The 139772-nt window shown below is 37.4% G+C and overlaps 1 protein-coding gene and 1 long non-coding RNA gene across 2 annotated transcripts; both read right to left on the reverse strand.

Annotated features, from left to right (window-relative positions):
• Positions 1-45044: 45044 nt before the first annotated feature.
• Nuf2 (NUF2 component of NDC80 kinetochore complex) lies at positions 45045-70267 on the reverse strand. Its single transcript, XM_048357617.1, has 14 exons — positions 70147-70267; positions 67137-67271; positions 65505-65579; positions 64438-64514; positions 63896-63957; positions 59195-59292; positions 58211-58284; positions 56902-56998; positions 55897-55959; positions 54895-55032; positions 53175-53315; positions 52026-52201; positions 50921-51056; positions 45045-45386 (listed from the first exon to the last, which is right to left on the reverse strand). The coding sequence occupies exons 2-14, from the start codon at positions 67257-67259 to the stop codon at positions 45252-45254; spliced, it is 1395 nt and encodes a 464-aa protein (XP_048213574.1). The 5' UTR covers positions 67260-67271; positions 70147-70267; the 3' UTR covers positions 45045-45251.
• Positions 70268-73101: 2834 nt separating this feature from the next.
• LOC125359891 lies at positions 73102-91087 on the reverse strand. Its single transcript, XR_007212619.1, has 3 exons — positions 91075-91087; positions 75788-75797; positions 73102-73243 (listed from the first exon to the last, which is right to left on the reverse strand). It is a non-coding gene; the product is annotated as an uncharacterized LOC125359891 (long non-coding RNA).
• Positions 91088-139772: the final 48685 nt, after the last annotated feature.

Here is a 139772-nt window from a genome sequence, read left to right on the forward strand (position 1 = left end):
ATCTATTTTTAAGGCTGGTATTTTGAGGAATTAGAGCTTTTCTCCCTCAGTAACATTCCAACTAGAAGTCATCTGTTTCAAAAGCATGAGGCCAAGATATAAAGGGTAAGGAATATGTCAGAAGCAGAATGTCTCCAACATGGTCCCTCAAAAACTGGGGAGACACCCTCTATCCTCTGCTGATGAACATGTTGACCATCCTCACATACATCTAGACAGCTCCTTCTTATTACCTCTCTTCTCTCTCTTCTCTTCCACCATTCTCTAGAGTCCTCCATGCCAGGCCTGACACAGCTTGGAATAGCAAACAAGGACCCTACACTTTGAAGCTAAGCAGATGTGGTCTCAAAGGTCCCGACATGACATCAGTCACATTAATGGAAGTCTCCACCTCCTCCTTGTCCTCCTGTTAGCTAGGGCTGTGGTCTTCCCTCTATGTTGCTGGGGAAATCCATGAGGGATCAGAGGAAGATGTCTATACAGTGTAGGAAACACAGTTGATGCTCATTACCTTCTTCCTTCTCCTGTCTGTACTGAGCAATTCCAGAGGCTTCAGACCTACATTCCCTACCATCCTACTCTTCCTTCTCAGTTCACACAGCTCACCAAGCTCTTCCAAACAACACTCCTGCAAGGGGAAATCAACCAGGACTGGACAAGAGGTTGAGTAGTGCTCAGATGAGGGGAGACGGGGGTATGTGGGAAAGAATGAAGTGTTTTTAGACTGGGGAAGAGACACAGAAAAACCAAGAAGCATTCAGGTGCGTGTGTGTGTGTGTGTGTGTGTGTGTGTGTGTGTGTGTGTGTGTGTATACATGAAGGCTTAGGCACTGTCCTTCAGCTTTTTTGCTCAAAGCTGACACTCAACTACTTGAGCCACAGTTCTACTTCTGGCTTTCTGTGGCTAGTTGGAGAAAAGAGTCTTATAGACTTTCCTGCCTGCAATGGCTTCAAAGGACAATCCTCAGATCTCAGCCTCCTGTAGTAGCTAGGTTTAAAGGCCAGGGCCATCAGCACCTGACTGTAGCTACTAATTTTGTTTGTCCAAAGAAGAGATCACAGGTATAGAAGCAAGAGAGGAGACTCAAATAAGATGTGAGGTTTTAGCAAGAAGATCCTTGTGGGGTGAGATTGGAAATTCATATGTTAGGGAATAATACATGTTTGTAAGTATAGGTGTAGTATGATTATTTACTTTCAGATATTTTGAATTATTTTATGATATATATATATATAATTAATTTTCTATATCATATATCTCAGTCCTAACCCCATTATGGAGTTCAAGGGTATTCAAGTGAGCAACAGATATTTGTTCTCAATCAGATTAGTGTCGTAAACCTAAGCACATTTTCTATGATTTTTGCTAGAGAGTGTAATGAATGTGTGCCTATCCCAGGTATAATGTCATCAGAGCTCTGGGCAGGCACAGAGCATTGGTTTCTCAGAACTGCGCATCCTTTTCCTTTCTCTCTTCCCTCTCTGAGTCCCCTTCATTCCACTGGGAGGTTTCCACAAAGCAGCACCCATCCCCCTCTGTGGGCACTTTTGTGAACTCGCTGGAGAGATGGCTGGTTGGCCCAGGGAGTATCCACATGGCTCCTGATGATAACACCTCAAACAGGAGAAAAGAAAAACGGGTTTCCATGGATGGCAGTGTGTTCTGCCGGCTGAGCCGCTTGGCACCGTCCCTGCAGCTGTGTGCGCTCATGCTACTAGTGTAGCCAAAAAAAAGAAAAAAGAAAAAAAGTAAAAATTTCTGAATGATAAAACCAATACAAGGTAAAATTTGGTTGACCATTTAAACATGTGCTTCTCCCTGCCAAGTATCTGCTTTATAAGCAGGAAGCTGAGCTATCAGCATTGAGCCCACCCCCCCAAAAAAAGTTTAAATCCCCACTGTGCAGAAAAACAGGGACAGATTCTGCCACATGTGGTGCCACTTGGCTGAATTTCCCAACTGTTGGGATGCTTTGGATGGCAAACCTTCCCAGTGGATGGAAGGGAGTCAGAAGTGCGGCTTTCCAGTCTAGGAAAGAAGCAGGTGAGGGGACAGACACACAGATGGGAGGGGGTGACTGGGCAGCCACAGGGTGGGGGATGGGGAGACAATGGCCAGATATGAGGGGTGAGGTGGCCCAGGGAAATTGGGACTACTTCACAAGGTGCCCCCCTCCCCCGACCATGCTACTAAGTGCTGTAGCTCAGGAGAATCCCTTGTGGAGCCCTAATGGTTATGGTAGATTAAAAACTTATAAGTTATAGACAGCCTTGTAAAGAAAGTTGGAGCTCTGGTTATGTTTTCTTTCTTGCTTAACTCTTGAGACACCATAAGGTGAACACTGAAAATTGAAACTAAACCAGTATTGGTGAAAAAGAAGTCCATCCAGCTACGTTTAGCTATACTTTATGTTAAAAGTCAAAGGGAGATGAAATAGAGCTATGAGGGAGACAAAGAAGAGTTACTGGTCCAGGGTCAGAGAACATAGAAATGTCTCACTGTTTCCTGGAGTGTGGCCGCTCAAGTGGTAGAGCACTCACCCAGCAAGGGAGAGACCCTGAATTCAAGTTCCAGTGCCATGAAAAGAAAAGCAAAACAAAACAAGAACAAAACTCAGAAGCCCTCCAACATTCATACCCTGAGGTACTGTCCCTCTTCCCTTTTGCTCTGCAATTATGTTATTGTTTTAGTTTGTTTTAAGGCTTATACCAAACCTCAGATCTTTAGAAAGGAGCTAAGCAATGACTCGGTACAGCAGCGTATGTGTGCTGTATGATGCTTCATTTGTAAACTTGGTTGGTTTTCATTTTCTCTGTAATAACGAGGCATTTGCTTCCCATTTCCGAAAGAAAACATCTTAAATATCCATGAGTGGTAAATAGCTTCATGCATGTCTGATATAGTGAGGTTACCCTGAGCAGATTTGGGAATACATTTTCAAATGTGGGTTAAATGTGTTCTCTCTTGACTAAATATAATTCTCTATAGGAGCTCAAATTGAGAAGTGTATTACTTAGTAACTGATGCAGGATTTTTTTTTCTAATTGTAGATGAGTTCCTAATCTCTCCAAATACTTTTCTATAAACAATAATCCATGTTGCTATTATCATGGTATCATTTCAACATTAAAAGAAAGAAAAAACTAGGCCAACTGATTACAAAGAGGTCTTAAGAAGGTCTAACCTCTCAGCAGGTGTGGGAGTTAGGGGTATTTAGTAGAGAGAATGGAGGAGGGCAGATTCATGGTGGGAAATGGAGGCCCTCCTTCCCCCCAGTTTACAGATCTACCAAGTTTCCCTTAGCAGTTAATTGCAAAACAAACAAAGCCTCATCTTGTTTCAATTGGGAAGTTAAGTGGGTAAAATTTACTTTGAAGGAAAGAGAAAAGGGGACCACCCATCAGGAGCCCTTTTCTCTGCCTCAATTCAGGTCTGGCTGGGAGGGTTTTTCCCCCCAGTATTTTTTTAAACAAATGAAAAACATCAGGAGAAGTTTTGACATGACTGGGCAGGGATACTCAGTCAACAAAATGGAAATTGGACTGTTCAGATCTGAAATATGTTTTTTCTGGAAACCCTTGCTGAATTTGTAGTCTCTGACTGGGCAAAAAGAAGTACCACAAAATTTCTGCTACAGGTTAACCAGTTGGCCAGTTTGGTTTCTGTAGCCAGATTGTCTCCAGAAGAAGAGGGTCCTTTTAATGATCCCTAGCAAGAATGAAAGTGGGCAAATCACCCTCCATCTCCACTCCTTTCTTAACCTTGTCTCAAATAGTCAGGTAACTCCAAGCAAAGTTGACAAGGAAACTTTGGGAGGGTGAAAATGTCTCCTTCAAAGGTGATTGTCTTCAGAGTAGAAAATAAAAATGAAAAAAAAAAGCAGTCATTATCTAGCCACTAATATAATGATTCATTTATTCCCTGATAAAATCATGTATATCATCTACCATGTATTAGACAATCATTGGAAATGTATTGATAAAGAAACAGTAATCTCTGGCATAATGGCTCCCATCTGTAATCCTAGCTACTCAGGAGGTAGCTGACAAATTCATGAGACTCTTACCTCTAGTTCACTGGCAAATTGCTGTAAGTGGATATCTGGCTCAAGTTACAAAGCACCAGAAACAAAACCAGAATAAGGTCATAGAAGAAAACATGAAATTTGCCACATCTAGGCTTGAAGACCAGCTAGAACTATATTCAGATTCTGGTTTTATTATTGTTAGTTGAGTACCCATAATGGGTACACTTCCTTCCTTTTCTGAACTTTCAACTGCTTCCTTGAGAAATGTGATAGTAACATTTGCCTTTCAGTGGTGCAGTGAGGAGAAAGGGTCATTAATATGAAGTTCTCTGTGCATTCCTAAGTGAACTCTTAAAAATGGTGAGATGATCCTCCTCTTTTGACCTTCATATCTAGCTATTCTCAACTTGATGGCTCCTGTTTGTTTACTTTTAGGTCTCTCTAGCATGTATGGTGAACATGAATTCTACTGAGCTGTAAATTCCCTAAGGAAACACCCCTGACTGTGTTCATTATGTATCACAAAGCAATCTTCTTGGAGAGCACTTCCTACCAGAATACCACAAAATTCATTTATTGGCTTTTCCATGGTTGGCTTTGGCTCTGCCCCGGATCCTTATCCTATCAACCATGACCCTCATGTCAGGTCCCATGGCTCAAAACTCAGTGACACGCATGTAAGGAATTGCTTATACTTCTCTGGGAAAAATGAAAGGAGAATGTGCTGATCTTTCATGCAGCCCACCACCATTGCTGGAACACATGCGGGGGAAATAACTAGCAGAGTAGTGATTCTCAAACTTTAATGGGCACATAAATCACCTGTGGATTTTAGGAAAACTGCAGATTTAACCCATCAGATATGCAGTGGGACCAGGATTTCTAACAAGCTCTCAGGAGATGCCCTGACTGCCAATTCACATGCTACAACCTGTTCATTGACGCTCTCTGTCCAAACCTAATGGTCCACATTAGTGTCAGTGGCTCACATTGGTGATCTATAAATACTACTGCCAACTTCTCTTTGGGAAGATTGAAAAGAAAGAGTATCAAATGGAATTGCCAATGCAAAACCGAGAGAGGGGTGGTCACCTGGCTTGCCTTGGTGCTCACTGGGAAATCAGATTGTCCATCTTTCTACACCTATGAACTATTTATGGGCAATTATTTCATCACAGAGATTTCAGATGTTCATCATCTTGGTAAGGCATTTGGCATGTGCCCAGTGGATTCTCCACAAATATTTGTCAAACAGAAATGAGGTTCTCTTTGGTATACCCTAAAATACCTATGCACACAGCAGGCACTCAATAAAAGCTCATTGAATGGATTAATAAGGATGGAAAAATGTCGTGGCTGTGGTCTTGTGTAGAGGAAAATATTATTTCTCACCAAAATCATCTGAGCAAGATCATCTCTTAGGGCTAGATGGGCACTGAGGGAAATAACACTGATGTTAGACCAAGTCCTTGGAAATGAGTCAACCTCAGCTGACAATCCAAATTGGTTTGGGTACCATCTGGTGCTATGATTGAAGCATTTTTCATGCTCACTAATAAAGAACTCAGAATGGCTTTCGGAAGGACCAGGTCAAACTTGTGACTTGTAAGGGCTTACCCGGGAACCAGCCTGTGGCGATGCAGGATACAGAGAAGGCTGCTTGCCTTGGGCTGCCATTTCCTTCTGCCCATTGCCAGGAGTGTGCCCTATAAGAAAACAAATGCAAACTCTAGGGAGCAGCTCCACAGCTTGGCTTTGTGAAGAGCCCACCAGGGAGTACCTGACTGCTAGGCTAAAGAGAATGAAAGGCTCTTTTCTCGGTGCTTGGCTTATAAAAGAAGCCCCATGGCTTGAATCCACCAGCTCCCTGCAATCTCTGACAGCAGAAAAGCTCTGAGACCTGCAGACAGTCAGGGGGACAAACGAAGGGGAAATGCTGCCAATACTGAAACAAAAGATTGCCCACATTGCTGGAGTTACATGGGATGTAGCCTAGGAGTTTTGCTTTCATGGAAAAACAAAAGAAAAGAAAAGGAAAAAACATTGGGAGTCTAGGATTGGAGAAGACAGAATTATTATTCTCCAAGAGGAAAACCCAGGCAAACTGTAGGATGGAACCAAAACAGAAGTGTGTTTGCAGAACTGACAAATTTCATGCAACAAGATGTCTCATAGCATGTGTTCCCTTTCATCAACTTTCCTGTGCTCTTCTTTAAAGTTACAGATCAGATATTCTCTGAAGGCTATCAGACCTTGTTTGACTTCTTATTTCTATTGCTCCATCAACTCTCTTTTCTTCTCTTCAGCTGTGTCTGGAACAGTCTAAGTCAGGCAATGCTTGAGACAAAGAGATAGATATGGATGAGAGTTGAAAATTATTCTCCAAAGTTAATGAGCCTCAAACTAAATCTCAACAGGTTGCCTTCAAAATTCCTAAATTCAAAAGGCTCCAAAATATGAAACTTCTGAGCAACACATTAGTTTCAGGAGGGAAACTTAACTAGAGAAATCTATGTAGAAATTCTGACATTTGAAAAACCTCCAAATCCAAAACACTTTTGGTCCAAAATATCATTGATAATAGGTGCATTTCACTGCATTTAGTGATATTTAATTAACATTTTCATTCTGCTATCTTAAATCTATCTCATTATTGCCAAATTTCATTATTCTCAAACGATCTGCAGCACCCCAAATTTTTCCAAAAATACATTGGGCAATGATTTCATTGAGATTTTCCTCATTCAGTTGCAGGAGTATTGAGTGAATCACACAATGAACACACAATGCCACCTCTTTTTAAAATTTCCCTCTTATTCACCTGAGTCTATATAGTCAAAAAGGACGTAGTCTAAAATTTTAAATCTGTAAAAAAAATACTGGCATGAGTAAATGACATGTCCTGTGCTCTTCTTTACTAGGGGGCATCAGAAACCTGAGATGATCACTGAGATTTGGGGACCAAGGGAGCTCCTGTCCTTCATTTCTATGGAGATATCTTCCTGTGAGCTCTTAGAGTCCAAAAGTCTGACCTCAAGGATCCATTTAGGAAGGACATCCCAGTTCAGAGCTTAGAAGTGCCATTGTGGGGGAGGGGGGGAGGTAGAGAGAAGTGAAGAGATCACTTGAAACAGTGCTTTTGGGCTCTGCTCAGCTAACTACTCAGATATAAATGGAACCCCAAGGATATGGAATAGAATAGTATATCATCTGAAGTTCTTCCAGCTTGTTTTTCTCTAAGTTAGAGGATGATGCCTTACTGTTCCCATTCAGACATTCTGTTTTAGCCTCAACAATAGGAAAGGTATTCATATCAACAACCCTCTTTCTTCCTCTGAGCTATCATCCATTACCCACCAAAGAGTGTGGATACTGAAGTTGAATGATCATTAGGCCAAAGCTCATCTCCAGAGTTGCTTAATTATGGGATCTTGAGCACATTTAATTTTTCTGAGCTGTCATAATGATGAAATGGAACAACAGAGATAAGTACTTAGTATAGCTCTGCTTTTGTAATGCTAAGTCATCTGATAATCTTCTTTTTGCCCAATCCCCAAATTTCTGTTTTTCTCAGGTTTTTCACATCTTCTGTTTATATGCCTTTGCAATTTCCCCTGACTATTTGCAAGTATTTTTGCTAAATTCTAAAGTTCATTTCCAGATCCAAGTTGAAATAAAGGAAACAAGGGAAATGGACAAGTCATAAAGGTATTCAGTGTGGAAATGTAGATGCAGAGGCACTGAATATTATCCCTGGCCTAGAAGGGAATAAAATGTTATTGAGATGCTGTAAATCCAGAAGCACCATCTGAGGTTAAAACTTGTAAGGAAACAAATCAAGTCAGTGTTTCCTTCATTTAGAAGGTACTTTTGCCTGAGGGATCATGGCAGCCTGGAGCAATTTCCAGGGATAATTCCCGAAGCAGTGTAGTGCATTAAAAGACAGGACCAAGAAAATTTACACATTCAAATCTCAAATCACTTTCTTTCTGAACCTTTGTTATTTTGGCCAACTGTCAGATACTCATGTCTAGGTAGGATGCATGGCTAATTTCATACTATCTGCTCTCCTCATTCTCATAATCTTGAGTAATTCTTAGGTCTCCGGAGAATTTGCTCATTCTATCCAGAAACCATCTTATAACTTTTGTATTCTAGTAGAAGAGAAAAGTCAAGATGACACTAAGCAAACTAGCTAATACAAGATTTCCTTCATGTTATGCTCTACATTTAGAAACCACACAGATGCCTCCCCATCTCTCCTCCACACTTTCAATAGGAAGAGGGAGAGATGCACACATAGCCTATAAGAGAGAAGAAGCTGTGTGCTTGAAGAAGGATGAATGATAAGGGGGATTCCAGGGAGAAGCAGCTCAGTAACATTTGTATAGAAAGAAGAACCAGGAAGGGCCCTTTGCAGAAAAGCTAGCCTTTCCATTTGGTGTAAGAGATGACCAGGATTTGCCATATGTTATGGAAGGTAGAACAACTTAGAAGTACCGCAAAAGCCAAGTGGAAAAGTATGTATAGGATATATGTTTAAAATGCAAATTCAGTTTCTAAAGAGATAGAGATATGTGAGAAATAGAAAATGGAAGATTGGAAAAAAGCCAGAGGAAAGGAGCAGGATTTGTTACATTTCAGATATAAAGAATTCCAGACAGCTGGGTGTTGGTGACTCATGCCTGTAATCCTAACTGCTCAGGAAGCTGAGATCTCAGGATCACATTCAAAGCCAGCCTGGACAGGAAAATCCATGAGACTCTTATTTTCAATTATCCCCAGAAAATCAGAAGTAGAGCTGTGGCTCAGAGTGGTAGAGCACTAGCTTTCAGTGAAAGAGCTCAGGGACAATGCCCAGGCCTTGAGTTCAAGCCCCACAACCAACAAAAAGAATAGAATTCCAGCTCTAGAAAGTGATAGAGCTATTGGTGTGCTGAAGACAACCTGCTGTCTAGATTAATATTGGAAGCAATCTCGAGAATATCTTCTCATTCAATCATTTATATATCCTTACAAAAACTTTGAGCATTTTACCCTCCTTACTAAAATCTCTCATTCTCCTCTCCATTTTCCCACTGTATAGGTGAGTCCTCCATGCCAATGTTGGAAGGAGTACAGAATTATTTAGCTCCCATTTTGTTGTGACCTCAGCCACAGTGATTCCACCTCCTGACCCATGCTCTAGGACATTTTCTACCTCATCAGGATGCTCCCTAGAACGAAATGACTTCCTGGTTTTCTCTTTTTTAGGATCCAGGGCTAGTGATCTCATTAGCATTGTTAATGTACTTTGGAAACATGCCTGTTCTACAATAGAGTAATGGCTTTGCTAAGCCGCAACTTCCTTCAAACCACTTTTTATTAAAGAGCACAATGTCTGCTTGGCTCTTCTCCAAAGATTCTTGGAGTATTGAATCCACTGGGCTACCCAGAAGTTAGTGTTAAGTCAGCACAATGCACATTAGAATAGAGTGAAGAGGAGGAGACCAACTCATAAAACACTGATAATTGGGTAGAGTCATCTTCCCTAGACTAGGCAATGCCAACCTGTGCTTTCATGAAAAAGGTTAGATGTTAACTGACTGAAGGTCAGTAAGATGGGAATAATTGACACTAATACTTTCAAATCCCAAAGTATTTTTTCTGATGTGAGTCTTTATCATTGGAATTAATCCAAGTCTTAAAAATAAAATTTATAGCATCTCAAGATGATAAAACTTAGGCTCCTATATTACCAGTATACCATAGTCATTAGCCAATATAAGAAATATACGCATTCATTTTCTATTGCTATGTAACAAATTACCACACTCACGATAGCTTGAAACAACACATTCTTTATACTAAAGATAGGAGAATGGATTAGCTGAGTTCTTTGCTCAGTGCTTCACAAGCCAAAGCCAGAGATTAAGGTATTGCTAGAGACTCATTCTCCTCTAGTGTTCGGCACCTCTTTCCAAACTCATTCAGATGGCTGCCAGCCGATTCACTTCCCTAGGACCAAAGCCTCTGCTCTCTCACTGTCTATCAGCCTGAGTCCTCCCTCTACTGGTAATCTTCCCTCATTTCCTAGCAATAGCCCTCTCAAAAATGTGGCTTTTGCTTTGCTTCTAGCCTCAGAGGAAAGCTGTTTGTCTTTCCTTTTAAGAAATTACTTGGCTAACTCAGACCCACAAAGAAAATCTTGCATGTGAGGGACTCAAAGTTACCTGATGATGGAGTGAGTTACATCAGTACAATTCCCCATGCCATCTAAGGTACTGTGTTGGAGGGAAGGATATCCCATTTGATTTACAAGGTCCCACACTCACAGGGAAGAGCAACTCAGAGGCAGTACACCACGGAGCAGGAGTCTTCTGAATTCTGCCTACCACCCTATGTTTCCATTCTACTTTCCCTTCCTTTCACAAGACTGTTAAGGACCTGAATCTAAAGTGAATTAATGAAACAATCTATTGCAATGGGTGTCACCAGTAGGCAATACTTTGGCACCAAGTATAATGAAGCATTGATTTGCATAAATACAAGTAGTTTGTAACAATGATTGTTCCAATACAGCTGATACTTTCACAAAGTAAAATTTTGTAAAGTGCAACATTTACTTTCTTCTCAGAGATAGTCTATTCACCATAAATATTTCTTAGATCCCAATGTTGTATGCATTAAACAATGTGTTAGATTTTATAGGGACAAAAACCAAAGAATGTACTTGGCATTGTTTCCCCCCCCCTTCAAAGAGCCAAGAACGCTCTAAAACACATGAAATAATATGCATCAACAAAAGACAAAATTAATATTTAAAATTAATTTGAGAAAAACAGAAATGCCTTGTAGAAGCTTACAGAAGCTATGGATTATGACTGACTGCAATAAGAAGAGAATGGATGTTCAAAATTCCATCAAACCTTAATAGTGAGGCAGGAAAGATTAGGTTTGATCTGTTTAGAAAGTAAGAACTGTTGAAGGTATTGATCTGGGAGAAGAGCAAGGAAAGTCACATGTGAGATACAATGCAGGTGAGGAGGAAATGAAAGATGGATGGAGAGGAAGATGCTAAGGGCGTGGCAATCACCTAGAATGCTGAGATTCTCAGTCAGATTGAGATAAGTTGTGGGGCAAGTTGGAAGACTCAATAAATAGAGTAGGATTTGATCCAGAATTTGACATGATTTGTAGAATTCAATAGAGCTGAAATGTATAGTTTTTCCTTTGAATGGATGAGGCAGATTGATGGCCTAAAGTTCCTTTCCTGAACCTTTTTATTGGTATATATTAGTTATACAAAGAGGTTTCATTGGAACATTTCCATGTACACCAAATGCTTTGATAAAATTCAACCCTCTATTACTCACTCTAACCTCCAGTCCACTTTTCAGAAAACAATTTTAACAGGTTTCACTGTGCTATTTTCAAACATGTATATAAAATTCTTCAGCTGTATTTATACTTCTCTTTTCCTTTCATTGCATTCATGTTACTATTTACTCCAACCTTGTTGTGTGATTGTTGACTATTTTGAGGTGTTATGTTGCCTTATTTTGCCATATGTCTGTGTTTTTTGAGTTGGAGTTTTGTCATCTGTAGACACTGGCCACATTACGTCTTATTTTTTTAATTTTTATTGTCAAACTGATGTACAGAGAGGTTACAGTTTCATACGTTAGGCATTGGATACATTTCTTGTACTGTTTGTTACCTCCTCCCTCATTCCTCCCTCCCACCTCCCCCTTTCCCTTCCCCTCCCATGAGTTGTTCAGTTCATTTACACCAAACCGTTTTGCAAGTATTGCTTTTGTAGTCGTTTGTCTTTTTTACCCTGTGTCACTCGATTTTGGTATTCCCTTTCAGTTTCCTGGTTCTAATACCAGTATACACAGTTTCCAATGTACTCAGATAAGATACAGAGATAGTGCAGGTACACCACTGTGGGGACTGCTTTCTCTGCTCCGGCTCAAATGCTTATTTTCTCTCTTATTACCCTCGCATCGTCTTCTCCCCCCACCCTCGGCCTGCAGGTCTGTCGGGGTGAGACGTGGGGGTGTCTCCGTCCTGGCTGCGCGCGACCCGCGTGGCAATGTGACCGCTATCCTACTCTGGGAGCCACGGACATAGACCACGGGTCAGCTTCTGAGAGCGAACTAACTTTATTGAGAGAGGGACAAGGGTAGATGATCTGGGGAAGGGGGTTGGCCAGGATTCCCATAGGCCACGAGCTGTCAGGTGACCTCCAAGGGGCTGGTCACTTGACCTCCAAGGGGCTACGTCACTCTGAGCGCGCCAAACCAGGGCGGGGCTGGTAGGCGCCAGGCTGGCTGCCAGCTAAGTCGGGGGTCTCTCTACCCGACCGGTTTCTCCAGATTCCAATGTAGAGAGGATGGAAGGGCTGCATTCCCCAGCTGGGGGAGGTGCCTCAGGCCCCTTCCATCTAGGGGGGAAGATGGACCCCAACACACCACAGGAAGGGGATACAAGAAGATCATCAATAATAGAAGCTACAGTTACACGTAGCACGTTGACAGTAGTTACAACAGTGATATAACAATCATTTCCATAACATGGAGTTTGTTTCACTTAGCATCATCTTATGTGTTCATAAGGGTATAGCTATTGGGCTCTTGTGATCCTCTTCTGTGACTTGCCTAAACCTGTGCTAATTATTCCCTATGAGGGAGACCATAGAATCCATGTTTCTTTTTGGGTGAATTATTCTATACGTTCTGACAGGACTGGGTAGTGTCAGGGTTGCTACGCTGTTTCTCACAAGTGGTCTGGGAGTATATAACTTAGCAGCAATAAATTCACCAATTCCGAATCAAAGCAGATATTTAATGAAATAAAATAAAACTATTGGCAACATCATCTAACCCATTAATCATGTTATATATAAAGTTACTAGTGCTTTTTATGGTACAATAGGGTATTATAAAAATATTACTTATATAGGAGTTCAATGTTGGGTAGTAAAAATAAGGGGAAGAAAGGAGATATGGAGTGGTGTTGAGTATAGGCTTGAGGGTAAACAGACCAATAGTATGTCTGATTTGATAGGGATTACAAATGATTTAAAAAATTAAGAATACAACAAACAGTACAAGAAATGTATCCAATGCCCAACGTATGATACTGTAACCTCTCTGTACATCAGTTTGATAATAAAAATTTGAGAGAGAAAAAAAAAAGAAAGCTCAAACCAGAAAAAAAAAATTAAGAATAATTTAAAGAACAGGAAATAGAAGAAACTACCAGAAGAAAAACTTGAAGAAGAGAAAGAAAAAAAATCAATGTTCCCTTGTAGAGAAGAGTGGATGCTTTCTGGGCTCAGTGCAATGGAGGCTGCCTTTCAATTCCTGGTCTTCAACTTTCTGTTTATAATTCTCCTATGTGTTACCCTGAATCTCCTCTGGATCCCAGAATGCCTGAGCTTCCTGGCTGGGTACAACCTAGTTGGGTTCTATGTTCTATGGTCAGGGCTACAGAGGAAATGGAAATTTGCTGTCGGCAAAGCAAAGCTCTTAACACCACAGAATTGTCCAATTAAAAAATATATAAGAAAATAAGAGTCGATGCCCAAGTCTTAAACACATTATTAAAGTGTAGAAGAAGGATAGAGTTAATGTCAACTTGAAAGACAAGGGTTAGAGATGAAGTAACAAATATTGGCTAGGAAAATATCATTTTATTCTAGTGCCTGATGCCTCTCCTACTGATCAACAGCAGAGAAAGTCCATATCACAATACCATTCCCAGCTCATGAACCATAGGGTGTAAGATAGCCACCACTGCCTTTTTGCTTTCATAAACATTTAGTGTCCATTAACACACAAATTAAACTGTTTAAAATAATGACCATAACCAAGTAACATTAGCATATCTTCTTTTATTTGATTAAAAATTGGGGTTTTTTTCAACATTGAGAACTTTTGTTTTACTTTTCCATTAGTATATCTAACTTTTGGCAGTAGATTATAATTAACCAGTACATTATTACAATTATCTGTATAAGTCCCAACAATGTATTGGCTATTTCTTTTTACCACAGATATTGCTCCAAGAATCTAGCTTTTGTAGGCATTGTCCAGGCACAATCCCTACGCAGCCCCACATCATAAAAGCAATATTTTAATCCTAGTAATCACTTTATGAAGAAAATGGCAATTTTTGCTTTGCTCACAGATCAAAAGTGAAGCAAAAACAAAACAATTACAGGTTATTTTTGTCAGAAAGTAAGTACAGGTTCTTTTGTGGTTAATAGCTGTGTTTGGTGCCATCCTTATTTAAAGGGAAAACAGGGAAATTCAAAGCAACAAATTTGCCTTTAAGTTAAATATTACTGGCATAGAAATTTCAAAAGCCAGATAATTTTGGACAGAGAGTGAAGATTTTAATCATTTTTTTTCTGAGTTAGAAAATACCAATTGCAAGTACATAAAGGTCAGAAGGAGAAACAATTGATACAGAGGGAAAATGAACAACGCAGGTAAAGAAAATGCATCCCTTAATGCTCACAAGGGTGTGAACACAGTCTGTCAGACATTCATAGCAAATGACCTATATGATTCTCCTGCCCACCCTACTCAGAAACTAGGTCCAGGCATTGATGTAATATTTCAGTTAATTAGGTAGAGACACAAATTGCAAAACAAATGTGGACTATTTAAGGCTACATATATATACATATATATTATAATATATAATATAGTATTATATATGTGATACCAAAGCAAGGGATCATATTAGTCAAGTTAAGAAATCATTTAAAGAGTCAGGTAAATGATTTAACAGTGATGACAAAGCTAGTAAGTTTTTTCAGATGATCACTCTTCCTTTGGTGATTTTTAAAAAAATTCAGCATTGTATAAAGACAGAAGTCCTTTATGTATTTAAAAAATGCTACAATTTTCTTTATAATAAAAAACACCATTTTCCCTCATTCTTTCATACTACATAACTTATCCTCAATTTTCAGTTAGGCAAAATAACAATAGTGGAAATAATTCAATGATCTGTTTTAATTTCCCAAGCACTTTCAACCTCTGTAGACCTTACTTTAATGCAAATCAAACTTGGGTGGATTGTACATTACCTACTGAAAAATAGTTTCAATTAGAAATTTAATTACACTGTCTTGAGGAAATTGAAGTGACATTTTTTCCTTGAATTTTATACATTATGGAAACCTCCAAAGTACTATAAATCTGCTAATTGATTTCTGTACCTGTTATGTTTGATTAGGTGTATTTTATTGTCTTCTTGGTTTTAATTAACCCTGGGCTTGTCAAAATGCTTCCAACGACAAAGGATATATGATGAAGTGTGATAAACTCTATTAACAGAGGCTGACTTTTGTCAGTAATTGCTCTCATGCACAAGAGTTATTAGAAATTAGCACACAGAGAAAAGGAAACTGTACTTTTGGTAACAATATTTATTGGCAGCCATAAATCTGTGGATTGCCCCCTATGTACTAGTGATAAGCAAATGTGAGTGACCATGGGATTCTCTGAAAGATTAATCACTCGCTAGATGTCATATAAATATCAAGAGTGACAAAATAGAATTATAAAGTATGAGTAATAAGAGCAAAAATTATACCAACAACTTCAACAGCAGAAGGAAATAACTGCAGAATGTGGGTGGACATAAATGATAAAGCCAAGCTATTTCCATTGAGGCTGACTCTTAAGAAGTTGTTCCCTACACATTTATACAGTCGATTTAAGGATAAGCTAATCAATAAATCAATAAAATCTTCCAGATGGGGAGGATAAGTTTTCATTCTAAAATCATTAGAATAATAACTTCCTATTAGGTGGCCAGTAGGGATATTTCTGCTGAAAGGGAAAGAGAAATATTTTATTCTACTATCTGTGTGTTTAAAAACAGAAGAGGAGAAAGTTGATTTACTGGTCCAAACATTTTAGGTAACTTTTATTTACCTTAATGTTCCATGTCAGTTTTACCTTTAATCTTTTTTCCCCCTGTTTTGGTCAGTTGTAGAGCTTGAATTCAAGGTCCTGGCTCTATCTCTGATGTGTTTTGCAAAAGGCTAGCACTCTACCACTTTGAGACACCATTCCACAGAGTTCCACAGACTTTCCTGCCTGAGCTGGCTTTGAACAGCAATCCTCAAATCTCAGTCTCCAGAGTAGCTAGGATTACAAACATGAGCCACCAGTGCCAGGCTTGTGTTTTTAATCTTAAAGAGACTCTCTTTCAGAGAAATAGCATATGAAATTCTATTCCACACTCATACCATGTCATACCATCAGGCTAGACAAAAACCCTTGACACCTAGATATTTGGGTTGAATATCACAGTAGAAGGAATCTTGAGGCCTAGATAATCTAGAAGTGAATGATCATTCTTAAGGCTATGGCAGTCATGCTGAAATGACAAGATGGAAGAATGCAAACACTTTAGGGTATGATATAAAAGAGTAGCTTCTCAGTTCTGGAATAACAGGTAGTAGAGGAGCTAAGTTTAGAGAGGTAAGAGGAGAAAGATGGTCAGTGATGGTCTAAAGAGTCTAGATTTCTCAGTAAAAATGAGGCATCTAGTGAGTCCCTTTCCACTTAAGCACTGTGATGAGTCATGAATGTCAAATCCACAGTGACTTTATACTAAGGATTCTCCAAGACTAAGCTGGGTATTCCTAACTAGAGAAAGAGAAGAACACATGTGAATGAGTTGTGTTGAAAAGACTGACAAGTCTCTTGAGCTCCTGTGAAGCTGCAGAAATATCTGACATGTGAATGTAAAGAGCATTCGCTGTTGGAGCTGGGCTGACTGGTGAGTTAGCAGGGGCGGTATTCTGCTACTTGTTCTACCACTGCTCTGTTGGTACAGACATTACTATTTCTTCTTCACCACTGCACTCATTCCATAGACAGTACACGGGCTCCCAAAATGAATTGAGCAATAAGCTTAGAAGAGAATAAAATAATAAACCCACAGAATAGGACAAGCCAGACACCCATCACTGTTTCCTAATGAAGAAGTCCTGCAGGAGAAAGATGACAACTTAAACGAAATAATGATGATGCTAAAAGCACTTAAGTGAATCGAAGCACAATTTTTGAGCTTGAAATGTATTTTTTGAGTTCTGAAATTTAAGTAGATGCAATATAAAAATTTTATATCTAGACAAGATTATTGTTGGGTGCAACATTCTTATTCATGCACTCTGAGAAAATGTTAATAAAAAGGATTGTAAACAACACATGAATTCCATGGATGATCTTAAGTCAGAGAAAGACTGAAAAGAAAGAGAAGCAAGGTATGAGCTTTGCAATTTATATAATTGCATCTAACAGAACAATGGCAGACTGATGAACAATGAGCAACATTACTGTTAAATTAGAAATTTTAATAGAAGGCATATACTGTAAGGGAAAAAACTTAAAATAGTTTGAAATCAAAAGTATAAAACTACTTCAGCATTACCTAGGAGTTTAGGGGATAAATAAGTGACTTATTAATACATTAGCTTATTGGGAAGAAAAGGATAAGAAAAACATAGCACAGTGCATTCATTTTATTAAAGTGAGGCATTCACTTTCTTGTTACTATAACAAAGACTTTGTTACCAAGTTTAAAAAAAAAGGTCTGCTCTTGTGTATAATTTTAAGGGCTGATCCATTGGTTTTACTGTTTGGAGTGTGTGGCAAAAATGCTACTATAGGAGCTATGATAAAGCAAAATCACTTACCTTAATGTCATAAAGCAAGAAAACAAAAAGGAAGACATTGATCCCACAATTCCCCTCAAGAGCAGGTCCTCAATAACCTAAATACCTCCCACTAGGCCCCATCTTTTAGTTTCCACTGCCTCTTGAGTGCCAAGGTAGGTAGAGGTAAAGGCCTTAACACATGGATCTGTGGAGACATTCAGGATACAATCTGTAGAAAGTGGGTAAATCAGTGAATGAATAGAGTATCTTTTAAAATACTAATAAATATATCTTTGTTTATATAATTGCTTAATATATGTTACACATGTATATACACGCACTCAACCATTGTTCCCCAAGGAAAGAACAGAGGCTGGATGTGTTTAGTCCATTGCTGTCTCCTTGGTGCCTAGAACAGCGAGTGAGTGAATGAATAAGTGATCCTAAAAGGGGTCTTTAATTTATATGACACTCTAAAAACTGAATGAGATCTACTGATTCTATTTTCTTAGTGAAAATTATGCCCTAAAGGACCTTAAAATTCACACCTTGAACCTGTTTTCACTCCAAATCATCTTTTACCTATTAGTGGTAAGTTAGAATAGTCTGTTCTTTAAAAGCTTTTCTTTTAATAATCTCCCTGAAGCCCTTGCTTCAGGGCCCCATGATGCAGTGGCTAAAATCCCAGTATTTTAATCCTTGGTTTGAATCTTCCATTTCTGGTCTTCCATTTTGGATGTTGTGATTGAGTAATAACAACTCTTCAGAGTCTATGTAGACTCATCCTGATAGTACTTGCTTCACATGGTTTTCTGAGGAAGAAATGAGATATTTCATGCAAAATGCTAAGCACTGTGCCTGGCACATAGCAAAGAGTATGTGGCCACCATTTGTCACTATTTTCATTACTGAATTCATAATCATCTTTTGTCACCTGACCTTGTGTTTGCAACCTTTCTGGCTACTGTGTTCTCTTTATGGCTGTGTATTCTTCAACTCTTTGAAGTGATAGGGAAAGTGCTGTAATTTCCTTAAAGCAGCAACTGTAAAAATAACATCTTTTTTAAAGGAAGGAATAGTCAGTATTTTGTTTTTGACACATAGTACATACTTTTGATAAAAAAATTATTATGGGCACTTATTAAATATTTGTTGAATTAATTGCAAGTGTTGAGACAAGTACAACATGGGTTGATCAGAAAATGCTGTTACTACAGCCAAACAAAAGAAAGAATGAACAAATAGTGGCTTAATACAAATAGTATAAAAATTTCGAGTACAAAATTAACCATAAAGAAGAACAGAAATATTAAAATTAAGATATGTGTTGCATTAAGTATAAATATGTTGAATATTCTTATTAAAATAGAGGCTAAGATTTTCATGTTAAAAAATAACCTCAGCTATATTTTATTTATGATCTTGTTATTCAAAGATTTGTGGGACCGGCATTATCAACATAACCTGGAACCTTGTAAAAATGCAAAATCCCAGGTCCCACCTCAGAGCCACTGCACAGAACTGTACTTTAATAAGATCCCAGGTGGTTCACATGCATGTTAAAATTTAAGAAGCATCATTTTACAAGACATGTTTAAAACAAATGTATTAAAGAACATTGGAGGCCAGGTGTAATGGAGCATGCCTGTAATTTTAGCTATTCAGGAAGGGGTGGTCAGGAAAAACAAGGTCAGAGGCCAGCCCAGGTAAGAGCAGAAGACCTTACTTAAAAACAATCTGCTGAAAGGAAAAGGATTGGAGCTTAGGGCATGGTTCAGGGGATACAGTTTTTCCTAACAAAGGGAGGAACTTGAACTTTGGGCCTGGGCTTTGTTCCTTAGCAAGGCTAGCCTAACTCTACAACTTTGGCCCACAGTGCAACTTCCAGCTTCTTCTGAGTAGTTTATTAAAGATAAGAGTCTCACAGACTTTCCTGCCAGGCTGGCTCTGAACTACAATCCTAGGATTACAGGTGTGAGTCACCCAGTGCCCGGCTGAATAATTTCTGTACATGTCTCTTGCTGTAGATGACAAGAAAAGTATTACTGGTATATATCTCACCATATAAGCCTCACAACTATTTAACATTAGAAGATGATGTCAAAGCAAATGTTCAAAATATAGATCACTGGATAAGAAAACTCTATTGTTGATGTTATATTTAAAGTCACAGGTGAATTTCCTTTGGCGCATGCCACATGGCTACTGTATATGATTTTGGTACACTGGGTATTGTATATATGCCTACCTGATCTAAGGAAGGGAAAGAAAAATGAAGCTTTAAGATATCACAAGAAATGTACTCACTTCCCTATTATGTAACTGTACCACTTTTGCACAACACCTTGTCAACAAAATTTAATTAATAAAAATATATATATATATAGATCACTATGTGAGAGATGCTTTTGTTTCATATTCTTTCTCAAATTTAACACTGTAGACTTAGAAAGCAAGCTATCAAATGGATATAAAATGGTAGGTCATCATGGCCTTAATTTATATTTACCTAATCATCATGAAGCTGACATAAACAGTTCTCTTTACTTGTATTGGCCATGTGAATCCTTTGCCTATAGAAGGCCTATTTATAACTTTTATTAGTTTTCTATGTGTATAAAAAGCACACAATCACCAGGACTTATTGTAGAAGAGATCATAAAAACATGGGAGCGCAGGTTGGTCTTGATGTCTGGGACCCCAGTAGTCCTCCTGCCTTAGCTTGTGGGGTAGCTGGAGCTGCAGTTGCACAGCAGGAACCTGACTTGCCAGGCTCCTGAATTTTTTGTCTACAAACTAAATGTATGGCTTGAGTGGTACTGTACTTGCTTAGCAAGCAGAAAGCCCTGAGTTCAATACCAAGTACAATAAAATAAATCAAAAGTTAATAAATAAAAAATTTTAAATCCATCAAACAATGGTCATGTAATGGTTGGGGAAGTTTTACTACCGGAAATGGATCAGATGATATTATGAAACTATTATTATTTTTCTTAGGTGGTGATGTAGATGGGATTATTTAGGATAATATCTCTATCATTAAAAGGTACCTATTTTAATTGCAATATTTATGAGTGGTATCATGATATGAACTTTAGTAACCAAAGAAGATTAAAGCAGTATTGAGAAGTATTTTCAGATTCTGAAAAAGGGATCTAGGAATAATATAATGCAATTAACAAATTAAATTTCACACATCTAGTCATATAAATGTGTAAGATATATGTATGTATGTACATTTGTGTGAGAGAATGAGCAAAGTTTTATCTTTAAAATTTAATTAGGAAAGCCAAAGTTACCAAAATTTCATAAGAAAATTTAACAGATCATTAGTAACAAATGATACTGTAAACATAAATACTTTGTATTTGAAAACATACAGGTATGCACAAAGTCAATAAATCAAAATTACTTACGCATTTTGCTACAAAACCTCAAAATAAAACATTAGCCAAGAGCTATATAGTATATTAAAAATTCAATTATATCAAGCTGAATATATTCCCAGGAAGTTAAGAAGTATCAAAGTAGTAATGCATGATATTACTTTTTACAAGTACTTTAAAACTATTGTTCATTTGTAAAGACGTGGAAAAAATTACATTAAATGAAGTAATTCAGGCAAGAGACACAGGATGTATGTTTTTTCTTATGTGTAGTAAATATGTTGGGTGCTATGAAAGTATATACAAATACTTGAACTGAAACACAGTAGATTCAAGGGAGAACTCAAATAGTGTAATTCCCTAGAAAGACAAAGGCAAAGTTCAGCAAAACAGAACGTCAGTAAGTGGATACTCAAGGGGAGATCCTCAAGGGGAGGGTCAGTGGGAAAGGGTAGATGAATGAAGAGAAGAGGGAGGAAATACAGTCAAGATTCCAATGTATATCCTAGGAAATTAAGAAGAGTGAGGGGAGAGGGAGAAGAGGGATGGATGAAAATACTGAAAGGGGTGACACTGAGTGATAAACACTATGTTGGAAATAAACTATATAACTTGTGAGGAAGAGGGGTAAGGAAGGAAAGACTGGGAGAAAACCAGGGAAGAGGTGTTCAAAAGGAAATGCACTCATTCTCTGACTTTTGTAACTGTTACCCCTCTGTACATCACCTTTACAATAACAATAAAAAAGTTACAAAAAAAAAGATGGACTCATAAACTGCTTTGTTAAATGGCAACTCCTTTGTCCAATGACTTAAAGATTATACAAATAGATAAAATGAAACTTTAATCTATGTTACATAAGAGAAAAACAACAAAATATTTTAAAAAATCAGTGCACTTCATAAAAGTAAAAAATTTTAGTGGGGCAGCTGTGGCTTGCCCTGTAATCCTAGCCACTCAGGAGGCTGAGATCTGAGGACTGAATTTTGAAGCCAGCTGGAGCAGGAACGTCCAAGGGACTTACATTCAATTAGCTATCAAAAAGCTGGGAATGGATCTGTGATTCCATTTTTGAGCAAAAAAATTCTGGTCCTGAGTTCAAGCCCAGAAGAGTCAAATACACTCAAAAAAAAAAGTAAAAATTTATAATTAAAATTTAACATAGAAGTAATGGAGTGAAAATGCCTAAAAACAGTAAAAGCATGAAATATAAATCAATTATAAATAAAATTACATTTAGAAGTAGAGATGTCTTTTCATAAAAGTGGGAAAGAAGGAAATGTATGTTGTCATTACTAGCTAGATATTATTCTGGAATTTATAGGTAATGAAATAAAACAAAAACTAAAGACATACAAATAAAATGTGCCCATATAAAAAATACACACATGTGTATGTGTGTATGTATATATTCACATAATATTCATATTGCAAGTGATTCAACCAAACAGTAACTATTAGATATAATAGGAGCATTTAGCATTGACTGTATATGAGATTAATATCAAATAAATATATGATATTAAAAAGTTAGATAAAAATCTCAGTCCTATACATAAACAGAATTATAAAATATCCAGAAATAAATTTGCAATGAACTGTGCAAAGTATCTGGGCACTGTTGGCTCATGCCTGCAATCCTAGCTACTCAAGAGGCTGAGATCTGAGGATTGCGGTTGAAAGCCAGCCCAGGGAAGTTCCCATGAGACTCCAGTTAATCACCAGAAAACTGGAAGTAAAGCTGTTGCTCAAAGTGGTGTAGCACTAGCCTTGAGCAAAAAGCTCAAAGACAGCACCCATGTCTAGAGTTCAGACCCACCAACCACAAAAAAAAAAGAAATGTACCAAGTAGGACTAACACACACACACACACACACACACACACACACACACACACTCACACACAGAGTGAGTGGAGGAGAGAGAGAGAGAGAGAGAGAACACAAGTTCTTATATAGTATTCTTATAATTTTTGATACTTAGTTCTCTTGGTGTTTATGCATATGTAAATTACAAGGCAGGAAGCCAGCTTTTTCTTTTTAATATATGCTGGTGGACTCATGTCCACATTATCCATTCCTCATCATTTTGAAACATCAGATTTATCACATAATAAATTCATAGGCATTTAAATGTTTCTAAATTATTCATGCCATGCCACTGATTAACTTGCATATTTTTTAGATGATAGCATAATCATTTTTTAAAAGCAAATGTTTTCTAGAGGCATCCAACCTAGTTGTGGATAGCTCTGTTATAAAACAAACAGGGTAAATTACTAAGGTATCATTTACACACTTCAAAATTTTGGAGCCAGGTGGTCTTTTTCCATTTGAGAAGTCCTGTGTGTATGAGTCTAAGGAAGTGGATTTCTTCCCGTCAGCATGTCGCCCACCCACCTTGTCTTTGAAAGTGTTATTAAATATAATGAGAAGTTGGTCTTAGCTGAAAGTTACCACCTTCCACATTCACTGACCTAGTTTGGAGCCCAGCAAGTTGTTGCTCAGCTTTTAAAAAAAACTGGTGACTCTCTCTGGAGGGTTTTAAAAATCCTAGTGCCAGGTGCTGTAATCCTGCAAAGGCTCTGCTCAGCATTTCCAGGCGATTTCAGCCCTTCCCCAGGCTGAAGCCAGCAGTTTTGTCAGTCTGTCCCCAAGGAAGCTTGGAATCCCACCAGAAAAGAAAAAGAGTCTTGCTTACTTAATTTTGATTTGCTTTGGAAAGCATATACACACAAATTTTAGTAAGCACCTAAGAGAACTCATTAGTTAACCTAGTAACTATGACATAGTGCAAATCGATTTGGACATCTTTCTGTTTCCAAGGAGATATAACTGTACCCACAGACAAAATGCATGTGGATGGGGAAAAGCTCCCTGGGATGAACTGAATTAGAATGTTTGCTTTTGTGACCACAGAGTTTGAGGATCATTCACAGGAGTAGATATAATCTGGCATTTATAAAAACCTTTAGTGCAAAAATGGACCAAGTTAGTATGGATTTGTTTATTTATTGGTTTTCATTGTTGAGAGTTGAACCTTGTGCCTCATGCATTTTAAACAAGTGCTCTACCACCGAACTACATCCAAGCCCTGAGGGAATTTAAAAGCAGACAGTAATAAACCATTTTACAGTTGGATTTTAAGACTTACCACCAGAACAGTGTACCATTATGTTTACTTAATGTCCTTTTTTGGAGAGAAGGGGAATACCAAGGATTGAACCCAGGCCTCATGCATACTATGCAAGCTATGCCTTTTGAACCTCATTCCTAGTTCTTTTGTTTGTATTTTGTTCATGAGGCAGGGACTCCTGCTTCTACTTCTTGAGGATGGAATTGCAGGCATGAACCACCATGCTTGACCACCTAATGCCCTTGTAAGCACACCTTTGGGTCTTATTTTCAAAGCAATCGGTATGTAAGACAGATCAACAGACATTGCATATAAGTTTTGTCTTATTGTCTCGTTCTTTCTGGAGCCATTTTTAAAATTGGGTAGACCAACAAATTGTCAGGGAGAAGGAGGAAAGGATCACCAGTTCTTGTAACTGGCCAAATTCCACTTCCATTGAATAGGAATGGTGGGTATTATAGATGACTTTTTTTTTACTGCAAGAGATCTAGCATCTTAACCCTTTCAGGTACTGTAGAACCCAGTAATCCTTAGTTTTGACCATGGTTACTGATCATGGATCAGGTACCAGCTGTGACTTGATTTGGAAAAAGTAAGTTGGTGATGTAAATAGATTGAAATTACTTAGCCTGTTTCTTTTCTAATACCTAGTTGGACTAAGAAAATTCTATTACATACAGCAGTCCATCAGACAGACTTTGGCCACCAGGATATTGGTGCCAAGGTGAGAGTCAAGAATCCAGCTGACAAATATTTGTAGAATATCTAAGGGAATGTATTATGAGTAGAAGGTAGAAAGACATGATTCTCAAAGAAAGAAGTTCACAGTCTAATGGAAAAGATACTGAACTTGTAAAAAGTGGGGGAGGGGGCTGTCCTGGTGGCTAACACCTATAACAGAAGGCTGAGCTCTGAGGATCATGATTCAAAGCCAGCCTGGACAAGAAAGTGGATGAGACTCTTATCTCCAATTAACCACCAGAAAACCAGAAGTATCGCAGTGGCTCAAAGTGGTAGAGCACTAGCTGTGAGTGAAAGAGCTTAGGAATAGTGCCCAGGCTCTGAGTTCAAGCCCCATGATGGAGAGAAAGAGAGAGAGAGAGAGAGAGAGAGAGAGAGAGAGAGAGAGAGAGAGAGAGAGAGAGAAAGAGACAGAGACAGAGACAGAGACAGAGACAGAGACTGATAACTAGAATGAAGTCATAGTATAAAAGGTTAAGCACCTGATTCTAGACCTGTGTCTTCTCTGTATAGCCTTGAACAAGCCACTGAACTTCTCCAGGCCTGTTTGCCCTTCTGAAAAAAGAAAAATATCGAACTTACCTAGTTACTTGTGGTGAAGACTTAGAGGAGATAAGTTATATGAAGTGTTTGCTATTTATTAGTCACTAAATAAACAGCTGCCATTGGTACTGTGTGTTACTAATATATAGATCACATTAACACATAACTACTAGAAGAAAAGATAAAGAGAAATGCACAGTACCCATGGAGACAGTACTGGTGAGAAAGCAAATAAACATACCATGAAAAAGAACATCAGTACAACTTTTCTTACAATAAGTTAAAAATAGAATAACTTCAACTGACAAAAAAACTCCCAAAAAATTGGGGTGCAACAAAGGATAGAAGTCTATTTCCTAAGTCACCCCTAAGTGTCTCTTCTACCCTTTGAGGCAAAACCTGGGCTATGTCTTGCTATAGCAGAGTCTCAGAGAAGGATTAATCAGTACCTGCTGATTAAACCTTGGGCTCTAAAATTGCACTGTAGCTATCACAGTTCTAGTGACTATGGTCTATGTTCTGTGTTTTCCCATGTGGCAGTTGATAACAATGCATGTCTAGATATTTAAATTCCTGGATACAATCAGTCAGCTGGTTGTTTATAACTTATCCAAGAATCTCAATGCTCTGGTATATAATGGAGTTGGTAGCTCTTAAACTAAGGGAAATTAACCTATCCTCCTGAGAAATGAGTTCATCAGACTATCACATCTGATTTTATTAAAAGAGACTAATGCAGCAAAACCCACAAAAATATTAACCCCCAAAAGAGATGAATGCAGCAAAACGCATGCCATGATGCTATGCTGACGGGGACATGAATAACTAAAGACTGTACTGGGGAAACCTAGTCTCCTGTTTGGTAGAGGAAGAGAGAACGCTTTCTCTAACAATTTACCTTGACAGGTCTCAGATACTTGGCATGGAGTGTTGTACATGCCTATAATCCCAACTACTCAAGAGACAAAGGCAAGAGAATCTTGAAGGGGAGGCCGGCCTTGGCAAAATTATCAGGACCCTCTCTCAAAAGTAAATATAAACAAAAAGCCTAGGGGATAGTTTAAGTGGTAAAGCACTTTTCATAGCACACTGAGGACAATAACTATGAGTAAATTAATGATTAAATTGCATAGAAAACTAACTGGCATTTAGTAAGAGCTTACTGAACATTTATTTACTTCCTTTAATGCTTGTGTCTTTATATGATTATAGGCTAAGACAGCAGAGAGTAATGATATTTATTTCTCTTAATGCTGAATGAATTTTAATTAGGATTGCTAGATTTAGCAAATAAAAACTGGAGCATTCTCAGTTAAATTTGAATTTCAATAAAAACAACAAACCTAAGTATAGGACACACGTATACTAAAAGATTAATCGTTATTTATCACAAATCTAATTGAACTGAGTGTTCTATGACCTGCTAATTTTAAGGCATCATGAGAGTTGTAAAGTCCTTCAGAAATACTTTAGGACTCTTTCTTTGTGCCAGCACTATGTCTTGAACTCGGAGCCTGGGTGCTGTTCTCTAACTTATTCATTCAAGGCTTGTGTTCTACTGCTTGAGCCATAGCTCCACTTACAGATTTTTGGTGATTAATTGGAGATCAGAGTCTCATAAATGCTCCTGCTTGGGCTAGCTTTGAACCACAGTCTTCAAATTTTAGCCTCTTGAGTAGCTTGGATTACAAGCATAAACCATCAGTGCCCAGCTGCTATAGAGCTATGAATAGGCCTAGGAGAACACAGAGGGAAGTACTGTGCCTGTCACAAAGAGTAGTTAGGTTCTTTTCCATCAGAACACCCTCATATGCTTTGGTTGGGAAAGTCATCTGATGAATTTCATTATCTTCCAAATGAATCTGTGAAACTTTATGTACCATACCAGGAGACATAGAAGCTTGTTTAAGTAAAAAATACAAATTACTTAATTGGTTAATTTGTGAGCCAACATTTTAGCTGTTAGGACCTACCCTATCCAAATGTATTGGAGGGTTTTTTTTTAATTTTTTAAACCAAACTTAAGAAAACATAAAAATATTACTTGCAAGTAAAAGTTTTTATTTTCTCAGGAGATGACTAACTTAATCCTATTAGATACTCATGTTCAGCTTCTTTCTCATTAAGACATTTGAAAAGAATCTTTACCTTGGTGATGCTAAGAGAAAAATAATATCTTTCTGAGAGATAGTCAAATTTTTCTTCTGCCTCATCATAATTTTAAAGACCCTGTCATATATTACATGTTAGGTCAAATCTTTTCTACAGTTTATCTCCATGGAATATTGATTCTGTGTATCGAGGTCTTTATTTCTATGTGATGATTTTTTTCCTTAGTGCTGTCTGAACTGCTCAGCTTTTCACCCTGAGTGTTTTCCAAGACTACCACTAAAGATGTTGTCTCCTTCCAGCACATTCTGCCAAATGTGTGCTAATTACTTTCCACCCCAGGAATTGCTTCTCTATCTGTGTGCCTGGTACCACAACTTTGCTTTTCAGCCCAAGCTGCCTAGGCAGTGAGTATTCTGCTCTGCAGGATTGTGACAGGAGGGCTTTACTTACTCTCTCAGGAGGAAGTACATCATGGAATCCCATCTGAAAACAAATTCCCCATGGTATGGAAATTTTGCCTTCACTCCTTCCATCCCTCCCTCCTTTCTTCTCTCCTTCCTCCCTCTCTCCCTTCTTTCCTTCTTTCTTACTTCCTCCCCCCTCCCTTCATTTATTCTTCCACAAATAATTACTGGGTTTCCATTACATGTGAAACACAGGAACTATGAACAAAAGAAATTTGGCACCTGTAGTCTACTGTAGAAGTCAGTTACTTATTCACTAATTCAAAAAGAGCTGATTGTTTGATAGGAACTACATGAAGATGCCACAGGAAAACATAGTGAGATTAAGGAAGACTTCTTAGATGGTCTGAAATTTACAGTAGGAAGGGATTAATTAGCATGTGTGCACATAGGTGTATCACTGAGAATGTACAAATGCCCTGAAGAAGATAAAATTAACATGTTATCATCATAGAAATGTACAGAATTGAAATGATCTTTCAATACTCAGTGAATGCCTGTTATATACCAGACACTGTACTCGAATGTGGAGGTACAGCTTTGAGTAAGAATGACATGAGAATGTTAAGTTCTCATGGAGGCTGGTGGAAAGCAAAACAATAATATGATTATGTGAGTTGATAAGGTGAAGAGACAGAGCTTGAGTAGTTTGGGGAATGGGATACTTTAAGTGTTGGTTACATTGTTGATTGAGGCATGTTGTGGGAGCTACTGTTTATGCTTACAAGAAGCAGTCATGTGAAAGTCTGAGAGGGAGAAGTATGCCATGGTGTGGAGTCCAAGCTGCCTCTTAAGGACAATGATTAATAGCAATGGAGACTTTCAAGGAGATGAGTAGTGTCTTTTAAGAAGTCATTGTTTCAGCTCTGCTCTAAAATCTGGCTGAGAGAGAAACAAGACAGAATGCATTGGGTTTTATCCAAGGAGATGAGAAAAGAGATTCTGTCCATTGAGAAGCGTGCTGGTAGGTTTTCTGATTGGATCATGAAGGGAGGGAGAGGGGGAGAGAGAGAGAGAGAGAGAGAGAGAGAGAGAGAGAGAGAGAGAGAGAGTATAGTACACCCAAGTAGAGTGTCAGAAAGCAGACAGACAGACAGACAGACAGACACACACACACACACACACATTCTTGGAGCTTGGAAGGGATCCTAGTTGTATGTGCAGGTTTAGGTGCTTTCAGAAGGACAGAAAATTCAAGCTTAAGGAAAGAGCAACTATGAAAATAGGATATTAGATACAGGTCTGAAAAGCATTAAGCTAAAACTTCACCATTATTTGGGGAGTGTGATGGTTTTCCATGTCCAAAATGATACATTCTGGACATCCTCTGAGTACAGTTCCCACCAGCTGTTAGAAAGCCTATCATGATGTGTTCCATCCTGCAAAAGTTATTAGATATCAAGCACGCAAAATGTCCTGTTACGTAGAGAGCAATGAGTTAGACATAACTTCTAAACATAATTATGCTAGATTTTTATCTCCCACCCTCACAAAACCAATTTAAAAATCAATCAGAGTTTAAATGTTACACCTAAGAGTTTACAACTATTATAGGAAAACATAGGTAAAACATCTGATGATAAACATAGGTACTTTCTTTCTTTTTTTTTTTTTTTTTTTGCCAGTCCTGGGCCTTTGGACTCAGGGCCTGAGTACTGTCCCTGGCTTCTTCCCGCTCAAGGCTAGCACTCTACCACTTGAGCCACAGCGCCGCTTCTGGCCGTTTTCTATATATGTGGTGCTGGGGAATCGAACCTAGGGCCTCGTGTATCCGAGGCAGGCACTCTTGCCACTAGGCCATATCCCCAGCCCGGTACTTTCTTTCTAAACAGTACACCAATCGATGAGGATATTGAAGCAAATATGGACCAATGGAATTGTAATAAATAAAAAAGCTCTACATACCAGAGGAAACTGTCTCCAGAAGCAAGACAACCCACAGACCTGGATAAAGTCTTTGCAAGCTGTTTACCAATAAATGTATAATATTCAAAATACATTAAGAACTCAAAAATTAACAAAATCCCAAATAATCCAACTGATAAATAAGCACATTAAGTGAATAGGTAGAGCTAAAAAGAAGTACAAACTGCTACTACATATAATATATATATATATATATCAAGAAATGTTCAACGCCTTTAGCCATAGAAGAAATGTGACTCAAACTACACTAATTTTCTATCTAAATCAGAACAGCTTTCATTAAAAAAAAAAAAATCTCAAGAAATGGTGGTGAGGATACAGAGAAAAAGAAAGTCTTATACATTGTTGGTGGGAATGTAAATTAGTCCAATTGTTGTGGAAAACAGTATGTAGTCCCCTCAAGAATATTAATAGAACTACCTACCATATGATCCTGCTTACCACAATTGGGCATATACCTGAAGGAACATAAATTGATATCCAAGAGAAATGCCTGCATATTCATGTTTATTTACAGTCAGCAAAATAAACTAGTCTACATGCCCCCAAATCAATGAATAGATAAAGAAAATGTGGCACACATATACAGACAAGTAGTACTCCATCCTAAAGAATGATTTTTTTTTCCTGTCATAGGGATTGAACTCTGGGCCTGAGCTCTGTCCAAGGCTAGGTCTCTACCACTTAAGCCGCAGTAACACTTCCAGTTTTCTGGTGGTTAATTGGAGATAAGAGTCTCATGGCTTTGAACCATGATCCTCAGATCTCAGCCTCCTGAGTAACTAGAATTACAGGCATGAGCCACTGGTGCCTGGCTGAAAAATTTTTTGGCAGGGGGTCAGGAACTTGGATGGAACTGCAGATTATTCTATTTAAGTGAAACGAGACAAGCTCAGAAACTCAAAAATCACACATTTTCATTCATTTATAGAATCTAGATCTAAAAAAGAATAATTATGACATGATTACAGAAGGGGATCAGTGAGTGGTAAAAGGAAGAAAAAAAGGAGAGGTTAATGAGGGAAGTAGATATTATTGATGTAATATGAGAATAACACAATAGTTAAGGAAGAGTGGCATAAAGGGAATTAATTTGATCTAAGTTCATTACATCCAATCTGTAACTATCACAATTAAACCCTTTTGTACAATCAACTTACAATAAAATGAATTTTTACAAAGAATTGTGAGCCAGGAAGCAGAGTACCAGGAAGAGGCTAAGGACAAGGTATATCTTTGAGGTCATATCCTTGTTACCTCCTTTCTCTAATTAGGGCCCACTTTTTACTTTCTGCCACCTCTGAATAAAGCAATAATGAATCCACTGACTGATTAGGCCTGACCCAATTACCTTTCAATGGCATCCCTACCCTTTAACATACAAATCAAGCCTTCCAGGGATACTTTATATTTGAACTATAACAAAATCTCTAACAGAATGAGGAGATCAAGATCCAGAGTTCTAAGCCAATTTCCAATGCTAGAAACAGTTTGCTTTAAGTAGTTGTATTAACCTCTACTAATCCTCAAGAGATAAAGCATTTAAAAAGATTAGTGGTCACAAAATGCTTGTGAGTTGCTGGTGTTGTTTTTTTTTTTCATTTTTCTATTCTTTTCTTATTATTATGCAAAATCATGAGTTTCATGATGACCTTTTCAAACATGTATATAATGTACTCTAATCATATTTGGCTCCACCCCACTACTTGATGGGTAATTTAAGCCTGTTTAAATTAGTTTCAATAGTGACAACTTTCTATTGTCGACACAAAACAATATAATTAAATTTCAGCTGGATTTCATCAGATTCAGATCTGGTACATGAATGAGATCTGTGCTCTAAGGAGGAAAGCCAGAGATTCCTCTTAGACACTCTTGATAACTTGTTTCTTAGACTTGAACTCATATATGTGACATTAAACTTCTCTGGCTCAAAGATTCCCTCTAATATAGGTGAATGATGTATGAAATTATCCCAGTTGTGAGGACAATATGAATATCAAAGATATTCTGAATATACTTGATATGTTCTTCCAGATATATTTCCAAGATAGGCAATCAATTTGAAGTATATGAGACTGGGCATTGTGTCTTGACATATCCCTTGACTTGCTCAATTACTTAGTGACATTATTTGTACTACCCAGGAATAAACTTACTAAATAAGATATGAGCAAATACATACATGTTATTGGTGGAACAAGACCCAATTCACCTCTGCTTGATGTGGATTTAAAACAAAAATACAGAAGAAAAATAACATACAGAAGCAGAACCCAAATTGCCTAGGGTTGGGATTAATTAGCAGAGATTGCCCATAATCAAGTGATAAAGCTGAAATTACTCTGAGCCAGGATTGGGGAAGTGTTTCCTCCAAGGCCAGGCCATATGAAGACTGGTAGGATTCCTTCTAACACTATACAAATCCCCCTTGCAAAGTAATACCAATGCACTTCAAAAATCTGGAGCAAGTGAGTGTAGTTTAGTACATTTTTTAAAATTCAAATTCATTACCATAAACATGAGCCTCTTCTCTGTCACAGCTTGCAATTCTCTCTGACATGCAATTGACTGATCAGCAGACCTATGCATTATAGTAAGAGACTTTCTGCATTCCTCTTTGATCTGATTTTCCCCTATTTAATAGACAATTATAGGCTCTTTAAATCCCAAAGGTTCCAAGAGACAGCAAATAATTACCAGTAGCAATTTTAGAATAAAGCCAATCCAAATGAGTTCAGTTAAATTATGCAATACTAAGTGGTGGCGTTTTTTATTTTAAACAAGGACAGCCAACCCACACCCCAAACAATCGTTATACTGCTTCAAATTCCTCCTGACAGCTGCCTGTTAAACTTCTGACCTGTTTGTAAAAAATCGGCACACCATCTACCAAAGGGATACACTCATGATTGCAAACTTCTGTTCTAAGGACATTAAATAAATTATTTCTTTAAGATCATATGGCAGATCTATAATTAATTAAACTCACCATGATATTACGGCAAAAATAATTTAGCTTTTCTAAAAAGGTAAATGCAATTTGCCGATCTGGTATTTGGAAGAATGCTTTGCCCAAAATCAATTCCTTTAGTTTCTAGAGAATAGAAACTAGAGGCAATCTCATTTTAATTATATCTCTTTATTGCTAACAAAGGAATGATTTATGCAATTAAATTAACTGGCTAGAAAATTATTCTCAGCTGGGCTGTCCTAATTCTTTCCTTTCTGAATTGCCGGCTCTTACACTTTCCTATGTAGATTAATTTTTCTGATATGCAAACAATGCCGCTTGTGTTCATCGTTTCCATTTTTTAAAATTCAAAAGTCTCCTTTTCTTTTTGTGCCAACGACATGAGTAATATTTGTTGAACTGCTGGGCTTTGACTGTTTTTTTTTTTCCTTCTTCTTAATGTTAAAAAGATGAAAAAGATCTTTTCTTTCCAATCTCATTATGCCATAACAGAGCAAGATTTGAAGCCTTTTTATCTGTAGTACTGGAAGAGCAGGAGGAACATGGAAAAATTGCAAAAATGTCAAAGGCTGCAAAATTTGCAAGCAGCTTCCGCAGCCCCAAAAGTTATAAATTAACAAATGCTTTTAGGGGCATCTTTCCTTACTTCCCCTCTGTTCTTTTCCCTCCTCCCCACCATCTGCCTGCCTCTACTCCCTTCCTGTCTGCCCCAATTATTTCCTGCAAAGTGCAGCCAGGTAAACAATACACTGAGTGGTAAACCAGCATCTATGGCTGGTGTGACCACAGTAAGTAGAGCACTGGAGAAGGGGGTCAGGGAGGAGAACAGGAACTGTAGACATCCTTTCTACCCTTAAGTAGTTGATAATGCAAGAGGCAATTCGTGATAGAAAGTCTTAGGAAATATCCTTTACTTTTGTATTTGTTGCTTATCGACAGAATGGTGACAATATTTGGAGCCTTTTAGAAATGTTTGGGCCCTAAATTTATTCAGGTTTATTTGAAAATATTTGATATGTGGCCAGGCTAGCAGGCAAACTGAAGTAGCTTAAGTCCCTGAGGTCAAATGCCAGCACCACTATAAATACATACATACATACATACATACATACATACATACATACATACATGAGAGAAAAATTCTATATATTGATTATTCATTCTTTTCTGTTTTGTACCAGAACTGAGGCTTGAACTCAGTGGCCACTGTTCCTCAGCCTTTTCTCTCAAAGCTGAGCTGTACTGCTAGAGTCACTTCTCGCTTTTGGGTGGTTAGTTGGAGAAAAGAGACTCAAGGACTTTCCTGCCTGGGTTGGATTTGCCCAGTGATTCAAATATCTCAGCTAGGATTACACTCACTGCCATGGGCTGCTCCCAACTCTATAACTAGCTATTTATTCTTTTAATAAGATGTTAAAAAAGCAACACATACACATGTATATGTATATGCATATGCATATGTATATGTATATAGAGAGAGTATGTGGTAGAATGATTCAATGAAATAATATACAAAATGTAAATATGGAAACAACTCAGAAACATGATGTTGACCCATTCAAGGGATAGTTGAGTACTTCCAGTGTGACAGGCACGTTGTAGGTGCTATAGGTCATAGTAGCCTTAACAAAATAAGTTCCTTTCATGTTGCTCCCATTCTGTGAAAGTAGCAAACTGCAGAATATGTAAATATACCATTCAAAGTTTTAGACATGGACACCATTCAGTTTGGTAATGGTTACTTCATATGGTCAACAAAAGGATAAAGACATTCTAGAAACAATAAATTTCAATTTCAAGATAGTTACTGAGAGCAATAATCATGAAAGGCTATGGATAGGCCTTTGAGTGAATCAATAATTTGTTAACTTTGGTGATGGTACAAGAATATTCATGTTGCTTCACAAATATTCATGAATAATACTATTATTCACAAAATGTATTGAATATATATTGTACATTTCTGAAATACACAGAAACATCTTCATGTTCAATCATGTAGAGTTTGATTTCTAAAATATTTCAGCCAAATTTAATAAAAACAGGAGTGTGCTTCATATTTTGTATATTTATTTCAAATCTAGAAAGATTTGATGAGCTACTCACAAGTTAAACACATTGCAGAGTTTTCATTACATCCAAAGAAGTCCTTGTGATTGTGATTTAGTAGAGTATCATCAATTCAAGTGTAATCTTCATTTATGTTGTTTCATAATTTCTGATCTGAGCCCCAAATCTCATGTTTAAAATTGCTTAAAATTTACTTTGAATCAGAAAAGGAAGAGAGGGACAAGGAAAGAGGGAGGGAGGGAAAAGAGATAGCAAGAGATCCAGAGAGAGACCAGAGGAGAGGGTAGGAAGGAGAGAGGCAAGGAAGGAGGAAAGAAGAAAGGAAGGCAGGCAAACAGGAAGGCAAAAAGAAGAGGAAGACAAGAGTAAGGGAGGGAGGGAGGGAGGGAGGGAGGGAGGGAGGGAGGGAGGAAGGAAGGAAGGAAGGAAGGAAAGAAGGAAGGAAGGAAGGAAGGAAGGAAGGAAGGAAGGAAGGAAAAGATCCTCAGATAACATAGAAAACATGGATTGTTTTAGCTGGGAGTTTGAAGAAGCATCACTGAGTGCACTCACAAGTCTAACTCTTTCACTACAGCAATGATACCTAAACTCTCAGGCTGATGATGTATTATGAAGACTTTGAGGAGGAATGTCTTCTAGGTGGATGGAAGCAGGACTACTTTGAAAGAATTACTTTATGCTGTTACCACCTTTGGGAGGAATATCAACTGTTATGGATATAGCCTCAAGCTGTTAACTCATTGGAACTAATATAGGATATACTAGTCTGAAGTCTGTAATGATAAAATTGCAATGAACCAATATACATTGAGCAAGGAAGGACATCAGTAATAGCACAGTCTGCCACCGTGGACATGAGAAATTCACACTTGTTTTTATTATGTAAGAGTCAACTTAAGCAGCCAAGCAGACCTTCTTGAAGTTCTCAAATTTAAGTGTGGAACTGAACCTAACCTGTAAAATTTAGGCTTTGCACCCCTATATTCTGGAAATGTGGCTAATAAAGTCGGTTCACTTTTATTAAAAGTGGGAAGGAAAGGTCAGATCTTACTTGGAAATAACTCATCCTGTTGTTCTAAAGTATACAAGAATCAAGGAGAATAGGAATCTGATGGAAGATAACACAAGTCCAGTTTAAAGAAGGCTTGAAAGCTACCTCAGTAGTTCAGACTGGAACAAATGAGGCCGTTGGCAGTGGTTTGGGGATTTTGGGCAAGTGAATCAACTGGTTGCCACTAAGAACCTGTCTGAGCCAAAGCTTCCCATCTGTTTCACAGGAGATAATGAGTCTTCATCTACTCAGCCATGCTGCGATCACATTAGACAAGTATCAAGTTCCCATCAAGAAAAAGGTATGTGGTGACAGGTACATTAGTATCTCGAGGGGATGGTCAGCAGTAGGATCAGAACAGTCCCAGGAAACACAGTCTAACTTCACCCCAACACACTATCACCACGCTGGTTGTGAAGCTGAAGTCATGTGGGCCTTTAATAAAGGGTGTTGCCAGTCTCACATATAGCTCCCAAAGAGCCCTGCTTCTCAATACTCACTTCAGTTTAGGCAGAATAGGAGTGTGTTCACCAAGGAGTCATCTGCTAGAAGCATGGCTTGCAGCATATGTTGAGAGATGGTGGAACCTGTTGGCGGTGGGCCTAATGGAAAGTGATGATGTTGTTTGGGCCATCACACTGGGAAAGAACTAGTGGTGTTCTCCTGGGACCTCAGTTAGATCCTTAGAGTGGGTTGTTAGAAACAAAGACTTTCAGTCCCACTGTGGGTGTGTGTTGTGTGTCTCTGCAGCCCATCCTCCAGCAATTGACATGCCACCTACTACTAGGCTCTCACTAAAAGCCAAGCAGATGCTGGAGCCATGGTCTGAGAATCTCCCAAACGATGGGATAAATAAGCCTCCTTTCTTTATAATGTTCCAGTCTCAGTTATTTTATCATAGCAATGAAAAATGGACAAGCACAGTTTACATACCTTCATGTATTTCCCCTCCCATGTTGTACCCAGGTTGCTGGATACGATTATAGAAGGGATAGTGTAGCTAGTGTATCTCTCGTAAAATCAGAGTATAAAAGATGGTATAATTTCCATCCTGATTTTAGGCTCTCTCTCTCTCTCTCTCTCTCTCTCTCTCTCTGTCTTCACACATACATGCTTATTACACACATATTTATATACTATGTATGTGTATTCATTTTCACTGGGAGAAAGCTGCTACCATGCCAATTAGCCTTAATGAAGCCCACGTGGTGAGGAGCTGAGGTCTCTTGATAACCGTCAGCAGGAATAGGACCTCTTGCCAAAAGTCATTTGATTGAGCCATCTTGGAAACAGATCCTGCAGCCCTAACCAAGCCCCCGGATGCATGCAAGCCCTGGCAGACAGATTGGCTGCAGTTCCATGAAACCTCCTAAGCCAGGACCACTGAGCAAAGCTGCTTCAGGATTCCTCAACCCTCAGAAATTGTGAAGTATTATTTTTTGTTACTGCTTTTGAGCTGATAAGAACTGGAACAATTTGTTACACAGCAATGGATAACTAATACAGGGATTTGGGAAGAAAGACTAATAACAATGGCTTGAAGAGACTCTTTTCAGAGTTGATAATATCCATAGAAACTTCTGGTAAGCAAGAATTACCTTTTTTCATGTTAGCTTTTTCCAAGATTCTCAGAGTGTAATTGTGCATGGTGAACTTTTAGTAAATGCCAATTCAGTCATTTGAATGAAGAGAAGTGGGCTTAAATTCTGTGAATGTAAGAGAACCTTGAGATGGATTGAGAAGAGAGATCAACAAGATGTGGTATACTTCTTGTCTGATATGTGTCTAGGAGGGCCACCCACACTGATTTACCTGAACGGAGCCATTCCTGAAATATAGAACATATGGACCTAAATTTGGACACCAAGGAAGCAAAAGAAACCCATCCAAGAAAAACCAGGAGAATTAGTGGGAGAAGCTGAAAAGGGACAGCTCATCACACCTTTGAATATGAACTGCATTTCTTCATTCATTTTGTCAAATCTCATTTTGTCTTTATTGTGTGCTGATCTCTATAGATACAAAATTAAGGATGAGTTATGGCTTAAAAGGGCACTACAACACTTTTTTCTGATTACATATGGGCAAACTTGCCCTCCCCTGCCAAGCATAACTACTTTCAAAGCACTTTCAAGAACATAATGTTTGTGGAACTTATTCTCCTTAAAATCTAGTCTTAAGGAATAGCATTTTGAGTGCCAATGTGATGAGTCTTTTCCTTTTGCCCAAAGATACCTGACTGAAATGAATGAACATTAGTCATCAGATGAGACTGGTATGATTTTTTTTGTTAGATTCTACTTTAAAAAAAAAAAACTGTAGAAGTTCACATAATGCCTGTTGCAGCCATTTTTTGTCACCATTATTCCTTGGAGTTTCTTAGGGAAAATAGCCACTTACAGCCAGTGCTAGGTAGATTTCATTTATTATTTCATTTAATCCTTGCTACAAGATTGTGAAGTAAAAACTACCAAGCTCTACTCATTGAAAATGAGGAACCAAGCTGAATGCTATCCTGTAACACCACCAGTTCACAGCACATGGTAAACTTGGAACTCAAAGATGTGTCTCTCCAAAAGCCAAATACTGAACTACTGGCATCAAATACCTCATCACATATTTGCTAGCACATATAAAGTGCTTGACAAGGTTCTGGGTGCTGTGCCAAGCGTTTTACATATATCCTCTCAGCCTTCGAGGGCAAGGAGCTAGATGTGGGTAAGAAGGCTGTCAAGACCCTTGTGGCCATAAGTGTGTGCACTGCTGGGCCCGTGTAATATTACCTGGGAGCTTTTCAGAAATCTGGGCTGGAGGGTTCCTCTTGGACTTACTGAATGGCATTTTTTTCTTTATTTTAGCAAGGTGACTTCTAAGCCTCTCCTCCCCAACACACACATTGGTGTTTCTTGGGTGTATTACTTCTCTAAATGTGATCCTCAGTACAGCAGTACTAGCTTTACCCAGGGATCTGATTGAAATGCAAATCCTTGAGCCTGCTTCATACCTATTGAATGTGAAATGCTGGGGCAGTAATCTCTTTCAGTCTTCCAGGAAGATGCTGATGAACCCTGTGGTTTCCAAAACCCCCTCTGAGCCCAAGCAAGCCTCACACCCATGCTGCTAACCTGGAAAGTTTGCAGCGACACCCTGTGGAGCCAGCGAAGACTGCACCATTTTTGTGCGTACACCAGCTTTCTCACTGCAGGATAGAAACTGTCCATCATTTTGTTTTTTGCATTACCAGTACAAAGCAGATTTCTTCTGAAAAGTATTCTTTTTTTTCAATTTTTATTATAAAATGAAAAGTATTCTAATTAAGGTCCTGTGTCCATTTCTGTCATGCAGACCAAAGTCTGATTTATGCATCCCTTACTATATGCAAAGGCTTGTGATAGAGAAAAACAGAACTATCAAATTGGCTCTCAGCCATCAATTAACAGTCTTATCTAAAACAGAACTGGCTCCCATGTGGGTAGTAGCAAACATAGTGATAATTGTTTCCCAAATTCTCTTAATCCTGATGTTCTTGAATCATTTTTATGCCTATTTCATATGGGATGTGAGAAGTAGTTATCACATACATATGCTCATAAGTGCACAGGAGTTCCTTCTCTCTCTCTCTTTTTTTTTTTTTTTTTTTTTTTTTTTTTTTGCCAGTCCTGGGCCTTGGACTCAGGGCCTTGAGCACTGTCCCTGGCTTCCTTTTGCTCAAGGTTAGCACTCTGCCACTTGAGCCACAGCGACACTTCTGGCCGTTTTCTGTATATGTGGTGCTGGGGAATCGAACCCAGGGCCTCATGTATACGAGGCAAGCTCTCTTGCCACTAGGCCATATCCCCAGCCCCATCTCTTTTTAATTTTTAAAATAATAATAATTATTTATTGTCAAAGTGATGTACAGAGGGGTTAAAGTTTCATATGTTAGGCCATAGGTACATTGCTTGTACTATTTGTTACCTCCTCCCTCATTCCCCCCTCTCTCCTCCCCCTTTCCCTCTCCCCCCATGAGTTGTTCAGTTGGTTTACACCAAATGGTTTTGTAAGTATTGCTTTTGGAGTCATTTGTCTTTTTATCCTTTGGTTCTCGATTTTGATATTCCCTTTCACTTCCCTAGTTCTAATACCAGTATATACAGTATCCAGGGTACTCAGATGAGATACAATGATAGGGTGGGGAAAACCACAGGAAGGGGATACAAAAGGATCATCAACAAAAGAAGCTGGTTTCACATGGCATGTTGAAAGTAATTACAACAGTGATATAACACTCGTTTCCATAACATGGCTAAAATATGGAACCAACCTAGATGTCCCACAGTAGACAAATGGATCAGGAAAATGTGGTACATATACACAATGGAATTTTCTGCCTCTATCAGAAAGAATGACATTGCCCCATTCGTAAGGAAATGCAAGAATTTGGAAAAAAAAATTATACTAAGTGAAGTGAGCCAGACCCAAAGAAACATGGACTCTATGGTCTCCTTCATAGAGAATAATTATCACAGGTTTAGGCAAGTCATAGCAGAGGATCACAAGAGCGCAATAGCTTTGCCCTTATGAACACATAAGATAATCCTAAGTGAAAGGAGTTTCTTCTTAAAATGATCCCCAAAGATTATAAGGTTCACTTCACTTGCCTCGAGTATAGAGCCCACAGAAAGCCACCAAATCAAATATGTGATGATGTGGCACATTTAACAAGTATCCCCAGGTAAATTTTGCACACAGTACAGTGTGAAGACTTCTCTACTATACCATGATGCCTCTATCAAAATATTCTTCAGATTGTCATAGATGTCACCCTGAAATAAATTGGCATGGAGGAGTTGTGGAGCAGTATGTAGAGGTGCTCGTGTATGTCTTTTGCAGCTATCTATGTGGTGGCAGAAAGAATGGACCTGAAGAACCTATTTTTACAATATTGTCAGAAGAAAATAGAATATCTATGGAGGTATCAATGGCAAATGGAGCTCCAGATTTGTTTCCTAAGCCCCTCACCCATTGTATGGCACCTGAGATTCTTTTATTCTCTCTGGAAAATGCAATATATCAGAATTGCACAAAATCCAGCCTACACATTCAGAACCCATTACTAAGAATAGCTTAAATGCATAAATTTTTCTTTACTTTTTTTTTTGTGCCAGTCCTGCCGCCTGAAATCAGGACATGGACACTGTCCCTGAGCTTCTTTTGCTCAAGGCTAGCACTCTACCTTGTGAGCCACAGCACCACTTCTGGCATTTTCCTGTTTATGTGATTACTGAGGAATTGAACCCAGGGCTTCATGTATACTAGGCAAGCTCTCAACCACTAAGCCACATTCCCAGCCATGACATTAATTTTCAAAGGCTAAATGTAAGGTCGGAACTGCACACTTGAGTTAAGAATCATCCTTAATGCAGCATGTTCAAATAATAATTACTATACAGATGGTCTCGAAGTCTTTGTGTCTTTTTTTTTTTGGAGCTGCTCTATCACTTTAAATTTTTAGCTTTTACATTTCCAACTTTAAAAATCCATAGCTATTTTAGCATTGGTTATGCAAGTTTTGTTATGCCCCCTGGTGGCAATATGGATAGGAAGATGAGAAGCATATTTCAATCACAGAGAGAGTGCCAGCTTAATTGAAATAGGTAGCAGAGTCTGAATTCAAAATGGAATTCCATATAAAACTTTCCCGGCCTTACTAAAAATAGGAAACATCCCGTTAAACTAAATTCAGATGTATTAACTTCAGCCTGCAAGGTGCATATTTCAATTTCCCTTGCTTTGTCATAAAATGGATTAGCTTCTTGAAATATGTCAGTTGAACTTGAAATTAAATATTTGCTCTACATATAGCTAAGTAGTTGAACTCATAAAAGTTAGCTGAAGTCTGTGTCTGCACAGCATTTCCTCTCAGATCAGAGGCAGCACATGGTCTAAGCATGTGATACTGTTTATTCCAATTATTAATTTCCCTATATGGAAAAAATGTTACAGGGTTAGATGGTCTGAAAAGTCATTTTCAGAAAGTTTTGGGGGTTAAGAAAGTTTTTAAAATGTTATAGTTTATTATCTAATCAAAAAAGATAAAAAGTTTTAAAGGTTATAGTGAACATTCTTTGATTAATGCTTGTCTGGGAGCAAAAACAGGCAAGCAAAGGTGGCAAAACACCAGATGCATGACTGCCAAGTACATGTTCATATGTGGCGTGAGAAAACACAAGCAAGTCTTGCTTTCTTCTTTCCTTCCCTCCTTTCCTTCTCTTTCCTTCTTCTTTTTTCCTTCTTTCTCTTCTTTTTGCTAGTACTGTGCCTTGAACTCAGGGCCATAGCTTTATTACTCAAGGCTGATGCTCTCCCCCTTGAGCCACACTTCCACTTACAGCTTTTTGCTGGGTAACTGGAGACGAGTCTTATGGATTCCTCCCTAGGTTGGCTTCCAGCTGCAAAGACCAAAAGCCCATCTTTACAATACGGGATTGAAAGGAATGAAGAGCAGTCTACCATAGAAACTAAACTAACTTGAGCTAGCAGTTTGCAATGGTGTCTTCGTTACAAAATGTCATTCTTTTCTTTTGGAAACTAAAAACACTGCATGGTTCTCTTAAGAACCATGAGCCAGGTGCTGGTGGTACATGTCTGTAATCCCAGCTTACTCAGGAGACTGAGATCTGAGGGTTGCAGTTCAAAGCCAGCCCAGGCAGAAAGTCCCCATGAGACTTTATCTCCAAGTAACCACCAGAAGGGAAGTAGCACTGTGGCTCAAGTGGTAGAGCACTAGCCTTGAGCTGAAGACCTCAGGGACAGCGCCCAGGCCCAGAGTTCAAGCCCACAATCAACAAGGGGAAAAAAAAAATTAGTTATGGCCTTATGGCAGGGTAGTTTGAAAAGCGTAACACTTTGCACAGTTCAGACTGTGGTTAGCATTGCATTATTGTGCCCAAATCCCTGAGAAAATCACCTTGTAAAGAAGAAATGAAGGTTTGGTTCAATTTTGGAGTTTTCAGTCTTATTGGCCTAGGAGTGAGGCAATACATCATGGCAGGTGATGCAGCAAACTAAAGAGGGCTCTTACTACTACCCTCAAGGGCATGCTACTAGTAACTGGAAGACCTCCCCTTAGGTGCTGCCTCTAAAGTGTCTACCACTTTTCAATAGTGTCAAGCTACTGAACATGGACAATAGACTGGGAACCAAACCTTGAACAAACATTTTCTCCAAAGTATTGTAGCAACAATCTCATTTGTGTTAGAATACAATACTGCCATGACTATGCAGGGGAAGTTAATTCAGGATTATCACAAGCATCAGACAAAAAATGAAAGGCAACATAGGTCAAAGTGGGCATCAGATTTGGATACATTCATCTGGGGTTCTTGCTAACTCAGTGGATACAAGGAAGGCATATTGGCCTAGGAGGAAAGTGAATGTGTCCCTTTCTAACATGAACTTACTGACACTATTTACAATAAATATGCACTGAGGGATTTGATCACCATATGGGAACTATTTTTTTTTGTAATTTTGTATTTTATTCCATACATGTAAAACCTTATTCTGAAAGTGTTCATTAAACTCCACCAGAATGCCCAGGGTTAAAAATGTCTATTGGCCACTGGGAATATAAATCTGAAATTCAAGAGAAAGATAAAAAATGTACATGAATATACTAATGTTGTATATAAGCTCAACTGAATGTATGCTTAATTCAACAGCTAAAGCTAGGAGTGTTGATACATTTTCAAGAAGGAGAGTGTATGGGAAGGAGAGTCAGCACAGATATTCAGGGAGACAGGGAATTACAGGAAGCAAGAATATTGTTCTTGAGACAAAAAGCTATGGCCAGGAAGACTTTAAGGAAGATGAAAGAACTACCCATGGAACTTTGGTAACTAGGAAACTTTTTTGTTGACCTGGCTTAGATAGAAGGACTAAGCTATGATGAACAGACTCAATATAGAAGTTTTCAAACTGTGGTTGTAAAAACAAGTAGTAGAGAATAGTGGAGATACACCTCTCATATTTCCACCTAGGAGAGATCTGGTTATATGTTTATAGCTATTACTCAGCCTCACACTCAAACCACTCTATGGATAGAGTCATGACTAATTAAAGAGAAGCAAGGAAGGAGGCAAAGTAAAAGCTCTATTTGTACCCTTACTTCTTCCTCCCTCATTCTGCTGCTCCTCCTACTCCAGGGCTTTCCTCCTCACTGGAAGCCTGGCCCCCACCTCTGACAGCAGCTGATTATCTCTGATAAAGAGGAAAGTGCTTGGAACTCCTAAGACACCAAATAGGTATAACGGGCACCAAGTATCGGCTATGGGCCAGACACTATTCTAGTCACTTTATAAGTGTCAACTCAATTTTCTCATGAAAATGCTAGTGGTTTCGATGAAGAAATGGGCATCTATAATTCACTTTCTCTTCCACATAATTACATTAGGAAGTGTGGCACAGCTGGGTGATGTGGTACCCATCTGCAGTCCCAGTACATGGGACTTTTAAGCAAGAGAATCATGAGATTGAGGCCATCTCAGACAACACAGTGTTGTCCTTTCTCAAAAAACCAAGGGTAGGTATAGGGTCCCCAGTTTGATCCATAGCATCAGTGTGGTAGCTGTTCCACTGTTTCAGATTTGGGTATCAGACAACAAAATTGAAATTTGAAATTTTGGTGCCCTAACTCAACGCTTTGGAGATCTTCAAAGTCACTGTAACCTTTGGAGATCTTTGAAGTCACTGTACCCATGAAGCAGAATAAAACTGCATGCCTGAGAATCCCATGAGAGCTCAACCACAATGCTTAGGGCAAAGATTAAGGCTCAATAATGCTACAACTCTGTATGCCAAGAGTAACAATAGCCACAACAATAACAGAGAAGAATGTATCTTTAAGGTAACTATCCTGCTTTAGCCCAACCAGTGTATAAATAAGTGACAAAATACAGATGTGGAAAGATATGCAAGCTGCTTTAATTGTAAATTAAAAATATGTCCACAATAAGTGTAAGCCTTATAAAATGAAGGTGTATAAACAGTGATTAGGCCAACATTATTGGTATTTCGGAATCTTTCATTAGCTTTCATGTAGCTGCTCCCTTCTCCAATAGAAATGAAAAGCTAGCGCAGTATTTGCAGAAGCCATGTAGCCTGTGTTGTCAGCTCGGCATTCGGAACATTCTCCTCTTCAGCTCAGCTGACTTCTTGTCTATCCGGGCGGCACACTCCTCTGTGGCCTTTTCGATGCCTTCATGGTATTTCTCCAAAGCAGTTTTCAAGCTCACAAATATGTCCTATGTGGAAATGAAACAGAATACAAATTATTCCATGTAAAAGCCTAGGCTGAAATGAGTCAAAACCTCCAGCAGTTTTACTCATATTTATTAATACTCTTTTGGGGCCTAAACTTTTATGCACAGAGAGACCCACGCACATGCTTATTTGTACTAACACTGGTTCATGAGGCTGCATAAACACATCAAAACAGTCTGTCACGTACACAAAACAGAGCAGGGACACATGGTAACAGCCAAGATTCCAAGATATTAACAACCATCAAGGAAAATAATGTACTATGTGAATCTTGGAAAATATTCAGATTACCATAATTTGTGTAATGGACCCTGATCACTGTTTAATATCCCTAGTCATTTTTGTAGACCTCTGAGGAAGTTTTACAATAAGTAATAATGACTTTTCATATAAATCTACATGAATGGCCTGACAATAAAACAACAACAACAAAAAATGAGCAGCGCTATTTTTATAGATTGAATAAAACCAGAAACAAATTAGCCTGCATATATTTTCTTCTATCTCATACTTATTTAATAGTGATCTTCTTTTATTACCTATTTTCCTTAAGAAAAAGTTCTCAGATCATGATAGGATAAACAGTGGTATACTACAAGATCATAGGATGTGTTCACTATTGAAATAATACAGCAGTCCCTTTCTGAGGGGTAAATAGGAAATCTTAAATATCTCTGTTACTAAACTTTTCTTACAATTCTGGCTACTAGTTATCTTTGTTTAAATTCTCATGTAGATATTACCTGATTTGAATATATTTCACATTATAATTCAATATAGGATGCATTTGCAGTGTTCAAAAAAAATCCCACTAGGTCTGGGGCTCAACACCTACATAAATTTGAGAGCTTATATATAATTCAGATACATATACCTAAATATAATTTATGCATATATATACAAACAGACATGTGTGCATATGTGTATGTATACACATAGATGCTTTAGGTTAAACATGCTTCAGAAATTCAAGCATGGTTATTAAATCCTCATATAAAATATGAATATGTTTAGATTCATTAAGATCCAAGCTGGTATCAAATTACTATAACTATGATAGAACATGAACCATTAGGAAAATAAATCACAAATTTCTAAAAACTTAATTTCTTAAAACATGTAACAAAAATAAGTTACATCCTAACTTGTATGAAGTCCATTTAAAGAAACAAAATCACCTCAGCAGCTACAGATCAATTTAAGTTTCTACCTCCACTGGGGTATATGTTTATTCATACTAGAAGGAAAGCTGAATAAATTTGGTAGAAAGACACTGCTTGTGATTAATTATCAAAGGGTAGTGTGGCTAAAGACTCTGGAAATAGGTCAGTCAACTATTTCCACACACCCAAAGGAACACTTTTCCCCAGAGAAAGAACATGTTTTTAAGGGGCCAGTCATCTAGACAGAGCCACAATAAATAAAGACAATAGCAAGGCCTAATTCCAGGGCCAGGTACCCACCCGGAAACACACATCTGAATTCCTGAGCTCCCTCTCACAAGATGGTTATTGATAACAAATCATACCTCTGACCAATACAATCTATTTTAGAATTTCCAATTAAATCCTGTATCCAAGTAGAACCTTATAAACCTAGTTTGCTATCATTCAAATATAAGAGAGTTTTACAGTTGGTCTAATCGCCTCAGTTTTCAAATTAGAAAATTTACAAATATGAAAAATTCATGAACTTTTTTTTTTTTTTTTTTGCCAGTCCTGGGCCTTGGACTTAGAGCCTGAGCACTGTCCCTGGCTTCTTTTTGCTCAAGGCTAGCACTCGACCTCTTGAGCTACAGTGCCACTTCTGGCCATTTTCTATATATGTGGTGCTGGGGAATCGAACCCAGAGCTTCATGTATACGAGGCAAGCACTCTTGCCACCAGGCCATATTCCCAGCCCCATGATGAACTTCTTATTCTCAATGTCATCATTTATTCCACAAGTTTGTATTTAAATGCATCACCCAACACACAATACACAGTACACAATACAATAATAAAATGGAGGGAAACTATATAATCAAGCCAGATGGGAAACCAAGTGCTTGAAATGTGACTAGTGCACTAAGAACTAAATTTTCATGTTATTTCATCATAATTATTTGCATTATAAATAGCCATGTTTGCTAGTAGCTACTCAACTCAACAGCAAATTATCAAGATTATTTGAAATAGACTAAGAATGCTACCATATTTGAGAGAGGAAAGAACTAAACATATCTGAAAAGACTCAATGAGAGTAAAAATCTGGACACCATGCAGATATACAGACTATTCGTTGAAATATTGACTGTAACTGTAGGAAAACAGGGAGGTATTATCTTGAACAAGAAAGTGCAGCATTAAGAGTGACATTTTAACAGAATAAATTTGTCAGTACTTAGTATTCAGGGCATGTTTGATGAAGGAGAATTGAAATCGAGGAAGAGATGCAACAAGTTATGCTGTAATTAACAAGTCTTATGAAATTGTATCATGTGTGCATAAATACAAAGGGTAATTTATGAATGAATAGTGCCACTGAGGAAAAAAGGAAATCATATGAAGTTGGTGAATCAGAAGGTTAGGATTACGTACAGCAGGTACAATATTTCAATTCTGTGATAGAGAATGCTGATGTCACAGAGAAATATGATGAAATTGAGTGACAGAAACAAATAGGGGAAAAGGAAGAAGAAAATGAAGATGAGGACAGATGTAGGCATATGATACTGAATATGATTCTGCAAATGTTATTTTTGAGGAACCAGAATGAGAAACAGATTTTTAAATGCTACCCAAAAAAGGCAGTCACAATAACTAAAAGTATGATGAATTATCTCTGAAAAAAAGTCATAAAGAAAGGAATATCATGCTCACCAAGACCCATCAGAGTTGCACAAGGAATATTTTGGCAGCATTAACATATCTGTTTTTCCTTCTCTTGAAGGATGATAGGAAATAAGATGAAATTCTTTAACAAGAAACATTTTGCTGTTACTAAAATACTTACAGTTCTCTGTTACTGTGAAGAAATGGCTATCAAATGTAAGACTGGGGAAATAGGTCAGAACAACTGAGCAAGTGGAACAATTAAACTTAAGAGTTTGATCAATAAGTCTATGCTATTCTAATGGGAAAAAATACATACATTACAGAAAAGAGTCCAGATAAACTCAACATTTTTGCCTTGGAGTAAAAGGCATATTGGTCTGACCAGTAGGAGACAGCAGACAAAAAGAAATAATTGATGAGACAATAGATTTAAATTGATTAAGATTTTAGAAACCTGGTTTGATATTAAAGAATATTGAAAATAAAAACCTTAACTTGGCAGAACTCTATGTGAAAAAGACTGGGTCTTTCATTTGATCATAAGCTAGAAATAAGTTGTTAAAAGTCCAACCCAACATTAAACTTATTAATAGAAGCATTTTGCTTTCAGGCTGGTCACAGCACTATTGTGGAAGACTGCATTTAGCACTAGGCTCTACGGTTTTTTAACTTTAAAAGAAGTATTAAGTGTTGCACAAAGGGGAGAAGATAGTAGTCAGACTAGTAGAGAATTGGAAAATGAAGCTGCACAAAGGTGGACAATTTGGGATAATTAAACCAAATAAGACTGAAAGGACCATGGTCATTATCTTCAGATGTCTGAGAGGTTATTATGGAGAAGAAGGGACAGATTTATGTCAGAGAAAAGACATTCTGGAAACTGCAGATATAGCAGAACAGCTAGGGTAGTTATGACCTCTATTCCATTAAAAACAATTAAGCAGCTAGCAGTGTGACTCAAATAGTAGAACCTGCCTAGTAAGCATAAGGCCTAAAGTTCCAATTCCAGTAGTTTCATAAAATAAAGCAAAAAAACAATTAAGCAGACCCTATCAATGGTTTTCAAAAGCCATCACATTCTGTAGATAAGGAGATAATTCAGTTAAGAAGCACGAAAAAGAAAAGTGGTTCTCAGGAGCTACAAAAGTTCATGGACTCCCTTGCTGGGGTTTTTTATTTGAAGTATTTGGCTGGAGGTGGTGACGTACATTAAAAAACCTCTCAATACATTCGGATACAGCCAGCTTCAAGGCATGCTGTGCCAGATGATCTCTTAGCCAATATATGGAAAGCATATAACGTATAAAGCACCAGTTCTAGGCATGGTTAGACATGACACACTAAGGGTAACAACACAAGATTGCTGTTGTCAAGAAATGTTAAAAACCATTGGTGAGACACACATGTAAAAATATAGCAGTAGCAAAAGGTAGGCATCACTGATACACAAAGATACCTGAAGCTTGAGTTAGTAATTAGTAACTAATGCATTCATAACTGGGTTAGTAACTCTATCTGGGCAATGTGATAACACCTAAATGTGTTGATCTGATATAGTTACAAAAGTCTCTCTCATTATACAGGCAGACAGAAAATCCAGTGAAAGGGCAAGAAAAAAAAAATGTAGTTGGAATAAAGAAAAAAACAGAAAAAAAAAAGCAAGACTGTGAACTGGGCAGGCCAAAGGAATCGCAACCATCTTCTTTCCTACCTCTTACAAGTGTCCTCCTGAGTCAGTAAGTCTAGCCACATATCCATATGCAGCTGCTAATAACATGCTGCTTCTCAGGGATAAAAACATCTGGGAACAGTAAGGAGATTGCCTGCTGTGGCTCTTCCAGCATTAGTTATCAGGGCATTTCAGTAATTGTGATCTAAGGTGTCAAGGTACATAAGATGAAAAAAGGGAGAAAAAGGAGGCCAAGGGATTTTTGGATTAAAAGTGGCTATTTTTTGGTGACTTCTAGTAGAACAGTTTGGAAAATTATTCTGGAAGAACAATCTCGAAGATATAAATCAAATTTCAAAAGTTAAGGAAAGAATGGAAAAGTAGTAAATATATCATGAATAGACTACTTGTTTGAGACTTCAGCAGTTAAAAAATTTCTGTCCTTTTACTAAATAAACACTTTATCTTCGGTGTTTGTAATGTGATTTTTGAGACAAAAATGTAAATGATGCCTGTTCTCATTACCCTAGGTTATTTATGTAGCAATAAAATAGATACATTCTGAATAAGCCAAAAGTAATTTTAGGTAATTATGATAAAGACATTAAGAGGCTTATAACACAAAGGGACCAATTTAAGCTCCATCTCCCTTAGTTAACAACTCAAAGAGATTTGACATAAATGCTAGGAAGTATTTGAGATCTTTTTATCAGGAGAAATGATGCAGAAAGTTTTTAGAATAAATTCAGAATCTTTATGGAACAACTACATTTACAGGGAAAAACGATCTTTGGCTTTGTGTTATTAGGGGGAAAGGCAAGCAAAAAAAAAAAACAACGCTATGGAGGAGATATAAACACAAAACTACACAGGCTAGCAGGGCAGGATGGGAGCTATAAGCACAAATAAAAGCAAAAGACCTGTAGAGTCATTTTCTATCCCATAGAACTGACAATAGTGGAGGTGATACAATTTTCATTTTAAGCTCAGGAGACTGTATGAAATTAATTTCTTATGAGTGCATATTTACCTGGGACTTTAGTTTCTCTCTTTCAGTGGCATCTTTTAGTTGCTGAATTGCAAATTTAATTTTCTGGATTTCTTGATTAATTGTGGTTACTCGCTCACAGACAGCACCTCTTTTTTCTTGAACTTTATTGCAATCCCTAAAAGGAAAAAAGATAGCTATAACACCTCTTAACCATTTAAAAAAGGCAAATATATAACTCTAATTTTGTTCCAAAAGTAATGGGTCAGTATTTAACAACCCTAAAATGCTTCCCCAGGGAAAAACGATAGAAACCCCAAAGTGTACTGCCATAGTCATGTCACAGTATGTAATGAGCTCTTACCTTTAAATCCATCTTTCCACCCTCTCTTCTTTCTTTTTCTCTCTTCCCTCCCTTCCTTCCTTTATAGTGCTGCGGATCAAACCTAAGGCCTAACATAAGCTATACAAGTGCTCTGCTACTGAGCTATACTGCTGGCCCTCAAAAACTCTTCTGTACAAAGAAGGTTTGAAGTTACATTTCTTCAGTTATGATATTTATGTAGTATTAATGGGACTTTGATTCAGCACAATTTTCTGCAAGGCAGTTGGGCAACAAATACAAAACCTTTCTGTTTCTATTCATTTCTTTCATTTGAATAGTGCCCCTCTTGTTCCCTTGGGGAGTGAAGGAATGATGCTGTAGCACTTGTAACAGCATTGTTAAAACACATTATTAGGACTAAAAAGACTACCAACATACTGGCAAAACCAAAAGTTTAGCAAAGCATTCTTATCTGAATAATGAAAACAAGGCTTATTTTTAGAATGCTATTAATGCAAGGGATCTGCTGTACTCTAAGACAGACCAGCTGATACAATCTGATATATCTCTAAATCAACCACTGTCTCAAAGAGCACTGAACATAGTAGCACCAGAATCCTTTTGAAAAAATAATACAAAGAAGATGGAATTGTGGTATTTAGGAAATTAAAAAGAAAAAATACTAGTAGCTAAAACATTTGAAAATCTGGACAAATGAAACACCTTTTAGCAATAGGGTAGGTTTGACTTCCTAAAGAGAAAAATATATTAGCTTTTCCTAATTATTTTCGAATACTCTAAAATATGAAAATAAGTTCATACTCAATCACTGTCCGTTTGTAGTGTGTGATGTCCTCCTGTTTCTTGTTTATTTTGAATTGTGCTGTGGCAAGTTTTTCCTTCTTTACAATCATCAGTCTCTTGAGTGAATTTTCTTCAGTCTTTAATTTCTTTAGTTCTGACTGATCACTTTCAATTTGGTCCTCCAAATTCAGGCTCTATATTTTGAGAAATATTTAAAGTCAATACCAACTAGTTAGGATTTCTCCGTAAAGGAAAAGGATATTTTCTAGGATAAGCTGTAGTAAAACCTAATTTTGAAATGGGATACAATTATTTGATCCCTAAAAGCCCAGGCAAAAACACAGATTGCACACAAGAGGCACCAGGAAGGTCCTGGGGCTGCTGAGAAACATCATGAGAAAAGCATGATTTGTTTATCATGCTCCTTTGTCAGAAGGATTAGAAGAGATGGTTAACTATAACAGAAGCAGTAAGAGGCTGGAGTTGAGGGGTGTGGGCTCTGAGCTGCAGCAGAAGGAATAAAAAGAAAAGGTGGACCTTAGAAACAATTAAAAGCAGACCTGGTAACCCTTGATAGCAGATAAAAGAACCATATAGAGCAGGGAAGGACAGAATGCCAGGCAGTTAACCTCCTAACCAATACATGCCTCTAAAAGAGGCAATTATTATTACATATGATGTAGTGATCCTGGATTAAGATGAAGTGAAAAGAAGTTAAAAAGGATTTGTAAATTTCTAGACTGAGGAGATTGAGTGACAAAACTAGTTCTTATTATTTAGAGCAGAAACCATGTACTAAACGTTGAATCTCTTGTATAAACTCGAGGTATAATGCTAGGCACTAAATTGGGACTTAATGAATACTGATTATTCGATTATTCAGGACCACCTCTAACTGTGAGAACAAGTTTAAATATCCTTTACTATTTTTCAAAATAGATATGTGAGTTAATTTCATATTCATGTCATCTGAAGGTTAAAATAGGTCTTGGTGATTACTGTGTTTAAAAAGGAAAAGTGTCTTATTCTGTCATATTGCTTCATGTATTATTTTGTAGAATTGTCCTGTTTATCTTTTAAGAAAATAGTAACCAAAAGTGAAGTCAAATCCAAAGAATTATAGTAAGCAATTACAAATGAAGACAAAAAGTTGCACACAATACAAACCTCTTTTAAGATGCTGGTTAATTTTTCCCTGTTATCTGCAAGGTCCTGTATTTTCTTTTGATACAGCTGCACCTCCAGCTGACATGAAGGCAGGCACTCAACTGAGTCTCTATAGATTTCATACTTCTCCATCACTTCTTGCTTTGAGAGGAAAAAAAAAACAACAAAAAAACCAAAGACCACAGTTTGATATTCTCTTTCCTAAAACTGCAATAATGTCATTTTGTTTGATCCCGAGTGATTTCTACATTTAATACTTAAGAGAATACTTAAGCTTAAGAGAAGGGAACAATTAAGTTTCTAGGTCAGTAACATTACTGACATGTGTCTACACACACATAATTGTGTTCAATAGCCAGATATCTGCACTCAAAGGAAACCTGCCACAATTGTCATAAAGCACTTACTATCCTACCTTCCAAAGGTTACTTGAGCTATTACAGAGTTTATTCTGGCTGAGGAGATAGCTTAGTGGTAAAGTATTTGCCTAGCATGTACGAGGCTCTAGGTTCAATTCCCAGCAACAACAATTAAAAAAAAGAAAACAAATTCTGCTGATCCAAATAACTTCTGATTACTCCAGGACAACTATATTAACTATTTATAACCTTCCTATTAATTCCAACAGTTATTAGTATGACTAATTCTATTGGCATAATAATGTAAAGATTTTCCTTCTCCCTTCCTTTAGGTTTCTCTTTAGCCTAAGGTCTAATCACATTATTGCCTTTTTTTCCGGTTGTCTTTTTCTTTGTAATTGTCCTATTTTGTAGATACCTTTTGCATATGTGAATATAACCTCTTTACCTGGCAGACAATAAAAATATGGTCTAATAGGTCTATGTTTCTGTATAGATTTTGGACTTCCATTCTTAATTTTACAAAGTCAGGTTGAGTTGGTAGTATACTTCTGGAATCCTAGCACTCGAGGAGCTAGAGAATTGCAAGCTCAAGGCTAATCTGAACTATATAGTGAGATTTTATCTAAAAACACAGCAAAAATAGTCCATGATCATTGTAAAAGGTCTAAAGTTGTTAAACATTTAAACCAAATATTTAATACTTAAATTTTAAATAACAATTTACTTTTATAGGTGATGCCAGGTATAGATCCAATTGCTTTTTCTTCTAGATGGTTATATAAATTTTTAAATAAACTATACATTCCCCACAAATAAGCAAATCTGAAGATCTTGTCTATTCTTATGTGATACTTTTAATGATCAGAAAGTACTTGAATAACAAATCCAAGAATAAACTAGAATTTTATTTACTAACCAGTTTTAATACCATGCCTCAAAAAGAGTACTTTTAAAAACAGTTTTACATAAATTCTCACAGCAGTTTTATACTGACAGCAAAACTGGACAAAAGGTACAGATTTCTCACATACACTCCCTATGCGCACAGGTAAACCGCCATATTCTTCATAGTACATATTACGACTGGGAGCCTTCTCATTCTAAGTCCCTTTAGATCTTTCTTCCCTGTAATAAACTCGTGCAATTTTCCATGGATAGGGGCATTTCCCAGAGCAAAGCCTCAAACCCCTTTAGCATAATCAAACAAATGTCTGGAATTTCTATGTCTGCCCCACAGAAGAGTTACAAAGGTCGAAAAAATTAAAGAGAAGTATGTATAACACAGAAAGCAGGCACATAATCAAACAAAAATTTGCAAAAGAAAGAAACAAAAGGATTAAAAGAAAAAGGAAACTTACCCTGGAATGTTTTAGCTTCTGGACTGTATCTTTCATTTTTTCTCTGTAATTCTTTACCTTTTCTGGGGAATCCACAATCTTTGTTTTTAAATTGTCTTGTATTTCTTTCAAAGAAACCACTGACAATTTTAGTTCATTCTGTCAAGAAACATTTTCTTTAATTAAGTATGATGATAAAATTGGTGACTTTGTAGTTCCATACTAGGAAACAACAAACGAGGTTATGTTTGCTGTAGTAAGCATAGAATGAAAGACATTTAATTTTAGCAAGGGTAAAAGGTGGAATGGGTTTGAAACCTGAGCCACAATTCAAAGTAGATTTGTCTCTCAGACTATAACTTGCCTCTTCTCTCTTTTGGTGTTAGCAAGGATAGAGGAAGGGACACAGTCATATTCCACTAGAAGGAATATGAATCAGTATCTTCTAAGTTCAGCAACATCAGTCAATATATTAATTCACGGCAATGTGAGTCAGTTAAGTGCATATTTCCTTTGACTCCAAATTTAGAAATGCAGCCTAAGATACAAGATGCCTGGTATATAAATACAAATATGTACATGTGTACATGTGCATGTCCATAGCACATACATGTGCTTACGTTAAAACAACAGAAGCATTATTAAAGTTATCAAAAGGGAACTAAAAGATGAAGTTTATATATATAATATTAATGTCTATCCACATAGACCTATTAACATAATAATTACCTTCATATATACACATATATTAAAGAAGTAATTCATGATACATAGACATGATATATTAGCATATACATAAGTTATATCTATCTACATATATATGTATATATATAAGAATGTATGGCTTTTAGTACATTTTTATTTTCTCAGTCACAGTTTTAAGTAGAAAAAGGTTGAGTTCATTTCATTTGAGGGAAAAAGATCATAGAGAAACATCTGACGATCACAACATACACAGCTAAAATACTGCTCCCTCAGTGAAATCAAACTTTAAACGCAAGATAATAGAAAAAAAACCTTTACCAAGCGCTTGGTCTTCTCTGAGATATCTGATTTCTTTCGGGAATTTCCTTCTTGCAGCACTATCTATAGGAAAAAAGAAAACAAATGTCTTACTATGACTCTATTTAAAGATGGGGGAGAATGTTGGAATAGGTGACATGGGTCAAGATGCATTCATAACCTGACTTGCTGAATTAAAACTTCCTTGGACAACTACTTAAATAACAATAATTTAAAAATAAAGATAAGTTGTTGTTAGTTTTTTTTAAAAAAAAAAAAAAGAAAGAAAAATGAAGCCTGTAGCTCACACCTGTAATCTTAGCTACTCAGGAGGCTGAGATATAAAAATCACAGTTCGAAGCCAGCCTGGGCAGGAAAGTCCATGAGATGCTTATCGCCAATAAACCACTCAGAAAAGGCCAGAAGTGAATCTGTGGCTCAAGTGGTAGAGTGCTAGCCATGAGCAAAAGAAGCTCAAGGACAGTACCCAGGCCAAGTTCAAGGAAAAAAAAAAAAGAAAAACAATTTACCTTTAGCCACTTACTAATTTCCCCAAAAAAATAATGGACCAATTACTTTCAAATTTTCTGTTCCTCTACGTCAAAAGAAATGTCTAAGAATTTCTTCATTAACTAGTTAACTAACTCCATAGATGTAACTTAACATTAAAACTAAACTACATTGAACTAAAGAAGGAGAGTATGAGAAAGAATGAGAACTAGAATGTTTCCCTAAATGTGTAAACATCCTGACATGCCTATGAGATGTGATCCCAGGTTGCTGCAGGTCACAGCAGAACTAGACACAAGAGAACCTTAAAAATTTTGATTCATGCAGACCACAGAGAACTTTGGTGACACAAACTAACATGACTCTTTACATAGTGGACAGAAGATGTAAAAGGGAACACATGGGTGGGAATAGTAATATATTTGATTCCTCTAGTAAACAAAAGCAATGTGTCCTTACCTCCACTACATGCCCTACATATCTATGCTTTTCATTAGGATGTTTCACAACAGATACCGTTTTTTGACGAAACTCTTGGTTCAGTGATTGCTGCAGATCCTGAATATCATCTGTCAGTTGCTTGAACTCTTCCTGCTCTTCAACTGGAACAGAACTGAACACAGTGAAATATGTATCCCATTCAGGATATAGAGAGGACAAAATAAATTCCCTGCCCTCAAATAGCTTAGATGAAACATCTGCTTTCTTGTTTGTGAATTACAAACTTCCATATGACAGCTATTCAAAACAGATGACCTTCACTCCCTACTGAGAGAAGATAAAATAAGTCCCTTCAAGTTTCTACCATCAAATCTACGCATCTTCATGAAATGAAAATGGCATTCCTTCTTGGGTAAGCCTCCTCCACGAGTGCCCTACTTTTACTTTTGCCCTGCTATATTAGCTACCTTTCATTCTACTCTAAATTCCCTTTTTATTGCCTCTGTCCACATTTCCATTAAGTTATTTCTTTTCCTCTGAGTTTGTAAGATTCCTTAGGATTGCTATACATCTTTTGCTATTACTAATTCTTTAAAAGCTATCACCTGAAACTGACAACCTCAAAGACACCCACAAATTTGAAATAACTTAAAAATGAAAATCCTTCTCCTCAAAGTTAATATAGATGGTTCTTAATTTATTAAGGAGTCACAGAACAAATTTTCAACTTTCCAATATGCATTCTACTTCAAACTTGAAAATCTAACTATTACTCCAGCTAGGAATAGATGGTGCTGGGCATGGAGCTGTAGCTCCCATTCAGCCAACAGAGCACAAGGGCAAACCCCAGCTCCAGTGTACTGTGCAGCTAGGCTAGGATGCTCAGTGACTTAACTGAATTTGATACTTTCCAATTTATAGTATTTTCAACTGAAGATGGTTTATCAGACAGAACTGTACTATGAGTTCAGAAGCACCTGCATATATAATAAGAATTTATAGCACTTAAAGATTCTTTCCTGTGTCCAAAGCAAAAGCACTCTGTCAGAGAAGGAAAAATGCAATCAACATGAACTGATCTGAAGGAAGAGTTCAGCCAGTATTGTTAATCTACATAAGATAAACACTCTGGTTAATTCAGGAAAGCAAGATAAAGAAACTTCAAACAAGTCAGGCTGACACACCAACAAGAAAGCCTATGGTAACATAAGAGAACAAAAACTAGTTCTTCTCTTTACTTGAAAAGGCAAACTTAAATATAGTCTGATATTTATTTAGGGAGATAAAGGGGGCTTAAAATAGAACGTAGGCTTGTAAAATACCATTCTCAGTTCACTTTGCAGTTTGAAATAACATCTATTCTATTTGTCAATTTCCCACTTACTCAAGTCTCTCCAATTTCATCAGTGCCTCCTGGTGTGCGGTATTCAACTGCTGCATTTTGTCCACAGAGGTTTTCTAGTAAGGTAATATTCATAATCTTGCATTAGCACTTTCCATCATTCAGTGAGATATTAAAAAAATGTCTGTCTACTGGCCCGTACCACAAAATGTTTGCTCACCACCAGAAATGGAAAATATAGGCAGTTGTGGAAAATGTAGTAATGATTTATTTGAAATACTGGGGTGAGTGTGTGTGTGTAAAATAGCTACCTCCCCAGCCCAAGAACTTTTCTACTTAACACAAACATTGAGTTCTAACCATGATTAGTTGCCTGTTCAGTGCTGGAAATTTTTGAGAAGACATAGAGTTCCTGAACTTAAATAGTAGTGTTATCTTTGAATATCAAATATGCGTAAGAAAATCCCGAAACAACCTGATACACTTCTGAATATAGCAGGATTAAAGAAGAGTTACCTCCCAGCCCAACTGGGGTTAAGAGGTTGAGTGAAAAAGTCATAGGGGCTGTGTAGAAGTGACAGATGTTTCAGCTGTGTCTTAACAAATGAGAAATCTTCAGCCAAACAAAATTGTGTGTGTGTGTTTGGGGGGGGGGGTACAGTATTATATAAACTTTGAGGTGCTCATTATGTTCAGGAAGTATAAGCTTTGCATGATTTGTGCAAAGTAGTGTTTATTATATAAATAAATCAATAGTCTCTTCCCTAACATTTCCCAGTATAGGAAAAGAAGCCTCAGCTACAGAAAACAAAAACTTAGCTTCTCTGTTAACAAAGAAACACTGCTTTGAAATAAGCTTTCCAGAAACTAAAAGCTGCAACTTCATGTACATATAGTAACAAATTCAATTCTAAGGGTTATTGGCTATCTGTAAAAAAAAAACAAAACAACTTCATGATAGATTAATAAGTCATAAATGATGCTATTATTGATCTAGTGAATGACCCACAAATACACTTGTCTTACATATTGCTTGAGAAACTCCATATATGTGCTGCGGCATTCTTCTCTGAAGTGAATAAAGTTAATAATGCCACTTAAAAACCGACTTGTCCGTTTTGCTTCTGAAATAGACAGCAACACTCTTAGTTACATCTCTGAAACATGATTTGAGACACGAAAATCAATCCTTGCCTATCATATACTTAGCTCACAGTATATTAGACAACACAGTGCGCAACAGCAAAATGTGAGGATCTGTTTAAATTTAATGATCAGAATTAGGCAAACCAGTTTGGGCCACAAGTGTGTAATGGACAAAATGGACCATCTCATCTCAAAATAGGAGAGCAGACAAAATTCATGAAGCAACAAATTTCATGTACACAGGCCATGGAGCAATTCTCCCAAATCAAACAAGGTAAATAATATTGATACACTTGCTCTCAAATTGAAAAGGGCTCCAGGCTGCAGTCTAGATGAGAAAACCATGAATGATGCTGAGTCAAGAAGATAGGCATTTAGAAGTTTGGAGAGGCTGAACTATCTGGAATGAGACGAGTACTTCAGAGGAAAGAGCTACAAAGAGTTCCAGAGATTTTTAAGGAGGTACCCAAGTTCTTGGGTGAATACTACTAATCAGTACATGAAAATATTAAGGCTAAGGAAATAATTAGGAATATTTGAAGGAAAAAAATCCCCAGTACTCAACAGTATGAAATCCTTTATGTTTAGCATCCAATAAAAATAAAGACATGCAAAGAAATAGGACAATATTATCCTTGACAAGAAAAAGAAAATCAACAGAAATATTCTCAGCATAACATATTTTGTAGGATGTAAAAATAGTTTTTATGAATATCCACCAATTCAAAAATACAAAAGAAGGTATTTTGAAGACAAAAGAGAAGGTAAATGTTTTTCTAGAGACCTAAATCAAACTTCCAGAATTGGAAAATAAAACACCTGAAATAAAAAACTAAACTAGATGGGATTAATGGCAGATTGTGCCTAGAAATGAAAGGATTGGGGAGGTGGAAGACAAACCAATACAAACCTCAGGATCATCTCACTACATGCATAAAACTAGGCACTTGACAAATACCACTTTTCACAATAAAATTTCTTGTCAATTCTCTCCCTATTTTAATTCAACACTACAGAAGTTCTAGCCAGCATTGGACTCAAGGAAGAAATGAAAAGCATCCAGACCACAAAAGATGGAAACTGTCTCTCATATAATGTAACTCTCAAATTGAAACTTCTAAAAAAACACTTATTTAAAAAAAATCTACTAGAAATAAGTGATTTTTAGCTAGGTTTCTGTATATAAATAAACTGAATTTCTCTAATAATAACCAATCAGAAAGTTAAATTTTAAGGAAGGTGACAAAAACTTCACTAAAAATCTAAGTGGTAAATTTATTTACTTATTTTTTAAATTTTTATTGTCAAACTGATGTACAGAGAGGTTACAGTTTCATACCTTAGGGATTGGATACATTTCTTGTACTGTTTGTTACCTCCTCCCTCATTCCCCCCTCCCCTGCCCTCTCCCCCTTTCACCCCATAGTTGTTCACTTCATTGACACCAAACAGTTTTGCAAGTATTGCTTTTGTAGTCATTTGTCTTTTTATCCTGTGTCTCTCGATTTTGGTATTCCCTTTCAGTTTCCTGGTTCTAATACCAGTATACACAGTTTACAATGTACTCAGATAAGATACAGAGATAGTGCAGGTACAACCACAGGAAGGGGATACAAGAGGATCATCAATAATAGAGGCTATGGTTTCACATGGCATGTTGAAAGTAATTACAAGTGATATAACAGTCGTTTCCATAACATGGAGTTCATTTCACTTAGCATCATCTTATATGTGTTCATAAGGGTATAGCTATTGGGCTCTTGTGATCCTCTGCTTTGACTAGCCTAAACCTGTGCTAATTATTCCCTATGAGGGAGACCATAGAATCCATGTTTCTTTGGGTCTGGCTCACTTCACTTAGTATAACTTTTCCCAAGTCCTTCCATTTCCTTACAAATGGGGCAATGTCATTCTTTCTGACAGAGGTATAAAATTCCATTGTGTATATGTACCACATTTTCCTGATCCATTCGTCTACTGAGGGGCATCTGGGTTGGTTCCATATTCTATCTATGACCAATTGTGCTGCGATGAACATTGTTGTGCTGGTGGCTTTAGTGTGTTCTTGTTTGTGGTCTTTTGGGTAGATGCCCAAAAGTGGGGCTGCTGGGTCATAGGGTAGCTCTATGTTTAACCTTATGAGGAATCTCCATACTGCTTTCCAGAGTGGCTGAACCAGTTTACCTTCTGACCAACAATGAAGTAGGGTTCCCTTATGGCCACATCCCCTCCAACATTTGTTATTGTTAGTTTTCTTGATATAGCAAATTCTCACTGGGTGGTAAATTTAACAAAATGTATGGAAGACCTGCACTCTGAAACATATAAAGCATTGTTGGGAAAGTAAAGAAAACCTTAATAAGCAGAGTGACATAACATACTAATGGGCCAGTATATTGTTACAAGATCCAGTATATTCCTAAATGAACTATGCATTCAAAGTAATTCCAGTCTCACTAGCCGTGTGTGTGTGTGTGTGTGTGTGTGTGTTTGTGTGTGTCTATGTTGGAAATGTGGGAGAAAGTTGGTCTTCTAAACCCAATTACAATGTAACACTTGTTTCTTGCACATGCATGCATGAGTGTGTTTGGAAAAGATGGGGGAAGTATAAGTGAAAAATAACAACCTGAAAATTCTAAAATGAAGAAGGACCAATAGCCAAAAAAATTCCGCAAACAAAGAAAACTAGATGAATTACACTATCTGACTTACTATGAGGCAGTGTGCTTGACAGAAAAATAAACCATTTAGATCAAAAGAGGAGAAAAGCAAGCCCAGAACTATGTCCAACTTATTTTTAAAATGAACTGTTTTAGGTTCACAGCCTGAACAAGCAGCCGACTGTTTTCAAGCATTCACATCACTAGACAAGTCCAGCTTCCTCCAAGAAGTTCATTTGTTAAGATGGATGAACCTGAACTGACAACATCATCACCCAAACTGCACAGTTTACAATGGCATTCACACTAGCCAAGGTCAGTGTTGGGTAGTAGCTTTTTCAGACTGGCTTCTTTGGCCTAGTCATATTGCCTTAAAATTCCTCCATGTCTTTCCATGAACGTTCATTTCCATTCAGTATTAATAGTAATTTACTGTACGGATATCTTGGTTATGCCCAAGTTTTAGTAGCTATGAGCAAAACTGCTCTGAATATCTTTGTGTAGAGTTTTATGTGAACTTTTGAGTATTCAGTTTCCTTTTAGTAGATACCAAAAAAAGCATGACTACTGGATTGTACAGTAAGAATGTTTAGTTTGGTAGAAAACCGTCACACAGCCACTGTGACTCTACCACTTTGAATTCCCACCAGCAAAGATTAACAGTTGCTTGCTGCTCCACCATTCTTGTCAACATTTGATGTTGTCACTGTTTTGGATTTTTGTTATTTTAATAGATGTGCAATGGTATATCAACTGACTTTTGACAGTGTCTTTCAAGTGGAAAAGGAAAAATTTCTCTAGAATAATGATAGCCCTATACAAAAAACAAGAACCCTGACATTTCCCTCACACCACATAGAAAGATTCAAAAGCAAAATTACAATTCTCCTGAGGCAAAACACAGAGGTAAATCTAAGGAAACTTGTATTACATCAACATTTCTTTGTTTTATTTAGAAAAAGGGTTTTGCCATATAATAAAGCCTAGGCTGTCACAAGCTTTTTTGGCCTCTGTTGGCTTAAAGTTTCTTAATAGAACGGCTAAAAGAACGACACAAAAACCTTACAGTGATCTCTTTGATAATTTACTTTTAGAAAAGCCTAACAGTTCAATAAAACAGACAATTCATCTTAAAAGAACAGACAAAAGATTTGAACAGAAACTTAATGAAAGAAGATATAATATAGCAAATGAGACATGAAAACAGGCTTGCTTTTATTAGTAATCAAGAAGTATAAGACTTACAGACTGTATGACTTTCCTTATATGAAATTGTAGAAAAAACCAAAACCACAGTGATAGAAGATCTGTTAGCTATGGCCAGGGAATAGGGATATGGGGGCACAAAGGAGATAGACACAAATGAACAGAAAGTAATTCCTCCTGGGCCTGTAGATGTTCCATACATGAGTGTGATGGTGGTTATTTATACTTGAAATTGATGAATTTTAATACGAATAAATTATGCCAATAAAGAGACAGAAAACATTAAGATATTAAAAAGAAGATTAAATACAAATTTTTAAAGAGCACACTAAATCTCTTAGAACATGAAATAACTTGATGGATACATATCAATCAATGGATTAAGAAGAATCTCTCCTTTATATTATCTGGATATGTACTACCTAGTTTAAACACGTTTTAAAATGTAAGGAGATAAATTAAAGCTCTTTGGGACTGGGAATATGGCTCTCCTGAGGCCCTAACTTCAAAATCCAGTCCCAGACAGAGGCCAAGAGAGAGAGAGACAGAGAGACAGAGAGACAGAGAAAGAGATTTTCTGTGAACCTACAAAAGAAAAAAAATTCCAAGTATGAAAATATTAAACCTTAAGAATGAGATTCATTTTGTAAAATCTATTTCCACTTAATTTTTTTCTTTCACTTATTGGAGAAAAATTATTTAAATTCTCACTTACTTGGATATAGAATATCAGCCATCTCAAAGTCATTCACCCTGCAGATGGGCAGAAATGAGTCCCTTGGAGATAAAGAGAAAGAATATATAAGTGTGTTAGAAATTATAATCTAAGTCATGGCACACATCTTCTTTTCTAAGAGATTTCTAATATATTTCTCAATAAAGCCAGACGTTTATGGCAGTGCAGAATCCTACAGCACTGAAATCTACATTCAGCATATTCCACTAGTATTCATGAAATACAAAGATTCAAATAAGCAAAACCCATTCTTGGAGACATTCAGACTCTTTAAGAATTCATAGGCCTCCATAATGTAGGCATAACTTTTAGATTTACACTCTCCTAGAATTTCAATTGAAAGTATCCTGAAAAGTGCCAAAGAGAGGCTGTTCTGTTTGGTAGAAACCTACAATTTTATCTATCTATGGGATAGATGGGGGAGATGTCAGAATTCCTTTTAAGGAAAACCATTTCATTAAAGAGCTTAATGTAATATAAATATGAATACGGAATTAAAAAAAGAATCACTCTTTACTCACAGATGAATAAGTAAATTGCTGACTGGTAAAAAGCCTTCCATTATATGTGGATACATGACTTCAGAGTTCACTGGCATCTAAATGAAATAAACCACAAAATGTAAGTTACATATCGCTTAGACAAAATAAGAAAATCTTCAACCATAAGAAACCATTAACATAGGTTAAAATCCAACAATATTAATTTATTATCATTAACTTTGAAAAAAATGAATATAATTGTAGTACCAAGGTAGAGTTAAAATTTATTAATAATGCTAGGATGATAGTGATTATTTCTCAATTTTAAATGCATGATAACTAGAACAATGTTAGACATTTTATATATATTCCCTTTCAATTTTTACAACACTCTCTTACAAAGTGTAACTCCAATTTTATAGACAAAGAAACTGAAGGTAAACAAGGTTTCATAATAAGTAGGTGGCAAGGATTTTGATTTTTTTTTTTTAATGTGCAATCACATACTAGGTATAGTGATACACGACTGAAAACTCAGCACTTGGGAAGCTAAAGCAGGAGGACTGAGAGTTTAAGGCCAGCTTGGGCTACACAAAAGAGATCTTGTCTCAAAACACAAGGAGATCATACTGAGAAGATACCAAAACATTACATTTTCAGTGCACCTTCAGATGCTTGCACAACAAAAAGAAGATTAAGAAAAATGATCCTTCCTACTAGAAATATTTTACTAAAAGCCCAGCTGCTGTATTGCAATTGTTTCAATATTGCTACATATCTTCTATTCTCATTTCAAAGTCCTCCCTGAGAATAATATTTAGGAAGCCTTGGCTATTTATTATTATTATTATTATTATTATAGTCAGTGAAGACAAACCTCTAAATCTGTGAACGACTATACAGAGCCCATAATTTTTAAGTGTCATTTGGGTCTTTTATTGCAATGCTCATCTTACTAAGTCTATCTATATATACTATTATTATACCTAAGATTTCCTTGTGAGTGACATTAATTTCAGAGAAGCCTTTGAATTTGTTACAAGTGAAGTCAACAAATCCCTTTTAGAGGGTATACGGTTGTGAGAACTGTCTCACCTTAAACTCACCATGTAAAAATGCTCCAGTCGTATTCCATAAACAATCTGTAAGGCCCTCATGTAGATCATGTGCAAGACTTCAGGCTACAAAAGAAACACAATTTTTAATAATCTTGGATATAGCACTGCATCCCAGTCTTTGTTGCTGTCCAGTGCTACAGTCAATTGATGCAAAGAAGTGCTACAAGACAACTCCATCCTCCTGGAAACATCTGTAAAAAAAGAAACTCCCAAAATTTATGATATGTATTAGTTTGTTTTTAAAAAAATTATTTATTTATTGTCAAAGTGATGTACAGAGGGGTTACAGTTAAATGTAAAACACAGTCAAGAATTCTGGTGCCTGTAGCTCAAATCTGTAATCCAGTCTATTTAGGAGATAGAGATCTGAGAATTTTGGTTTGAAGCCAACTTAAGCAAGGAGGACTGTGAGACTTTTATCTCCAATTAACCAGCAACAAGCTGGAAGTAGAGCTGAGGCTCATGTAGTAGAGCACCAGCCTTTAACAACAACAGCAACAAAGAAAACAGTGGCAGTGAGTTCAAGCCCCAGCACAAGCATTAAAAATGAAAATATGTGGTAAAGGCTATTAGTTGCTTAAGTACATCCAAATCTCAGCTGGGAAAAAGTGGAATGAGTCAGCTATCAAGTATGTGGCATACATGTTTTGGAACACTGCGGATGGTTTTTTTTGGTTGTTGTTTTCTTATTTTTTTAAAAAAAGAAAATCTGGATAACCTTGCCTACCGCCTAGATATTGCGGTTTTCTTAGATTTAATGTTTAAAGAATACTGGAAGCAAACAGTCTGAACTTAGAGCAATACAGAATTTTAAAAAACTCTTATTTCTAAATCAGCCCTTCCTTCTTATGGTTCTAATCCATACACAAGTGCATTGGGTGAACAGTAGAGTGAGAAATACAGCAACAATTTGCTAACCTTTTCCTGAAGTGGAATTTATTCAGTATACAAGCCTTTCATTCATTCTGAGATGATTCCTTCCATTTGAGAGAATTAAAGGACACTGAGACAAAAGAGGTTTAAGTTCTGTATCATAAAAGCAGGGTTACTACATTATCACCTCAAGACCAATGTAAGAAACTGGAAGGAGACACTGGGATTTCCTGTGACATATAAATAACTTCATTTTTTTTTGCATTTAATAACTAAACATAGAAGAATAATGCCTGTCAAAACAAGTCAATTCCCTCCTGGGGCATAATACAAGAAAATTAATCTGTAAGCTTCCAAAGAGGATTGTTTCTAAACATTTTTTTTTAATGGTTGGGAACCACTTGGAATAAGTTCCATGAAGCCTTACCAATAAATGATACTCTCACACCAACACGCCAATAATAATAAAAAAATTTAATATACTTTAATATAGCTATGGTTTAAGGCTATTTTTTTTAAACCCACTATATGAAAGAACTGAATTCCTAATGGGAATGTAAACACTGCCCTACATATAAACTTAATGTTATTTTAAAATTACACTAGGTGAGAGATTTTTCTCTAGATTAAACATGACTGGCCTACGTCAAATAGGAGGGCACATATCCTCCTTGCTACTTTATAAACGTTGTAGCTTACTTTGTTTTCAAACACCAACATCTACATTCAAACACAACCACATCTTACCTTTGGATTTGGAGAAAGGTCACTCTTAGAGAGGTTTTTCCCATCAGCTCCTGGTAACAACTTATTGCGAATATGAATCACAATCTCAGCTGCATTATATCTGGGGAAAGACAAAGTTTCCATCTTGGGAATCTTCTGCTTATGAAGGAAGAAAAAAAAACACAGATCAGAATTACAGACAACTGATAGTTCTCATTACTGATAAACATAGAAACAAAATGAACAAGCCAGGACTCAATAATTCACAGTACTGCTACCATCTAATATCTTAGTATTATAAAGATGAATTTTACATACATCCACACAAAGATATCTATTGTAAAGTTACTTTTATCTCAAAGTACACACAGTCATTTTCTGCTCATTTTCCTAAGGTTCATTTATTTTCCACATGAGAAGGAAGATTTTGGTTGACATTTGGGACCCAAGGGTTTAACAAGATCAATCCTGAAAATTAATCTTCTAAGCAATGAAGAAAGCAACACCATCAACACACAAGGCCATTAATACTGTATTCCGATTTGACATCCTATTTGATATATACTTGGTAAAATGGCTTTAAGGCTTAAGAGGCACTTAATAGGAGAGAAAAAAAATAATGTAATTGGCAAAAATACCTATCACTGTAGTAACAATTTTAAATAAAATGAAATAGCAAAAAATCCTCTTGCCCATTTGGTTCAGAAAGTGAGTTATTTTTTCTTTGTCCCCCTAAAGCAGAGGTTCTCAAAATTCTGTCCCCTCCAGTCTAAGAGCACATCTGACCATGTTTGGAGATAATTTGGGTTGTCAGTTCAAGCATAAGGCTGCTGTTGGAAGCAAGTGGACAGAGACCTAGTATGCCACTAACTAGCCTACAACTTACAGGGAGGTTCCTCACTGCAAGTTATTACCCAGTCCAAAACATCAGTAAGGCTGGGTCTAGAGAATCCTGTCATGGACCTTACATTGACTACACTATAGTATTTTTTTTTTTTTTACAAGGTGTTGGGACTACATTAATAGAATGAGGGCACTACATTTTGAGGGCCCAGTAAACTAAGATCCTTTCACTGTCTTCTCATCCCTACTTGGCAGTAAGAGGAGCAGCAGCAACAGACAGTGCTTTGGCCACTCAGTTACCAACACTGTTCATTTCCCAATGACACCCCTCCCAACTCAATTTCATTAGGTTTCTAATATTTCTTACACTATCAAGGTTAAAAAGCTTTGACAGCTTATCCAGTCTCTACTACATGTAAATAAATGGTGTCCAAAAGATTCCTCGTTCTATTTGAAGCTTTGAAAACATCATGGATTCAGAAACATTCATGGCAACATTTTCTTAATGTATTAATCTCTTGATGTGACACTAGTTTCAAAAATGTTACAAAATATGTTTCTGCTAAACCCTCTCTTTTTCAAGGTTATAATATCTTTACATATGGTCATTTCCTAGATGACATTGTCTTGGAATGACCATTTGTGCAAGTTAAGAAACAAAACAAGAGCAAAATCCCCTTTCCTACTCAATACCACAACATTCAACACAAAAGACTTATGACTACATGGAATACTTGCCCCATGCCATTGCCAGCAATCACCTCAAAACTAGTCTTCTATGGAAACTTCATTAAATAGTTATGATTGCATTGGCCATTGGTGACCAGCTTAACATTCAATCTCTCCTCTCCCCCAGACTGGGGGGACAGGATTCTATATCCTAAGCCTCCTGGTCATTCAAATGGCAATTCCACATTCCTAAAGCTATTCAAAGACTGCCAGTATCAGTCAACCATTAACACATAAAAAGATACTGATAGCTATAGAAGAGTCTAATGATTTTTTAGAGCTGTACACCAGGAGCCCCAAAGACTAAATACATACTTCACAATATTATAGCTTCCTACTTTCAGTTTATTAAACATTTACCTTTATGTTCTTGAAATACCCAAACTGAATTTAATATTCTTGGTATGGTGGATGTAGGGCAGAATATTATCCAATAAGGAATGGCCTTTGCTGCTCTAGATTACACAGCTGGTACAACTAGCCCAAGTTTTGTTTTGTTTATCTCTATTCTAAGCCCTTTTTGAAAGGGCTGTTGCATGTATATAATATAATAACTGCCAGGTGCCAGTAGCTACTCAAGAGGCTGAGATCTGAGGAATGTTGCTCCATGCCAACTATGGCTAGTCTGTGAGCCTCTTAACTTCAATTAACCACCCCAAAAGCCAGAAATAGAGCTGTAGCTCAAGTCTCCATGTGAAAAGAGAGAAAGGAAGGAGGAAATCTCAATGAAACAAAGGAAAGTTATAGAGTCCATACACCTGTCAATTTCTCCCTTTAACTTTAGGGTATTGTCACATTTTGATCCGTGGTTTTGGGTTTGGTTATGAGATGCCTGAACAATGAAGATCCACAAAAAATTAAGAAATATCTACAACCCAAACACTGTCACCACCCTTTCAAATGCATGGATGTAACTTTTTAGAAAGCCAAAGCCAAAGTCCAACAAAATAAGTACCAGGAAATGGGTACTTGGGGGAGGTGGGCAATGGTGGAGAGGAAGATGAATGTAGGGGGACGAATGAAGGGAAGAATGCAGTCAAGAACTCGTGGTATACACTACAAAACTCAGAAAAGTAAGGGAAGGGGTGGGTCGAAGGGCGGCGAGCACAGTGAAGGGGGTGTCACCGTTCAAGATGCAGTGTATTCATAGGCTACTTTGTTGAGGGACACCTCCTTTGTATAACTACCTAACGATAATTTGTAAAAAAATTACGTACGAAAATAGTACAAACTTAAATTGGCATGCAGGTTGACATTCTCCTTCCAGGGTTTAAAAAGCAATCAGCTACTTAGGAATCTGGCAAAGGTCGGTGCCAGAGCTAAACTCAATTCAGCAACTCCCGCCTTGCAGGCCTCGGTTTTTCCAGCCTCCCTTCCCAGCACTGCGCTCAGGAAAACATGCAGGCCCACGTATCCCTTGGGCTTCCCTCCCGGTCTGGCCGCGCCGGTTAGCGCTCACCTAGAGTCACAGCCGCCTCCAGGAGGACGCCCAGGCCCGGACGCGGCCGCCGACCCGCTGCAAACACAACCAACACACGCCGACCGTTTCACTTTTCAAACTTGCCGCCTCCCCCTGGAGGTCCCGCCCCCTTTCCGCCGCACCCACTTCCGGGCGCGCCGGGTACCCGCAAAGCTCAAAAGACTCAAAGCACCGCGGGCTCCGGGCCCTGCGGAACCGTTGTCTATGGGATTGGCGTCCGGTCGGAACTTCGATTCTTCCGGAAGTGGGCGCGCTGCTGCCGGTGGGTGGAGTTCAGGCGGGCGCCCCATCCGCACTCTGGAAGCCCCCAAGGTAACTACAACCTGTGCGAGTCTCCTCGTCATCCCGCGTAGAAAGGACGGAGGGGCCTTCCATGAAACAAAGGTAAGTCACCGAGTCCCAGTGTGATTACAGTATCGACGTTAGCATTCATGGAGGAGTCGTGCTGATTACCTCAGCTCACTTCGGGTTCGTTCAGCACCGGGACCGGACACTAACTGGCCCTCAAATGAGGGCTGTCCATCCCAGAGATGATGCACCCGACCCAAAGCCGACCGCCACAGTTCCCTGGGAGCCTAGCCAGGGCCTAGATACGGGTCCTGCGAGTTTGCCTTGGTAAGCGCTAAGGGGGGCGGGTACCTGGCAGTTCATCTGCCAGTTCCTCGCTTTCACATTCAAGGAAACTGGGCTCAGGGAAAAGGGATTCGTGCCAAGTTACACACCCTGCGGAATTATCCGGAGTGAGGCGAGATCCCTGATCGTAGCTTCCCTCCTTCCTCTCCATTCATCCCGCCGCAGAAGCCAGGCATTCCCGGTTCTTTTCCCTAATGAACTCTTCCCCACACTTGCACATCTCCTGAGTGGGTTGGATTTTTTTTTCTTTAGATAACTGAAAGAAAAAAAAAATAGCTGGAGGGTAGGTATGGCTTGGGTGGTAGAGTACCATTCATAAGGGAAAAAGCCAAGCAAGACTGTGACACAGACAAAAATACACATTTCACCTTTAGTAGTTTAGAGTTTTCGTTATTTGCCCTTCCTATGTCCATTTACAGTAAAACTTTGGTATCTGGCTATAGAGTTCCAGAGAAACCACCACTGAGCAAAAACTGAATGCTCAGGTGCATAGAGTTCAGTACTCTAAGATTATTCAAGTTTACCTATACCATACATATATTAGATGAGTATCCATAACTTGAAACACGTGGAGTTAAGCTACATCACTGTCACAAAATTACTGTTATATAGATTAATACTATTAATCAAGTATTAGATTTTTTTTCATGTCCTTTATCTCAGATGCTGAGGATGATTTGATTAAAATTGACGATATGGTTTATGCCACATTTATCGTTTTGGTAGCATTGGAAAAAATGTAAATGGAACCATTGTTAAGTCAGGGAGAGTCTGTTTTTTTCTCTGATTGTAGTATTATAGTTTTCTGCTATAATACTCGCACTGATACTATATCTGACCCTCTTCGTTTACCCTGTTAATACTCCTGTCATTACCTCTAGACTCTATCATTTATCAGCATCCAAACTCTCTGTGTCTCAGGTGCCAGTGAAACCTTAACCTGAATCATCTATCCCATAAATCTCCATCCTGGTACTCTGAAGAAAGTAACACAAAGAGACATACAGCATATTCTCACTTCCTAGCTTCAACTCTCTCCCTGATTCTTAATAATTCCTTATTTTATCATTAGTTGATTTCCCTGCATTTCTTTCAGTACCTTCTCACAAACTTCAGCACCTTCTTCAATCCCCTTTCACATTCAGCTTTTCTGTTTATTAGAAAACAATCAGTTACAAGGCATTCTTCAAAAACTTAATAGACATTTGTATACACCTACAATTTTTCATGCTTGTTTCCTTTGTAATTGTAATTTATGTTCCCTTTGTAGATTGCTCCTTAATGGATGATGACAGACTTATCATGGATGAACTTTTGAGTGATGAGACAGAGATATGCAGTGAGACCATGGCAGCCTACAGCTGGGACTTTATCTTTAATGCAGGTGGTTTTCTTGTGGTAGCTAGTAAACAAGTTTCTTTTAAGTAACAGGGGCTCCAATTTGTTATTTCCAATATGTTTATAACAGATCAGTAAGGACAAAAGGTTGATACACCTGTTCAAATGTAGTATGAATAGATTAAATTTATAGGTAGATAGACAGATGATAGATAGATACATAGAAATATAAATAAATGATTAGATAGAGCTAGGCTGTATTCTGAGCTTACTATTAATTACCCACTCAATAAACTACAGATTTTTTAGGGGCCACAGACATTTCCAGTACTTTGTACCTACTTAGATGAGAAAATTAAAGCCATGATGTAACACAAACTTCCTGCCTTTGCACTTCCCTCACTGACACATTTATTTTCTGTCTTTTATATGCCTATCTGAGAAGGTAAAATATTGTTTGTCCACCAGGGCTGTTAATCAGTATTTCTCTTTCTGTGCTTCCCTGCTGCACTTTATACAATTGATTCCACCTGCTTTTTTTTTTTTTTTTTTTTTTTTTTTTTAGGTCATGGGATTTGAACTCTGGGCCTAGGCACTGTCGCTGAACTCTTCAGCTCATGGCTAATGCTCTACCACTTTAAGCTGTAGCACCACTTCTGGTTTTCTGGTGGTTAATTGGAGATAAGACTCTCATGGACTTTCCTGCCTGGGCTGGCTTTGAACTAGGATCCTCAGATCTCAGACTCCTGAGTAGCTAGGATTACAAGTGTGAGCCACTTGCGCCTAGCTGGTCCCATCTTCTTGAAACCTAACTCTGCATTTCTCCCATTTTCCCCCCTTATGCATTTAAAACAATTTCTCAAAGTTCCAACTTTGGGTGTTTTTGTTTTTTTTCTTTATCTTCCTCATAGGCAGTATACACTCACTGGTTTAACCTGCCAGTCATGAATTCTGAAGCTACTGCCATTCCTGGTTTCTCTTTTAAGGTTAATTTTTTTATTTCTGAATAGGAAAAGAAGGAAGAGACCATGAGCCTTCATATTCTAATTCATCCCTTACTCTCATTCCTACTACCAATTTTATCTTCCTGTCTCCATTATGATCACTTGAAGATCACTGAAGATGGTGGTTCAAAGCCATCTGGGGCAGAAAAGCCCCCATGAGACTCTTATTTCCAATTAACCACTCAAAAACCGGAAGTAGCAATGTGGCTCAAGTGGTTGAGTGCTAGCTTTGTACACAAAGAGGCTCAGGGACAGTGTGATGGCCCTGAGTTCAAGCTTCACAAACAACTACAAAATAAACAAATAGATAGGTGATAGATAGGTAGGTAGGTAGGTAGACAGATAGATAGACAGACAGACAGGTTAGATAGATAGTAGAAGCAGCAGCATTATAGTCCACTTGGGTCTATGTTTGAGAACATCCAGGAATGGACTGAAGAGCAAGTGTTCTACATAGAGGTGACAACATTTGTCAAGACCTAGGTATTGGTGAAGGCTAGACTGAACACAGAGATTTTACACAGAGCTGGAATAAACAGTGGCCAGGTCTTGAAGAGCATTACTTGTCATGTTAAGGAGTTTGGGCTGCTTGTTAAGAATAACACTGGGAGAGAGCAAGGGAAGGAGTGATAATGTCCGAAAAGAAATGTACTCATTACCTGAATTATATAACTGTAACTCTCTGTGCATCACCTTTATAATAACAATAAAAATGTTTTAAAAGAATAACAAGTCTGAGAATTTCCTGTGGTTTCCATTTTAGAGAAGAATTGAGATGCTCTAAGGAAAGGGAATCGAAGAGTAGCAAGACAAGAAGGAGGGAAATCAGTTATGTCATTATAGTAACCTGGCAAGGGCATCTTGTCCAGTGTGGTCGAAATAAATCTCAGAAGAATTTAGGAAATAGATGTGGCAAAACTTAGATCTGGGAGAAATCAAGGATGGTGTTTCAAAAACAAGCTTTAGTGAAAAAAAAGGACTAGCCTATTTGTTATCATGCTTAGCCCAAATCCTAAAGAGTGGCTGTTTTCTAGTGGCTGGGATGTCTTTTTAAAATAATATTACCTTTATTCATTTATTTATTATCTTTAGTTATACAAAGGAGTTACCACTCAAAGCAGTTTGTAATACAACTCATCTTGATCAGTGTCACCCCTTTCAACATTCTCACATGTCTCCCAACCCAGCTCTCCAGGTAACATAGAGGCAGACCATGTGGGAGGTGACCAGTAGTTCAGTTATGGTTACATGTAGCTCATGATGCCTATGAAACATGCTTTTTACAGTGCGCAGAGCCATGGCAATTGGGCAGATGATACTGGAAAGAAATCTAAGGTGAAGTTCTTAAACACTTAAAAAAAAAAGTTTATATTGTATTGAAATGATCGGTTTTGTATCTGTCTCCACCACTCCAGAAGCCTGGTCCCTAATGATTGGTGATTCCCTAGCGCTCAGTACACTCATACATGTTGAACTGAACTACCTTTTAGATATGGTGAATCTCAAAGGAGAAACTAGTAACCTCAAAGAAATATTTCCTTGTTATTATATGTACTTTGCTTTTTTAATTTCTCCTCATGGTTATATTTCCTATTACAAAATAATGACAGGAAAGTGTTTTGTTTGATTTGTACAAACTTAAAACAACACTATTCCAACTCAGTATAGAACCAGATGTTGTAATGAATCTGCAGTCATATTAGCTCTTGACCATAGCCTTATATGTTGGATTATAAATTCTATGGTGGTATCTTTGAGGCTCTCAACTCACCCCTGTGAATCATGAATATTTCCTGATATCTTGAAAATTATGAATAGCAATCTGAAATGAAGCTATGAAATTCTCTCTCTCTCTCTCTCTCTCTCTCTCTCTCTCTCTCTCTCTCTCTCTTTTATTTTTTATTTATTTATTTTTTTGCCAGTCCTGGGGCTTGGACTCAGGTCCTGAACTCTGTCCCTGGTTTCTTTTTGCTCAAAGCTAGCACTCTACCACTTGAGCCACAGCATTACTTCTGGCTTTTTCTGTTTATGTGATGCTGAGGAATCGAACTTCATGCATGCAAGGCAAACACTCTACCGCCAAGCCCCATTCCCAGCCCTCATTTTATATTATAGATGGCAGACAAGAGATCTTTGTTACTACATAATGAAGTATAGATAACATTGTATGAAAGCTGGGTGCCAGTGACTTGTGCCTGTAACTCCAGCTTCCTGGGAGGCTGAGATCTGAAGATTGAAGCCTGCCAAGCAGGAAGGTCTTGAGACTATTATCTCCAATTAACGACCAGATACCTGGAAGTGGAACTGTGTGTGGCTCAAATGGTAGATAATGATGTATCTCTCCTGTGAGCCAACAGCTTGCTGACTTTACAAGCAACATTTAAGATACAAACCCACCAAGATTCTATTCTCTGCACATCTAACTTTGGATAATTAAATATGTTTAACATATAATCATGGCTTATTTTTTGGACTTGTATATAGTTTAATGTAAGTATTTGAGTACAGTTTCATATATTTGCATGTAGTTTCATGTAAATATATAAATATCCTAAAAACAGTAAAATTTAAAGAACATGGAAAGTTTTAGTACTATTTGTTATATTCAGCATACTCACTGGGTGGCGCTGTTGTATTAATGTTACCCTTTACATGCTGAAGATTTTTTTTGTGTGTGTGTGTTTTACATAAGTAAACAATTAGAGTCACAACCATTGAACACAGTGTTCTGGATGACAAGAAATCTACAATCTAAATTTATTGGCTTTGAAAGTACGTCTTTATAGAAGAGTTGAGACTTGAGAAGAAAAATAGCATTGAATTCAAGGTGGTTGTCTGCTTTTATTACCCTTCAATCATTCTAGCACTGCTAACTAATGCACACCTTGGCTGTGCCCACATCTTTACTCGTGGGTTAAGGATCGAACTGTACATTTATAATACCTTAAATAATATAGTTGTTAAGGCCCTTTCGGTTTGAAACTGTGAAATACGTGACTTTTGGTAACTTGTGATTCCCTTGAAAAGAAGCAAAAGTATTGGTGTGCAGCCTTCTCTGGCATCCCTTCCTCAACCCTCACATAAAGGTATATGGTTAGTGTAGATCCCCTGGAAGTCACCAGACAACCAGTTGGATAGTGTTAAAAGATAATTTATTCAATGTAACATTTTTAAAAATTCACATTTTAATTTTGGATAGGTAAGTAATACTATCATAATTCTGGTACTCTTCCCAGTTATTTTAAAGACATGAATGAGGCACTCAGAAGAAAACATTAACCATTTTATAATGTAACTTTTACTGAGGGTGGTCTGTCTGGGCTGTTTGAGCAAACTCTCAGCTGCCTGGCTTTGAAACAACAAAATTAATTGCATACGGTGCCAGAGACTGGGAAGGCCAAGGCCAAACTGCAGGGAGATTCTGTGCATACTTCAGGCTACTTTCTGGGTATAGCTGTGTTCTCACATGTAAAAGTGCTGAATGCATTTCCACTAATCCTGTTCATGAAGGCCTTACCCGCACTACTTAGTCATCTGCCAATTGTCATTTTCTATACTGTCACTTGGGGAGTTAGAATTGCATTGTGAATTTCAGGGAAATACACATTCACACTATAGCAGAAGGGAAAGTTATAAGATCAAACCAGTAATGACAGCACACATCAGTTTGGTGATAACCTGTATGGACATAGTTCTGGTATCATCACACAATTCTTAATATTTTTCAATTTAATAGTTTTATTATTATAAAGGTGATATACAAAGAAGTTACAGTTACATAAGTCAGGTAAAGAGTATACTGCTTTTTAGATAATGTTATCCCTTCCTTTGCTCTCTCCATTTTCCCCTCCCATCCTCACAAGTTGTATAGTTCATTTTCAACAAGTGTCTAGTGAGTACCGCTTTTGCATTTGTTCACTCTTTGTCCCTCTATTTCCATGACATGACACTTATTTTGGAAAAAAAATATTATCTTTAACTAGTTGAACTAAGGAATTACTGATCAATAAAGTCGTTTATGAAAAAATGTATCTTGATAAATGTCACCCCTTTCAACATTCTCAACCCACCCATTCCCTCACTTTTCCTAAGTTCTCTAGGAAATACATTGGATTTTTTACTGCATTCTCCCCCACCTCTTGTCTTCACTCATCTCTCCCTGTCCCCTTGACTTCACCCCATCCCTTTCAAGTAGCCATTTCTTAATGTGTATTTTGTAGAGCTGTGATTTGCCTTTCTAAGGAATTGTACATCACATGACTATTCAGTGATATCTAGACTGAATCTACTAATATGGATTCTATATAACCTTAGAAGAAAATCACTTCTAAGTTCTCAACATCTTCTCGTAGTACAGAATCCCCTTTTCCCTCAAGTAAATCATTTCTATAGGCATACTAATTAATATCTATTTTCATTCTTATCATTTTGGAAAACAATCACTTGTCTGTTTTTCCTTACTGTTATTTAAGTTCAGCTTGATAAAGTATATGAATGGTGCTTATGAAAATAGTAAAAACCTACAAATACAAAATTAATGTAAGAACATTGTTCCAAGATAATCCATTACAACAGTTCGAATTTAAATCACTTTTTCATGTTTCTCTTAATAGTAATGTTTGCTCAACATATATACCAGACAAATAGATGTCAGATCCTCTCTTTGTGGGGCTTCATCTAGTTCTCAAAATTGAATGGAGTTTATTTCTGTTGGCACTATTTTATGAAGAAAAAAGCAGGCAAGAAATGTAGCCCAGTGGTAGAGTGCTTTCCCAGCATGCATAAGGCCTTGAGGTTGACCTCAGCAGTGGGAAGAGAGAGCGAGCCAAAAGCAAATTTAAAAACACAGATTCTGTCCTTAGTTCCTGCATTGTAATGCCTCATCTTGAACTTCTACATCAGACTGATGAGATCTAGTGTTAAATTTTGTAACCTGTACAACAGACCTGTCAAGCTAAAATTAAACATATCAGAGAGACTCTCCAAAGCATACTGACAATTTATTTAGAAACAAAGCATTGAAACATGAATATATGCATGCCATAGTAAACCATGGGCATTTTCAAAGAGGCTGAAGTAGGGAAAATATTTTAAAGACAAAAATTTAACGGATTGCATTAGATACTTGGAATGAGTCATTGGCCCTAAGCATTAATAACAAGTGGCATCTTCCAAGGTCAGACATCCTGTTTCCAGCCAGGTATCCTTGCAGAAGTACTTCTATTTCAGACAGTGCTGGCTTCTATCCAAGCTTGTGCTTCTGAAAGTCTTTTATGATAGCTATCTATTAGGTATGTATACAAAGAAACCCTTTCTAATCTCTTTGCCTCTCTTGTTTTTGTTAAGATTGACACAAAACTCTATTTCAACTTTAATAACATTTACCTTTCTTTCAATCCTTTAAGCTGCTTGGTCCTTGATGGAGTTTTCTTCATTGAGGAAAATGAAGTAAATTTGTCATAGGGATGAACTCTTTGGTTTAAGTTTAATATGTTTTTCTTGAATATTTTTGATAAAGTACATTTTTATTTTATTTGTGTTGTCAAGGTCATGTACAGAGGTGTTACAGTTACATATGTAAGGTAGTAAGTACATTTCTTGTCAAACTTGTACTTCTTTTTCAAGATGATTCTAGTAATAGATTGTAGTGAAAAAATTCCCCATTTGTCAGCCATGAGCTTATCAGTCCTCTGCTAGTGCCTCGCTTTTCCTTTTGCTAGTTCAAATAATCCAAGAGTCAGAGGGTCACTGCCCTGGTGATTCCAGTGTTTGCCAGTTATTAGTTATGGTGTCCTAGTCATAAATCTCAGCTTACTGTGCTATAAAAATGCTTATTGAGGCTAAGTAAAATAATGAGATAATGAATAGCAAGTAACAGTAAAATGGTCACTGCACTAGAATACATGTAGGTATTAGCATACTCGGTAAAGTGAGGCCTTTGTCTAGGTCATTAAGTAAGTCTTCTCTGTGTCAAGGAGAGCCACAGGAGAAACAGGAAGTCAAAAATTCTCTAGCCGTTTGCCTCTTTGCCAATAGAGACTCCTAGGTTTTGTTTGGGAGAAAGCTACTTCATTTCAGAGAAGAGAAAAAGCTTCTGCTAGAATTAATTTTCATTGGACAATGTCACCTCTTTGGCTCAGCAAAGGGAAAAGAGAATGAAGTAGAGAGAAAGAGCAGGAAATAGAGAAATACAAAAACATTCCCCAGGAGAGGATGACTCATATCGGGCAGCATTGAAATCCCAACATAAATTTTTATCAGCCTGCTAGAATAGCCATGGGTCTCCATGGACTAGCTATATCTGGGTCATTTGGAGAGCTGCTTTAAAGTCTTGGTTTAAACTTCCTAATTTTAACAAGATCCTAATTCACTTATGCTGGTGATGGAGCCCAAGAATTTGAGCTTCGAAAAGTTCTCATCACACAGTTTAACACAGGTCAACAGGAAAGAGAGAAGGAATGGGATGGGGGCTGGGGTCACACAACAAAGAACTAATCATTGGAAAACCGTGCTCTCAGAAGACTCGCCATACCAAAATCCTGGAGTTGCTCTAAAGTGTAGTGTGAGTTCTCTTTATTATATGTGAATTTGGAAATAGGTTATTAGATTATTAAGAATGCCACAGCAAGTACAAGCCAGATGACTTAACAGAAATTCATGGTCTCATATTTCAGGAGCTACAAGTTCAAGATGAGGATATCAACAGGATTGAATTCTGAGGACTATGAGATAAATCTGTTCCATGCCTCTGCCTGAGCTTTTGGTAGGTTGCTGGCAATTGCTGATGTCCTTGATTTGGAGATGTATCACTCCAAGCACTGTCTTCATCTTTCATGTGGCATTTTCCCTTTGTGACAATTTTCTCTCTTTACAAGGACATCAATCATACAGAATTAAGGTCCACCCTGATAACCTCATTTTAATTTGATTACCTTTATAAAGACCCTATTTTCATGTATTAACACGTTTTGAAGTTTGGAGGGTTAAGATTTCAACATATATCTTTAAATGGCACAAGTCAATACATAAAACATTGTTCAAAGCACCATAGCCAAAAGCTATCTCAGGAAGAATCTTTAGCTAAGAGTTAAAGCCAGGGAAAATGTGCCAGCCCCTTCAGAGCAAAATATGATAGGTAGTACTGTATCTCTCTTTGCAAATGAGTACTAATTACTTATTAACATGTTGAGTACATTGATTAATTTTATTTTTCTTGGAAATAGGCCTTTTAAAACAGTGCCTGGATATTTTCAGAAAGAACAAAGTTAATTGAGTTGGGACACTTTGGGTCTCTCAGAGAAAACTAAGATTTAATTCAACAAACACTGAGAATTACCCTAACACATTTATCTAAACGGCAGTCTTTGTGAGTTGTTAGGCAGTGCACAAAGATATAATTCACAGGAGTCACAGTTTTTGCCACAATTCAAAATGTTCTGGCCCCAATTGCTGATCACATGCTGGTTTGCTAATAGTAAAACTACTTTATTTAAATATGTATGTCCAGCTTCCAGTGCCTTGGGTTACACAGTTCATACTGCACTGAAGAGGGCCATATATAAGCATTGGGACATCCTCTTCCACTCAACCCTTCCCCCTGCCACCCCCCTCCCCTTGACAGTTTTATAGCATGGCTGCATTGACTAGTGGAGGATTAGTGTAAGAATCAAAGGAACCAAAGTAAAGGGTACTTGGACATGGTATATACCTTAAATATACGTGATAAAACTTCCTGAGAACAAGAACAAAAAAAAATGTGTAACAGAATGAATCATCTTCAAAGCTCCCTAGTGTTCATCATGAGATGCAGGATTTCTAGAACATTCTGCAGAGCCACAGGGTTACAAGAAAGGAGCTTTACCAGAAAAAAAAAAAAATACCGCAACAGGGTTGGAGGGAGACAAATTCTAGAACAATTGATCCCCTCTTCAAGAAACAAAGCACTGTCTTCACAGAGATCACTAGATCTCCAGAAGCCATCAGGAATGAACAGAGCCATTCCAAGCCAGGGTGATTGCTGAAATACCACATTCCTCAGTCTAGTATGCAGATGGTTTCTGAAGACATGCCCTGATCTTCTTTACTCTTCTCTAGGTTCCAAACTTTTCAGAAAATAGACCCAAAAGGACCCCAAGGGGAGGAGTGGAAAGAATACCATGTTGCACCTCTGACTTCCTATAATTAAAAATGACCAGAATGGCATGGAACCTAAGATACCACTGAAGAAATGGAATGAGAGATTTAAGATGGCATTGTTGCTCACTGTCATTAGAAGAAACAAACAGTTTAAGGTTAATGATACTCTTCAATGTAAACACTCCTGAACCAATAGTCCTGTTCTCAGAAGAGATGGTCAGAGCAGAAATAGAAGTAAAATACTACGTATTATCTACATTTTTAAACGACCCCTCTGTACATCACCTTGACAATAAAATTAAATTTAAAATTTTAAGTGGATTATTACTAATGTTTCATCTTCTATTTATAAAATAGTCATTGAACCAGCTGTTAAGGATTTAGGAATTCCCTATTTAAATAAAATTAACTCTATTTTTAAGTAAAATACATTAATTTCCTATTTGTAGGCAGATATTTCAATACTTTTTGGCCATATAAATATGAAAAAGACATTAAGTGTATTTATAATCAGTAGTTATATATCTACCAGAGACTACAGGGTTGGTGGAAGAGTGATGGCTCCCAAAAGAAGCAACTAAACTCCTCGGGAACTCATTAGAAACTTTGCAAAAAGTATGACAAATAGGAGTTCTTGGTTGAGGAGCATTGTAAAACTGTTAAAACCATGTGATAATTTTGCTCAGATAAGTTTATAAGGTTATTTTTGTGCCTGGCAAGTAGATAAAAGCAGGACAGGAAAGCCCTAATAAAAGGAAGAAGTGCAGAGAGATAACTGGCAGGCAGGACTCATTGAGCATCCGGTGAAGTCTCACAGAGATGGAGAAGGGAAGCCGTGCCAGGAAGGGGGAAAGGCAAATGTGACCATGACCATTTTGCCTGGATCTTCCCTGTTTGCATTAATACAGTTTAAAGGTCTTTTAAAATTCACCTTGTAGCAAGGTTAAACTGGGGTCTCACAGCTGTAATTCTAGCTTCTCAGAAGGCTAAGACCTGAGGATCTCAGTTTGAAGCCAGCTTGGGTAGCACAGTCTGTGAGATGCTCTTTTTTTTTTTTTTGGCCAGTCCTGGGGCTTGAACTCAGGGCCTGGGCACTATCCTTGAGCTTTTTTTGCTCAAGACTCTTATCTCCCAGCACACATACAAAATGACATTGTATTCTAAAAGCAAGATTTATCAGTAAACAAACAGGAAGACTTGTCACTGACTCTTAAGATCTTACAATTTAATAGTATATACAAAAGTATAGAGAGACATACAAACTAAGGTAAGGGCTCATAGAGCTGCTGGAAGTAAGCCCAAAATAAGTAAATGACACATAAACAAGTATATAGAAATTTTCTTTATTCTTATAGCTTCTGAAGTTTTGACATATCTACTTTATGCACTTATCACTTCTAATTATAATCAACATAGCTAATAATCATCAGTTAATCGGGTATTTTGAAAAGAACCTCCATGGTCTTTGCTTTTTTGATCCTGAAACTAAAAGGTTGGACTAAACTACTTATGATTCTTTCCAAAGCTATCTAAAATTTATGACTATTTGAGATTACTTTAATCAGGATTAGTGACACCATAGTCACAGAATTCAAGTACAATATGATGAAATTTATTTATTTTTTAATGATTTGGTATATGTCTATTAGGAGGGTTGTTAAAATAAACTATAGGACTCCTAGTTTAAAAAAAAAGAATGAAGAGTTTTGGCTTGATTTGTTTTTGTTTGATCTATTTTATTTATTTTTCTTTTTGAGACAGGTTCTCACTGTGTAGCCGAGTTGGTCTCAAACTCAAGATCCTCCTGCACTGAGACTATAGGTATGTACCACCATACCTGGCAGGAAAGAAGTATATTCCATATAAGTTTTGAATTTGCAAAATATCCAAGTATTATGCTTACAATTGTTCCTTCTCCAATTACAATTCAAGGTAAACTGCATTTCCCAAACTTCTTTTTTCCCTAAGTCTGACATTCTTACTTCAATGTCAGCGTTTAATTATAGATGGCAGGCTCTATACAAGATTAAACACTGGAATGAATCATAGATTCTGCCCTCAGATCTTGAGTCAAATAGACCCAAATATAGATGATGATTTTACAAGATGAAAGTGATAAATTCATGAGAAATATCTTAGGAGTGTTCTAGCATCAGAGAAGGGAGAAATGCTTCCAGCAAGGAAAGCCTTGCAGTATTAAGATAAAGATGCTGCAGGAAAGGCACTGCCGACACAGTCTATGGCTTGGGAAAGGACTGGAAAAGTCAGAGACAAAAAAATATTTACTTAGGAAATGGCACTGTGGCTCAAGTGGTAGAGTGCTAACTTTAAGCAAAAAGGAGCAAAAGGAGCTCAGGGACAGTGCTCAGGCCAAGTTCAAGCCTCAGGAACTGCAAAACATATTAATTGAGATGAAGATAGTCTGGATGAGTAGAAGAAAATAAGTAGAAAAGACAGAAAGGCAAAGTGGAGGGCCCTTGAGGGATCCAAGCTAGAGCTAGCTATGAGGGTTGGAGGCTAGAAATTCAAATAAGCCAAGAAGATGGATTTGGTGGTTTTGTAGATCTATGGCCTTGCTGCATACCAGTGGCAACAGGGGAACTATGAAGATTCAGCCCAAGCAAATCACTTTCCAGAAAGATTTGGGCCATTCATGTTGTCTTTAATACACACCTCAAGGAAAGTATGATAAAGTAGGAAACTCACAGGCTTAGGTATGGAAAGGTTCAAATCCACACTCCCTCCATGATGTTATTGCCTGCTTCTGAAACTCAGTTTTCTTCTTTATCAAAAGGACTGGCTAATGTTCTTTCTTTCTTTCTTCTTTTTCTATTCCAATACTGTATTCAGGGCCACATCCTCTTGCTTGACTTTTTCACCAAGGACTAGTGCTTTATCACTTGAGCCGCACCTCTACTTCTGGCTTTTTGGTGGTTAATTAGAAATAAGAGCCTCTCAGACTTACCTTTCTGGCTGGCTTGAAACCATGATCATCAGGTCTCAGCCTTTTGAGTAACTAGGATTATAGGTGTGAGCCATCAAACCTGCATCAATTTATTTACCTATTTACTTATTCATTATTATTATGTTATTAGTAACGTTTTAGAAGGGACTCAGTAAATACTAATTACTACACGAGTTATTAACTAACCTCCAGATGAAAGTGATCTCAGTAGATAGAAAATTTCAGAATAATTAACATTTTCCTTTGTAAAGACATGTTTTTTTTTGTTTTTTTTTGTTTTTTTTTAAAGTACGGAACAGCATACTAAACTGAAACCAGAAAACAAAACAAAGAGAAACTATTACTCACCCACCGGCACTGGGCTTAAACTAAATTTTTGGTTGAAGGTAAAGTACCTGTTTCCCCTTTCTCTTCCCACTAAACCTGATGTTTACTTTAAGGATTATTCTTATACACAGCACAGTTTGAGTTGGGTCCTAGGTTTATTCTCAGTCTTTGCATTTGGAGTCAGTAAACTTGGTGCATGCATGGTTAATGTAACACAGTAGGATTTCTGAAGACTTTAAATATATTGTCATTTTAACCATACCAGAAGATCAGTGCTTAAGTAGTTTGCTTTGATAACACTTTTGGCAGTGTACCATTCTTTATTTTTATTAATGTTTTTGATTAATGTCTGGGAGACTCTCAAGCTTATTTCCAATTAGACAGGTGACCTTCCCCTTCACAAACTAAATCTTGTAGATTTATGAATGTAGTTGAGGCTAATCCCAGCTTGTCACTCAGCTATTAGAGCACCTTCAGTCTTAAAAATACCTACTGGCAAAAAAAAAAAAACCTGCTAGAAATTTAAGAGTGTGGCATGAAGGAAGAACAGAATAACCAAGCCTTTCACACAATTATCTTTATCAGAGGATTTGACTTAGAGCTTAAAAGCCTGATTGAAGCTGGGTGCCAGTGGCTCACACCTGTGAGTAATCCTAGCTGCTCAGGAGGCTGAGATCTGAGGATATGAGGAAATAGCTCAAGCTTTTTGTTTGTTTCAAGCCTGTATAATTTATTTATTGATCTAGAATCACTAATAGAATTACTTATTTTTCCTCTTTTATTTTTAAATCTGAGCTCCTTTTTTGTTTAGTCCAAGTGTTCCAAAACCAAAGGCTCCCATTAAACTACTTTTTTCTGTTAAAAATTTGAAAAGGCAGGACATAACATTATCAATACAATATATGATAACCAAAATTGTTTATTGTCGTCACCTCCTGAGATAAGATGTTCAAGTTCGGGGTGCTTTTGTAGTCTTGCATATTTTACAAATTCCTTTTCTTGCTTGGATTACTTTTAAATGATTGAAACATTGTTGAAAATGTGTTTCTCTCATGGGCTATTTGAAATGAAGAAAAATCACCCAGATTAAATAATAAATGGGGAAAGCAAACTAAAAAGAGGGGATCTGTTTTCCCTTGGAACATATTTTGAAGATTATTAGTGTCAGTGAATTTACTGCCAACCTACAATTCAATGGTAAAAGTAGATAATACCAATGTTACCTGAATAACCTGGCTAATGGAACCCAAATACATGGTATTTTTCTCTCTTGAATACAATTTTGTCTATACACGGAATCTGTGTATCAGTCCCACAGAAGAGATAGTTATTCTACATTGGACCTACTGATACTAAGCATTGCAGAGGTCTTTTTTTTTAGAAGAAAGATAAATGGACCCAGAAATAAGTCCAACCCTGAATGCTTTCAAAATCATTCAATCATCCCCATTTGGGTTTGCAAAGTAACTACACAGGTACAGTTTTATCCTTGGGAATTCACAATGCATTAAAAGAATGAAGCTATGCTAGAGATTTAAAATAATCTACAGAAGATCCGTGTGTGTGTGTGTGTGTGTGTGTGTGTGTGTGTGTATGTGTGTGGTTGTATGTGTGACTGTTTTTATGTTGCTTGTTTTCAATGTTGTTATGTTTCTTTTTCTTTCTTTTTTAGTAGTAGATTGGTTTCTCCTTTTCAGAATGAGTGCTCTGAAATTAACTGTAGCACTGGACGTCCATGGAAGAATTCTTTTGACTCTGTTGGCTAAACTAGTAAAGGCTATGGAATGAGAAAACATGACATTCAAACTATTGTTGTTTTTTTGAATTATTAAATTCTAATGGTTGCAATTTTCAAACAGAATTTGAATTTTTCCTCACTAATCTTTTTTTTTCTTTATTGTCAAAGTGTGATACAGAGGGGTTACAGATTCATATGAAAGGCAGTGAGTACATTTCTTGTTCTTCTTGTTACCTCCTCCCTCATTCCCCCCTCCACCTCCCCTTTCCCCTTTCCCTCCAAGAGTTGTGCAGTTGGTTTATACCAAATGGTTTTGTAAGAGTTGCTTTTTGAATGGTTTGTCTTTTTGTTCTTTGTCTCTCAATTTTGGTATTCCCTCTCCCTTCCCCAGATCTAATATCCATATAAACAATATCCAGGGTACTCAGATGTGATACACTGGTAGGGAGGGTAGAGTCACAGGAAAGGAGTACAAGAGAAACAAAACTAAACAAACCAATCAGTCAAACAAAGAGACAGGAAAAAGAGAATAAAATGTACAAGTTCATATGGCATGTTGAAAATAATTCTGTTCAAATGACATTTCTAATTATAATAGCCATTTTTGGAACTATATTTAATTCTAAGTTAAAAGTTTTAAATTAATATCTGTTATACTGATTACTTAGTGGAACTATGTAAGAAAATTGGGAAAAGCAACTTTTTACAATATTTGAAATCTTATTTATATTCTCCCAGCCATGAAAGCCCTAAATGTAACATTATTGAAAACTTAGTTTGTTTTTTCTGTGTATGACCTGCAGATGTTTCTGGAAAACATACTTCAATGTGGACTGATTGCCAGAAAAGGAAAAATATAATGTTAATGTAGGATTTGTTATATGAGAATAAATAAACCTTTGCTGGAAACAAAGGCACAATCTGATTATTCTTAAGAGACATCTTTACAAATACATTGAACTGGCTGGCTTATTAAACCATAAAGAAATTTATGCAGTAATTCTGGCAAGAACTGTACAGAAAGAGATAATGGTCAGATGTTATTTGTGAGAGTAAATATGAAATGGCTTATTGCTGCACTGAGCCAAAAAATAATGGAATTATGTAATCAGAATTTCAGATCACGAGGGGGCCTAAAAGAACAGTTAGCTGAACCACCACATCTTAAAATATGAAAAAGAAGGTTCAGAGAGATTGACTTTTTCAGGGTCAGATTAATGTGAGTCAGCGTTGCTATTGACAAATATATGCTCCAGGGTATTTGTTGAAAGAAGATTTTATTCAGACCATCCCAATATATACAAGGACCACTGCAATGAGGTCTTGTAGTGGGGATAATAGATCTCAGCTCCAAATATAGCATAACTAATGGGTAATGACAGCAAGAAACAGAGCCAGGGGTCAGTGGGTGAAAACATCACAGGTAAATGGGCTCTGGCTGAACCATGGCCAGGTGATCAGATTTCAGAGAGCTGGAGGAGGAAAAGGAATCTGGTCAGTCATCAAACATGGGTTTTCCTGACTAACAGATTTAACATAGTTCTTTTGCAAAAACTGCATTGTAAAATAAAATATGCAGATGAGACTAGCAGGAGATTCAAAGTTTGTTTTGGAAACTTCAAGTTACAATAACAAAACTAATTTTCTCCGTTCTAGAAATAAAGCGGACATAACAAACCACCAAAAAATTAGAAGAAAACTCTACTTTTGATAAGTCCATAGGCAGCCTTCAAACTTAAAGGCAGTCCACTCAAGTCTGTGTAACTGAGCCAATTAATGTGAAAGTCATTGCCCAGGTTCATGTAGAGTGTCTGTCTAGATATGACAACATCAGGATAGTTAACGCATAACAGAAATAGAGTAAATGACATGCTAATTGATGTCCTATTAGAAGAGTGGCATTGAAGAGACATATGACACCTTGCCCCTCCAGAATGTATGCAGAGGGATTTGGTGCATAGACCTTTGGCACACAAAAAAGGAAAGGTTTCTCAAAAACCTCATGTTTGTAGTAAGAGCTGTAATCCAATCCAAACAAGTCTATCCAGAGATCAAGAGTAGATTGCCAGTATTTCAGACATTTGCAGGTAGGAGTTTATTTGAAAAGTAAAAGACAAGGTCCTAAAAGATTATCTGTAATTTCTTAACTGTACCAAAGTGATCCAGAAGGATGGATGCCACAGGAGAAACATTAGCCGCAGTAAGGCAGAGGTGAAGACACACTAGCTGGGGCTGTGTCTCTGCACAGGCCAGGCCTGCCCTAGTAAGGACTGCAGGAGGATAAGATTAGAAAAGCCTCCGCTATCGCCTCCACCTCTGCCTCTGCCTCCGCCTCCTCCTCTGCCGCCGCCGCCCCCTCCCCTTTCCCCCTTCCCCTCTTTTCCCCCTCCTTCTCTGTCCATCTCTCCCTCTCCCACTTCCTCTTCATTTGTGCCAGTGTCCTGGGACTTGAATTCAAGGCTCAGTCCCTGGGCAATATCTCTAGCTTTTTTTTTTTTTTTCCCTCATGGCTAGTCCTTTACAACTTGAGCCTCAGAGCTCCAATTCCCACTTTTTGGTGATTAATTAAAGGTAAGAGTCTTATGGAGTTTTTTGCCCTTGCTGGCTGCAAACCGTGTTCCTCACATCTCAACCTCCTGAGTAGCTAGAATTGTGAGCCTGCAACTTTGTATTTCTTTAACTAGAGAAATTGCCTATAATTGACACTGAGTAAAGATTTATAAAGCAAGAGATCTTGGCGCTGTTGACACAAATTAATACATTTCTTCTTTAGAGATCCTGTGACAGGCAGATGTTCAGTATGGTCGGTATTAATATCTTATTTATAACAGGAAAGAACTGAGGCCTAAAATGAGCTGAAAAGCAGAGAATATTTTTGTGAAATAGTATTCTGAGATAGCACCTAAATTTAAACTACAATCTTCTCTAGATTGACCCAACTTTCCACACTGTGCTTCTACAAATGTCAGATTTCCTGATTGAAGTCAACCATAAACAGCACAAGGAATGTGTATAATTACTATAAAAAATGGAAGTCGAAGGTGTAATAGGTATTCCTCCCTCATGGAAACCAAACCCTAAAAAAGATAATTTGCATGTGGTACTGCAAATACAAGGTAACAACTAAAAGCACTTAAGACAATGAAAATTCAGTTGGCAGAGATAAGAGGAAAAAATGATGGAAGGTAAAATGAGCCATTACCAAAAGAAAAAGTCAAATAAGATTGAATCTGAGTCATTTAAAAATATGACTGCTGATTTAATGGCATGCTTGATAAATATAATAAAATAAGCAAGAATAAAACTAAGCACAATTAGATAGAAATTTTTAAAACATGAATTTTTACTGAGTTTGAATAATTCTAAAAAGCATTCATGACATCCAATGTGAATAATTATTAGGAAGAAAACAGAAAATTGGATAACATTAGTGGGTAATGTTTATGTGTGCATGAATTAATTTACATATACATTTAATTAGCATGTATGGATTTGTGGGTACATATGTGTGTATTATGTAAATACTTTTTTATTATCTTTAAGTAGCCATACAAAGTACTTGCCACTTAACAAAGCACAGTCCATCTTGGTCACTGTCAACCCCTTTCAATATTCTCACTCATCCTTCCCAACCCTTCCCTTCCCTCACTGTCTTAAGTTTGTAGGATACACATTGAATTGTTCACTGCATTCTCCCGTTTCCTCTTCATTTGTCTGCCCCTCTCCCTATGACACCCACCCTACCCTTTCAATAAACACCAGCTTCCTGGTTTTTATTTTGTTGAACTTTGACGTTGCCTTTCTAAGGAATTACACTATTTGAGTTATCCCTTCAATCTACCACATTTCAGCTAGTATATTTGTGTACATTTGCAGACCACCCAAATGTATTTACTTATAAGTTTGTAAGATAATTCTCACTTCCATAAATGAGGGAAAACATGCAACCTTTATCTCTCTGGGCCTTTAACATAATTTTTTTCCAGATCTTTCAATTTATTTATGGATGGTACAATATTATTCTTTCTAGTGGATGAGTAAAATTCCATTGTGTATATATACCACATTTTCTTGGAGGATTCATTTTTGAAACCTGCTGAAGGAAAACTTAATACAAAATAATTAATAATGGAACATAAACTGATGAAACAATTAAACTTGAAAGAAAGAAAGACTAGCCAGGGACTTAACAGTGAAATCTAGAGAAGCACATTGATAAGATCACTTCAATCCTAACCTAATTGGAGGAAGCTATGAGTAACAGACTTGATGGGCTTAAACCAACCATACATCTCTAGATGACAGAGTTTGACTACACAGAGGGCATGTGTGAAGGCCTGGTAGTCAGTAAAATATAGGGGAAAATCTTGTTAACAAGTTGAAGCTTGAATACGTTTTATAGCTGTGAGGTGTTTCTTGACAATAACCAATGTTCTGTCATCTGGATTTATAACTCACTCCTGACTCTGCCTAGCAAACACTAGCTAGCATCAGATCCTCCAAGTTAAAGTCTCAGTTCCCTACTCCCACTTCACATGCTAATCTCAAGATTCAAGCTACCTGTCCTTTGGACCAACAGGTAAATTTAAGAGTCCTCATGCCCTTCTTCATATCCATAATTTGCTATAATGGCAAGAGAACTAGATGTCTCCTACAAGTGTGTTATAAAGGCTATAACTCTACAATAAGATGAAAAGTAGACAAGGCAAGTCTGGAATGAATATGAGCATAGAAGCTTCTGTCCCTGTGGAGTTAGGAAGTGCCACTCTCCTACCAGATGGATGCAATCCTCATCCTAGAAGTGTCCAACATTGCCCAACATTGGATCATTCAAGAGACTTCTTTATACCCAGTCTCCAGCTTACACCGTGTCTCTGAATTAGGACAAAAGTTCCTACCCTTAACCTTTGAATCTAACTCTGTCTTGAGACTACCTGGGAAGTATCTAGACACCTCATTAGCAGAAGATCAAATTGAGGTGCCAGACTTTGAAGTCAGGCCCCACCACGTGAACCCCATTTTAGAATCGAACCCTGAGCCAATCAGATTTGTACCTGTGTTCTAATCTTGCTTGCACAGCTGATTGTTGTAACCTTGTTCTTTGCCTTTATAAGCCCTGTGTAATCACAGCTCGGGGCTCCCTCCTAACCTCCGCTGTGTCGGTGGGTAGGACGAGGTCCGAGTTGGCAGCTCGTTAAATAAAGCCTTGCCTTGCTTTTGCATTTCGGAGTGTTTGAATCTCGGTGGTCTTCTTGGGGGTGGTCTTGCAACTTGGCACAACATTTGGGGGCTCGTCCGGGATAGCCCCAGAGACCCCGAGATCCCAGACTCCGAAGGTAAGAAAACAGCGCTGTTCATTTGTCTTGTCCTGTAATTTGTCTGTTTGTCTGTTTTGCTTTTGCTTATACTTGTAGGGTGCAAGTCAGTTTGGTTTTTGGCCGGAACTGACCAGGAGGGCCTCCTAAACGAGACTCAACCCGCCCACCTTGGACTCAGGTCCACTCCTTCTGCACCCTTGCAGGAGGTTGTGGGCCAACTCGGGTCCACTCCTTCTGCCTCCTTGCAGGAGGTTGTGGGCCAACTCGAGTCCACTCCTTCTTGCAGGAGGTTGTGGGCCAATTTGGGTCCATTCCTTCTGCACCCTTGTAGGAGGTTGTAGGCCAGCTTGGGAGATCTCCAACTCGTAGCTTTTCTTAGGCCTGTGTGTTTTCCTCCTTTTGTATTAATTGTTTTGTTTTTGTAGCCTTTTGGAAGAAATTTGGAAGTAAAATTGTCCTAAATAATTATTGCAAAGTGAGAAAAGGAGAATTATGGCTACCAAAATGTTTAATTGCCATTCCAGCTTCTTTGTAGGTTTTTTGTAACAGTTTCCAGCAGGCCTACAGAGAAGCACAGGTGATTCCTACAAGTTTGTCAAGATCTAATACTGACCCTTAATAAGTTCCAGGTAAGAGAGCATGCTTAAAAACTACTTCTGTGTGGACCACCTTGTTGCTTATAATTGGAGTAAAGTGGCCCCTTATAAGACTCATTGATCTGAATCTGCGGTTCGAAGCCAGCCCGGGCAAAGAAAGGTCCCTGTGAGAGACTTGTCTCTAATCAGCCAGCAGAGTGCTGGGAACGGAGTGGTGTGGAGCTCAAAAGTGGTACGGTGCTAGTCTTGAGCTGGAGAGCTGAGGGACAGCACTCAGGCCCTGAGTCCAAGTCCAGTGGAAAGCCACTCCTCCTGGGACAAAAGTGATGGAGCATCCAGAGGCAGTAAGCCACTGCTTGGATGGCAGAGATGGTGTCAGATCCTAGAGTCACTACTGTTGGTCTGTCAAAAGTTAAAGCCAGGAAGTCCTAGAAGAATAGTTCATAAGCATGCCTTTCCAATGCCCATGTCTGTCTACTGGGCAGGAATTTGCCAGTCATCTGTGATAGTGGTTAGTAAGGGTAAGTTTGTCAAATGAGAGGATAGATTAAAATCTTACCCCCCGCATTTACTCAAAGCCCTGACTGGCAGTGAGAATTTTAAGCTCATACATCTGTTTAGTAAAGAAAGCTTGTAGACCTGAGATTGTGTCCTTATTGAGATCTGTTAAAGGCCTGTCAGCTTGCCAATGCCCCCCATCAACAGATTACTAAAGGAGCTCGCCTCTGTGGGAATAGGCCAGGCGTGTATTGGGAAGTAGATTTCACAGAAATTACAAATATTTGCTAGTTTTTGTAGACACCTTTTCAGGATGGGTTGAAGTCTATCCAACAAAGCATGAGACTGCGAATGTAGTGGCTAAGAAGATCCTGAAAGAAATCCTACCTACCCAGGAGACTGAACTCCTTAGAACCATGGTGGAAGGGACCCTAGACGGCATTGCCACTTGGGTTCATTGCTTCCACGCCAGGCCAGCTGACCTCTATGCCCTGGATGACAACTACCATGATGGAACATGGGAGGTCTCCAAGCACCCAACTCAGCCGCTTTGCCTTCGCCTCAAGAAAAGAAAGTTAGACTGAGGTTATAGGTTCCTGGCTAGGTAAGGTCAACGCCCCTGAGTCAGCCTGAAGAAATTACAGAAGATAGATGATCTTCACCCATCAGCCCCCCTTTAAAACCGAGGGACCAGAGTTATTTTCGGATACTACTTTTGGCCCTACTGGCCCATGCCTTACCTCCCCTAGACATGCAAGCCATTGAAATGGACAAAATGGAGCCATGATTGGCTCCCAAGGTACCAAAAAGAAAAAGGGGGAAATGAGGTGCCAGACTTTGAAGTCAGGCCCCACCACGTGAACCCCATTTTAGAATCGAACCCTGAGCCAATCAGATTTGTACCTGTGTTCTAATCTTGCTTGCACAGCTGATTGTTGTAACCTTGTTCTTTGCCTTTATAAGCCCTGTGTAATCACAGCTCGGGGCTCCCTCCTAACCTCCGCTGTGTCGGTGGGTAGGACGAGGCCCGAGTTGGCAGCTCGTTAAATAAAGCCTTGCCTTGCTTTTGCATTTCGGAGTGTCTGAATCTCGGTGGTCTTCTTGGGGGTGGTCTTGCAACTTGGCACAACAAAATGTGATTGTAATAATGGTCACATATATTCCATTATTCAGGAAATTCCCAAGATTTCAGGAGCTCTATGCCAGGAAGCAGGCAAAAAGGCCATTAAAAATATACTACATCAACTCACACATAAATCCATCATTAGAGGCCGAAAGCCTTGTTGGCTTAAGATAGTTAAGTACATTTTCTGTCTAATCTTTGGCTCAGGATTAAGCTGTGCAGGCACAGGGATAAATACAAGGAATATGTGGTTAAATACAATAATAAGAAGAAAAAGAAAAAATAATGACATCAAAACTATACATTGCAGAAAATCAGACTCTCCAAATTTAGTTCAAGGCAAGTTACTGAACAAGCAAAACAATGAGCATAACCCTCAAAGAGTAAAAGTCAACATCTAGAGCTCCTAGTATTATCTACAATGTCCAAGAGTGAACAAAAATTGAGAGAGATACAAAGACATAAATAAGTACAGCCTATATTCAGGGGAAATGGTGGTGAATCTGACTGTTCTCATATTTTGGATTTAACTAATGAAAAATTAAGAAAAGTAAGAGAAAAGGTGTATCAAGGAGGTGAAAATGTTGTAGGGGTGACACAGATTAAGATATAGTGCATACACAAATCCTTTGTCAAATGGCAAAATAATTCCAGGAAATATCCTACATTCTTAAGAAAAGTGAGAGAAGGGATGGGTTGGTTGGATTGAGTGAGAATGTTGAAAGGGGTGACATCGATCAAGACATGTGGTATTCATAAACTGCTTTGTCGAATGCCACTAATAAAATATTTTTTAAAAGAAAAAGGTAAAAAGAGAGGAATGGTCACATTTGTCCAGTAAACAGGAAAAACTTTTCTAAAAGATAAATATCACATAAAACATGTGTAAAGCCCCAGAGTTGAAGCATCTCTAGGCCATTTCATAAGGGTCCATGAATGAAATACATAACAAGTTAAAATATAGTCATACTTATATAGGTTTCAAAAATCATGAAGGAAAAGAACTGACAGAATTCAAAGGTGAATTATGTGGCTTAATAGCTTTCTATTTCAAAAATGGATAGAGTAACTAAATAGTAAGTCAGATCTGGTAAAGAAACTATTAACAACCCATCAAAAAAATCAAGGCAACTAGATCTATAGAACAATCACCAAAGACTAAAATACACATCCTTCTCAAGTCCCCTTGTCACATTCTCCAATAGATGACATGCAGGGCTTCAGAAGAAGTAATACTTCAAAATTGTTTTGAATTTTATAAATTATGTTCTGTAACTATAATAAAATCAAGTTAAAAATCCACAAATAGAAATCTGGTAAATTTCCAAATGTCTAAAAATTAAATAACATGCTTATAAACTTATGGATCAAAGAATAAATTGCAAGAAACATCTTTATTTTAAATGAACCAAGTAAGAAAAACACATAATAATTTACAGGATATAGCTCACGCCATTCTTAAGGGAGAAATGCATAGCTTTCAAAAACTATGTCAGAAAGGAGGTGAGGCATCATATCCAAAGCCTAAGTTAAAATTAGAAAAGTAGAATCAAACACAATGAAAACAATAAACATCCACAAGAAAACCTCAGTAAGGAAGAAGAAGGAATAGGAGGAGAAGGAAGAGGAGGTGGAGTCGGAGGAGGAGGGAGAGAAGGAGAGAGGCAAAGGAAAAGGAAGAAAGGAAGGGACAAAGTGAGGAAGAAAGGAAGGAGAAAGAGAGAAGGGATGATGGGAAGGAGGGAAAAGGGAAGGGAAGAAGGGAAAGCGAGAGGGAGAGAGAATGAACTGGGGCTGGAGCTATGCATGGCTCAAGTTGTAGAATGACTACCTGATAAACAATAATACATATATTATTAAAAATAGCTATATATACATACATATATGTAACATTGTGGTATGTCTATTAAAAGGAACAGTATTCTGTACTAAAAAGGAAGAGTGATACAAACTACAATATGGATATCTTAATTCAAGTCTCTATGACTACCATAGATAGGGTGGTATAAATGATGGAAACTCATTTCTCAAGGTTTCACCGATGAATTCAAGATCAGTATACTGGTGGGTGAGGTTAGAAGAAAAGTACAAAAGTACAAATTTTCATGGTTCCCAAGAAACATACCACACTATGGGGGCTCTGTGTTCAAGAATTAATCTAAATCTACTTACTTCCCAGTGACTCTCTCCTATTGGGAGTGAGGGTTTCACTACATGATTTTGAGGAGACAAGAAGTAAGTATGGATAGACTTAAATAATGTAAGTAAAGGATGCCAGATACAGCACACTATAGATTCTATGATTAAATTTTTATGAAGTGTCCAGAAAAGACAAATTAATAAAGGTAGAAAGCAGTACTGATTTGGAGCTTGTGAGAATGGGCCCCTGGCAAGAAGGGAAAGTAGATAAATTGAAAATAGTCATTAGGAAAAATTTGGGGTGATAGATATCTTCTAAAACTGCCAATGCTTGTACTTTTAAAAATTATTGAATTGCACACCTAAGATGGATTACATTTATACGAGTGTTTAAATTATTCTTCAATAAAGCTATATTTTTAACTTAAAAAAGGAGTAAATTTGAAGACACCATGGACTTTGATCTGAACTACTTTTACACATGATTCTTTTCCTTTCTCATCATCTGATTAAATCTGTTCTCAGAAGGACAAGTTTGTGGGAAATTTAAATGTGTTATTCCCTGGAGAATTTGTGAATTTTTTGCTGTCCTTGGAAGATAAACATCCAAATAACAGATGCATGAATTTCATAACTGAAGAAAACTGTGCATTTTAAAAAATATACTTTGTCAGGATAGCTTTCTTAGTTCTTGTTATTTCCTCAATAATCTCTTTCTTTCCATCTCCCTCTCCTCTCAGTTTCCCTCCCTCCCTTCTACCTCCCCCGCTTTCTCTCCCTGGTCTCTCTCTGTCTTACCTTCTTTTGGTACTGAGGGTCCAATTCAAACCTCAAGATTGTTTGTTTGCTGTTACTCTACTGCTTCAGATTGGGATGCGCCTTCAGCCCAGCCTTTTGCCAGTTATTTTGGAGTTGAAATGTCACAGCCTTTACTGCCCAGGTTGGCTTGAAACTCTAGTCTCCCCTGGATTCCAGTCTCATGAGTAGCTAGGATTTATAGGTGTGAGCCCTTGATGCCCAGCCCATAATCTCTCTTCTTAACAGATAATTCACTTTGCAAAGCTTCCACAGACTAGTTATAGGAAAACTGTGTCATTGTGAATGCTCTAGGCAAAGAAAAATAACTCTGTTAAGAATATATGTACATATGGGACTAGAGCATGGACCCACAGCCATAAGACACTGAGTTTGACCTCCAGACCTAACCAGAAAAGAGCAAATATCTCTAAGAGTTTAGGAAGAGTAACCAAAAACATATCTATATGCATATTCTGGCTTCTACATTCACAACATTCTGTTATTATATGCTGATAAGCGGTAACTCTTTAGAATTTAATAATAGATGACTGAGCTAACTGCTATTGCTTGAGTTTATGTCCCTTTCCCCAGTTGATTTGACAGAGTCAAGGCAATGTGAAATGTCTCAATGTTTCATCCATTCAATTTTTTCAAGTACCAGAAAAAAGAATCATTTTAGAAAAGCAAGAAAGTCAAGTAAGGTCAGGACATCTGCAGATAAATGATCTCATTATGTTTTTATCTTCCCAAGACTATTTCAAAACCAAAGCACACAGAAGCCACAGGTAGGTCAGAAGTTAGAAAACCATGAGACAATTTGCTATTTCATTACTAATGGTGATACCAGCTGTTTCAAATCTCCAGAATCTCTTTCCACATATTGAATGGAATTAATAACATACTCATTCTGTGATGGTGTTTGATGACAAAACAAGAAAATTAATATATAGTCAAATCTCTCCCTAATACGTCTCCAGATTCTGTATCTTTAAGTTGCATAGAGTTGAAATGATATACTCTATGTTCTCTAGGAATTAGCTGGTTCCGAGTAAGCAATTGTTCCAGGAGCAAGATCTTAAATGAATACAGAAAGTTCCAGGCATGGTAGTACACCATAGGTAGAAAGATTACAGTCTGAGTTTTGCCTGAGTAAAATGTGAGACTTTATTTAAAATAGACTAAACACAAAGAGACTTGCAGTGAGGGGCATTGATTGAATGGTAGAGCTCTTAAGCTACTCAGAAGACAGTCCCTACTACCACCACAAACATTGCAGGAAAAAAAAACAAAAACAGTAAATACAGAAGTTTTTCATTTCACTTAGTCTCCCAAGATTTGAATTTCTTTGGCTGGAAATGTAACTATGAATGGAAGTAACCTTTGATATCTCTCAAATATTTACTAGTTGTTCTTTGTAATTTAATTTAATTCTCAAGGTGATGCACAGATGGGTTCCAATTGCATATTTAAAGTAGTGAATCAGTCCATTTCTTGTCATGCTTGTTACCCCCTCCCTCATTTTCTCCCACCTGCCTTCTCCCACAACCCCCCTCTCCTGAGTTGTACAGTTAATATCCAACATAGTGTCTTGTGAGAATCGCTGTTGCATTAGTTCACCCTTTATCCTTTGTCTCACCAGTTTGATGTTCCCCTTAATACTTCCTAGTTTTTAAAGACAAAATTCTTGGCTCTGGATTATGTACTTCAAGCTTATGTCAATGAATAATAACTGTAGTTAAAACCATGGTTCTGTTCCCATGTAGAAGTATTATTTATGTCTAGAATAATTGTTTTCTTAAAAGGAGATAAGCCTAATAATCTTACAACCAAAACATTTAATGTTTTATTTATACATTTTCTCTTTAATAGAACCTGAGCAGATAAAACATTTTAGTTGTCTAGTACAGCCATGGCAACTTTAGGATGTTGGGAAAGCGTCGGACAAATACTATTCATAACAAGTAGAAGAATGAGAGCCAGTTGGATCAGATAGAATTGTTATTTATAGATAAATCACCTGAGAATAAACTAATCTTTTCTGTGGGAGAAAATTTAATATTCACTCATTAAATGATTTGCCAAATATGGTCATATGTATGTCTGTGAATAATAAAATTTATAGAGAGCAGGCACCACTAGATTATTTAAGAAATATTGTTTTCAGAATATTACCCATGGTACACAAACAATTTAAGAAATATAATTTTCATTTTATGACTTCTATTTATAATCTGGGCTCTTGAGTCTTTATTTTCTTTCTCAATTCTTATATAACTTAGTGAGTTCCCAGTAGCATTAACCTATTACAATGTTAAAGCACATTCAGATTTGATTAGAACCATGTGTGGTTGTATGGATTGTGGTCTGAAGATTCTGGGAATCACAATGATCACACTCAATCCTGGTCTTCCATATGATTTCAATTTAGATAAAAGGTGCATCTTGCAATGTGTACACCTAATAATATTGTAAGAACAAAAACTCTATGGAGTTGAAAAGGATGAATAAATAGTTTCCAGTGGGAGTAGCAAGGAAGCTTTATGTCCATACCCATCCCTGTGTATCTTTGTCTGCTTCTGATGCCATAAAAGACACCACAGACTGAGTGGTTTAAGTAACACACATTTATTTATTTTATTTTTCTCAGTTATGTATGCTGGGAAATAGAATATCAGGGAGTTAGCTGAACGGAGTACTGGTGAGGATACACTTCTTATCTTACAGCAATCATTTTGTCTGTTTCCAAACAAAGGAGGGAGGGAGGAAGAGAAAAAGAAGGAGAGAGAGAGGAAGAGAGAGAGAGAGAGATTGGAGTTAGTTCTCTGGTGTTTCCTCTTATATAAAAAGTGTCAGTCTCATTATGCCACTTCAAATCTTCATGATACAGCCTTTATTATCTAAACAGAAGAGATATCTGAACAAGGACAGGTAAAGGAATACAAAAATAAGTAAGATGGAAAAAAATGTTGAGCAGGACAAAAAGCACTTGGTCTGATAGATTCTGGTAATGAAATCTCTGAGATTCATTATCTCATGAGAATGGGTTTAGGAGGCAGAGAGGAAGAGGCTCAGTTGGAAAGTGTGCTGTAATGACATTCCACTAAGGTAAATTTATAGAATCAAGTTCTCCTCACTGTCAAAGAAGCACAGGCATCTCTAGCACACAGAGATGTCTATGGTGAGAGAGACTTTGAAATCACAAGAAGTGATGTGGAAAGGTTCAACAAGCAGTGTACTTCCAGAAAAGGGTCTCACGATGCATCAAACACTGTCTTTGTGGTGTCTGAATAACAATGCAAGGTAATCTGTAAGCTCAGGTTGTTGAAAATGGTGGTAATGTGTGTTGGCGTAGGATCATAGGATAATCCTCAGAGAACCCAGCCCAGATCCATGGTTGTGAAGTACTGAGTCAACTATTTGATACCAAATATAGAATCCTAGAATACTGATCCTTCAGAGAACCATTTAAACAGAAACTATGTTAGATTGTGGAGAAATGTACTAACTTAGAACAAGAATATATATGGATGGGCATGCTGCCCCTCAAGAACTCAAGTACTGTTACTAAAATGACTACTGCTGTATTAACATTTCATGCATAAGTTGACTAAACACTTCGTAAAGAAAAGCCCTTGGACTTGAGTAAATGTAATGGACTACACAGTCTTTAGGTCTTCCTCTAGAATATGAACTACTTGCTCAGTTTCAGCATGAACCATGTCAGCCATTTGGATTACTAAATTGTTAGGTCCATTATGTAGAGTCAGTTATTTCCTTTCATCTGGATTGTTTCATTAAAGAATATTATTTCCCTTAGGAGCCTAAACTCAAGAAGAAGAGAGAGATCAAACATCTAGATGAAGAATAATACTCCTCTCATAGGAATGCAAAGATTACTAAGAGAAAAATACAGTAAAATGTTTTTTGAAATATTAGCTTTACCCTTTTGATATTCTCATCTTTCTTTTTCGTGGAAAAGCTAATTTATCTCTGCTCCTCCATCCAGGGAAGGTCTTCCAGTCCTGGGCTTGTTTTCAAAATTTCAGGAAGGAGTTGGAGGAGATACAAAATGCTTGAGGAACATAAGATAAGAAGTCAGGTCCCCCCGCCCCCCACCTCACATTAGAAAACGATTCCTCCATGCATAAGAAACAAGAGACCAATTAAAGTAAGTGGATGAGACCAGAGTTCTGTGGACCAGAACAAAGGAAACAACCCTGTATCTTTCTTCTAATGTAGTCCCAGGACAGTGGTTCAAGGTCTCTTAAGAATGGAGGCTGGACCCAACTTTCTAAACAGAACCAGGGAAGGGTGACACAGATAAGTGGGGAATGGATGTCAAGAATGTCTAGGCATAGCGATGCAAAGGCACTCACTCTTGAAGGGATTACTGAAAAGCAATAGCAATTATTTTTTGTATATGCAAAGAAGAAGAGTTGAGAGAGCTGCCCAGATCTAGAGGAACAAGTAAGGGAGGACAAAAGGTCATCACACTGATGAGCCGATTAATGAAGTCTAGAGAGCAGCTTTGTCCTAGGCTTGGCCTACATAAAACCTTGGTCTTTATAACTTCCTATCAGATAACTTTTAAGAATCAAACTAGGAAAAGGAAAGAATCAACACTTATGCCATTCTAGCAAAATACATGCCTGAAATTCTGTTAGATGTATAAAACATAAGAATTAAAATTCTTCTGCTGATGAATATGAAGCTTCAGATTTATATTGGCTAAACTGCCACATGTTGCTAGCTGTTAATTTCATACATTTATGCCTAGATATAGGTATTGGGCACCAAGCTGCCTTATGCATCAAAATATTTCTTTTAGTACTTAATGGCCACTCCAGATAGAGTAGTATCTAGACTACTTCTTTGCTGTAGATACATCTTTGAAAGAAATGAAAGATGTTTCTGATCTCATAGATATCATGTTTAGTGCAGTTGATGGATAATATTCCAAAAAACAAATCTATGACATGATGTGGGGTGATAAGTGCAGTAAAAATATGAATCAAGGCAAATACATAACTAGATTTTTCCATGCTCAATGAAGTTATTGAATTGCTTTGACTGGAAGCCATATTCTTTGAAGCATTGACAATACTTTTCATATATTAAGAACATTTTTATTTATTTATTTTTTTTGGCCAGTCCTGGGCCTTGGACTCAGGGTCTGAGCACCTTCCCTGGCTTCTTCCCGCTCAAGGCTAGCACTCTGCCACCTGAGCCACAGCGCCCCTTCTGGCCGTTTTCCATATATGTGGTGCTGGGGAATTGAACCAAGAGCTTCATGTGTAAGAGGCAAGTACTCTTGCCACTAGGCCATATTCCCAGTCCAAGAACATTTTTTCTTAAGAAAGCAAATAGATAAATGAATAAATGCAAATATGTTTGCTATATTCATTACAAAGAAGAATTAGCCACTCTATTTAAAAGACTAAGAATAAAGGTGGAAAGAAATCATCATCCACAACAAAAACAAAAGCTATTTTTTATTTTAAATTCAAATATATCTGATTTCACCCTAGGGAAATGTTATAGCATCAATGAATAAAAGAGCGTAGGCTTCCTACTTTAGATCTTTCTAACCATGTTGACTTGGGAAAGTTACTTAATCTTTACTATTTTTTTTTCCTTTATCTACTTTGTTGAGCCTCAATTTTCTTTTTGTAAAAGGGCAGGAGGAACTCCAATCTCACTGTGTTCTTCTTGGGAAGGTATGTTTAGAATTATTATGGTAATGTAAGTGCTCAACAAATGACAATTTTAGGTTACAAAAAGAAATAGAATGGAAATGAAAGATACTGAAAATATATCATTGTTCTATGAACCATGTGAAACATGGAATATTTTGAAATAATTAGACAATGCTCTTGGTGTTTTATTTAGAAAACTACACATTTATATTTGTATTTTCTCTTTCTTTCCGACAATACAGTCAGTCTGTTCCCTGAAGTTCTATTCAGGCACCTGCCACGCCTGCCATAATCCCCAACAAATCTCTGCCTCCACTCACTACTTTGGAGTATTGCAATTGGCATTCTCTGCCCCTTTTCATTTCTTGTAACTTTCTCTCTAAATCTCCTTTATTCTAGCCAGGTTAGTTTAAGATTCTTAAAAGATCACTAGCAAATTGCATCTTTCTAGTGACCCTAAAAACAGCTTTCCTTCCCAGGAATTGTATAATGAATGCCTGGCTTTTAAGATTTATAACATATGATCCTCTCCTCATCTTCAGTAGTATTGGTGTTCTCTTTCATAGCATGATTTCCTTCATTACAATCATTTACTGCACTGCAGTGCAAGCATGTTCACAGAACTGCTCTCCAACCATGAGTTCTTTGACTCTTTAAAGGATGAGACCATGAAACTGGTGTGTGTGTGTGTGTGTGTGTGTGTGTGTGTGTGCCAACACTGAAGCTTGAGCTCAAGACCTAGTCACCAGTCACCATCCCTTAGCTTTTTCACTTGAGACTTGCAATCTGCCACTTTAACCACAGCCCCATTTCCACATTTTTGGTGATTAATTGGAAATAAGAGTTCCATGGCCTTTTCTGTCTGGACTAGCTTCTCACAGAGGTCCTCAGACCTCAGTCTCCTGAATAACTAGGATTATAAGAATAAGCTTGGCTTACATAAACTTTGGCCTATATAATGTCCTATCAGATAACTTTTAAGAATCAAACTAGGAAAAGGAAAGAATCAACACTTATGCCATTCTAGCAAAATACATGCCTGAAATTCTGTTAGATGTACAAAACACAAGAATTAAAATTCTTTTGCAGATGAATATGAAGCTTCAGATTTATATTGGCTAAACTGCCACATGTTGCTAGCTGTTAATTTCATACATTTATGTCTAGATATACGTATTGGGCGCCAAGCTGCCTTATGCATCAAAATATTTCTTTTAGTACTTAATGGCCACTCCAGATAGAGTACTATCTAGACTACTTCTTTGCTGTAGAAACGAAAGATGTTTCTGATCTCATAGATACCATGCTTAGTGCAGTTATGTACTCCCTCAACTACAGTGCTTGATGCAATTTTGGGGTTCAAATATTTTGATCAACAAATGAAAAACAAAGCCATCATCATCATCCTCATGTTATATACAGAGAACACCTTAGTCCTTTGTCTAGCATTATGGTAGCAGTTTTAAATGTTTTAAGATATGCATTTTATATTCTCATGAAGATTGAGGCTAGGAGTCTCAATTAAATAACCCAAGGCAAATATTTAGTACAGGAAGTTATAAGGTCAAACCAAAAAGAATGTCAGTGGAAAGAGATTTTTTTTTTAGCAGATAAAAGCTTTTTTTCTTTTCCAAGCATAGCAGTATATTCAATTTTATGATGAATAATATGGCCACATTTTTTGTTTTGTTTTTGTGGGCCCTGGGGCTTGAACTCAGGCCCTGTCCCCTGTCCCTGAGTTTGTATACTCAAGGCTAGCACTCTACTGCTTTTAGCCACAGCTCCACTTCCAGTTTTCTGGTGGATAATTGGTGACAAGTTTCACAGACTTTCTTGTCCAGCTGGCTTCTAACTGTGATCCTCTGATCTCAACCTCCTTAGTAGCTGGGATTACAGGTGTAAGCCACAAGGGTCCAGCTACCTAGCCACATTTTTACTGCCTCTGTTTAATACCAGCTATGTCCTTGGAAACCTGAAGAGTCATTATAGAAAGACAAAGATACAGAAGATGAGAGGGCTTTGTCACCTTTAAGCCATCTCTATTTACTCTAGATTTATAGCCATCTCTTACCTCACAACAACTAAATTCTGAATCAAAGACATTGTTTTGGTAAGTTCCTTCCTGGAGATCATCTGAAATATAATCTTCAGAAAGCCAAAGTTTTCCCATAACAGTGCCCTGAGAAAGAAGTTGGATTTCTTCTCCTAAACTATTCAAAGCCAGCAATTAATTTGTCTATGAATGGATTCCAACCGCAAAGGTTGTAATGACATTAGAAGAAACCAGACTGGCTACAGGCATAAATAGTTCCTTCACCATGGAATGAAACGTGCTTGCAGAGAGAGCTGGGGACTGGTGGGAATGGTTATTGAGTCCCCACAGGCTTGGGACTTGCATTTCCCTAGGGAGCACTGCTTTTTAAGGTGCCACAGGGATCAGTTGATGAGCCCAGTTTGAGGTCCTCAGGTCACATCTGAAAGAGGAAATTTTCATGGGAAAAATTATGTGAAAATGAAAATAGACGAATACACAAGTATTATCTAGCACCCTAGGGAGATTTTAAGTATAGCTTGAAAAGGGGGTGAAAGGGGGGAGTCGGCTAAAAAGTGAAGAGGAGAAATAGTAGAAGAAAGAAAAGAAAAAGGGATTTGAAGTTTAGTACCAGCTGTGTTGGGAGACTGTGTGTGTGTGTGTGTGTGTGTGTGTGTGTTGCTTTCTCTTGAACTCAGTGTTCTTACTGAGATAGATTCTGTGTAATACTTCCTGGTACTGAAATTCCATGGCAATCGAAAGGCAAAAATAGATTTAAATAGCCATAAAAGAATATTAATTGTGAATGTAAAAATGTAATAACTCTGGGATACAAAAAAGAACAAGATAACTACTTAATTCCACCTCACCTGACCTCTTGGTTCCTTCGTTAGTTTTATATTTTCAAAGACCAAAAGCAGTGATTTTAGGTCCCTGAAAGAAACATCTCTTTGATTAGGAAGGCTTTTCTAATTTTACCTTCCCTAACTACAAGCCCCCTCTTGTGGGTTTGTTACTTGCTTAGGCAGAAAAAAAATCTTAATCACTTAAATATTCTCAAGATCTACTGTAACACTTGGCCCATTGTAAAACATCAAAAATACACACTGAATAAGTGGGAAGATTGTGAATGATTAGGTTATATTGAACCAAAAAAAATGTCTGAACACAGCAAAAAAAGAGAAAGATCATTGGCAAAAGATCACCTTTAGAATCTTCTTCAAGTCTGAGATTCTTAAACATTTTCAATCCAATTAACTGAGTAGTTTTCCGCATGTCAATATGATTTTGTGATTATGCCCCTTCCTATTCACCCTATCTGCCTCTCTCCATCAAACCCAGGATCTTACCATCCTTAGGCTCAAAACTATTTTCATCCTTTACCTCCCTCTGTACATATATTCTTTGTTCCCTAGTCTTTAGATGATCATTTAGAAGAAAAGCATCTTTTTTTTTTCCCTCAAATTTTTATTATCAAACTGACGTACAGAGAGGTTACAGTATCATACGTTGGGCATTGGATACATTTCTTGTACTGTTTGTGGCCTTGTCCCTCATGCCCCCCTCCCTCCCCCCCTTTCCTCCCCCCCCAGTTGTTCAGTTCACTTACACCAAACAGTTTTGCAAGTATTGCTTTTGTAGTTATTTCTCTTTTTTTACCCTGTGTCTCTCGAATTTGGTATTCCCTTTGAATTTCCTACTTCCAATACCAGTAAACACGGTTTCCAATATACTCAGATAAGATTACAGAGATAGTGTAGGTACAAACATAGGAAGGTGATACAAAACATCATCAATAATAGAAACTACACATACACATAGGACGTTGAAAGTAGTTATAACTGTGATATATCACTTGTTTCCATATCATGGAGTTCATTTCACTTAGCATCATCTATGTGTTTCTAAGGGTATAGCTATTGGGCCTTGTGATGCTCTGCTATGGCTTGCCTAAACCTGTACTAATTATTCCCAATAAGGGAGGCCATAGAGTCCATGTTTCTTTGGGTCTGGCTCACTTCACTTAGTATAACTTTTTCCAAGTCCTTCCATTTCCTTACAAATGGAACAATGTCATTCTTTCTGATAGAGGCATAAAATTCCATTGTGTAAATGTACCACATTTTCCTGATCCATTCATCTATGGAGGGGCATCTGGGTTGGTTCCAGCTTCTCGCTATGACAAACTGTGCTGCGATGAACATTGTTGTGCTGGTGGCATTACTGTGATTTTGTTTGTGGTCTTTTGGATAGATACCCAACAGTGGGGCTGCTGGGTCATAGGGGAGTTCTATATTGAGCCTTCTGAGGAATCTCCATACTGCTTGCCAGAGTGGCTGAACCAGTTTACATTCCCACCAACAATGAAGTAGGGTTCCCTTTTGGCCACATCCCCTCCAACAATTGTTATTATTATTTTTCTTGATATATGACATTCTTGCTGGGGTGAGATGGAATCTCAATGTTGTTTTGATTTGCATTTCCTTTATGGCCAGTGATGTAGAGCATTTTTTCATATGTCTATTGGCCATTCTCATTTCCTCATCAGAGAAGTTTCTTTGTAAGTCTTTAGCCCACTTGATGAGGGGGCTATTTGTTCTTTGCAGTTTTGTTTTGGAAGAAGGTAATTTTTTTAGTTCTGCATATATTTTAGAGATGAGGCCTTTGTCTGTTGAATGTCCGGTAAAGATTTTCTCCCAGTCTGTGGGCTTTCTGTTTATCTTGAGAGCTATGTCCTTTGCCGTGCAGAAGCTCTGGAGTTTGATGCAATCCCATTTGTCCAACCTTTCTTTGATTTGTAGCCTTTCAGGGTCTTTGTTAAAGAAAAGCATCTTTTAAACTGATTCCCAAATTGAGCTGTTCTAATGACATTCTTCTTATTGGATGAATATGCATCTTCTTAGTAATTAATCATATTATCCCAGTTTTTCCCACTTACTTCTGTTCCCTCACTACCATAACTCCTATAATTCAAGAAAAATGATGTGATTTTATCTCAATTTATTCCCAGGAAGTGAAAATTGAGATATACAATGCAGTATTATTACATACACTCTAGAATGACTATCAGCAAAGAGATATGTGATGTCAAGTGTTGTAAGGAAATGGAAAAAGTAGATCACAAATTGCTAATGGGAAAACAAAATTATATATTTATGCAATTCTTTGGAAATATTGTTAGTTCCTTAGAAAACTAAATATAAACTTAAACTACAATTCATCAATCATGCTTTTGGGCATTTGCTTTAGAGAGATTTTTTAAAAAAAAATCTGGGTACACTAAAGCATGTATGTACATGTTCATAGAAGCTTTGTTTGTGATATCCAAAAGTAAGAAATAACTCCAATGGCTTTCCTGTAGGCCATGGCTTATGTAAACATTGGTACGTACATAGCATGAAATGAAAGGACAAACAGTATGCATAACAAGTTGAATGGATGACAAGAAAATTGTACTGAGTAGTGAAAAAAAATCAACTTACAAAGAAACTATACACTCTATGATTCCATTTTCATACCATTCTGGGTATGTAAAAGTTGTTGAGCTCGAGGTAGAGGTGGCTGAAGTATAGGAGTGGGTACCATTTTGAAGAGGCAGCCCATTCATTATCTAGGCTGGAATTGCAAAGAACCATCAGCCATCACACAGATATCAGTGAACACCAGGAAATTGTAGTCGATCACTTTAGAGAAAACAGCAACAGAAAGACAAGAAATCCCAGGACCAAGCCTTAAATATTTATGTATTAAATAATCTGCAAGAAAAGTATGAGAAAAAGAAATGAAGAGGATAAGGCCCAAGAGTATTAGAATGGTGAGATTCAGGGTGGTTGTCTTTTTAACATTTTCTTCATTTTTACTCTAGAGCTTCAAAATTGAAAAAAAGGTACCAGAAAAACTTTGATATGCTTGCATAATCCTTGAAGAAGGAACAAATCTTCCTACTGGTTGCTCTGTAATCCTTCATGCATTCCAATTCCAATGGGAACCAGTATTCTTCACAGAGAAAGAGCTATGGATTCAAAGAAGACATTGAAGAAACCATTTCACCAGCATGGCAGAAGATTGAATTCATCTCATCTCTTGGCTGTATTACACAAATGTAACTTGAGGAAAATAAATTTCAAATGTATCACTGATAACTTTTGTTCCTTTTCTCTTGATTCAAAGCTTCATAAGGTAAGGAATACTATCTTCCCTTAGTTCATTGCACAGTGCCTTCTACTGATTGAGGTTCTATAATCTTTAAAAAAAATTAGGACTACTAGACATTGTCCAAATCTAAGTACTAAATTTAGGAAAATCTCCCTTGTTTATTTTTTTTGTTTTGTTGCCAGTCCTGGGGCGTGGACTCAGGGCCTGAGCACTGTCCCTGGCTTCTTTTTGCTCAAGGCTAGCACTCTACCACTTGAGCCACAGTGCCACTTCTGGCTTTTATCTACATATGTGGTGCTGAGGAATCAAACCCAGGGCTTCATGTTTATGAGGCAAGTACTTTCCCACTCGGCCATATTCCCAGCCTGGAAGATCTCCCTTGTTAATGAGCAATACTTGGGCAGATCATGTCTACCATTTTTACATGTCCACATTTTTTACCTTTTATAGGTAGAATTTTATAGATCATAAATTCAAATGCTCAGAGACCCTTAAAACTTATTTATTCTTATTCTGTTTTCTAGTGCTTGGGTATTGAATTACTGACTCACAGAGCTTAGCTAAAACTGGCACTATTTTAATGCTAACAATATTTTTTTGTAGGGTCTTTCTGCCAAGAACTTAAAAAAATAAGGAGGGAAGAAGGAAAAGGCATTTCCTCTCCAAAGACCAGTCTTGAAAGTTTACCCTTGCATCAACTACCATTATGCTTTTTCTATTTCTTTGAAGGCACCTGACTTTAGCAGGTTTTCTTCAATAAGCATTTAAGGAACCTGGGTTTACTTTGTAAACAAATTATTTAACCTTGATGATATAATCACAATCCTGTATCACCCACTCTTTACCATCTCATAAGGTTGCTGTGGGAACATTTGAGACAGTATTCACAAATATACTCAAAATATTAAAGCAACTGCCCTATATATAGATATCCCTTTCATGTCTGTCTTCGGGCCTCTTTCTTCTTTGTACTCATATTTGGTCATTACAGTGACTACGTCCAGAAGTATCAGCCTACAACTTAAGTCAGTCTCTTTGCCTAGTGCATCAAGTTCTGGAAAATCAACAGCTTAGTCTGAACCTTGTGCACAGAAAAGTGTAAGATGGCATTAACAAACTCAGTAGTCTTCTTTAGGGCCTTTTGCCCTGGGTTAGCTAAAATTCATGGGTTGGTGTTGAAGTAAATGAATAAGTGGAATATGTCCATATGAATCTAGGTTCTGTTGCAGCATTGAACCTACAAATAAGATTACCAAATACTAATACAAGAGCCACTAAGATAAGGCAAAGGAAAAGAAATATAAAGAGTTGTGCAAGAGTCAGCAATTGCTAATGCTTTATGGGATTGACTCACCTAATTATTAGAAGAAAAACCATACATGGCATTTACCACCCTCCTCATTTTATACAGGGTAAACAGACACATGGAAAGAGTCATAGTTTAAAAAGAAAGAATCAAAGGTTTGGGGAAAAATGGAGTCATGTTTTAATCATTTGAAACAAAGAGGCTTATGCTTATTCATGCTGTGGAAAACAAAGCACACTAATTTATAGACTGCTCTTGTAATGAGTGAGATGAAATGAAGACTAAATTAAACACTTCCAAATAAGAACCCATTCTTCCTTATATTCCCCAGGAGGGACCCTTCTCCCTGACTCTGTCTAGAGCCCAGTAGTGACGTGAACACTTGCTGTTTCTCCCGCCTCACACATACTGGTTCTAACTCAGAGAGCAGGCACAGATGATTTGAATCTAAGAGTTCTCTATTTTAATAGAGGGTAACTTTAGTTAAGGTATGATTATTGAATTGAATGGTATTATGAGCCTATATCTTCTCTATTTCATGAGATAGGATACCTCCACTCTTCTATATGAAGCAGACAAAGAATGGGATTTTTTGTTCTAGTTGGTGGATGTAGGTAATTCTCCATCTTCTCCCTCCACTTTTGGATGAATACACTGGCTTCAACTCTAACTCTTTCCACTGAGGGACGTATTATTTACATGTAGGTAAGACATTGAAATGCTCATCAGTGGATGAGCCATTATCTCAAACCCAACTTTATCAAGAAACTGTGTTTTATTGAACAACCATTAACACAGAGGCCTCTTTTTCTGCCCTAGGTCCCTTTGTTAGGATACTAAGAAAAGGAAGTCATTATTTGAGATTTCAAGCACCCACGAGGACAGAAATAGAAGGTTTATGTTTACCTCGTTGTTATTTTTCTGAGGAAAAAACTTATTTCTAAAATTGTGAGGAAATTATACCTCCCTGCCTGACCAGTGCTCATTACAAGGAAATTATTACTCCATGTACCTGACTCTTACATTCCCTATCTGAAAAGTAAGGATTAGGGATGGCTCAAGTTTTAAAGAAGCATGATACTATCTCCTCTGAGATGGATCCCAGGACATGTGAAAAGACTGGGGAGTTTTAAATATCTCTTCTTAAATGGAAAGCAAAGTTCCTCCTGGACTGACAGGAGACCCTGATGGAGAGTCAGAAGTCATTAAAGTAAAAGAGCAAACATAAACAACAGGAGTCTTTGATCTTGGGGCTGGTAACTAGTCCATTAAAAAAAGAGAGAGAGAGAGTGGTAATGTCAAATTACATTCTCTAACCATATTAAACCCCAGGCTGATCTGACTCTCTCCACATTTCAGAGGCACGTTGGCCTCACCCAGATCTAATAAAGGGTGTTTTATCTCTGCTCTTATTAACACTGTAATTCTCTCTGTTGGGAAGATAATATATTCAAAACAAAAATGAGATCTTGAAAGCTGATCATTGTGAACATCCCTATAGGATAAATCTATTTAATAAACAAACTTATTTATTATAATTATTATCATTAAAAATAAACTTATTATTATTATCATTACTTATTTAATTAATAAACAAATCTATTCAATGTCCCTATAGGATAAATCTATTTAATGTCTTTTCCATGGAAGAAACAGGAGACCCAGAAAGAATGACAATAAACTCACTCACAGAACAAGTTAGTGACCAAGTAGGAAAGATTGAGAAAGCATATTAACCTATTGAAAGATCAAACATTCACCCGTGGTCATCTATCATGGGTCAATGTTGTACTATATTCTACAAGTGAAGATTACAAAGATAAATATTAGTTACTGACCACCTACTAAGAATAATAAAGTGTTGGTGATCTGTGAAGAGACAGTGTACAGAATGTGATAAGAAATCTCAGGAAAGAATGATCCCTTTATTAGGGGAGGAAAGTCAGAAAAGCTTGTCAAAAAGTTGTATACAAAAGGTCTAGGATAGTTACATAAAACTTGTTATCCCCGTACTTGGGAGATGAACACAGAGGCATACCAAGTTTTGAGGCCAATCTGAAGTACATAGGAAGACTCAAAAAACAAGAACCAAAAAAAAAAAAAAGGTTTAATCACACACATGCACACATGTAAGTGTACATATACTACATTATACATAAAACACCTTTTTATGTACATATATATCAACTTCTATTCCAATCAAATTACAATATCATTTCCATAACTAAAGAAGCATATTTAGAAAAAATGTTTGAAAATGTTTATAGTGGTTTTAAACTCAATGTGATCTAATTTGTTTGCATGATAGTCAATAGGGATTAATTACATATGAAACTGGCCAAAGCTAGCATACAACCTCTGTCACTGATCATGGAGTTGGAATATGAATGGCAACACAGTACAGGACTGAGAACCATGAAAGCGTGCTAATTTACTCTACTAGGGTAACACTAAATTTTGTTTTAAAACCAAGTGTTTTCTTAAAATTACCCAGGTAACCAGGCACCAGTGTCTCATGCCTATAATCCTAGCTGCTCAAGAAGCTGAGATATGAAAACCATGGTTCTATGTTAGCCCCAGCAGAAAAGTCCTTGAGACCCTTTTTTCCAATTAACCACCAAAAAGCTGGAAGTGGAGCTGTGGCTCAAGTAATAGAGCATTAGCTCTAAGCAAAAAAACCTTAGGGTTAGCTCCCAAGCCTTGAATTCCAACCCCAGAACTGGCACATGCAGATACACACACACACACACACACACACACACTTATCCAGATAGATACTTAATATGTGCACTCATTTGCATTGCTTATTGAGACAAGTGGGATTGTCAGTAGTGTGTCACAGTAAGAGCTGTTTTTGTTCAGACTAGAGTTGTCATTATGTGCCTAGATATTCATTGTCACAAATGACTGCCTTGTTTTTAATTGGAGAGCCAATTAAAGTGGATGATTTATCTGGAGAAGATAAGTATTATAACACAATATTACAGAATACAAAATTTGCTTTAATTTACCATTTATTGAACACACACAATGGATCAAGTGCCATTTGAAGTGACTTGCAGATATTGTCATAGTTGATCCTCACAAGTCATTGTAATTAGTGTTATTATACTCATTTTTACCAATGCATAATCAGAAATTCTGAAAGTTAAGATAATATGCCTAAGTTTATAAAGGTTGTAAGTAGGAAAGCTAGGATTTATTTATGCAACTTAACTATGGACTCAAGCATTATGCCAGGTATTTCAGAAAATGTAGTAGTATAAATGTCTTGGTTCCTGGTTTTTGGGATCTTATAAGGTTTGGGGGAGTCAGATATTTATGAAAGTAAAGTGATATCAATGCTAAGATTTTAGAAGTAAAGTATTGTAACAGTAAGTTAAAAGAATTTTCTAGAACCTACTTATTCTTATTATAGCACTCTTCTCAGTAGCCAAATTATGGAATCAGCCTAGGTGCCTATCAGCAAATACATGGATAAAGAAAATGTATACATTGGGGGGTTTTCAGCCATTCTGAAGACCAAACTTATATCCTTTGGTGGAAAATGGTTGGAAGTGGATTTCATCATATTAAATGAAATAAACTAGTCACACAAACAGATATTACATACTCTTGCTTGTGAAAGCTAGGGGGAAAATTTCCAGATCATACCCCACCAAATAGGGACTATTAAGAAAGTGGAAGGGACAAAGAAAGGTGGAGAAAGGAGGAGGCTAAGGAAGAATAATATGGGCAAATACAATGAAGTACACTATATAAAAGCACAGAATGGTCACAATGAAACCTCTTACTGTCTACAATTTAATATTTACCATATGTCAATTGCAGTCTAATTAAAAATAATAAAAGATATCTGAAAAGATACAGATTATTGGCAAAAGAGAATTCTGAACTAGGTTCTTATAGAAATACATAATTAAGTTCAAAAGTCCATGGCCTAGGCAGGAAAATCAAGTTCATGCTGCATAAAGACAACAAGAAATGATATGTAAAACAGAGAAGAAAGGAGAGAGCAAGGCTACAGACTTACCTCTCTCCCCATCCAAACTGGAAAAAGTTAAAGCTTCAAAAGTTCTGATTGTATTTCTGTATGTTTTTGAGTGGATAAAAATCTTTTGGCTTTTTAAAAATTGTTTAGTTTGGAAGAAATGTGCTCAGTAGAGTACATTCAATAATATAATCCAAGGATTTATCTCTCAGATCTCCTCTCTGAATTTCACACTACCTGCAATTTCCCAGATATGATAGGAAGCAGAGAAAAGAATCCATAAGCCTTTCAGGCATATGGCATGAGGGAGGAATCTGCAGACAGGGTTAGAGATGACCATCATGGCCACTCCAGTAACAATAGAGCCTGGAACAGGCTGTCTTCTATGTCCAAATGAGTGGGTTTGTTACAGATGAACTGGTATAATAATAAAAAAGAAACTTTCTGGTTAATTAAGCTATCTGAATGATTCTATATGATTCATTTTAGAGAAAGTCTTCAGTCTTGTTCTCATGGAGTCCTGTTTTCAGTGAACATGTTTGATAGGTCACTCCCAATGAATCAATGACTAGACTTAACGACTAATTACTCTCATCTTTCCTGAACACTTGTTTTTTGCCTTATTTTCCTTTGATGAAAGTGCCAATGTTTTCCTTGCTAATGCTTCATGTAACATCCGCCAAAAAAAGAAAAAAAAACTACTTGTAATCATCGTAGATTATTTTCATAAGCAAGTAATAAAAGCTGTTTTAGGATAAACTTAAGCAGTTGGGAACAATGTGTTTGATAAACTTTGCTGTGTTCACTGCTTTGGCGACCATTCCTGAGCAGAAAGCAATGGTAATGAATTAGTAAGGGCCCGGAGAAACTGCAAGAGAAATGCAAAGTGTTTACTTCTTGAAGTAACTTCTGAGAAAGAAACTTGGAACCGTGCTTATGGGATTATGTGTTCTGTATCTAGATTTCCATTTGTTAAACTGACAAGTAATGGCTGTGGAGAGCTCTTCCTGACTTTGTAGGCCTCATTCTGCTTCTGCGAGCTTCATTGGCTTGAGCTAGGTCATCCTCTGACAATAGTGAACTGTTCCACAATAGTATGGTTAGTTCCCAACTACTTTTATGTGTACAATCAGCTAAGTCTAATGGGTAATATTATTACATTAAATAGTTGATAAATTTGTAAAAGTTGGGAGTTTTATTAACTGTTTCATTTCAGTTTACTATCTTAAGCAAAGTTTAATAGCTAGTAGAGAGAGGCTTTTGACTGAGCTACTATAATATCCTATTTCTCAGATTCACTTCTCTGCCCTACTAGTGTGTGTGTGTGGGGGGGGTGAGTGTATGCAAAGGACACTCACACAGATGTACCTCTGTTCATCTGACAGTAGGACATTTGCTGTTCTTCAGCAGAAGTCACCCCATTCAGAGTGAGTTGCAGCTGAGTCTTCTCCTCACAGTCCATCTAACAAATCTTTACAATAGCAACTTTTCTTTTTTTTACACAAATTTTACCATGTTGCTTTGACCCTCAGAAGACATTGTTAGTTCCCAATGATACATGTGATGAAGTCTAAACTCCTCAACACTCCATCAACATTCCCCAGCTGAACCTCTAACTTGGCATCTCATCACTTCAATTCTAAGTTTTCCTTATAATAGGTTGTTACCATTCCTACCAATATTCATGCAGATTTCTGCCCGTGTACCTTTGATCATGCTGTTATCTTTGCCTGAAATTTCTTACCTGTCCTCAGTCTTAAATATCTTATTTTAAGTCTAAAATGAAAACATTTAAGACATAATCTCCTTTCTCATTTTCCAATTGTATACTCCACTTGAAATTGGTGTGTATCCATTTGCCAGAGCATAATACTCATGTATGTCTGTCTTATCTCAGAGCTTTTTTCCACATGTGTTCCTTTCAAGTCCAGGAACATCTGGATTATTTTATATTCATAGTGTCTTGCTTAATGCCTAACACATGCTCAAAAAGCAGGTTAAATAATTGAATATTCACTGTGTTTCTCTTTCTATAACTAGTTCATTCCAGTAATGCCTAGAATAATAATATACTTCTACCTTGAAATGACCAGAACATAAATATTTTTGATATGCTTTATTTTTTATTTGCCAGTCCTGGGCCTTAGACTCAGGGCCTGAAGTTCCTGGTTTCTTTTTTTTTTTTTTTTTGCTCAAGGCTAGTAACCCTGCCACTTGAGCCACAGCGCCACTTCTGGCCATTTTCTATATGTGTGGTGCTGGGGAATCGAACCCAGGGCTTCATGTATACGAGGCAATCACTCTTGCCACTAGGCCATATTCCCAGCCCCTGATATGTTTTAATAGTACACCATCTCACTCCGTTAACTGTTTAATTCCATAGAATAAATAACCCAAATGTTAAGGTCAAAACTATCATAGGAATTTTCTGTAAGATAGGAATTAAACATTGAAAGACCAGTTATTATGTTTCATAAAGGTTCTTTCTACATGATGAAGAGTCTCACTCAATTAAATTTCCTACTTCCTTTGTCTTAGAAAGAGCTATGAAATTAAAGAAATAGCCTTCAGTGTTGGAGATTAATCCTCTATGTACAACATATCCAGTCCCCAGAATAATTAGTATCAATTCTGAACTTTTGCAGACACTGATCTTAAGAGTAAGTGGTCATGTACCAGAAGTTCAAATTTTCCATCAATTGTAGCCACTGGCCAGAACTTTAGTTCCAAAGAAAACATTATATTTTTTGATGTAAAAATTTTGTTAGCTTATTATATATTATATATACATTATATAAATGCTGTATATAAATATTATACATAAATTTTATATACAAATATTATATTAGCTTATTTTAATGCATGACCATCCGTTTGTGTTTAAAAGTCTGGTTAGCCTGGTTATTTCAGTTTCTTTAATTTAACAAGTGAATTTGATAAGCTACCTAATTAATGTTCTGTTTTAAGTTACACATCTAGTTTGGAATTCAGATAAGAGATCAATGGTCTAGGATAACAGATAATTGATCAATGGTCTACCATAAATCAAACTTGAAGAAGAAGGCTCCACCAGAAACCAAGTAGATACGACCATACTCATGCCTTCCCAAAATCATGAGCCCAAACACAAGTTTTGACTTAGTAAATTTACCTAGTCTCAGGTATTCTGTTACAGCAGGAAATAAAATCACGATATAGGACAAACTTTGTCATAGCTAAAATATGGAACCAACCCAGATGCCCCTCAGTAGAAGAATGGATCAGGAAAATGTGGTACATATACACAATGGAATTTTATGCCTCTATCAGAAAGAATGACATTGTCCCATTCGTAAGGAAATGGAAGGACTTGGAAAAAATTATACTAAGTGAAGTGAGCCAGATCCAAAGAAACATAGACTCTATGGCCTCCCTCAAAGGGAATAATTAGCACAGGTTTAGGCTAGTCACAGCAGAGGGTCACAAGAGCCCAATAGCTATGCCCTTATGATCACATAAGATGATGCTAAGTGAAATGAGCTCCATGTTATGGAAACGATTGTTATATCACTGTTGTAATTACTTTCAACATGCCATGTGAAACTGTAGCTTCTATTGTTGATGATCCTCTTGTATCCTCTTCCTGTGGTTGTACCTGCACTATCACTGTATCTTATCTGAGTACATTGGGAACTGTGTATACTGGTATTAGAACTAGGAAAGTGAAAAGGAATACCAAAATCGAGAGACACAGGATAAAAAGACAAATGACTACAAAAGCAATACTTTGCAAAACTGTTTGATGTAAACCAACTGAACAACTCATGGGGGGAGACGGAAAGGAGGAGGGGGAGGGGGGAATGGGGGAGGAAATAACAAACAGTACAAGAAATGTATCCAATGCCTAACGTATGAAACTGTAACCTCTCTGTACATCAGTTTGACAATATAAATAAATAAATAAAGAAAGAAAGAAAGAAAGAAAGAAAGAAAGAAAGAAAGAAAGAAAGCAAGCAAGCAAGCAAGCAGTGGAACACTGGCAATCCTCAGGCAAGAAGAGAATTCCATCTACAGCTGCAGAGATATTTACTGAGGGCCTACATTGGGTGAAATGCTATTTTAAGCAATGGGGATACAGTGATAAACAACAGCTCTGGACTCCTTGTCATTGTGGAACTTACGTTCTACTCAGAGAAGAAAACAAAAAATTAATATCAGCACTATATTAATTATAATATGAATATTGTATACTATTTAATATAAAACAGTCATTATAGAAGAAAAGGAAAGGAAAAGAAAGGAAATAAGCGAAAAGAAAGGAAAGGAAAAGAAAAGAAAGATCTCTATCATCTTGAGAAAAGTCACGGGATAGAACTTCAGAGAGACTAGTTCAGGGTTTCTCACCTCATGACAAACAGCAGAAACTGAAGGTACTAGAAAAATGAACCATGAAAAGTTCTTGGGAAGAGTGTCCCAAACAAGGGAAATAATAAGTGGAAGGACTGTGAGAGTTTTTTGACATTTATTCATGTCTTGGCCTGTGTTACTAGTATAGTCTGCTATTCTAATGTATCAAACTACCACAATTACCCATTTTTCTCTTTGTATTTATTTGAATTGTTTCCAATTTTTGACTACTTAGAATAAACCTATTATTATACACAAATCATTGTATTTACATATCTTTTCATTTCTTTGGGAAATAGAGTGTGATTTCTTGGCCATATGGCAAGTCTACTTTTCACTTGAAATATAGTAAGACTACAAAAATAGTTTTCTGCAGTAGTTGCATCATTTTTTATTACCTTCAACAATACACGAAGGTTTTGGTTCTGTGATGTCTTTTCTAACGTTTGGTTTTGTTGGCCTGTCTTAAATTTATTTTCCCCATTTTTAAGCCATTTTAGTGTGCATATCCCACTGTGTTTTTAATATTCATTAGCTTGAATTTTAATGATGAAGAATATTTTTTCATATGTTTATTGGTTACTTTTATATCAGTCTTGGATAAAATAAAAAATTTATCAGTATTACAGTTATGTTGTTTTGCACTACACAACTTTAGGGGCTACAGTTCATACTCTATTTATCATAGATGTGTGTATCGTTAACATTCTTCAGATGTCAAAACATTTTGAGAGCAAGAGAGAGATTTTTCTTTAAAAAATATTGCAAAGGTGATGTACAGAGGGTTTACAGTTACTGAGATAGCTTTTCCTAATTCACTGTAAAACACCAGTTCAAATAGTGATAGACCACTGTCATACGTTATTTTTTATTTTTATTTTTATCTTTAGATATTTGTACAAAGGAATTGCCATTTAACAATTCAGTTTATGACCAATGTTACCCCTTTCAATGTTCTCACCCATCTCTCCCCTTTATACCTCTTCTCTCACTCTTAATTTTGTAGGCTACCCATTGGATTCTTGACTGCATTTTACACCTCTTTTCTGCATTCATCCACCCATTTCAGAAGAAGAAGGTAATTAGAAGCAATAAGGTCAGTTCCCATACAAAGTTTAGTAAAGCTGTGAAAGCTCTAGTATGTATTAGTTTGAAAGGGGAACCGTTTCCACACCTTCCATCTCTGTAATTGGCATAATATTCTCAAAGAAATAGTCTCAGGTCACAGAGCATATCAAGGATACGGATATAAAAATCCTTTGTTAAAATGCTTTAGCGGGTTGAAGGTTTCAAGACTTAGCTTTCTAGACTTAGCTAAGCTAGGGCAACATAGCTTCTATAAATCTTGGAAGCATTTTTATTCTGTTATGATATCCAAAATATTTTTTTTTCTGAGAAAAGTCTTGTTGCAATGAGCTTTACCTTGTGAGATGAACTCAGAAAAATAGGAATAGGAAGGAACTTCCTCTGATATAGATTATGAAAATTCTATTTAGCAGATAGAATACTTTTTCCTTAAGACTAAACAAGAAAAGGATGTTTACACTTATCCCTTCAGTTCAACATTGTACTTTAGGTCCTAACCAGCAATGGATAATGGGTTAGATATAAAAGATCTGAGGTTAGAACATTTTTTTAAATGGTTGGTTGATTTAAATATCTATTTAAAAATACTATAATTGTGCACATAGAAAATTCCTACAAATCCTAGTCCTAGTAAGAATTTGGAAGCTAGATCTATTTATAAATATACAAATAAACACCGACTGATTGTATGCAAGTACACACAAGCATATTAACCAAAGTATTTGCAGGGGAGAATTCAACCGGTAGAATTTCTTAGGAAAACTTACAGTCTAACAAAATGAATACCACAAAACTGGCACTCGAAAGGAGAGGGGGAACTTCAAGAGGAGGGAAGGAAATGAATAAAGATAGAAAGGGGGAAATACAGACATAACATTCTATATATATCCTATGAAGCTAGGAAAATGAGGGAAGTGGTCGAGTTGAGAGGAAAGCCGAGAATGATGAAAGGGGTAATACTGATCAAGATGCATGATACTTATCAATGGATTTGTTGAAAGATAACTCCTTTTACAATTACTTAAAGACAATAAAAGTGTAATTCTTCAAAAAAGAAGATAGCTTGCTGATGAATTGTTCATGAATGGTGAAGCTATTTCCTAAAAGTTTAAGGAGGACATCACAGAACATCTCCCACTACAGATCACTTGTTAACCTCAAAAAAGAAATGGTTACATTTACTGTGGAATAATCTTACACACCTCATTTTAATCAAGTGATCCAAGTCAGTGTCATCAATGATGAGACACATAATGGGTCAAAGTGAATGTCACCAATTATATACCTCCTGACACAACTTCTTGAGGACAGAATAGTATTCCTGTTCTTATTCAAAATATTTAAGCAATGCCTGGGAGGCCGGTGTGTGGCAAAGTTAGAGTCCCTGAAAGTAACCCCTAGAAGCAAAGTCATAGGTTTGGAGCTTCCCAAGCTCTTTGTAGCTACCTCTTGTCACAGTATGTCCTGGATACCAGACATAGAACTACAGAAATTAATGATTTTCCAGCTGGCTTACTTGGTCTAATCCTTTCTTTTGACTTAAGAGTTTCCTCCCTTTTAAATGGAAATTATTTCCCTGTGCCAATGTATCTTGAAAGTATTTAACTTTTAGAAAGATTTCTTGGGGCTGGGAATACGGCCTAGTGGCAAGAGTGCTTGCCTCGTATACATGAAGCCCTGGGTTCAATTCCCAGCACCACATAATATAGAAAATGGCCAGAAGTGGTGCTGTGGCTCAAGTGGCAGAGTGCTAGCCTTGAGCAAAAAGAAGCCAGGGACAGTGCTCAGGCCCTGAGTCCAAGCCCCAGGACTGGCCAAAAAAAAAAAAAAAAGAAAGATTTTTTACCAGGCCTTATAACTTGAATTTTTCTTTAGAGCAATGCTGAAACACATAAGACTTTAGGGTCTTTTGGAAATGAGTTCTTTTGTCATTGTGAGATGGACATGAGACCTTATGGTTTGGGGTAAGTGTCTCTCAATAATCCATGTATTTCAATTATTGATATTGTGGTTCCCTGGTATGACACTATTGACATATGGTAGGCCTTTTTTTTTTTTCTCATAGGGCTTGAACTCAGGGCCTTGGTGCTGTCCCTGAGCTCTTTTGTTCAAGGCTAGCACTTTACCACTTTGAGTCACTTCTGGTTTTCTGGTTTTCTAGTGGTTAATTGGAGATACAAATATTTTGGACTTTTCTTCCCAGGCTGGCTTTGAACTACGATCCTCAGATCTCAACATCCAGAGTAGCTAGTATTACAGGTATGAGCTACTGGTGCCTGGCCCTATGGCAAGACTTTTAAAAATTGGAGCCTAGTGTGAAAATCTTACATGACTGAGGTGTGCCTTTGAAGGACATAGCTAGACCCAAAGCATGGAAAGTATGTGTTCTGTGTAATGATACTTTTTTTCTGTACTGACCCCTCTAAAGAATCAACCTAAACTAATACATAAGCTCCCAAAGAGAGTCAGTCTTATCCAGTGTATACCTAGACTTCTTGGAACCAGTTCGAACTGGTCTCTAACAGGTTAGAGTGGAAAATAACAGAAATATATCAGATACACATCATTTCCTCAGAAAACACATGACGCTTTCATTGAGTGTAACAGTACTCACTACAAACAAGAAATTCACAAAAATGTTCTTTCCTTGAATTGTATACAAAGTGTCTGATATCCATTTATAGTTTTCCAGAAGAACAAAAGCTCAAAGCATAATGTAATACTAGAAACCAAATTAAGCAACCTCCTACTTCATTGTCCACTGCCTTTCCTTTTATAGGAAAACAACAAAGTAGAAGCAGAGAAAATTAATTATCTGTGGGTACATAAAAGAAAGAAAGGCTCTAGGCTTTCAGTTTCCATAGCTCCTTTTTTAGCTTATCTACGTATCAGCCTCTATATTTTCACCTTTAATTATGAAAGCTACGTCTGTTAGGTGATATAACAACTTCTGCAGCTGTGAAAGTACCTCCACACAGATAATAATAACAAGGACAGGTGGGAAGCCTGGTATTCCCAAGGGTTTTGTGGAAGTTATTAAATTGGAGAAATTTCCCATTTCTTCTGTGATTTTGCTTCTTTCTTTCAGATATGCCCGATGCAGAGCCTTAGGAAGCACAAATGGTCAGTGCACTCAGGGATGAGGGTGTAGACAAAAAGAAACTACCAAATAAGTTCAGTTTATTCTCCATCATACAAAACACATTCTTTCAGGCTTACTTTAACCTTGTGCATACCATCAGACTAAAAATAGACTCAGTATTTATTCCTGGAACATTGTTAGGTTTACTATTGTTAAATTCTCTGGGCAAACTGATTTTCCCAGGAGATTACATTTGGAGGCCACAAAACCAAAGTTCTCCTGGAGTCATTCCTACAAGTGTTCTTCCCTCCTGGTTTTGTTTTCAGTTTTTAATTAATTAATTACTTTTAAATTTTTGTCAGTCATGGGGCTTGAACTCCGGATCTGAGTGATATCCCTGAGCTTTCTTCTCAAGGCTGTTGTTCTACCACTTTGAGCCACAGTTTCACTTCCAGTTTTTAGGTGGTTAATTGGAGATACAAGTCCTATGTACTTTCCTGCCTGGACTGGCTTCAAGCCATGATCCTCAAATCTCAGCCTTCTGAATAGCTGGCATTTCAGGCATGAGCCCCCAGCACCTGGGCCTCCCTGTCTTTCTTTCTATGACTACATGGTCTCAAGACAATTGTCATCTTTGTACTTCTCTTTACAGAAATATACAATTTTTAAAACACTATAAAATAGTATTATGGTTGTCAGTACCCTCAAGAGGTAAATTTTTTCAATATTACCTATTATGATTTAACATGAGAAAGAAATTAATGTTGTAAAGATTTCTCTAAATGATCTATTTCTACTTTTGGTCTGTGCCTTGATCTACTGAAGCTTCTGACATTCATGAAAGTTCTGTTTCTCACATCTACCTTCAAGTGTTGGCCATCATTGGCTCCTAACTTGATTTTATCAGTGAAACAAATGATAACTACATGAACAAATTCCATTTAACTGGAGGAGCTATCATGTTATGATCAATACTAAGAAAAATAGTGTAAGTTGGACTGAACTTTTTGTAATGTGTGAATCTCTATGAATTTCTTCAGACTCCTGACACACATATCAGATTAAATAAGTTATGTGGCAGAATTGCATAGTCAGGCAACACTTAGAAAAGATTTTATTTTCACTAGTCAACACATTATACACTCTTTATATAAAGGCAGTGCTCTTTGGGCTCTCTTGAAGGTTGGCTATTGGGTATGATAAGTCTTTTGTCCTTTAAAGAGTTAATAGTAAAAAACAATCTAGTGCCAACATAGTGCCACTGAACAAGCTGCACCAAAACTTGGGTTTTAGACTGCTCTTGAAAATAGTAAGAAAGGCATAGATTGACACAGCCTTTATGGGTTAGTCTTGTATGACCAGAATATGGGTACAGTTAGTAGTAATAAACTAATTAAACATTAGCCCATATGGCCTAAATACATCCACACCTTAGTATCTTAGAACTAGTGTAATCACTCATGGACAGAAAATAATAGCTCTTACTAAAGTTGTTACCATTAATATCGACTTTTACCCAGATTATAGGGGAGAAAAGGAAACTAATGTTGATTATAATGACTTACTATACTTCATGCTCTCTCTTAAACTCCACAGTAATCCAAAACACAGGAAAAGCTGTGCTGAAGTTAATATGAAGCATAGCAAGCTAATACGCTTTGAATTCCAGGTCTTTTTGACTTCCAGAACAAAGCTGTATTAAATTTTACCTCTAAATACAGACATATCTTCTATCTTGATATTTTTTATTCGCCAGTTGGAAAATCTTTGTAGATATGAATTCACCATCAATAGTGAAATAGCAATATGCTAGGTGGAAATAGTATAAAATTTATTTAACAAAAGAATAAATCTAGGTGCAAACGAGGAAGAGAAATTTATTATCAATCAGCAATGGTTTAGATATAAAATTTATCATTCAGTTATTAATTGGATAAATGCACATTAATGACTGATGATAACTAGGCATCTGTACAGTACTAAGAATTCAGCAACAAACAAGGAATGAAGAGTCTTACCCTATAGGACTCACTTGTAACTAGGAGAACTCAGACAATAAAGCAGGAAAAAAGAAGAAAAAGATGCCTGATTTTCATTAAAATCATGGAGATACTCTTATGAAAAGGATTGTGTTTGAGTAAAAATCTGAAAGAGTTAGAGAGAAACTCATAGAGCTTTCTAGCAGTAGAGGAAACCACAGTTGAATACTGGGAGGCACAAGTAGATGTAGGTGCTTGGAGACATAACAGAGGTCAGTGTGCTTAGGAAAGAGAGATCAGTATGTTGGGAAACAGAAACAGCAGCTAAGCTAGAAGTCATTGTGCAGAGGTCATGGTGCCTGTCTTAGGAGACCTTGAATATTATTACCCTGACTTTCCCTTGCACTCAATCATTCAGGAAGCTATCAAAATATTTTGAGCAGAGATATGACCATATTGTGACTTATCATTTAATATGTCACAGTGGTAGCTGTTTTAAGAATATACCATAAAGAAAAGAATGAGTGTGTAGGAATGAATAACATGTAGGAGGCTAAATCATGAACTCAAGTGAGAGTTGCTGGTGGCTTGGAACAGACAGCCAACGGTGAAAGGAGTGGGAGGGGTTTCTCCTTTCTTCTGGTTTTTAACATAGGACTCTCACTCCTGTTATCTTGCTACATCACTTACACATGTGGTCAGTGATTTCTAAAAACTGCAGTGGTTGAGGTATGCAGAACAACTTTTTATGTCCTGGGACTGTCGTTAAGTAGTTAGCAAACTAATATCACATATGTACACATATCCACAAATATTTACACATACCAATAAACCTCTAAATGCTTGAAACTATATTTTCAGCTGGGTATTATAATACATATATCTAAAGACATATACCACATAAGATGTAGCCATATTAATAATCACTTTTCTATTGTTGATTAACAGATGTTCTCAGCTCCAGGGAGATTGAAATGAGACTCAGGCAGACAGAAGAAGATACAGAGCCTGGTGGAGGTGGTTATCAGGATCTCTGTCCATAGACTCATATCAGAAGAAACAGCGGCAGTGCCCAGCCTAACACTGGCTCACTGGTCCATCAAAGCATAGACTCACACACTCTGTACAGCAGTGCCAGCTTCATTCTATTCTCAAGCTTACATTCAACACCACCTTTACCTCCTGTCCCCCAGCAGCAGCCCCTCAATATACCCTGTCTTTAGCAGTAGCTCACTGTCCTCCAACAGTAGAATTACTCTCATTGCTTTTACCTTGTCCTTCAGTGGTGCTTACTTATACCCTTTTAAGACAGGAAAGGAATTTGGCCAAGATTGGTAACACAGGGCCACACATGAGCACACAGTCTCAAGACTAGGTACAGCGTTACCTAAGAGAGTGCACACGAATATGACACAAGCTAACATTTATGTATGGAACCAACTAAGTCCAACTAATCTGACTAAATCCAATTAATCCTAGTGTTTGAAAGATGAGGGCCCAAATCTCTCCAGAATTTAATGGTGCAATCCTGAACCCCTCAGGGTCGCCCTGGGGGTTGAAGTTACTCTCTCCAATGTTGACATTTTAATCTTGTTCCGGGAATTGTGAATGTTCTTATGGCACCAATATTTCTTATAGAATAACACTGGAAGCCCAAATTATTTCTTAACCATGATCACAGCAGGGTGGTTGCATTAATAGGTATGAAAATAACACTATGCACTTTATACATCTCATGGGTGATCAGGTGCATTACCATTGAAACAGTAATCTTTTTAAAGGAATTTCAAGATTCTTTAAAATATTTAGTAAATTATATTGTAAACAGATGTACTGCCATCAGGGATTTCTTTCTTACTCTTTCTTTCCTCCCTCCCTCCTTGCTTCCTTCCTTCTTTCCTTCTCTCCTTCCTTCTTTCCCTTCCTTCCTTCCTTCCTTCCTTCCTTCCTTCCTTCCTTCCTTCCTTCTTTCCCTCCCTCCCTCCCTCCCTCCCTCCCTCCCTCCCTCCCTCCCTCCCTTCCTTCTTTCCTTCTCTTCCTTCCTTCCATGTTCTGGTACTGGGGTTTGAACTCAGGGCCTCACAATCTCATTTATATTTTTGCTCAAGCCTAGTGCTGTACCACTTGAACCATGCTTCCTATTTCAGTATTTGTTGGTTACCTGGAGATAAGGGTCTCTTGGCTTTCTCTACCTGGGTTGGTTTAGAACAAGAATCCTCAGATCTCAGTTTTCTGAGTAGCTAGGATTACAGATGGGAACCACTGGTACCCAGCCTGTTGACTAGTTTATAAAACATAAGCAGAATAGATTTCATATAATTCTGATTTTTCTTTTCTTTACTTGTTCTAGACTTGGATCTCTAGTGCTATGAAGCACGTGTCTCACGCTTGATATGCAGGTTGAGCAAATTGGGAGTTGAGTTCTAGAACAATCACACACATTTATCATTTGCAGTCTCATACATGTGCTACTGGAGGTAAAATTATAGTAATGACAGCAAAGATAGATGATTACAAATCATTGTAACATACAAAGTTACAAAAACATGAAAACCCTTGAAATATTATGAAAATGACCAAAAGGTGATATAAAGTCATGAAATGAATATACCCTATTGGAAAAAAATGCACTAATAAACTTCCTCCATACTGGGTTGTTCTTATAAACCATCAATTTATAAAAAGTCCACAATGTCTTTGAAATGTAATAAAATGAGACATGCTGTACATTGATTCTGATTTCCTAAGTGGGGAGGCTCTATATTGGTAAAGTAGGAGCGAGTGGTTCTTTGGGGGTGATGCTATACTGAAATGACATGGCATCATTTAAGGAAATGGCTCTGTGTGTGTATTTGCATTAAAAGTTTAAAGGAACAACTAGGAGCCCCAAATTAAGAATGCACAGGAATTCTTTGTGTGACGATTGCATCACTTTTCCATGCTTTAAACTATTTAAAATGAAAACACATTAAGGTCATTTATCCTCATTTGCATTCTATACAGACAGTCTCAAGGGAAATGAGAAGATGGCCTTGGGATTGCTGAGCTTGACTAAAATTGCATTAACTCTCAGAAATTAGACTTTATATTATTGGTTCCATCCTGTTTTCAGATTATCTATACCAGTGTTATCTTGGCTCTTCATGACCACAGATAAAGGGAAGTTGCATTAGGACAGCTACTTTTCTATGCTTGGTTGAACTCCAGGAAAATTGAGATGTATGGAAAAATATGAAAATGTCTATTACTAGAAGAACTTGTATGAAAATTGTTCATCTTTTTACTTTAAGAAAGGGCAAATAGAATTGGTGCTTTGGCAGAAAGAACAGTGCTGGAGGAATTACAATACCCAACTTCAAGTTGTATTATAAAGCTATAGTAATAAAAACAGCTTGGTATTGGTACCAGAACAGGCCTGAAGACCAATGGAACAGAATTGAAGACCCAGAAATGAACCCACAGAACTACGCCTACTTAATCTTTGATAAAGGAGCTAAAACAATAGTATGGAAGAAAGATAGCCTCTTTAACAAGTGGTGCTGGCAAAACTGGCTCAACACATGCAACAAACTAAAACTAGATCCTTATATATCACCCTGCACCAAACTAAAGTCCAAATGGATTAAAGACCTTGAAATCAAAACAGACACCCTGAAAACACTAAAGGAAGGAGTCGGAGAAACACTTGGGCTCCTTGGTGCAGGACGGAACTTCCTTAACAAAGACCCAGAAAGGCTACAAATCAAAGAAAGGTTGGACAAATGGGACTGCATCAAACTGCAGAGCTTCTGCACGGCAAAGGACATAGCTCTCAAGATAAACAGAAAGCCCACAGACTGGGAGAAGATCTTTACTGGACATTCAACAGACAAAGGCCTCATCTCTAAAATATATGCAGAACTAAAAAAACTACCTTCTTCCAAAACAAAACCGCAAAGAACCAATAGCCCCCTCATCAAGTGGGCTAAAGACCTACAAAGAGACTTCTCTGATGAGGAAATGAGAATGGCCAAGAGACATATGAAAAAATGCTCTACATCACTGGCCATAAAGGAAATGCAAATCAAAACAACATTGAGATTCCATCTCACCCCAGCAAGAATGTCATATATCAAGAAAACTAATAATAACAATTGTTGGAGGGGATGTGGCCAAAAGGGAACCCTACTTCATTGTTGGTGGGAATGTAAACTGGTTCAGCCACTCTGGCAAGCAGTATGGAGATTCCTCAGAAGGCTCAATATAGAACTCCCCTATGACCCAGCAGCCCCACTTTTGGGTATCTATCCAAAAGACCACAAACAAAATCACAGTAATGCCACCAGCACAACAATGTTCATCGCAGCACAATTTGTCATAGCGAGAATCTGGAACCAACCCAGATGCCCCTCCGTAGACGAATGGATCAGGAAAATGTGGTACATATACACAATGGAATTTTATGCCTCTATCAGAAAGAATGACATTGCCCCATTTGTAAGGAAATGGAAAGACTTGGAAAAACTTATACTAAGTGAAGTGAGCCAGACCCAAAGAAACATGGACTCTATGGCCTCCCTTATTGGGAATAATTAGTACAGGTTTAGGCAATTCATAACAGAGCATCAAAAGGCCCAATAGCTATACCCTTATGAACACATAAGATGATGCTAAGAGAAATGAACTCCATGTTGTGGAAACAATTGTTATATCACAGTTGTAACTACTTTCAACATCCTATGTTTATCTGTAGCTTTTATTATTGATGATGTTCTTGTATCACCTTCCTGTGGTTGAACTTACACTATTGCTGTAATCTTATCTGAGTATATTGGAAACAGTGTTTATGGGTATTGGAAGTAGGAAATTCAAAGGGAATACCAAATTTGAGAGACACAGGGTAAAAAAAAGAGAAACAACTACAAAAGCAATACATGCAAAACTGTTTGGTGTAAGTGAACTGAACACCTCCGGGGGGGGGGGGGGAAGAGAAAGGGGGGGAGGGAGTGGGGTATGAGGGACAAGGTAACAAAGAGTACAAGAAATGTATCCAATGCCTAATGTATGAAACTGTAACCTCGATGTACATCAGTTTTATAATAAAAACTTTAAAAAAAAAGAATTGGTGCTTTGGTTTTTGGATTAAAATGATTCCTATTCTTTTTATTTGTATTTGATTGGCCATATACGAAGAGAGACTTTCAGCCAAAGACAAAATTTGAGAAATGGGTACACTGTTTTCTGAAATTCTTAAACCTTAGATATGATTGCATATGAGAATATAATATGTTAAAATTGTCCAGGATTCAGAGAAGAAAATACTTATGTCTGTAGTTTGTCCTAAGACTTTAAAGAAAACATTACAACAGAAAATATCTAGAGTTGTATATCAATGCAATGTTATTCCACAACTTTATATTATTGTATGCATTGTAATATGAATTGCATTAGCATTACTATAAAATGTTAATAAAAGTTGGAAAAACAATAAAGGCATATATTCCACAAACCAACAAACATTTGACATTTGCAATCCTTTAACTCTTTTAATTTTAATTATGGCTGGTAACATATTAAGATAGTGATGTGAATGTGGTGACTCACGTCTATAATCCTAGCACTCTGGGTACTGAGGCAAGCCTCAGTCTTAGCCAAAACCTGTCTCAAAACAAAAAATATTAATATTACATAGTATTAATTACATCATCAACATTTTTGAACAGCAAAATGAGGAGTTCATATTTTAAAGGAGTATAGACTCAACCAGGCACTGGTGCCTCAAGCCTTTAATCCTAGATACTCAGAAGGCTGAGGATTACCGTTCAAAGCCAGCTCAGACAGTCCATGAAACTTTTATCTCCAATTAGCCACCAGAAACCTGGAAGTGGTACTGTGGCTCAAGTGGTAGAGCACTAGCCTTGAGCTGAATCTCTCAGGGACAGCACCCAGTCCCAGAGCTCAAGCACCACAACCAACACAAAAAGAAAAGATTCATATTTGGTAAAGACAATCCTTCAAAAACTATATATTATTAAAAACAGGCAGATGAAGTAGAAAATAAGAAAAACCTGCTGTCTATTATGAACATATGTTATTTTATATCTTTCTATAAAGAATATCCCAATCCTGGATCACGTAATAGGTAATTTTATTCTAACATCGAAGAAGAAATGGCACCAACATTGCTGAAAATAGCAAAAGAGGGAACATTTTACAACTCATTCTAAGAAGTCAGCATAACCTTGATCACAAAAGATGTGAAAAAAGGAAAATTACAGACTAATTTCTCTTATGAATATAGATGCAAAGAACCTTTGAAGAATTAATAAAACAAATTCAGGATCATTTAAAAATAGATGTCCATCCGGATCCATGGAGTTAATCCAGATTTTCCATGGTGATATAGCTTTTCAAAACAAATATAGGTAATGCACATCAAACACAGACAGAATAATTATAGATGCAGAAAGATATTTGAATTGGGAAATATCTTCTATAACATAAGAAATTATACTTAACTCAGTGGAACAATATAAATTGTTCCCTAGTGGTTGGAATTATTAGATAACTGAACAGTTTAAAAATAATATTTAATATGAAGGAGCTGAGTTACATGTTATCAAAGAAATACAAATTAAAACTCTGATCTATCATTACTACACCAATAGAACAGGTAGATGATTAACCCGACACCTGGTTTTGTTTAAAATACAGAACAGCTGAAAGTCTTAAGAATTACTGGTCTTATGACCATATAAGATGATGCTAAATGAAATGAACTCTAACATATGGAAACAAGTGGTTTTTCTTTGTTGTTGTTGTTCTTAATGTGCTATGTGAAGTTATTTCTTTTTTCTTTCATTTTTCCCCCTATGGTTTATCCCCTGTTGTCACCATATTTGATTTTTGGTACCCTGTGTATTGTATATGTTTATCTGAATTAGGGGAGGGAAGGGGAACAACAAAATGGTGAGACAAAGTCAACAGTGATACTCACATGACAATATGTTGGAAATGAATTTTACAACCTGGGTGGGGAGGTTTGAGCGGGGAGTGGGAGCAAACCAAGGGAAGGGGGTAACAATACTGGAAAAGAAATGTACTCATTACCTTTCCTATGTAACTTTAACCCCTCTGTACATCACCTTGACAATGAAAGTTGTTTTTTTAAAAGTATTACTGGTGAATATATAAATTGGTGTGGACATTCTGGATAGTAGTTCAGTATCTGTACCAACTGATAGTCAAGTTACTCACTATCAAGTATTAGAGCCACTGACATTTCAAGTTGTTGTCAGTGTAAATGATTGTGAGCAATTTTAATAAATATAAGAGATAAAGGAAAATATACATGAATTCTACTGACAAATGACAGAGCTCTCTTTGTGGGGTTTGTTGTTTCTCTACATTTATAATGAAAGTAAAAGGTAAATTTCAGTTAAAGATTAATTAAAAGTGAGTTATAATAATTATTTAGTAGTCACGGAGGGATTGGTTCTAGAACCTCTATGAACTCAAAATTCAAGGATCCTTACATCTACTATATAAAATGACATAGCACTTGCTTATTTCCTGCATGTGTCTTCCCATAGACTTTAAATCAACTCTAGGTTGCTTATACAATATAAGGCAAATGCTATGGAAATACTTGCCACTTTGTTAAAAATCTGCATACCTGTAGTACATGTACATGTGGTTTTTGTTTTTAATTTTCTATCTCTGTTTGCTTGAATTCACAGAAGCAGAACTTGCAATTCAATGTGTTGATAGTTATTTTTCCTCCATCCAAACCTATGGATATTTTAAATACTTACCAATAGTCTCAAAGCACCTCAGGACACAGAGCTCAGATTAAGAAGTTGTATGTCAGGTTCAGCTTTTCTAACTTTGTGAAGGTCCAAACCATCAGACCTTTGGTTCATCTGCATGTAAGGCTATTAACAGACAAGCTACATTTAGCCAAAGCTTGTCTCTACCTTGAATTGAATAAACCATAATTCACATCTTTCTACCATTCTTTAGTTTTGTTACTTTTTCACTATTGTGTTTGAAAAATTTTTTGTACATATAGATACTTGAGTTCTTTTCAAAGACATGATAAGCTCTACATGCTATCCTGGTTTTACTCTATAAAACCCTATCATTTTTTTGTGGGGGGGGGGATTTGTTTTGGGACTTGAATTTAGGTCCTGGGTGTTGTCTGTGAGCTTTTTTTGCTCAAGGCTAGCAGTGCTCTAGCACTTTAGCCACAGCTCTACTTCTAGCTTTTTTGTATTTAACTGAAGATAAGTGTCTCATGAACTTTTCTGTCCAGGATGTCTTTGAATTACCATCCTGAGATCTCAGCCGTCTAAGTAGCTAGGATTACAGGCACGAGCTACCGGCACCTGGAGAAATGTTATCTTTGATGTGATACCTATTGGTCAAGTAAGTAATGGTAATGTCATTAGTTACAGGTGCGTTAGGCAGTACATCCACAATAAGCAACAATCTGAAGCCCCTCTGGCACTGGCACACTGGCGCTTAAGATGATCAGCCCACCTTCATGTCAACTTGTAGTTTTATTGTGGGAATAAGTCTGTGGCTAAAAGATGTATATGTTACACTACAAAAGACAGTAAAGACCTCTCTCTTCCATAACTGCTACCTTGAATTTTGGCTACTACTTTCTTTGAACAGTTTCAGGTGTCTGCACATGTGTGCACATGTGTATTAAAGTTTTACATATAACACACTTGATATCAGTTCCCTTAGGGGGGAAAAAAAGAAGATAGTAGAGAGATGATTGCAATTTTTGTGTGGTTTATTTGTTTTTGCTCGAGACTTAAAGCTCCCTCTCTGTGTTGCTAACCTGGGTAAATGTGCTATTCCTTGTGGGCTTTCTGCCTACACTTTGGTGATAATTACTCCCTAAAGAGCAAACCCTCTTTCAGTGATCCTCATGTGAGAGGCCATCTTTGATCCTCTGATACTATAATATCCCATGTGTTCTATGAAAGAGAATGGCTTTACATCCTTCAATGTGTTAACTCACTTAACCCCCAAAGGGTAGTTACCTTCATTACAGTTTATTGTTGAAGTGACTAATCTTAGAGCAATGATAAGGTCCAGAAAATGGTAGTTATAAGAGAACATTAACATCAAATAGTAAGCCAGTTTATGAAGTTAGAGATACAGAATTTCCAGGGAAAGAAATGTTAAAGAAAAAAACGATTAAGCCAGAATGATAAGTAGCTAATGGTGGAATAGTAAAGCTTTACTTCTAGAAGAGTTTAAAGTAAACTGAGTCCCTGCCACTACAACAAAGTTCCTGAGATAAGATGGTTAAAAAGGATCAAAGATTTGTTTTCAGTTCTTGTTCTGGAAGTCCAAAATTGGGTAGCTATGACAAGGGATTCAGTGTAGAAAGCAGAAGGGTTAGGAACAATGCAAACAGGATAAAACACAAGGGGCAGACTCTCGTGAGAGGGCAATCGTTTCTTTCAATACCTAGCTCAGCCCTTGACAGCAAAAACTCACTCATTCACATAATAAAGGGATGTATCTGTTCTTAAGGGCTTCACCACCATGATACAAACATCAAAGACTAGGCCCTACCCCCCAATACTGCCACATTTGGCAACCAAGCCCAGATGATGTTTGTTGGGAGCAAACCATATTAAATCAAAGCAAGGTCACAGCACAGAATGGTGTTGATCACTGAAAGTATTTCAAAGGAGGGTGTGTGTATTTCTTTTGTGCTCACAGTCTAGATGCTTAGGTTCATAGCTCTTGGGATGATTGTTCTCTCTGTTTAGGCCACATAGAGGGGAATTAGGAGAGACACTGTTCTACACACATCCCTGGAGGTAAGGTGCTATGTGCATATGCCCAGCACATTATCTGGAAATGATATTCTGCTTAGGACCAAGAGAGATGATGAGGGGCTAAATGTCATCCAGTATGCCACTAACCAAGCCATAGATTGGAGTGTCTATCCACCTGGAACAGCCTTTCTTTTCTAATTATTATTATTATTATTATTTTTTTTTTGGCCAGTCCTGGGCCTTGGACTCAGGGCCTGAGCACTGTCCCTGGCTTCTTCCCGCTCAAGGCTAGCACTCTGCCACTTGAGCCATAGCGCCGCTTCTGGCCGTTTTCTGTATATGTGGTGCTGGGGAATCGAACCTAGGGCCTCGTGTATCCGAGGCAGGCACTCTTGCCACTAGGCTATATCCCCAGCCCCTCTTTTCTAATTCTCATTAAGGCAGTATCACCAAGCCAATCTATGCTATTTGGAGGCATTGCATATATTTAGCTAAATCCCTTTAATTTATGAATCAGATACTTACTGATATGGGAGCTCTATCCCACACATTTTGAGGGACTCAGACAAGTAAAGTATGTATCTTATTTGCCCTCAAGAAACTTAGCATACTGCAAAGAATTAAGACACAGATAGCTGTAAGCACCCAGACGTCATGAGCCTCAGAACGTTCTAAATGGGAGAAGGCCTTAGAGGTCATCTATTCAAATGCTTCATTTGGATGTGAGAACCAAAACTCAAAAAGAAAAATGAAAAAGCTGGAGATTAAAGTCTGAAAGATTAAGCCTGCTTGTTTTGTGGAATGGTCATTGAACCCAAGACATTCTGGATGAGAAAGATGAAGTCTTGGAACATGTCCTCCAGTACTATGTTGGATAACATTATGCAGTGAGAACGAGGACTCACAGAATGTTCTTCCAACAGAAATTGTTTTGTCGAGGGAGGATACTGTTCTCTAGGGACGAGGACAGCCTTTGCATGGCCACTACTGACCTTGAGGGTGAATAACCACATCAGGATAATTAGACCAGAAAGGCAGTTCTCACAGAACCGTGCTGCTGCTGCTCTGTTCCCTTTAGACACAGAGCAGGACTCCTTGTTTCAGTCTCTCCCATAGACAAGAAGCCTGGAGCCTGCCAGCTCCATCCTACTTCAGTTTAACACAAGTAGTGAGAAATTACCAGAATTACCAAGGAATATATCTTGTTCTACAGCTGAGTGATGTGTGGGGTACACTAGAAGAGGATTACAGCTATGGAAAGAATCACAAAGGTAACAGATCTCACATGAGTTATCCAGGCATAATTCTTTCAAGAGCAAATTGGCAAGAGCGAGAGGAATTGCTCTAAAGTATCTCTGCCTTCACCTCCTCCTCAACTGATAAGTCTGGAGCTGCCAAAGAAGTTCCTGCATCTTCTGGTCCAGTTTTTATGAGTTTCTTCTTGGAATCATCATTCCTTCATTTTCCTTCCCCTCCATCTCACAAAGGATTTTAGTCACCTAGAAACATCCTTACCTCTCATCTACCCTTTTAAAAATAATTATTAACCAATTACTACTGAAGCTACCATAATATTTCTCTTCTCCCAATAAACATCAATTCCTAGCACCCTTGAATTCCCCAACTCACATTCTTGAGAAAATTTGTTAGAACTAGAGTTTTGTACCCTCAGTTTCTCTGATGTTATCTTCAAATGATACTTTCAGTCAAGGAACCTGGGAAAACTGGAAACAAAGTCTATGCCTCTGAACTCTGTTGGCTCCTGGCTTATTTGGGATTCCTAGTACTCTTAGCTTGAGTCTTCCACAAGCATGGTCCAGATTAAAACTCTTCATTGCTTACCCCAGGCTCTAGGTTCTAATCAATATACCAATAGAATATACCTGATCAAAAAACCCACGCCATCCAGTAGACCCCAGCAGTGCTAAGGTAGAGACCCAACTATTACATAGTCTTTTAAACCCAGGACACCCTTAAGGAAACACTGTTTATTGCAGATAATTCCACCTCCTTGCCCCCCCCCCCAAAAGAAAAGAAAAGAAAAGAAAGAAATCCTATATGGGAATTAAAAAATCATGAGGAAATTCATTGCCATGAGGACAAGAAATTAAAAACTAGAGGGATCATTTTAGTAGCATATCTTCACCAGGAACTTGTTATGTGTCATGGCCTGTTATAAGCACTTTATAATCATTTCTCCTCTAAAATTCACTTTATTGAAAACATCAAGATGCTGCAGTTTTGAAGTAATTTACTCAATTTGACAGGTAAAATGTGACAGTATTAGAGTTACAATGGAGGCACTGTTTGTTCAGTCTGTCTCTTTTTGTTTTTAAATATTTTTTAGTAGCATGTATTATTTGTGCATGGCAGGTTTCAGTGTGACATTTTCCTACATGCATATAATGTACCCCACAAATCTCACACCTTCTGCCACCTTTCCTCCACTTCTTAAAACAATTTCAGTGGGTTTCACTGTTCTGTGTTCATGCGTGTATGTATTTTTCCATCATTTACCCTCTTGATTGGCATTGCCTGCCTCCTGCTGGAACTCACTCTCAAAGCCTGTTTTGCTTTCCTGTGATTCATCTTTTCAGTGTGTCTTCTTAATCATTATTTTTAAACACTACCTGGACTCCTGAAGGGCTACTGACATCCTTTAAAATAATGCTTTTAAAAGTTTCAAGGAAATAAAGCAGGTCACGATATCCATAAAACTAGAACAAGAAGTGGTGGCACACAATCAACAAGGATGATGAGCAAGGAAGCCCCAATTTAAGAACAGCCTGGGGGCTGGGGATATGGCCTAGTGGCAAGAGTGCCTGCCTCATATACATGAGGCCCTGGGTTCGATTCCCCAGCACCACATATACAGAAAATGGCCAGAAGGGGCGCTGTGGCTCAAGTGGCAGAGTGCTAGCCTTGAGCAAGAAGAAGCCAGGGACAGTGCTCAGGCCCTGAGTCCAGTCCCCAGGACTGGCCAAAAAAAAAAAAAAAAAAAAAAAGAACAGCCTGTGTTATACCTTTAGCTGGAAGCCTGTGGCTTATGCCTAGCTACTCAGCAGGCTGAGATCTGAGGACCATAGTTCAAAGCCAGCGTGGACAAAAAAGACTGTGAGACTCTTACCTCCACTTAGCCAGTAAAAACCAAAAATGGAGCTGTGGTTCAACTGACAGATGCCAGGCTTGAGCAAAAAGCCAAGTTAGAACATGATGCCCCATAGTTCAAGCCCCATACGGCTATGTACCTGTGCGCTTGCGCGCATGCACACACACATGCACACACACACACACACATACACACACACACACACACATGCAATAAAACAACAATTCTGGAGGTAGATATTCCAAACTTTTGGCTGGTTATACTTCTGGTAGGACTATAATTTGAGAATGTGCAGTTTAAAATTTTTAACAGATGAAGAAAAGAAATCAGGCAGCATGAAAGTGAAGAACTTGCCTGGGTTCACTATGTCTCCCTACCTGGCCTTACGGTGAAAATGCAACAATTAGTGAGATTGTTCAGTGGGCAGACAATTATTCACTATTGGTTACATAATCCTCAACATCCCCAGATCAGAAGTTCTACAGTGTACCTCAAAAAACACACTGCTAATCATAGTTAAAAGAAAAAATACATGGAACTTAGTTATGAAAATGAAATGAATGAGAGCCAGGGATCTTTTCACCTGATAGTCCTCTCCTACCTTCAGCGGTACTGACTGGCCTGAGTCTGCCCTAGACATCTGGCAGGCAGATAGACTCCTATTTGCAGCATCCCTTGATCCTTTCCTTGTTTCCCTTACCTGCCTTATCCCTCATCCCTTCCTTATCCCTCACTTCTTAAAACAATTTCAACAGGTTTCACTGTTCTGTGTTCATAGGTGCATGTATCAGCCTTACTGCTGCCATTCCTCTCTTTAACCGTGACAGGATTGAAGTCATTCACAGTGCTGTCATATTTTTATCATAGCATTTGGCACTTCTCATAGATATGCTTCCATTTGAGAGATTCTTAGAGGGAACAAGAGATAAAAAATAATTAAATGTAAGACTTCAAATGTGTTTTGCATGAACACTTTCACTTATTTTTTTAATGTGAAAAAAGATACTCTTATCAACATACTAAGTGCACAGCACTGTTCGACTACAGGCACCATGGTTTCCAAGCAATCTCTAGTAATTTTTCATTTTTAAGAACTGAAACTTCATACCTACAAAGGCAGGAACTCTTCAATCCCTTTCCCCTAGCCACTGGCAACCACGTCTCTCTATTTCCTGCTGTGCAAACTGCTCTTTTACTTGACCATAGTTATAAGGTTTGTTTACTTTTAAACAAATATACATTGCATTTAATATTTTTTGCTGTTGAATTTTGCATTCTTGGCTTTAGTTTCAGTATACATTTGATTCTTGGATATACAAAATTTGGAGGAACAGTTAGAAACTCTTTTCTTTTTTTTTTTTGCCAGTCCTGGGCCTTGGACTCAGGGCCTGAGCTCTGTTCCTGGCTTCTTCCCGCTCAAGGCTAGCACTCTGCCACTTGAGCCACAGCGCCGCTTCTGGCCGTTTTCTGTATATGGGGTGCTGGGGAATCGAACCCAGGGCCTCATGTATCTGAGGCAGGCACGCTTGCCACTAGGCCATATCCCCAGCCCTAGAAACTCTTTTGATTTGTTTTTGGTCATGAGACATCAACCTCCATTGCTTGCCATTAAATCCTACCCCTCAAATTATCATCAAAGGCTCCTACCTTCCAAACAGTGACTTGGGCTTTTCCTCAAGGAATCTTCTTTTCTCACACTATTAGACTCATTAGTCAATGACAGCAGTCACATGCTTAAACAATCATAATTAATTGATATCTAATGTTTAACCAGTAAAAGTCAGAATTTGGACCATTATGTTTAAATCAAGCAGTATTTGTAGCCATGTTTATGACTGACATTGTGCTTAGATTTCAGGGTACAAAGTGAATATAGTGAATATGACAGGGCTCCAATTAAAACTATATATAGGGCTGGGGATATAGCCTAGTGGCAAGAGTGCCTGCCTCGGATACACGAGGCCCTAGGTTCGATTCCCCAGCACCACATATACAGAAAACGGCCAGAAGCGGCGCTGTGGCTCAAGTGGCAGAGTGCTAGCCTTGAGTGGGAAGAAGCCAGGGACAGTGCTCAGGCCCGGAGTCCAAGGCCCAGGACTGGCCAAAAAAACAACCACAAAAAAACTATATATATATAGTTATATATACCACACACAACATATATAGTTATATAGTTATATATAGTTTTATATATATACATGCATATACACATACACACACACACACACACACACACACACACACACACACACACACCACAATAACAAGCTATCCAGGAACTCACTATATCCAGGAACTCACTATGCAGTCTAGATGGCCTTGAACTTGTGATCCTCCTGCCTCTACCTTCTGAGTGCTGAGACTTCCAATCTTTTTTATTATGAT

This window comes from Perognathus longimembris, chromosome 11 (genome assembly GCF_023159225.1).
Source record: "Perognathus longimembris pacificus isolate PPM17 chromosome 11, ASM2315922v1, whole genome shotgun sequence".
In the NCBI taxonomy this organism is placed as follows: Eukaryota; Metazoa; Chordata; class Mammalia; order Rodentia; family Heteromyidae; genus Perognathus; species Perognathus longimembris.

What these genes read in the sequence shown, in the direction of transcription:
- Nuf2 (XM_048357617.1), bottom strand. Translation starts at nt 67,259, where the DNA reads ATGGAAACTTTGTCTTTCCCCAGATATAATGCAGCTGAGATTGTGATT. An exon ending in ATGAAATTGGAGAGACTTGA is followed by an intron (nt 56,999 to 58,210) that starts GTAAGTGGGAAA and finishes CACTGTGTTCAG; the next exon opens with TTCTGTTCCAGTTGAAGAGC. An exon ending in GAGAGAAACTAAAGTCCCAG is followed by an intron (nt 45,387 to 50,920) that starts GTAAATATGCAC and finishes ATTTCCACATAG; the next exon opens with GACATATTTGTGAGCTTGAA.